Source organism: Leucopleurus acutus (assembly GCF_964270905.1).
Source record: "Leucopleurus acutus genome assembly, chromosome: 15".
NCBI classification, from domain to species: Eukaryota; Metazoa; Chordata; class Mammalia; order Artiodactyla; family Delphinidae; genus Leucopleurus; species Leucopleurus acutus.
The window spans coordinates 38,699,288-38,843,466 of record NC_139157.1 but is presented as its reverse complement, the minus strand read 5'-3'; the positions used below and the strand labels follow the sequence as shown (position 1 = coordinate 38,843,466).

Sequence of the window (144,179 nt, the reverse complement as noted above, 5' to 3'; positions counted from 1 at the left end):
CTTCAAAGCACTTGTCTAGGAACTTGCCCTGTCATGCTGAGAATTCCCTTGTTTTTCTTCTAATTTGGGTATCCTGCTTTCTTGATTCCCTCTTTTCGTCTTTCTTGCTTACTCTCTTGTTTTATTGGAGTACATCCTCTAATTATTTCCTGAGAAAAGGTGCATGGGAAATACAATATTTGAGAATTTGTGCGTCTGAAAATATCTTTATTTTACCATAACACCGGTAAGTGGTCATTGATTCCTACATTGAAAGATTCTTTTCTTTATATAATAATATTGAAAATGCTGTTCCACTCTCCTCTAGAGAAAAGTGTTGCTGTTGAGATATCTCATTTGGTTCCTTATTTTTGCATGGCATACTTATTGTCTTTTTTTTTTTTTCTAACTTGAAGCTTATCTCTATTTACCTGAAATTTCACTTAGTTGGGCCTATTTTTCATCTTTTTTTTTGCTGTCACTTAGTGAGTCCTTTTAATCTGGAAACTCATGTCTGTGAAATTTTCTTAAATTATTTTAATGATGGTTCCCTGGCTTTTATGATGATTGCCTGTTTCATCTGATTTCTCTTTTGGAAACTTCTGTGATTCAAATATTGTACCTCCTGAGCCATCTTCTTCTTTTTTTTTTTCCTACACATATTCTTTTTTTTAACATCTTTATTGGAGTATAATTGCTTTACAATAGTGTGTTAGTTTCTGCTGTATAACAAAGTGAATCAGTTATACATATACATATGTCCCCATATCTCTTCCCTCTTGCATCTCCCTCCCTCCCACCCTGCCTATCCCACCCCTCTAGGTGGTCACAAACCACCGAGCTGATCTCCCTGTGCTATGCGGCTGCTTCCCACTAGCTATCTATTTTACGTTTGGTAGTGTGTATATGTCCATGCCACTCTCTCACTTTGTCCCAGCTTACCCTTTTCTTATCTTTTCTCTTATTTGCCATCTCTTTGTCTTTGTACTCTAGTATCTGGATGGTTTCCTTGACATTATCTTTCATCACTACTATTGAATTTTTCATCTCTGCCATCATGTTTTTTATCATGTTCTTTTTTTTCCACCAAATGTTCCTTTATACTGCAAGAAAGTCTTGCAATTTTTTTTCCTGTTTCTTTGAGAATAATTGAACTTTCTTCTCCTTTCTAAGGTCTTTATTTCAATTATTAGTTTGGTCTCTATCTTTCATGTTAGAGGCTTCTTCAGACATCTCATTAACCTTGCCTTCTCATTTTAAGGGTGGGAACTAAAAGGTTGTCAACATTGAGCCAGGAAACGAGGAAGGAAGAGCACAGGGGGCTCAACATTCAGTAGGTCTGTATTCACCACATTCGCCTGATTTTCACACTGTTCCTGGCACATCCCAGTCCAAAGACCTTCTATTTTGTCTTCAAAGAATAAAACTCCAGTCTTTCTGCTGGGTCGAAGGAGGGCGGTCACCCCACCGCAGAGTGTGATGGAAGGAATCTATGGATCAAAGTACTTAAACAACATTCCACCATTTGTTTATTTTCGGCATCTGCTTTCTCTGCCAGTTCTAAGCCTTTTGTGAATTCTTGATGTAAATCATGTTGGCTCTATGCTGTCTCTCTACTGCTGCCTCTCAGCTCGGAATTCACCCTTTTTACCTGCTCTGTGAACACGGAGCAGGCTGATGGAATATTGTGATTAGCAGGTAACAGAATAAGCTTTGTCACTAGAGGTTGCTGGAGAGACACTGCAGGAGGACAGGCTTTTCTTCCCGGTTCCAGCGTGTTCCTCTTGTCTGGCGCCTGCAGCCTGGAAATGCATCGCTCTGGAGCATTAGGCTCCTCCAGTACAGGCAGCTTCCCCAGTGCCCCGCTAGGCAGTTCACGCTGGGCAGCAGAATGCAGCAGCCAGCAGATTCCTCAGTACCTCTACCCTTAGGCAGTTTTATAAGGAGTGCCTCCAGCTGAGTCATCTGCCCTTGAATAGTTTTTGCGGGCACCCTGGAGGGTGAATTTCCGGTAAGTTCCACCAGGGCAGCATCACAGCATCCTCTGTATCCAGTGAGCCACTTCTGCGCCCTCTCCAACAAGGTCGGGATCTCAGCCTTGGGCGTGGAAGCAGGTTGGTCTTCAGGCTCTATCTACCCGAGAGGGAGTGGCTGCTCCTCATATCTGGGATTCCTAGATTCTTTAGGGTTGTTTTTACTTCTTACTAGCTAATGCCTGGGCACTCCAATCCCATGTTATAGTTAGTGATTCTTGATGTTAAACCATCCCTGTTCAAATTACTGTGATTCGGGGCTGACTGCTATAGTCACTTTGAGCCTGTCCTTCAAGCCCATGAGAGGTTGAGTGTCCCCAACAGGATTAATAGGATGTCATAGGATGGTGTGCAGTGTTCGTTGCCATCAGCCCCTGATCACCTAATCATTTATCCCCTGGCTATCCTGACTGCCCTGTGCTCTGCTCCACATCTCTAAACACTTTTATAAAAAGTGCTGAGTTATTTTTATTTTTCAGGATTCACAAGGAAAATTGATACTCCTGGGCAATAAATGGGTACAGTTCCCTCACTCTAGAAATACCTTAATTCAGAGTGTCATCGTCTCTCAAAATTGTTCAATGCAACTCTTTCTTTCTTTCTTTCCTTCTTTCTTTCTTTCTTTCTTTCTTTCTCTTTCTTTCTTTCTTTCTTTCTTTCTTCCTTCCTTCCTTCCTTCCTTCCTTCCTTCCTTCCTTCCTCCTTTCTTTCTTTCCTTCTTTATTTCTTTTATTGGGGTATAGTTGTTTTACAACGTTGTGTTAGTTTCTACCGTACAGTGAAGTGGAGTTCCCCGTGCTATACAGCAGGTTCTCATTAGTTATTTATTTTATACATATTAGTGTATGTATGTCAATCCCAATCTCCCAATTCATCCCACCCCTCTTCCCCCCTTGGTGTCCATATGTTTGTTCTCTACGTCTGTGTCTCTATTTCTGCCTCAATGCAACTATTTCTAAAAAGGCTTCCTTGACTCTTTCTCTCTCTTGAAATCAGTTGCTTTTTTACCTCTTGCTCCCTTAGGGCACAAGCTGTTCACAAGTCTCTCTCCCTGAGTTTACAGTGAAAGCTTTCTCTTTCTTTCTGTCACCAGCGTAGCATGTTGCCCTTTTTCACATATTAAGAACTCAATAACCTTTGTGAAATAAATGAATGTGTTTAATTTTTAAGGAATCTAATTTACAGTTTCTTCCATAGAGAACTGAACTATGAATATAAAGCAAAATTAAGGTGAGATTTCAGGAGGGGGAAAAATATTAAATGGTAGGATGATTCTCCCTTGACGTGTAGCCCTAGTTCCTCTGCTGTCTCCACAATTACAGCTGCACCACCCTGCCATTTCGAAGCAGCTGTCAGACCAGCTTGAACTTGGAGCTCTTCACAACTCATAAGTTTGGATCAAAGTGACACAGGTGCTTCTAATTTAGTTGGAGCAAAGTGACACTTCTAATTTAGGTGAAACAAATTGTCAGTGTATTCTCATATTCTGGTCGACATTTGCATTTATAGGACAACAGGTATAACTGAGAATCTGTAGTTCTCAAAAAAAATTTAGAAATTAGCTTTTCATAGCTCCCTTAAATTTACCAATTTAAAATTATGTACTACTGAATTGGGATTTACTTGGGCTGGAATTTGACCTAGACATGAGGACTCCTAAACTAGATGACTATGACTGTAAACTACTGGTGTTTTTTTTTGTTTTGATGAAATAAGACATTAGCCTACAATAATGACAGAAAAAGTTAACTCCAACTACGAAGCAAAAATTCCTGAATTTTCCAGGTACTATCTCAATGATCTTCTTTGAATTAAGGTATTTAAATATATGTTAATTAGGTTTCTAGTTTGTCAGACACTGTGCAGGTTGGTAAAGGTATAATGTTAAATAAATCTTAAGAGTACACAGGCTGTCCCTAGAATGCCTCACTAAATGTACTGACATATTTATTAGGCACAAAATGTCTGCATAACGTTTGTATTTGACTAGTGTTTGTACTCACTTCAAAAACTGACATTTTCAAGAAATCTGTAACATGGGCAAGAATTATTAACTTCATTTTACAGTGGAAAGATAACTGAGCAGTGGAGGGCTTATCTATCAAAGGTCACACAGTCAGGATGTTGGAAAACAAGGACTTTAATCATGGGCTCTGTCCACTATTCTGGCGGGGATAACTGCATAACTTTGACAGAGTAAACTGTAAAAAGAACAGCATTTTAATTAACTGCTCAGTTCTTTCTCTTTCTTATACAGAGATTCATGCACAAATGTGCCACCAAAAAAGAAAAAAATCAGCTAATTAAACACCATATATCATAAACCACCAAATACCGTACTTTTCTAAGTGACCTCTAAACAAACCACTTCCAAGGGAATATTCTGTTAGTGACTTTAGGTAATTGCTTACACAGCTGTTTTGGAAAACTGTTTTGGAAAAATTCCTCCTTAAAGATTTTAAATAGCATCATCAGCAAACTGCAGGTGAATAGATGGGGCGGTACCGTGGAAGGTCCAGGCAAATCAAAAGGTAATAAATTCATCCATTCATCTACTGAACATATGTTTATTATGCTTCTCTTTGTTCTCTTCACCAAGATAGGCATACATAGATAGAAAAACAACAATCTCTTGTGGTCAGCACTCTAACAATTATAACACAAATGCTGTGGGGAACCCAGAGGTGAGACTGATCAACTTGTTTGGGTAAATCAGGGAAATCGGAGAAGAAATGATATTTGAGTTGAGTCTTGAGGATGAACTGAGCAATCCAGGAGATGAAGAGGAGGGAGGTCTTTCCCAGGAGAGGGATCATTTATGCAAAGACTGGAAGCTGTAAAAACATACAATGTATTCTAGGAAAGGTGAGGAATCCAGTATAGCTTGAGAATAGGTTGCATGGGTGGCTGGAAGGATAGTTGAGGGTTGTATCTGAAGCAGCCTTTAGGCTATGAATTGTTTGCTTTTTATCTTGTAGGCAGGAGGGAGGCATTGAAAACGGATAGATTTTGGCAGGCATGATTGATAAAACCCAGTATTTAGGTTGAAAGTATCAATAGAAGAGATACCAAGTGCTAAAAGCAAGGAAGAAATATAAAGAAGAAAAAGGACCTGCAGAACTAGTTCTGAATGTGGTATTCTCTCTTTGATGAGAGAGGAGGTGTAATTTCATTTCCTAATTTTGTGCTTTTCTATCCTGAAGGCCCTCTTTTCCTTTCAAATTGCCATTAGGACTTTAGCCTCTGATTCCATTTCTTATCTTAGTGTTCTGCTTTCTTTCAGAACATTACTTATGGCTGGCTTGAAGATTTTGTTCACTATCATTTAACTCTTCCTTATTAGTGATGATATTAGGAGGATAGTCTCACCATAACATGCATGAAAAAAATCACCACCTCAGAAATATACAGACGTGCATAATACAGAAATAGCACACAAAGCTTCAGAGGCTTGCCCCCTTGGTGCAACTTCTAGATGTCTTGTAGTCTGCAGCATGTTGACACATCCCTGTGAAGATGAAGGACAAGTTGCTGCAACTGCCTCATCTAACACTAAGAAAGAGTCAAACACCTTGTGGGCCTCTTTGGATTTGGGGAGACAATATCTATCCATGTGAACTACTTATTCCAACCTATTTACCAAAGGCTGCCTTGAGTAGGACCAGAGGAAGAGAAGGCTCTTTATCAGGTCCAGGCTGCCATACAAGCTGCTCCACAACTTGGGCCGTATGAATGAGCAGATCTGATGGTTCTTGAAGTGTCAGAGGTAGATAGGGATGCTGTATGAAAGCTTCGGTGGGTCCCTACAAGTGAGTCATAGCACAGAGCTTTAACAATTTTGGGATAAAGCTTTGCCTTCTCTGTAGAAAACTCTCCTCCTTTTGAAAAGCAGCTTCTTACTTGTTACTGGCAAGCCAAAGAAAGCGTGATCATGGACCAGTAAGTTACTAAATCACTTGAGCTACCTATCATGAACCAAGTGTTGACAAGAAGCCAAGACATTGGGCCAGTACAGCAGTGCTTCATTATCACATGAATGGAGTCATATAAGATCAGGATCAAGCAGGTCTTGAAGGCACAAGTTAGCACAGAGCCAGGGTCGCAGATGCTCATGGCCCATATTTCTTCCTAAGTTCCTTCCTCCACCTTAGTTTGTACCTATGGTCTCATGGGGAGCTTCCCATGACCAACTGACTACAGAAGAACAAAATTTGTGGTCTGGTTTACATGTGATTTTGCATAGTATGCTGGCATCACTCTAAAGTGGAAAACTGCAGGACTACAGCTTCACTCAGGGGTAGCCTTAAAGGACAGTGGTGGTGAAGGAAATCCTTCCAATGGGTGGAAGTCGGAGCAGTACACATGGTTGTTCATTTCTGCCTGAAAGAAGAGATGGTCAGAGGCATGGGTCTACCCTGATCCATATGCAATGCTTAGTGTTTGGATGAATAGTCAGAAACTTGGAAGGAACACAATCAGAAAATTGGTCACAAGACAGAATAGGGAAGAGATATGTGGATAGACCTCTCTGATGGTATAGAGTATGAAGATATTTGTGACTTATATTAATGCTCACCAAAAAGTGACATCAGCAAAGGAGGATTGTAATAATCATGTGAAAAGTTGCTATTTCTATGTATCCCTAGCTACTGCCGTCCTTGCCAAATGAACACAGAAAGTGGCCATGGAAGAAAGGATGGAGGCTTTGCATTGGCTCAGTAACTCAGGCTGATCTAGCCATAGCCACTGCTGAATGTCCAACCTGCCAACAGACAAAATCGGAGACACCCTTATGTCCCCATTCCCCTGGTAATTTTCCCAGGGGAAAATTCCCCAGCCACCTGCTGGCAGGATGATTACATCAAACCACTTCCATCATGGTGCTTTATTTTCACTGGAATAGATACTTCTCTGGATATGGATTTGCTGTCCCTATCTGCAATGCTTCTGCCAAAACCACCATCCACGGACATACAGAATGCCTTAGTCAACATCATGGAATTCCACACAGCATTACCTCCGACCAATGAACTTATTTTTGCAACAAATGAAATGTGGCAATGGGCTTAGAATTCACTGATCTTAGCATGCTACCTTATCACCTGAAGCAGCTGGCCTGATAGAACGGTGGAATGATCATGTGAAAACTCAGTTGTGGTGCCAGCTGGATAGGAACACCTTTGAGGGCCGAAGTGTGTTCTCCAGGATTACGTATACTATCTGAATCTGAGACCAAAATAGGGTACTGTTTCTCCCACAGCCAGGATTCAAAGGGTAGAAATAGAGGTATCTATCTATCAGCATTTTTGCTTCTTATTCTCTATGAACCTACTGAAGCAGAAAAGGCAATTTAATGCCTTCAAATAACTGAGAAGCACATGTTGTATACATAGGCTGTGGGCATGGCTGATTTAGATGCTAACATGTTATCAAGTCTCTCTCTCTCCGCACCTCTCAGCTCTGCCTTCTTGGTTGGTTGTGTTCTCAGAAGCTTTCTAAGTGGTAGCAAAGATGAGCATTGGCAGTTCCAGGCTTATAGTCTTCCAACAACAATGCCAATGGAATAAGAATGCTCTTTTCCCAATGCTTTTTAGCAAAAATCTTCAGGCTAATTTGGTTGACCTACTTTGGGTCACGTGCCCATTTCTTAAACAGTAATTGCGGATTCTGATTTTGAATTATCAAGTCAGAGCATACTCCTAGACCTGGAGCAGCCCATCTAAACCTTGTGCATTGAAAATGGAGGGGTCCATAAGAAAAAGGGGGGGTCTGCTGCCAGGGATGCTTGATAGCTAAGACCAATACATCTCTATTTTATCACACTTGGTTGCCCAGTAAACACATACATTTTCTTTTAATTCATACATTCAACGTTTCTTTTTATATACACATTGTTCCTATGTAACACATAAGGCAACTATTCAATATTTTATTTGCAACAAATACCACATTCAACTTCTGTCTAAAAACTACAAATGTTTGTTGTACAGTTACCATATTACCTCTGGATCTGGATCTTTGCTTTGTGCCTATCTTTCTGTCAGGCTCAGATGTAGCTTCTCATGATTCAACAGTCTATGACTAATGGTATATTTGTTTAACCATCTACAGCAAACATAATAGACAATGGTGGAGTAAATAAAGGATAAACTCAATAAAATTCTCATTTGGGAAAGAAAAGAGGGGAAAAATAAATAAGCAATGGTTCTACTCATCAGGGACTGCTAGTACTTACTGCCCTGGAAGGTCAGTGAGTCCCTAGGTCAGGAATCTGCAGAGAATTTCACTTGACAATTATTTTCTTGTGACTACATTTGATCTCTTTTTTTGTTGCTGCCACATGTTAGCAATGCACTCCCTATTGGTAAAGTTTTAGTGGGGGAGGGAATGTTTAGGGATTAAGTACTACCATGCATATGCTTGCCAGGTTTGAGATTTCTCTGGAAGGAAAACTTCCTTAACACCTTGGTAGGCATCCAGTTAATTTGCATTTGGTCAATGCTCTAGACTAATAACTAGAACCCAAGATCATGTTGAGTCAAAGTCTCAAGAGAAATCTGAGTCTGTAGTTTCTGCTTCTTACCATTAGGCCTCAATGCTCTATTCATTTTCTAAATCTCAGCTTAAAGGTTTAGCATGGTGTAGAACAATTGGTTAGGATTGGAAGTCACATCTAATCTTTCCTGTATCTCTAGGTGGCATGACAGGAAGAGTGCTTTCCACTGTCTTTTTTTTTTTTTTTTGTGGTACGTGGGCCTCTCACTGCTGTGGCCTCTCCCGTTGCGGAGCACAGGCTCCGGACACGCAGGCCCAGTGGCCATGGCTCATAGGCCCAGCCACTCCGCGGCATGTGGGATCCTCCCGGACCGGGGCACGAACCCGTGTCCCCTGCATCGGCAGGCAGACCCTCAACCACTGCGCCACCAGGGAAGCCCTCCACTGTCTTTTAATTAAGATAATTAGATTGGAGTTTCTGTTACTTTCCTCTAAAAATATCCTACCTAACACCTTTTGTAGACAGGGAGTAGCTATTGAGGTTCTTAGGAAGGACCTGGAGAATCCTATTGCAGCTTCTTCTAGATCCTACTATGATTTGCAACATTGTTGTCAGCCTCCCTGGATTTCCTTGCACTAACTTTTTGTTGGGGTGGAGAATTCGCCTTTTATAATTTTCAAAGCACATGGCTATTGAATATCAGCTGTCTTGGATTGTCGGATGCAGTCATAAAGCAAAGTGTTGTTTTCTTCTTTTTTTTTTGCTTTTAAACAGTCAAGCTTGACATATTGAGAACTTGTTACTATAGTTCAGCATCCTGACATTTTTCTACCAAGTTCCCTGAGGTTCTAGCCTCAGTAGACACATAACCTGAGTCCAAAGATATGACAGGTAACAGTTTAACCATCTGCTTTGCTACTGCATAGCACAGATGGACCACATTGTAGCTAATACTAGGGGAATATTTGCCACCCTGCAGCCCACCTTGACTTGGCCAACCAAAAAATTTAAAAATTTGTTATTAACAACAACTGACTTCCATATTAACCAGGATATTTTTAGGTGAAATGACAGCAACTCCTTCTAGTTATCTTAATTAAGAGAAAAAGGTATTAATTGGTTTACAAACATAAAAAGGCCAAGGACAGACCTTGGCTTGAAGCACCCAGATCTGAATATCCAAGTGCATTAACAATGTCATGAGAAATTTGTCTCTCTCCATTTCTAGCTCTGTTTTTTTCTGTCTTCCCTTCACTCTCAAATATGGCCATAGGCAACTAATCTTCTAGCAGTTGAGTACCCTCCAATGGAAGAAGCCATCTATTTTTCAAAATTTCCAGCAAAAGTCCTGTACTAACTTTGATAGGCCTAACTTTGGTCACATGCCCAGCCCTGTACCAGTCATTGTAAACTCTGACTAGTCAGGCTGGGATCTACCACCCACCCTTGAAGATGAGGAGATGAAGAGGGTCTTGAAAACAAAAGAAGGTATTTAGTTATTATAAAAGGGGTGCTGGGCAAGCAAGCACAGCAGACATGCACTACTGTCATGAAGAGCACTGTGCCAGGAGTCAGCATAAACACAGTCTAATCACAAGCTCCGTCGCTTTCTAACCATTTGACTCTTTCTGAGACTTAGTTTCCTCATCTGCAAAATAAGGACATTAATATTAATCTCAATTACTTCATAAGATTTTTGTGATGACAAGGTGAGATTTTATATAGAACCTCAGAAGTTATACATAGAAAGCAGATATAAATATTAAAATATTTTAGAAGATCTTTAGAGTAAGGCTTATGTTGCTTTAAAAACATGTTATTTTCAATATAAAACCAATATAACTGCATAAGCCCACTCCCCCAGCACAATCAAATATTATCATTTTGAAATATGTCATCTCACCATCCTTTTTTTTCTAGTTTGCTTCTTCCCTCAAAAACATTTTCTCATACAGCTATGTAATCTTTGTAATTCTCAGCTGTCATGGCAAAATTTCATTCATCAGACATACAGAATTTTCCTAACCATTTTTATATCATTGAATGTTAAGATTATTTCTTATTTTTTACATTATAAATGACACTATGATGAATATACATATAATTATTTTTATGGAGTTGCCCTTAGTACCAACATTTCTAAGGCTCTTGGCATATAGATAGTCAAATACCTTTCTAAAATAATTGTGGCAAATTACATTATTCCTGGAAATGTGTAGAAGTACAGATTTCACTATGCCCTCACTGGCTGTAGTAAAATTGTCTTCCCCAACTTCCTTGAAGAGGATCATTTTGGTGTACTCCATGACACCAGTTGCTGGCATCTGTATCTATGTGCTTACACTCTTTCTGGGATACGAAAAACCTTTCTGTCCAATTGTGTGTTGCATGTCTGAAATGCTGGGGAATTAACATACCTCAGGAGCATCCATCAAATAATGACTGATGGGAGCTGATGAATAAATACCTTTGAAGCTGTGTTTTACATCATTATCTGCAAGATTAAGCTTCAGTCACATACCCACCAATAGTAGCTGACTTCATAACACAGTCCTTTTCTCCCCCCATTTAAATTGAGATATAACTGACATATTATGTAAGTTTAAGGTGTACAACATGATGATTTGATATATGTATATATTGCAAAATGATTACCACAATTAGATTGGTTAACACATCCATCACCTCATATAGTTACCATTTGTGTGTGTGTGTGTGTGTGTGTGTGTGTGTGTGTGTGTGTGTGTGTGTGTGGTGAGAATGTTTAAATCGACTCTCTTAGGAACTTTCAAGTATACAGTACGGTATTGTTAACTATTGTCACCATGCTGCACATTAGATTCCCAGAATATATGCATCTTATAACTGGAAGTTTGTGCCCTTTAACCATCTTCACCCATTTCTCTCACCCTCCTGCTCCTGGCAACCACCAATCTACTCTGTTTCTATGAGTTCAGTTTTTTTAGATTCCACATATAAGTGAGATCATACAGTATTTGTCTGTCTCTGTCTGACTTAATTCATTTAGCATAATGCCCTCAAGCTTCATCCATATTGTTGCAAATGGCAGGGTTTTCTTCTTTTTCATGACTGAATAATATTCCATTGTGTGTGTATGTATGCATTTATCATCTATATCTAAAATCATATATTCTTTATCCATTCGTCCATTAGTGGCCACTAAGATTGTTTCCATGTTACAGCTACTATAAATAATGCAGCAATGAACATGGAAGTGCAGATATCTCTTTGAGATAGTGATTTCATTTCCTTTGGACATATATCCAGAAGTGGGATTGCTGGATCATATGGTAGTTATAGTTTTAATTTACTGAGGATTCTTCATACTGTCTTCCATAGTGGCTATGGAATAACACACACTTGATCTGCTATCTTCCCTTCCCTGTCTTGTTTCACTAATCCTCTGCTAAGGTTCCTTGTACTACACAGATACTTATACTTGAAGCCTCATCTCAGAGTTTGCTTTTGGGGGAACCCAAAATAAAACACCAAGATTAGTTGTCATCACTTCATATTTAAGTTGGCTAACTTAAAAGGAAATGAGTTAGCAATTATTTGTACCAACATAGATAAATCTTAAAACCTATTTTTAAATGAAAGGAGCAAACTTCAGAGAATTCATAAATCGAGTAGTATTTGTGAAGCAATAATATACACACAACAATTTTATGCATGCAAAGCAATGCCATACAGGCAAGAATTGCACACATGCAAAGTGATATAAAATATGTCATAAAATATATGATAAAACCTGTTGAGAGTGATAAAGCCAAAGTCAGAACTGCACTAACCTCTAGAGAGAAGGAAGGGCAATTCTACTGAGAAGATAACATAGGAGGTTTCCGTTATATCAGTAACGTTTTATTTTTTTCTCTTTATTTATTTTTGCGGTACGCGGGCCTCTCACTGTTGTGGCCTCTCCCTTTGCGGAGCACAGGCTCCGCACGCGCAGGCTCAGTGGCCATGGCTCACGGGCCTCGCCGCTCTGTGGCATGTGGGATCTTCCCGGACCGGGGCACGAATCCGTGTCCCCTACATCGGCAGGCAGACTCTCAACCACTGTGCCACCAGGGAAGCCCACGTTTTATTTTTTAAGCCGCATTGTAGCTCCGTGTAGTTACATCATTCCATATGGTTTTTGTTCGTCTGAAATATGTTATTATAAAAATCATTGTCTAAACTATATAAAGTAAACCAAAATATCTGTAAAGAAAATTCACCTAATATTTGTAAAGAAATATTCATCTAATATTTTAATTAAAAAACCTTTATAAGTACAAAAGACAAATTTAAACGTCTGATAGAATTGACTCTTAAAATGTAAATTTTTGAGATACTGTAATGGTGGATACATATCATTATACATTTGTCCAAATGCTTAGAATGTACAACACCTAGGGTGAACCCTAATATAAACTATGATCTTAGGATGATAATGCCATGTCACTGTAGGCTCATCAGTTGTAACAAATGTACCACTATGGTGGGGGACGCTGATAATGCAAGAGACTATTCATTTGTGGGGACAGAGGTAAATCAGAATCTGTACCTTCTTCTCAATTTTGCCGTGAACCTAAAACTGCCCTGAAAATAAAGCCTATTAAATTGTACAACATAAAAAGCAAACTTTTGTATGTCAAAACATTGAAACAAAATTGTCCAAACTAGGAAACTACCACAAATATGGAAAAGATGATAATATGATATTCTTAGTATGTAAAGGTCGCACAAATCAATAAGAAAAACACAAAGACCCTGACTGAAAAATGGCAAAAGATTATGAACTCACAATTCTCTAACAGGAGGTAAAAATGGCTACAAGACATAAAAAAACTAGTTAACCAGTTTTTACTTCATTAGTATTCAAATAAAAGCATAATAAATAAGAGTTAAAATTTTCATCTGTAAAAATAGCAAAGATTGAAATGTTCACAGAATTTTAAAAAGTTGGTTCTTTGCCTCAATAATTTGCCTTCTTGAACTTAATTTTGTAAACCAATCAGAGCTGTGGTTTTCCTGGTCAGAGAAAAGCTAGGGCATCAGACAAATTTTGGTTCAAATACCTTCTCTACTTTTTACTGGTTATGTGACTTAGGGTAAGTTACTTTTTTCTTCTCACTGAATCTATTTCCTTGACTGTAAAATGTGGATAATTGGGCTTCCCTGGTGGCGCAGTGGTTGAGAGTCCGCCTGCCGATGCAGGGGACACGGGTTGGTGCCCCGGTCCGGGAAGATCCCACATGCAGCGGAGCGGCTGGGCCCGTGAGCCATGGCCGCTGAGCCTGCGCGTCCGGAGCCTGTGCTCCGCAATGGGAGAGGCCACAACAGTGAGAGGCCTGCGTACCGCAAAAAAATAAAATAAAATGTGGATAATTATATATATCTTATAGAAAATGATGAAGATTAAATTAAATAATGTAATTAACAAGTTGGTATAGGGTTGAATATTCACAGTTTTTTACCTGCTGGCCATTTTATTACAGCAATGTTCTTGTAGCAGTACATATAATCTTAAAAATTTAGACATTATCCAAATGGCTAATACATAGAGGGATAGGCAAAAATATTATGGTATTGTTTTCAAAGGGAAGAGTACACGGCCATTAAAGATAATTTTCAAAAATGTTTACTCACAAAGAATATACTAAAAATACAATGCTAACTGAAAAAATAGGCCAGGATACAAAGCTGTAACAAATTATGATTCCATGTATTAAAACTTATGCAGAAAATGCATCCCAAATTAATATTGGTATTTCTAAGCTGTAGAATTATGATGGACTTTTTTCCTTCTTTATGTTTTTTGGTATTTTCCAAATATTCTTCTACCACAACAGCACTTCCCGGTCCGGGAAGATCCCACATGCCACAGAGCGGCTGGGCCCGTGAGCCATGGCTGCTGAGCCTGCGCGTCCAGAGCCTGCGCTCTGCAATGGGAGAGGCCACAACAGTGAGAGGCCCATGTAACTGCGAAAAAAGAATTAAGATGAGGTGGTGCCTCTTCAGAGATCTCACAATTTGATGGGAAGACGATGACTACACTATTACATCATCTATGGGGTTATGTAATACGTGTTGTGAGTGCACAGAGGCAGGAGCCACTACTGCCTTGATTAAGGCATTCAGCCAAACAGTATCATGAGTATATTGCACATTAGGACGCCTAGAAAAATGGATTAAAACCTGACTTATGTTATTTTTAGTATAGAAGTATATGGTGGAATAACTTTTTCCTGGAGCGAGGGAAGCAGGGTTGGAGAAAGGTCAAAGAAAAAGCAGTAAGTTGACAGATCCTAGCTATGAACCTCGAATTTGGACTTATTTTGTGTACATTTTGTTCTAGGAGTTTATAGTTCTATTGTTTTTCAAATAGATTTGCAGAATAAAGGTGATCAAGAGTTTCAGTTTGTGAGTTTGAAGGATAAGTTGGAAGATTGGGATTGACATATACACACTGCTATATATAAAATAGATAACTAATAAGGACCTACTGTACAGCACAGGGAACTCTACTCAATACTCTGTAATGGCCTCTATGGGAAAAGAATCTAAAAAAGAGTGGATGTATGTATATGTATAAATGATTCACTTTACTGTACACCTGAAACTAACACAACATTGTGAATCAACTATACTCCAATAAAAATTTTAAAAAAATCTTCCCAGAAAAATAGCTTCCATTTGCTGTCAGATATAAGTGAAAAAAAAAAAAACAGAAACCAGTACTGAGGAAAAATGGAATGGTTTCTTCTCATTTTAATGGGTAAGACAAACATTTATTCAAAATGCATTAACTGGAAAGAAACAGAAAAGAGCGTAGTTAGGGGAAAAATAATTTCTCTGTAAAATTTAGGATAAAGGGGTAAAACTTAGTGGGCAGGTGCACCATTTTAGGATGATGCTAAAAGAGAGGAGAAATGTGATTGATGACAAACTGAGTTAGAAGGAAACATGGAGAGAAACAGTAAGAGCCAGGAAGGTTGATTTCTACTTCAAATGTGAGTGAAATGAGAGACTGGGGAGCTATGGAAAAAAAATAAAATCAAGGTTTAACCAAGACATTTTCAAAGGGTTTGGCAAATGAGTTAGCATCATGTACGATGCTTCAAGCTGTTAGGTTGCTACTTACACCAAAGGGAGGAAAGAAAAGTGAGACAGTTTTTGACTTCACCCCCTTGATATCTTTCTAGAATCTTGAATTCTACTTGTTCAAAACGGAACTCATCAATTTCCCACCAATAAAACCCATTTTCCTCTGGACTTAACTATTACTATTAATTATAACACTATTTTTCTAGTTACCTAGGTGCCAAACTGTTACTTTGTCTTTTCCATTTCCTACATTCAATTATTTGCCTAGTTTCCCAGCTTCCCTTTGTCTGATCTATTTTTACTTCTTTCCCATTTCCAAGGTCACTACCCTAATCTTGCTCTCTGTTACTTCTTGTCTGGGCTCTCAGAGCCTGCCAGCTTTCCCCACAATGTACATGGCTGATGATGTAATCTTCTGACTGCCAGATCTGATCACATCACTCTACCTGCTCAAATGCTTTCCGTGTCTCCTCATTACTTCAGAATAAAGTCAGGAGTTCAAGGCTGCCATAACTTACCTACAGCTTACTTTCTCAGGTTTATTTCCAATTCCTTCCTTACAGTCTTCTTATATTCTAATCAAATAGGGTATTTCACTGATGTACTGATACAACCCATGTTTTTCCATTCCCACATCTTTGCATTTGTGCTCTCTCTGCATAGAATATCCTTTCTTTCCTTCTCTAGGCTACATGCCCTAACCTATTCTTCAAGACCCATCTTCAAATCCCTCTCTGAAGATCTTCCTGGCACATCAAATTCCTTGCAGTTGTTTTCTTATTGGAATTCTTTTTATTATTTTTATGCCACTTTCTTTACTATCTTTTCTTAGAATAATATATGAATTATTTTTATTTCCCATACTGGATTATAGCCTCTTCCAGAGTAGGGATTTGTGTTAACTCATCTTTTTGACTCTTCACATCAGATTAGGCACTCAATAAATATTTATTCAATTGAATGAACATTAATCAATAATTAGTAACAAAGCAAAGTACTATTTACAAAAATAAATGCATTTGATCATTCATTCATTCAAATTTTAAAATTGAAGATGTTCTATTTCCTAATGAAAAGTACTACACAACAAAATAAAGGTAATCTTCTGATATTTTCTCTGGGCCCCATGTATCAAGATCAGATTGGAAATGATAAATATTATTCCTGAAAATAAAGTGGCAGTCTCTGCATAGTTCAGCTTGAGGAAATATGAATTGTTCTCACAGAAGTAGCCACATCCAATAACTGATATGAATTAAACACTACTAGATGTTTCTTATTTAGAGTTCAGGTGCAAAGAAAAGACATTGTATGAAGACAGATGATGCGGTTAGCCTTGTTCTGAAATTATTAAAAATTGGTGTTAAAGTGTTTCTATTCAGTGAAATCTACATATTTCTTAAATATTTCCAGTGAATTTATACTGCAGTTATTTAACAACTATTTTATATTTGACCAGTTTTACTAGTCCAATATATTACAGGTTTTAAATTTGTTCTTCCCTCTTTGAAAGTAGAGGGTTCTATGTGAATGCAGTTAAATTCAACCACTAAAATAATTTGCTTGAAGATTCTTCTATAGGTGCTGAAATGGTTCAAGTGGAGTCTAAACATGGAAATGCATGCTCCTTCTATATTAAACTGTGAATTACAGAAAACAAATCTTTAGAAGCTGGACCTTGGTTGATTTTGATGGGAAACTGAGAGTTCTGGAAAATGATTTTGGCATGAAATTATGTTATTTGTTTTCATCTCTTCTATTAAATGGAGGTAATTAGTATGTTATTCAGTAAGTGAATTAGAAATATATTTCTCCCACACAACACTTTTCCTCATTCTCTTCTTCTTGAAAAATTAATTATCTTATTATTAATTAGCCTGTTAATGAAGTGAATTGTTTGCCTGTGCAGGGTTTGCCCAGCTTCACACTGTTAGTTAAGCATCCCTGAGCACTTGGCTTTTCCTGTATCATGTCTGCATGCATCATACACTGTAAGCAGCAGAGACTACTATTTGGTCTGGTATCTTCTCGGTTCTTGGCACACCAACATTTTCTCTCTTTTTTTAGATTGAATCTGTTTTAGTGAGCCCCCAGAATGAAAAATTAATGGATAAGTAGAATAGTAAGGTTTATTTATTTTTACTGAATTGTGCTCAATATCTTGTCTGACACCACCTGTGGTAAGTCTGCTTTTTTACTCCCTCTAGAAAACATGTGAATAAAAGCTGATGAAGAAATAAACATTACCATAAATTCTTGTTGTCTCAGCTACCATAGGTGGATGGCACTGATTCTATATTACAGCCTGCCATATGCCCAGGATCCTCCATCAATCAGAGGCTTAAGGTGTACCTTGGGTCACATTAATGCCCAAGACATTTGGAGATCACCAGGATATCAAGTCAATCCTCAAATAGTCTTAGCAATTCTGTGGAAATAAAAATTTAACTTCTATATCACCCTGTGATTTGGAAGAATTGAACCATTATAATCTTATCACAATTTTTCTATATAAAGAATAGAATAGAGTTTTCAGGACTGAAGCAGTTTCTTGGTATTGAAATTTAATATCTCCCGGGAAATGCAGATCTCTGTTTAGAGAATTTCCTCCCCCTTTGTCATCTCAGAGTTGTTTTTATAATAGCATTTCTTTTACAGTGTAAGATTTTCCTTTCGTCTTATGATTGCTAGTTATTATCAAAACTAGGCAATGTTGGATGGATCTAGAGACTGTCATACAGAGTGAAGTAAGTCAGAAAGAGAAAAACAAATACCGTTTATTAACACATATATGTGGAACCTAGAAAAATGGTACAGATGAACCGGTTTGCAGGGCAGAAATAGAGACACAGATGTAGAGAACAAACGTATGGACACCAAGGGGGGAAAGTGGTGGGGGATGTGGGATGAATTGGGAGATTGGGATTGACATGTATACACTAATATGCATAAAATAGATAACTAATAAGAAACTGCTGTATAAAAAAATAAAATAAAATTCAAAACAAAACAAAAAAACTAGGCAATGTTGAGCATGAAAAACTGAACAGAAACGAAGTAATGCAAATTATTTGGTCAGAGAGCCTCTCAAAGGACTTAAATAGATTTGGAATGGAAGATGCAACACTAGGTTAAATTTCAATAACCTGCCATATAAATGTTGAAAAACAATGACCAAATCTTTAAAATTTCAAGAACCAAGATTAAAGATTTAAAAGAAATTCATTTTCTCTCTTACACAAACTTAATCCTCCTTTTAATATGTTTGTTCTTATAATTCTGTGATTTTATCATTTGCATTTGCATTTATGGTATTTTTTTCTGTTTTTCTTCCTTATTATATCTTAATCTCTTTTGTGGGCAGGGACCATTGCAAATCTTTCATTGTGCCAGATGTCTCTGACTACTGAGTAAATATTAGTTGATTGATCCATGAGGCTATGCTTTAATGATTGCCATCTTTCTATACATAGCAATTATTAAGTTTTTATTCTAGATTTCTATCTCGATAGATAAGAGTGGTCTGAATGTGGAGTGGGGAGTGGGTGTAGGTGTGGAATATGACATCATTCTATATTTTTAAAATGTTAATGCCCTTCTTTTACATCTATATGAACCATACATATACATAAACACATATGTGTATATATATATATACATGCGTACATATATGTCTGAATATATATGTATTGAACCATGAACCATACATTGTTCATAGTTTATATATATATATATATATATATATATATATATATATATGTATGTATGTATATATATCTCCTGCCCCCTTGAGTGGAGAGACTGTCTTTTACCACTATGAATCATACAATGTATGGTTCACAGTATACAGTAGCTGCTCAAAAACTGTTTGTGCCTCTTGATGACAGATGAGAGGACTCTGTGGTTGTTTATTTTTGTTATCTCCATGGAACTGATACAATGACAGTTAACATCCTAATAAAAATGTTGAAGTCCTAGATTCATCCAGGGCATGCTTGAGCCTTAACGTGTCTCCCCAGAATCCAGTAAGTGTTCTTCACCAGGCAGGACTTATCAGTCACACCGCTGGGCTTCTCTTTACTTTCTCCTATTTGCCATGAAAAAATAGAGGAATGTGAAAAGTGAGAATGTAAGAGAGAAATAAGGAGATGTGGTTACTGTTTAACAACCCACACAGTTGTTGGCTTGTGGCTTTCATCCAGATGAGAATGACTGGGAATGATTTCAAAGACCAAAAGACAGTTTTACATGATAATATGTTATTTCAAGCAAATTATGAATAAAAACTTTGGTTCTTTTTCTCAAAAGCTCATAAATATGTCTTTCAAAGAGGTTGAAGTTAGGAATGATGTTACCTGCTGGAGAAGCGACACAGATAGATACAGACCAGCTGGCTTTTCTAACCTATGTTCCTTGGATGATAGCTGCTTTCTTTGTGGCAATGGATGGTGTTTGCAGAAGGCACAATTCTTTTGTACTGCCTGTGATAAAGGACCTGATGACCATATTAATATATTATTATATACAAACATTTTTAAGTAGAGACTGGCATATAGGCTCCACAAGATCAATGATTGTTTGGTCTGTTTTGTTCTCTTACGTGTCCTAAGACTCAAAACAGTAATTAACACACAGTCGTAATGAAGGAAATTGTTATTAAATGAAAGATTAGAAATTATTGCATTTTCTGTCTTTGGCTATGCAAGTTGTGTTTTGTTTCCCTGATCTCATAATTATCTCCTGAGTATTGATTAATACTATGTAATATGAAGCGATATAAGATATGGAATAGTCTTAGCAATCAAAATAGAAAAGCACTTCCATCATGACTGTTTTATTTCTTTTCTTTTTTGCTATTTCTCTCAAATAAGTTGGTTACGTGGGTTGCTGTTTGATTTCATTGCAAAATACACTGTAGTAATCAAACAAACTAAGCTTTGGTGAAGATTACTTTGAACAAATTAGTATAGTAATAATTTTATTTAAAAATATATTTCAGAAATGTATTTATTAGTGGCCTTAAAACAGAAATATTAATCATATCTTCTACATTATTCAGACAGCAAATGGTGAAACAGGCATGCCAAAGCACTTCTGTGGAAAGACTTACTCTCAATAGAAATATTCAATTATTCCTAGAATTGAGAATTTTTATTCTAATAATGACATGGGTAATAAGCCAATATGACACATATTAAAGATGAGACTCATAATTCATCTTGCAGAATACAATTTTTCTCAAGTGATTCTCTGAAATGCTTTTTCAACATTTTTCTTTGCTTACCAGGTTATTCCATTTAATTTTTGCTGCTTTTCCTTTGGGTGCTACCTTAGCACCACTCCCTTTCCTGCCATTTACTTAAAGAAAATATACACACACTCACACACGTACATGTATTATGCAGTTATAATCCTAGAGTGTTTTTTCAGTTTTCTTCTAGGAACAAATACCAACTCTAATGGGCACCATTAATCATAATGATGATAATATTAAATAACAATTATAATAATCTGTCTGAATTAGTTTATTTTCATAGACTTAAATTTATTTTTTATTATTTTGGGGGGAGGGATGAGAGAAATATGTGAGGGAGATTAAGAGGTAAAGACTTCCAGTTATAAAAGAAATAAGTCATAGGTATGAGGTATACAGTGTGGGGAATACAGTCAATAATAATGCACTATCTTTGTATGGTGACAGATGGTAACTAGACTTACCGTGATGATCACTTTGAAATGTATAGCAATATCGAATCACTATGTTGTACACCAGGAACTAACACAGTGTTGTAGGTCATTTATCCTTCAAAAACAAGCAAACCAGCCAACAAACAAACTCATAGAAAAGGAGATCAGATTTGTGGTTACCAGAGGAGGTGGGTGGGGAGAGGGGGAAATGAATGAAGCTAACCAAAAGATACAAACATCCAGTTATAAGATAAATAAGCACTAGGGATGTAAAGTACAACATGATAAATATAATTAACGCTGCTGTATGTTACACATGAAAGTTGTTCAGAGGACTTCCCGGGTGACACAGTGGTTAAGAATCTGCCTGTCAATGCAGGGGAAATGGGTTTGAGCCCTGGTCCGGGAAGATCCCACATGCCGCGGAGCAACTAAGCCCGTGCACCACAACTACTGAAGCTTGCATGCCACAACTACAGAAGCCCACGTGCCTAGAGCCGGTGCTCCACAAGAGAAGCCACAGCAATGAGAAGCGGGCGCACCGCAATGAAGAGTAACCCCCGCTCGCTGCAACTAGAGAAAGCCCCCGTGCAGCAACAAAGACCCAATGCAGCCAAAAATAAATAAATTATTTTTAAAAAGAAAAATTAAAAAAAAAAGAAAGAAAGTTGGTAAGAGAGTAGTTCCTGAGAGTTCTCATCAAAAGAGAAAATACTTTTTTCTTTTTCTTTTATTTGTATCTGCATGAGATGATGGCGCTTCACTAAACTTATTGTGGTCATCATTTCATGATATATTTAAGTCAAATCATCATGCTGTACATCTTAAAATTACAGTGCTGTATGTCAATATATCATGATAAAACTGGAAGGAAAATATCATAACTTTAAATTTAAATTATTTTTCTCGACTTCAGAGGTAAACAGTTCCTTATGCTCCTCTGAGACCAAAGAGAACAGAGCAGAAAGACCAACGGAAGGCTTATCAGACTTTCACTTGGACAAGAGACTTTAATGTTTCACTTGGATGAAGAGCTGGAGGGTTAGTATTTAGTATCTTTATAGTATGGGAGAGTCTAACTTGGGAAGTCATAAAGGAATGAGGGAAGCTCTTATCTATTATTTTTCTGGTGGTTTATTACCCTGCCTGCCTCTTTTGAAATGTATGAGTGTATTGGGTCTGACACTAGGGGGATTGCCGGATAAGTTAAAACCTTTCTTAGCTTTTCCATATCCAATGAAATGTCTTTTGTTAGAAGATCCTTCCAAAGATTGAGAAATGATAGACCAGATGGCAGTCCTGCTGGAAGCGATCTAGGAAGCTCTGCTATCACTACTTCTGCCCCTGTGAGACGTTAGATTAAATTTATGCTTTGAACTATCTGTGCTACTTGTACATGTCTACCAGAGATGAGCTTTTAGATGATGAGTGTACAAGGCCAGGCCCAGCATTAGACTTGGAAGAGATGGAGATAAATGATGTGAGTGAAATCCTCTGTAAGTCTGGTGTATGAGGAACCACTTAACATACAAAGTGTGTACAGAACTAAGGCTGAATGGACCTAATCTTACCTCTAAGAGATTATACATCATTAACGATTGTGAGTGAGGCAAATGGCTATTTAAAGTATAGGTTGACAATAAATATAAAAGAAGTTCTAATTAAAATGTTTAGAAGCCAATCAGAAAGAAAATATATTAAGAATGGAAAGAATGGAAGAATGGTTACACGTACAAGATTTTAAGGTAGTATCTCCACCTTATTGCTACATATTTCTTTAAATAAGTATCATTTTTTCTCATCTCATGGGAGATCAAATGCATAAGTTAAATTAAAATTTACATCTACAATCCAGAGGTTTAATATGTCAGTACAAAATTTATATCATTTGGAAATTATAACTAATCTTAGATTAACTGAACCATGAATAGAATTCTAACCAGGTGTTTTATTTTTGCATAAATGAATTCAATAAATAAATTGCCCAGTAGCAAGCTATAGGTCTGTGATACACTGATTAAAGATCTAGTGGATTTTTTTTTGCTACATTCCACATTTAGAAGAAAGATGCAAAAATACTAAGTAAAATTATCTCCTGTCTTAGATATTATTAACTTTCACACCACTGAGATTTATGTAAAATTTTAAAAATAAACAGAACCAAAAAAATATTAAATTACATTTACCATATTATTTATTCATGGTCAGAAAAGTGGCCTCAGTTTATTAAGGATTTAAAAATGGAAGGTTGAGATTAAGTATGAGTTATCTGATGAATTTACCACTGTTCTAAAATATTAAATCCATTAAATACCTTACTTGAAAAGTATTATGATCAGTGGGAGAGTATTTATCCAACACAGTGAGGTAAGATATACAAAGAGCAGCATATGATCTACTGAATAATTGAACACCTTTTAACTTGACATGGTTTTCACTGAACTGACCTATCTGGGCTGCCTTTATCTGCTACTTTTCTACACAAACAACTGGAAGCCTAATAGCTGACTCAGTTGTTGGGTTAAAGCTGAAAGGGGCCATAGATTATTTAATTCTCTTCCTCTCTCACAGCTAAAGAATCTTAAGTCTATAGAAGTAAAATTAAATTATGGAAGTACAGTTGCCTTCCTTATCCGCAGGTTCCGCATCTGCAGATTAACTCAACGTGGTTGGTTGGAACTGTGGAAGCCGAAACTTGGGTACAGCAGGAATGCTGTTTTATAAAAGGGACTAGAGCACCCCCCGATTTTGGTATCTGCTCAGGTTGTTGTTGGTGGTGTGTTCTGTAACCAATCATGCTAAGTCCTTGCAAAATATATATATGTAAACGGTTTCTCTCTCCCTCTTTGTTTTTCTTTTCTTTGATTAAAGATGACACACTCAAATTAATTTGGTTTTGAGATTTGAGAACTCTGAAATATTTCCAATGGAAGGTAAACTCTTTTTGGTAGGGGTCATGTTTTGTCATGTTTATGTCCCTAGCAATTACTAGAATGCTTAGGGCATGATAAATGTCCTCTGAAATGAATTAAACTTAACCAAATCGATGTAATTGACAAAGGCTTAGTGAAATCATGCTTTGAAATCGCCTATTCAGAGAGGGTTTCAATTTTCCACTTTTTGGGTGGGTAAGTTTCAGCTGTCTAAATTGAAAGTAAATTGATCTACTGAGCTAAGGATGGCATTGACAGACAGGAACTTATTTATGATTCTGTCTTGGTTAGGTTTCTCATTTGTTTGGTAATTATTAAATGCTGTCTTGACACCATCATATGTTTTCCTCATTTTAATATAACTATATTTTATACAATTTATTTCTGGCTGTCCTCTCAGTGGACTGATAATTCAATGTCATAAATTATGTTGTCTGTGTTTTGATTCATCTCTTTTGTGTCCTCACATAGTCCTTTTGCCTTTGAAGCTACTACAACTTCAAAGAAAGCTTAAATAAAGAGATGTACAGGTTCAGTGCTAAATGAAAGGAATCTTTAAGAACTGGATAAAAATGGTTAGAGTTTTTTTTTTTTGTCTTTAACAAGTATCAAATTCATAAGTCTCTTCTTCAGGAAGGCCTTCCCCCATACTTTCTCCTTCTTGACCCCTTCTTTATTCAGTGTGTGTACGGACTACATACAGTTGAAGTTGTAGCAGATAAGAGGACTTGTATTTAGGGGAACATCTGGATAAATAAAGCAAACTAAATAAATGATAAGTGTTCATCTTTTGTACCCCTTCTCTCTCTTTTTTTTTTTTGAAAGCACACATTTTGTGGCCTAGATACATTTATTTAAATGATACCTATCTGTTTATACATTGCTTTGTTTCCTGGTATTATTTCTTGTTAAGTCCTTATGGAAACATTGTGGATTCTTATATATGCCTTGTTTATGTTTATTGAATGAACGAATAAATGAAGAACAGAAATATGCCATGTAGATCTGAACATTTCTGAGAAATAAGTCCTCTAGTCCTATCCCATCCTAATACTATAGTTGAGGAAATGCAAGTCTGGAGAGGTTGCATAACTTCTAATTAGCCGCAGAGGGGAGTTAGTATCCATTTCCTTTGATTTTCATACAATATGTTTTCCATTGTAAAAATATTCAATACAACTGCTGCTAAATTGATAGACTTTTTACGACTCTTGACTCCAGGACTGAGGAAGTTCTTACTTTTGTGCCTGAACCTATTGACCCCAATATAACTTCCTACTATGGAAATATCTCTTAGAGTAAGACATATACCATAACCCAGAAATTCTACTTCTCAGTATCTACCCTAAAATAACACATGTATATAAGATACATAAAAATAAATGTTTATTTCAGCTACCTTTATAATAATAAAATCCTGGAAAGAACTCAAATGTTTTTCTGTATGGTGAGTGGTTAAATGAGTCTTGATATTTTTATTTTATGAAATACTATGCAACAATTAAAAAGAATGAGCCATACCTATGTTTGGTAACAGCAACAGAATTCTAAGACATTGTGCAACAAAAAATGAAAGTTGCAGACTATCTACGGTATGTAAAACACAGAGACGTGAAAAACAATATATATAGTAATTCTGGATCCACTTGACATCTCTGTAAAAGCATTAACAAAGGGTGGGGGACTTCCCTGGTGGTCCAGTGGGTAAGACTCCACGCTCCCAATGCAGGGGGCCTGGGTTCGACCCCTGGTGGGGGAACTAGATCCCACATGCATGCCGCAACTAAGAGTTTGCATGCCGCAACCAAAAAGATCCTGTGTGCCACAACTAAGACCCGGTGCAGACTAAATAAATATTAAAAACTATCCACAAAGGGTGGGAAATAAATATGCTAAATTTTTGATAGACACAGTTATCTATGGAGAAGGTGGGACTAAAAGTTGAAGGTGGCTTTCATAGGTGGCTTGATTTCATCTCCATGTTTAAAATTTGTAAAAAATAGGATATATTCATGAGTTATTTCTGTAATGTAAAGAAAAGTTTTTAAAAAGTATGTGATCCAATAAAAACTTAATATGTCTCTATCCTGACATTCTTTTACACTAGGGGCTAGGAAAGAATATGCAGATATGCAAGAGGTGGTTGTCATTCCAAGCTGGCTCAAGTTCTACAAAAGAGATAACACAAATAAGACACTGATATTTAATTATTATAGGAAACAAAATTATAAAGAGTAAGGGGCAGTAATGAAAGAAGACGGCTAAATTGAGTATGCCTTTGTCAACAAAGAATTATTTATTAATAATAAGAAACCAATTTTTTTCAACTCTGGATAAGTAATCCTCAAATATTCACTATATCACATTCTCCAAAAAAGATCAGAATTTTCAAGCTTTGGCTATTCTGAAATATTTTATCATTTGTTGTTTCTGCCCTTAATCATTACGTATGTTTTGACATCAATGAAAATCAGAAGAAATGAGTAAAAATCAGGACCAGGAAAAAAGGGGGGATATTTAGACATATAGTTAGGAAGAAACAGTGAAGTATACAAAAATCCTAAATTATTGGTAAAGATGAGTGGTGTCCAATTAAAATATTTATCTTTCTGAGCTCTGAGCCTACTGCTAGCAAATATGATGTCTTCAAATGAAGTCTTATTTAGGAAGAGCTTCATGAATAGCTATTTTACACCAGATACAATTCACAGCGATACTTCGTGAGTTTCATTTGTGGGAAGTTACGTAGCGTGGAGGTTAAGATCACAGGCTTAGCGCTTAGTCATACCTAAGGTTTGAAACGTGATTCCACTGCTTAAAGGTTGTAAGATCTTGGGTAAATTTTATTTAACTTATCTGTGCCTCAGTTTACTCTTTTGTTAAAGGCAATAACACCGTATAACTCACAGATTGTTTTGGCGGGGTGGCGGAAGGTAATGAAAGAAAAGCACTTCGCTTAGCAGGGTTCAGTAAGCAAGGGAAGAGTTACTTTTTCCCCTCCAGTGGAAGTACATAAACGTAGACAGATAGTAAAATGATAGCCTTCTAACAGTGTTCTACAAAACAAAGTGTAGATCATTTTGCTCTTTAGTTAATTTGATTAATACAGACACAAAAGATACAATGGTTTAATCCCCAAGGTGAGTTTTTCAGGTTTTAGGTAAGAGCAGAACAATCAGACATTTTTCTTAGTTTAGCTGGGCCAAGGAGAAAGGAAGAGTCAGAACGTGGCCAGAGAGAGACTGGAGATAATGGTGATAGTGGGAAGATGATGAATGCTCACTGTTCTGTCATCAGGGCTGTCCTCTGCTCACAGATGATAACTGACGTCTATGGACAAGTATTGGGGGAGAAAATAGATTGAAGTAGGTAAAATCGTGAAGAGGATCTGCCAGTGGTAAACTATTTCACAGCTGTGTGATTCCTTTAGAACTGCCCCTTCCCCTCATAGGTGTATCTATCATGAGCTTTACTTAAAAAAAACATGGATCTCATCCATATGGGCAGGTTACAGTTTATCCACCTCTTAAAGTTATCTTCAAGTGGGAAATATCACACACTGCAGTTTCTCCTTGTTAAATAATTCTACAGTTAGGAAGTCCTTTCATCTAATTCCTATTTCTCAACACACACACATATCCTCTCCCCCCACCTCCAATGCATATACACAGTTGTTGCCTAATTAGGAAAACTTTCTATGACTATATGCTTTTCCTCTGAATAACTAAAGGGCTACTGGAAATTATTGCTTTTTTGCATTAATAGACTTATTTCTACTGCTTCCTTTACTAGAAACAAAAAATGTCTATTCACCCTTCTTTGTAAAATAACTGTCTGTAGATTAGAATGCATTCAAAATGAATTGTCAAGATAGTAGTTGGAATCCAAGTCAGGAACTCAGTATTCTGTTTCTGGTCTTAATACCAACATTGACATAAGATAAGCCAATACAAGTAAGTGTACATGAAAACTATTGGTTCTCAAAGTGTCTTCATCTGGGGAAGGACAGAATACTTGTACTGAGCAAAAAGCACTGTATTTTCATAATACCAGTTGTTTCATGGATACCTAACCAGAAGGTTTTGGCCAGGTAGATATAACTTTATCAAACATTAGGAAGTCAAAGTTTAAAATTTTTATTTTGTAAAAAATTAAACCTTTGTTCCTACCAGTTTCATTTATTTAGGATTTAGCCAATGAGATTTGGATTCTTCCTGTATATTAGACTTTACCCAACAGTTAGAATGACACTGAACTAAATTTAAGCATCTTCCATTTAACTGCAGAAATATAACCCTTCAGATAAAAGTTTGGTTCAAAAGAGTGATTATCTATATAGAAGGTTTTAAAAAGTGAAATGAACTATGTTGTTATTAATATCCCCAACTGGGATTCTATACATGGGGTTGCAAAAGCTAACTTGCTTTACACTCTGTTCTGTGTACATTTTTTGCTTTAATTTCCAAGAGATGAAGAACCAAATTTAATGTTTAATCTCAGTAAACATAGGCAAAGTGGTTGATATATTTATTTCATTGCCTTTATACATTGTTATACAAATCTAGCTTAATTTTATTTTATAGAGGGTCTTCTATAATAATAAATTCTTTTTGGAAGCTGATAGGATATCAGTTAAATAGAGGATAAATAACACATTTTTTATTGCAAATTATCAATACTACCCTTTAAATGCAAGAGGCTGTGGTCTAAAACAGGAGAACTAACCAACCTCTAGCATCCTTTCCTGATCTAAATTTCTAGTATTAAGAAAGGTTTTGAGGTTTTGAACAACTATATACAACCTTTCCATCAGAACAATTAAAATTGGTTTTATTTTAAGTTAGAGGCTTGAGTAAATTCTGGAAAATTCTAATCATTGAAAGAATCATGAAGGAGTTGCAATTTTAATATTGTGTAGTCATATACAGTGTCTGATATTTCAGAATCAAGAGATCTGGGACACATTCTCAGGAAAGAAAGAACCTCGCTTTCTTGAATGGTTTTCCACAGCACCTCATCCACCCACCGGCAACTTTGCCTGTAAGTTGTATTTGTCATCACAAAAATCAGATTCAATTCATTCAGCACTAGGATTGTTGTACAATGACAAGAGGTACAACGTCTCTTAGAGTAAGAGAAGTACAGTTTATCTAGAATAAAACCTCAAGTTTAATGACTGAGTTTAAAGATGCAAGGTGATGTATAGCAGTGCTTCTTAAACTTTAACATGTATAGGAATCACTTGAGGCTCTTGTTAGATGCACATTGTGACTTAGTAAGTCAGGGTGGGGTCTGAGATCTTACCTTTCTAACAAGTTCCCTGTTGGTACAAATTCTACCGGTCGGGACTCTAGCGTAACAATGATGAACATAACTCTGCTATTTAGAATCAGGTAAAGTTAATACTTTTTATCTGAAACCTAAGAATGTTTGGATTTGAAATCTAAGAATGTTTGGAGGCCACTTTCTCTCATGGACTTTCACAGACTAAAAGTATTGATGGCAAAGGTGTGCAGTGCCAGGCTAATGTTTTCAGCCATAAATCATCCCTTTACTGAGAGGATTTGTTTACCGGAATGAAACTAAATCTTCTAACAACTCAAGCCAACTGTGCTTACAGATCTGTGCACATGGATTTGGGGATATATACAGAATTCTTTCATGTATCTGTGTTATTTCATTTTCCTTATTTTGGATGCCCCAGATGGCATGATATGAACCAGGGGAAGGGTGGGAAAACAGTTGGATGCAGCAAGTTTATATGCTTTTAATTTTCTTTTGAAGTACAGCAGAGATCTGTATAAGCCGTTTATAAATATCATAGAAATGTTTGTTGGAAAATGGGAACATTTATTAATAAGGACCCATTCAGTCATTAAGTTAACATAAAAGCTGAGAATAATATCACTGTTGAACTGAGAAATAATTTTTATTGGTTTCCCTCCTTGAGATGTAGCCTCATGTTGCTATTAACAGTGATTTTATCAGGTGATTCCTGGAGCATGACTTGGAATCAGCTCCTTTTCTGGTAATGAATAATTTATAAACACATAACATTCACAATTGTAAAAGTACTTCAAAAGCAATATAGATAGAATTTCAGTATAATCCTAGTTAAGACTATCCTTGTTTGACCTAACATAAAAAACCTTTCTTAATTTTAGAGAGGAGGGCCAACACCCATTACCATTTTATATGAAAATTTAGGCATAAAACTCTGTTCCTAACAACTTCTGTTCCACAGAAGTTGTTAGGAACAGAGTTGAGAATAGAACTGGTTATCTCAGAATTGTGTCCTCCACTAAATTCTCCAGATAAGTTTTCCTCTGAGCAAAATGTTGGTGAATAGAATTTGCCCTTTTTCTTGAAGATTCATTTCATTCAATCCAAAACATTTATAAAAGTGCATTGTGTGCAGTGAATTATTACTAAGTGTTTAGGGGAAAAGGATTTATAGTGAAGAGAAAACGCAATCAATAGAAACAATCCAAAATTAACACAGGCAATGGAATTAGTATGTGATGACATTATAAAACTCATTGTAGTTATATCCCATATGCTTATGAAAGTAGAGGAAGGATTGAGCATATTAATGTGGAAGACATGAAAAAGACTGAGATCATACTTATTGAGATGAAAAATCTAATGTCTTGAGATGAAACAAACACTGTATAGAATTAACAAATTAAACACTACAGAGCAAAACAAATCAGTGAGCTTGAAGGCATAGCAACAGAACTATTAAAACAAACAAACAGAGACATAAAGACCAAAAACAAATGAACATCAATGATATGTGGGACAACTTCAAGCAGCTTAAGCATATGAGTTAATTGGAATCCTCAAGAAGGGGTGAGCAGAAAAATTATTTGAAGTAATAAATGAAATGTTTCTAACCCAAGAAGTGCAAGGACCTGAAGTGCACAAAACATGAGAGAAACTATACCAAAAACATCATAATAAAATTACTTAAAATCACTGGTAAAGGGCTTCCCTGGTGGTGCAGTGGTTAAGAATTCGCCTGCCAATGCAGGGCACACGGGTTCAAGCCCTGGTCCGAGAAGATCCCACATGCTGCGGAGCAACTAGGCCCGTGCGCCACAACTACTGAAGCCCACACGCCTAGAGCCCGTGCTCCGCAACAAGAGAAGCCACCGCAATTAGAAGCGGGCGCACCGCAAGGAAGAGTAGCCCACATTCGCCGCAACTAGAGAAAGCCTGCACGCAGCTATGAAGACCCAATGCATCCAATAATAAAATAAATTTTTAAAAATCACTGGTAAAGAGAAACTCTTAAAAACAGAATAAAAGACATATTTTATACATAGGATGAAACACAGCAACTCCTTTAAACTATGGGGAAAAAAATTTCTGTCAACCCAGAATTCTATATCAAAATCTTCCTTTTTACTTAAGGAAAGGAATCTTCATTAAATAGATTGAAATCAGGAAAGCATGGGTCTTGTCTGGTAAATCTTTAACATGACTGACTGCAGTCACTCCTTCTTTCCAGAAGTTAAGGAGAGGGTCAGTGTGTTTAGAAAATCTACTCACTCCCCACAGGAGAACCTCAAATGGTTGGAAAAGAAGAAAAAGATGCAGAAAGGGGATAGGCTTTATTTATTTTAAAATTTTATCTGGCACTGCATCTAATAAGGAGAATCATGGCTAAGATGCATCTAATCCAAGATACCCAGTGAAATGTTAATGATAAAGATTATATTTCAACTCTTAAAATACTTTAAATTAAGGAATACATTTTTTTATTGTGATCTGCCTTAGATTTATGGGCTAATGTTAATTTTTATAGCTTTTCTAACTCCTGTACAGTGTAAGGAAAATTACCAAAAAAAGTGTCCCAATTGGGTTAAGTTTAAGTTCTCAGTTCTCAAGGAAATTTTTAAGAGGCTAGCCTTCAAATCCAAATACCCCAGGAACATCTCAGAAGCTTCCTTTTTTAGAAGATTCCACCCACCCTAAATTCTTTCAGTGATGTTAAATTAGAGTTTTCCCCAAATCAAAAAAGACCCAACGTATAAGACAGCTTAGCATTCATTATATTTATCCATAGTTATTGAATAATTCAGGACCATAATAAATATCTACTATGAATAATATAACAGATATTATGAAAATTTTACTGGAGTTCTGATAAAATGTATATTTTCTAATATACTAAGAGACAATTTTAGAGACACCAAGATCCCCTATGTTAGAAGTTATGAGTTAATTTTTTAATTTTTATGATCACCTAATCTTAAATCATGCATCTCTGATTTTATGAATCTGTGCATGGAAGCAATTCATATAAAATATATTAAAATGTTTTCAACTATTTCTTATATATGTTGTTAAAAATAAAGCTTATTTGGGCAAATAAATTACCACATACTGGTGAATCACAAAGGTATCTTTGTTAACTTTTAGACTTCTGTAACATTTTATTCACTTGCCAAGTGTTAAATTCATTATATTGAACAAAGGAGGGAGAATGGTTGATGTTTTTGTGTGTAATTATATAACTATGAGCAGAAAGGTGAGAATTTACTTATATATTCATGCAAAAATAGTTACTGAATGCTTACCCTGGACCAACCACCTGTCGATGCTGTACCATTGCTCAATAGCTAGCAATTTTTAAAAATAATCATACATCATTCTGAATTGTCTCATTTATTGGAAGAAATCAGAAAGTACTATTATGGAATATAAGAGCTTCATGCTAAGAAACATACAGTATAATTAGGAGGAATTAATACACATGAAAAGGCTTTAAGGATGTGGCAAAAACTAAAGAGAATAATATTTTAATTTAAAATTGCTGTACTCCTCAAACACATGGAAGAAAGGCTATAAAATTTAGATAGTAACTTGGCACATGTCTGAATGAATTGATCAGGGGTGGAAAAAAATTCATCAGTAGATCTCCATCAGTAGATTATTTGTGAACAGGAGTTTGAAGAAATTAAGTGACACTGCTTAAGAGTGGAAGATAGTAAAAAACACATCCTCCTGCACCAGTTATGAATGTTGGAATGAGAAAGTCACAAGGAGTGGCAAGTGGATTAGCTTATCTGGAAAACAGGATTTGTACTGGAAAATGATAAGAACAGAAATGAGATAGAGATGGGTGGGTAAAGTGTTCTAAACGTTGGGCTGAGGAGTTTGAATTTCATAAGGAAGCAAATTCAGAAACTTAAGAGAATTTTAGAGCAGGGCAATCCTTAATCCTAACCTTCCCTTCAGAGAAAACTGCCTTTACCGAAATTTTACACCATCAGTGGCATTGCCACTTGGGATTAGAACCCAAGATTCTCAGTGTTCTTTTCATATACCCTGATACTCTGCAAAGGGATGCCCCATTGACCAGGAACAGGAGCGATGTGTGAGTACAATGATAATTTGGAATACTTTCTTAGGAAATTTCTACTTTAAATACTAAAAGGAAAGCAGTCTCTTCCTCTTCCTCTGCCTCTCACGCTACAGCCTCTGATCTCCTGAAAGCCAATTGTGCCCCATTCTTTTCAATGCCAACCTTTCCCTTGGTGGATGTGGGTCTGTGGCATCATTTCTGTCACACGACAGGAGCAGGGTCAGCAGCGGGCAGCTCAGGCTCCACTCCCTTCTGTCATCTGCCAGTATATTACCCAAGCTGGATCTCAGGGCAACTTCCTTAAAGGCCACCCAAAGAGGGATGTTGCTCTTATGGGCTCCAAACGTCAGTGTAGCTGTGCTGCTGCCCCACTGCCACAATCTAGGATCTTCTCACTGGCAACACTTAGAAAATAATGGATGGAATTTATGGTTCCTGTTCTGTCATGAGCAGAAGGGAGCAAGGCCCAATGAGTGTGATGCCTTTTAAGGAGAGCTCCATTTGGCTCCTGCTACTCAGCTAACTCTCAGAGCGCCTGCCAGCTGGAGGAGGAGAATAAAGTTAACAGCACAGTTAGCACAGTAACACAGTTTCAACATTTCTTCCTCTCCCCACCCCCACCCCGAGGGTTAAGATTGTCCTCTACAAGGCATGGCTTGGGAAGCTAGCTGGGTCTCTGCCACAGAGGCACAAGGTCACTCCTCCCGTCCTTCTAACGCTCATATTTATGAAGAGGGATGAAATGCGGTCATCCCATAAGCTATCCTTTCGTATCAAGGAAGCACATGTGTCCTCTGGAATGGAGAGTGGCTGAAAAGAAGGAGTGGAGAATCTCATTTCCTCAATTCCCTATAACCAGACTTGGAACGATCCAAGGTACACGACTTCTCTCCCCAGTCTCATTTTGTCCCCAAGGACAGATAGCTACCTCTAGGGATATAAAGTCTCTCTGGGCAGTGTTAATCTTCTAGATTTTGTATGTATTAAATTTCACAGCTGGAAAGCTTTAGAAACACTGGTACACTTCATATTATTATAACTACCTTGGTTTGCCAAACAGACCTGAAAAGTTATCAGATGCCAGTGTCATCCAGCCTGGCTCTTCCTGTGGCCTCAGCCAACCTCGCTCTAGAGGACTGAATGCTGGTCTCGGACCAGCATTCAAAAGGTATGTCCAAGTCCTAACCCCAGTACCTGTGAATGTAACCTTACTTGGAAAAGGGTCTCTGAAGATGTTATTAAGGTAAGGAGCTCCCGATGAGATCATCCTGGATTAACCTGGGTGGACCCTGATCCAAAAAGTGTCCTTGTTAGGAGAGGAGAATACAGACAGTAGGGAAGAAACACAGAGGATCTGTGAAGATGAAGGCAAAGATTGGAGTTATGTAGTCACAAACCAAGGAATACCAAAGATTACCTATAGCCACCAAAAGCTAAAGAGGCAAAATAGGATCCTGCCCTAAGGCCTTCAGAGGGGGCACTGCTCTGCCAACACCTTGATTCCGAACTTCTGGTTTCCAGAACGGTGAGAGAATAAAATTATGCTGGCTCAAATCACAAAATCTGTGGTAATTTGTTACAGCAAACCGTAGCAAACTAATACACTACACAGACCTGGAAGAGGCTGATGCGGACTGCTGACTGCCTCTCCCACCCAGGTCTCAGCTAGCCTGCCCTAAAGAGAGGGAACCTAGATGTTATTGGAAACTTGCAGCCACACCCCTTCTCCCACCATTCTTGGTCTTTCCTCAAAACACAACTTCCTGCATTTAATCTCTCCCATAATTTATTCCTCAGAAGGTTGGTGCTACTTCTTGCTTCACGTACACTCCCATTTCTCCACTTCTTCTAAACAGGACTGGCTACATAGTTTGTGGGGACCAATGCAAAATGCACATGTGTGGTCACTTGTTAAAAAATTATTAAGAATTTCAAGGCAGGGACAGCAGAACATTAAGACAAGCACAGGGCTTTCTTAGAAGTAGAGCCCTGTCCTACTGCACAGATTGTAGTGCCATGAAGCTGGCCCTACCTCCTAAAATCCATCCTTTCTGACCTTGTGGAATCCTTGTTCAATATTGAAAAAATCCCTCCACCTTCACAACCTATTCACACAATGCTTCCTCCATTGTCTTGCTTTAAGTAAAAATCAGCTTTCTTCTGAGAATAGTTTCCTCTGGATCTCCCTCTAATGTAGACTGCTCATTATCTCACACCCCAGGACCATGAGAGCCAGCGCTGGCATCCTTGTAGCTCCCCAGTATTGCTTTTGAACCGTGCACCCCCTCTTACACCAACCCTTGATCCATTTAGGCTCTTGTTCCCTGGATATGTACCTTCTGTCCCAATTCTGTACAGTCATCCACTCAGTTCCTGATTATTCCACCACAGTCATGAAAGCCTTTGGTGTCTGACTCATTCCTTCTCCACCCCATGGCATCACCATTGGTGGCTTCAATGTCCATGTGGATAGCTTCTCCAATACCTTAGTCTCCAACTGCTTGATCTTCATTCTAAGAACAGCTAACCCCAGCCACAGCTCTTCCATAACCCTGCCATTATTCTGCTACTAAATCCTTCAAGAAAACTATCCCCCTCCTGACTACAACTTATTTTTTCATCTCTCTTATTTGACTGAGATTTGTACTTCTTTGCCTTTTTCTCTCCCCTTTTATGTCTTCACTTATTTTCCCATGTAATATTAAGTGAACCTCACAGCTCTGTCCTTCAACCATTCTCTTAAAAATAGCATCCAAGCTTTCTCCTTGCCTTTCCATCAAATCACTTGGCAAAATCCCCAAGTGGGATTAGTGAAACTTTCTGCATTTACAGTCATATATTTTACACAAATTCACAGCTGTGTGGAACTACTGCTATCACCAATTCCTGACTCAAAAGATTTTTTTTTTGTACTTATAGTCAGGTTTTTGCTACCATTCCCAACAGCAGCTACTACAAACCTTCAGGCTCTACCTGATTCCTTCATCTTCCTTACTTTCATAGTAGAAATGAGAAGCTATCAAAAATCTTCAATCTACTATAAATAGACAAAAGCAAACTAAAAGTAGTGTTTTATTAAGTCATTATTTTGTCTTAACTGAAGAAAGTGAGGTTCTATTTATTCATTTAAAAACTGCTTACTAAGCAGCTATTTTGTATAGGTACTATTCTAGCTACCGAAGATACAGCTTTCATGGAGCGAAGATACAGCTTTCATGGGGCGAACATTCAAGTGGTTCAGATGATTTCAAATACGTTAACTTTAAAGTGCATCAGCGAGGGCTAACAGTTTTATCAAACCTGTCCCAAAATACAGGTTTTACAAGACAAATTTTGTGAGTATAAGGAGTACAGTTTCAGAATTATAAAAATCCAATCATTGCACTGTAACTCATAAATCCAAACATTTTAGCATCTCTAACACAGGCTCTCTAAAATAAATAGGCTTTAGAATAATTTGCCTTAAATAATAATAATATATTTTATTATACACTTGAAATTACACTCAAGATATAAATAACTCTCAATCTCTTTAATTACTATTTGTATGACCATACAAATAACCATGTTTTTATAAAACAAAGTGTACCAGTGTCGGCATTTAGAAAAATCATAACTTTTACTAACAAGGTATAATTTAAAGAACGTCAACCTTAAAGGCAGGAAGACTTGAACTCAGAAACTGACTTGAAGTCTTCCTAGCAATTTCACTTTATTCAAATTATTTAACCTTGCTGAGCCTCACTTTATTTATCTGGAAACAGAGGTGGTATTACCACATTGTGGGGGTAGGAATATTAAATAATTTAAAGAGCCTAAGGGTAGGACCACTGGCAGATACATTAAAATAAAACATTTTTCTATATCACATAGCCTATGAAAACATTGGAAGTAGTCAGTAGGGAAATGACAGGTGTTATAGACTTGGGTAGGAAGCCAGAGCACAGTATCTGTGAACATATTGGTGTTAAGCAGATTTTGGACACTAATAATGTCTTTCAGGAAACCAGAGGGGATCTCAGGACTTCAGTGAGGAGAAACCACCTTCTCAGGAAGCAGAGAAGAGCACCTTAATTTTAAGAACAGTATCATCATCTCTCTATTATGCTTTCTAAAAGACACAATGAGACCTTAATAGTAAGGACTTCATTTTTCTTAGTGAGAACCTTGAAGTGAAACTCGGTAGACGTTCATTTCTGCTTTTCTTTGTCCAAAAGTTGTCTACATTGCACATGGCTTCTCAATCTGTTAAAATGATGCGTTAAAAAACCCACGAATACCCACAATCCGGGTGCAGATAGGAAAACCATGCACATTCTTACCTTCTCCAAGGAGCCACGAGTAAAGTGCAACCTTAAGACACCTGGAGCACAAACGCTCGGGGGCGCGCACAAATGGGTCAGAGGGTCTGCAGATGAAGCCTCCGGGAGCAGGGAGGGACGCGAAATTCCCTCAGTCACATCAGGTAAATTCTTAGTAGAACCTTAATCCTCCCCGAGGGGAACTGAGAGTGGTAGGCGAGGAGGGCATGGGTTCTGTGATGATCTCTGATGATTGTTAACGCGCACGCAGGAAAAAGAACGCTGCCCAGGGAGCCAAAAGACAAGAACCACCGTCGCGCCGGCCCCGAGAGCCCCTTGGCGGGAGTGGCTGCACAGAGAGCAAGACCCGGGTGGGGGGAGGGGGAGGGGCCCCGCACACTCGGGGGCGGGTCCCGGCAGCCGCTCTCTCCGCCCCCGGAGTAGCTGCCACTTCCTGGCTGCGCCCCAGCCCAACAGCTCAGACGCGGTCGCACCCTCGTGGACGGTAGAGGCGGCAGCGAACTAGAGCCCGCGTCGCAGTTCGCGGCCACGTAGAGGCCGGGCGAGCCCGGGCACCGGAACCCAGCCCAGGCTCGGCGAGCAGCTCTGCGCGCGGCTGGTACGTACGTGGTGAAGGGGAGTCGGGAGTGGTGGGGGTCTCTGGAGCGAAGATGGAGGGAAAGGACTTGGGCAGTCAGGGGAGACTGAGAGAGCGAAGATGTGGTTATAGCAACTTTCCTATTTTCCGGCCAGTCCGCACGAGCATGGGGGGAATTCAAAGTGGACGCCTCTTTGGCCAGAGCGACCACATCATTTAACATGCAGAGGTACTTGCGGAGTGGAAGGGGACTCTCAGGCCAACAGGCATAACCAGGGAGGTCTGGTCACCTCTTTGCCCACTCTGCCCTGAAGCTGGACATTGGTGATATCCTCTCATAAGTTGCTGAGCCTTCGCCTCTCGCACGGGCAATGCCACGTCGTTCCCATGGGCTGCGCGTTCCCAGCCCCAGGCAGCCGCTCGCGGCCGCCGGGTCGGCAGAGACCAGTGTTCTCGCCGGCTCTGCCCGCGTCGAGCTGTGTGGCTTTAGCCCAGTCACCTCATCTCACCAGTCTCCATCCATTATTTGATAAAACATGGGAATGATTAGATCGGGTCAAATCAAGAGTTCTCTGCAACTACTGGGTTTTCACCGAGCCTAGGACACCGGCCGGCAGCCAGGGAGGGACGGGAGTGCAGTGTGGTCGCAGGGGCTCAGGAGATGGAGGGCGTGGGTCCTGACTGCTGATGCCATAGCAACTCATTGCCTTCAGGGGCAGATGACCCCAATTTACCAGCTGTCCTGACTGGCAGCCCCTGACGAGTGAGGCTGAGATGAACGGGCCAGTTTCATCTTCGTAGAGCTCATCCCAGGGAACACATCCGAACACGGTTTCTTTGGAAGAGCGCTTGGTACAAGTGGGGCACACAGGAAACACTAAGAAAACAGAAGCCAAAAAAAAACGGCAGGTGAAATTATTAGAGTCTGTGCAGGACTGTAAAATGGAGATTCGATGCCGATGACCACTTAAACATTCAACTAGAAAAACTAAATACTAAAACACTCATATTAATGGTTTGGATACTGAAAAAGTATGGATTAGAACTACTGTTGAGTATTGCATTTCTCTTGGTGTACATGTAGATTCAAAATCCATCTGTCCACTTTATCTCTTCACAAGATGCCTTTCTTCTTATTGACATTGCTACACATAAAAAAATTCCTTCTGGGATTTAATATTCAGAAAGCTCAGAATCTGGATTGTTAAAATGAGATCTGATGGCCATAAATCTCACAGGAAGTGCTGTAATGGCGTAGGTTCTGGATCAAGGTTAGTTAGACCAGCAATTTGAAAACCTTGTTTTCCTGTTAGTATGTCAGGTGCTGGTCAATAACCCTCTGCTGACACTATGTTAAGGGAGTTCATTTTCTAAAACAGTGTTTTGGAAGATCAAATGATTTAATTTTGAAGCAAAGTATATATTGGAAAAAAGTTTGCAAAAAGTTTTTAGTAATTAATTTTTTAGTTTTATCTTTACCACAACTTTCTTCAACAAAATATCAAAGACTAATGGAATACCTTATGCAGGATATTTAAAATTGTGTCAAATTTCATTCTTTGTTAAAGAATTTTCTCTCCTCTTTAGTCAATTTTAAACTAGAAGTTTAAATTTTTAGAAATTTACCCCTTTCAATGATTTTTCAAGAAATTTTGCCAAGTTGTAAAACTATCACCATAATTCAGTTTTAGAACATTTTCATCACCCCAATAAGATCCCTCATGCCCATTTATAATTACTCTCTGCTCAGCTTCAGGCAACCACTAATCTTTCAGTATCTATAGATTTGCCTTCTCTGGACATTTTATATAAATGAAATCATAAAATGTGGGATCTTTTGTTTATAGCTTTTTTCACTTAACATACTGTTTTTGAGATTCATCTATATTGTAGCGTGTATCAGTATTTCATTCCTCTTTATTGTTGAAGTTTTCCATTGTATGGATATACCACATTTTGTCTATCCATTCACCAGTGGATGGACATTTGGGTTGTTTTCAGCTTGAGGCTATTGTGAATCGTGATGCTAAGAACATTCACATGCAAGTCTTTGTGAGTACATGTTTTCATTTCTCTTGGATAGATATTTAGCAGTGCAATTGCTGGGTTGTATGATAAACGTATGTCTAACTTTTTAAGAGCAGTACAGAGTGAATTTTATGTAGAAGTTACGTATTTACAAAATGTAGAAAATTCTGGAGAAATAAATGTTTCTTACTAGATCATATATGATTTGATATATACATAGAGAGATGGTTGGCCAGGAAACACTTTGCTTCCTTTCAAATTTAGAGCTCAGATATAGCAAACAAATTTGCAAAAAAATGTAACATTTCTCGGAAATAAAATATTTCTAAAGACAGGTTTTTTTGGAGCAGTTTTAGATTCACAGCAAAATTGAAAGGAAGGTACAGATTTCTCAAATACCCCCTACCCCTACACACGCATAGCCTCCTTCACTCACCAGACTGGTATATTTGCTACAATAGATGAGCCTACATTGACAAATCATAATCACCCAAAGTCCGTAGTTTATCTTAGGGTTCACTCTTGTTGTTGTACATTATATGGCTTTGGACAAACACATACTGACATGTATTCATCTATCATAGGGAGTATTTTCACTGCCCTAAAAATCCTCTGTTCTCTGCCTATTCATCCCTTCCCCCAGTATCTTTTTTTTTAATGCTAAATGAGAGTAAATCAGGCTTAATTAAGACTAAATTTCCTGCAGTCTCCATTGAGAATGGGAAATAAAGCAATTTGAAAATCGTATTTTTGGGATGTTGATGAGACTCAGACCTGAATGGCTTGATAGTAGATTCAGTGGTTTTCCATTCCTTCAACACAAGATTTTAATTGAGTTAGAAAAAAAAATCCTTTCTGAATATCAGAAAAACCCTGTAAATCCTATGATAAAATAAGCATCCGTAATTATGATGCCACATAATTCTTCTAAGTACTAATTAAACATATTTTATTAGATATAGAGCTCTAAGGCCCAAGTTTAAGTGATTGACATGTGCAAAAATCATGTATTAGGGATAAATCCAGGGCTCCTATCTTACTGTTTTAAAACTTCTGTGGTTAGTACATGCTCTCTGAATCCTGTTGGTCTTAGTAATTTTTATATTAATAGGATCAATGTACTTTTTATAAGTCATTATCGGTTAGTGACATTACATAAAGAGAATACTTGAACCTACCCAGAAAACCAAAGTGGTTATTATTATTTTTCTTTTTATTGGAAGTACAATTGACTTTGAGAAATCAAATAGGTAGTCTACTTTATACTCAAGTGGGATATATTTTTCATTCATGCTCTCAAAGGCAAATAGCAGTTTTATGCATCTGTCCAGGTATAAAGCATGCTACGGACTTTATAAATCAGAGTAGATATGTGTTCTCCAATAACGCCTATTCTTAAAATGTGATGGTGTCCAAGAGTTGGGTGCTTGGTTGGAAAAGAAGTTCAGAGCTGTCTATATAAGAATAAAGCAATTCACATTTGTACATGTTCCTGAATAGGAGGAAGGAATCTCACCTAGGATCCTGGATCAGTTAAAATAGGATTTCTCAGACTGGAAAATGGGCCAAGGGAATAGAAATACTTTAAGACTGTGTAGTCTGGAGCCAACACAGCCTGAACACTTGTTTGGGGGAGCAACAGCAGAAGCGTTTATAGACAATATAAATGGAGCTAAATGCCTTCCTCTATCTCCTGGATTCCGCCTCCTCATAGCCCCTATTTCCTGCTAAGCCCTAAAATCTACTGTGCTGATGAAAAAGAATCCCCTTTGGGAGTGTGGAAATAAGCATGGTTAACTGTAAGTTTTCGCTTTTTGGGTGAAGGAAAGGAAGAAACTGAGGTTCAGTGTGATAGTTTCAGGAATAAATTCGTGGAAGACAGGAAGGAGTTAAGCTGTCTTCCCAAACATGCTTATATCAAATGACTATGAAGTGATTTATTTCTACACTAATCTTTATGGGCTGGGTTAATACGTCTCAGAAGAAAACACTGTTCTTAAAATCAGTGTGTATGTGTGTGTGTGTGTGTGTGTGTAAACAAGGATGGCTTATAACTCATGCAATTACATTCGTTTATTATTTTTGTTTATTTAAAAAATGAGAATAAGTACTTCTATCATGGGGCTTCTGGAGCCAGGTATAATATTAAATCTCAAAACACTGAAATAAGCCCCTCTTGTCTGTCTTTCCCAAATCTAATAAAATCTATAAAAAGCTAGATTATAGATATAATGGATTTTGTTGCATTCTGAAGGTTTGTAAAGAATCTATCAAGTCAGGAGAAGATGTTACAAAGGACAGGGCTTGCACACAAACCACTCTGCCTCTCAGTTTCTGTATCCCTGAAGAAGGATGTCTATCATAATTATGCTCATTGCAGTAAAGCAGCAGAACTTTTCACGGTAGTGAAAAATTAGAAAAACAAACCAAAAAAAGCAACTGTACATCTTTCTAACATGCCACGAAGCTGTATGTATATATCTATATATACTCTTGTAGCTTGGAGAAGATTGGATTTGAGGAGTACTGGACAGACTGTTGTAGCCCAAGCAAGACGTGCTAGAGAGTGATTCAGGGATTAGGGATAAACAGGAGTAGCAGAGTCTAGAAATATTAGGAGTGGAAAATGATCAGGCTTGATGATAACTGGGATATGAATTTAAAGGGAGGTGGGAATGAAGGGTGGTTCTCAGCTTCTTGGCTTGAGGTTGAGGACCAGCACTATATACAAAGGTGGCAATAGAAGAATGAAGGCAGATTTGGTGGGTTTACTGGGTCGGATAATGTCTCCCTAAAATTCATGTACTTCCTGGAACCTCAGAATGAGACCTTATTTAGAAATAGGGTCATTGCAGTTGTAGTTGGTTAATATGAGGTCATACTGGAGTTAACCCAGTATGACTGGTGTCCTTATAAGAAGAAGAGAAGAGACACAGAGACGGAGACTCATAGAGGGAAGGCAAGCCTGTGACAGTGGAAGTAGAGATTGGAGTTATGCAGATGTAAGGGATTCCAAGACTTGCCAGCCGCCACCAGAAGCTAGGAGAGAGGCATGGAACAGATTCTCCTGAGTTCCCAAGAAGAAACCTGATACCTGGATTTTGGATTGCTAGCCACTTGAAATGTGCCCATCTTCAGTATCAGTTGTAAAGATGGTTACAAAATAAGCAGTGTGATAACTTGGGCAGTGCATCCACGGTCCCTCTGCCGCCAACCCAGCCATAGATATAAATGAGGTCATTTCAGGTTTTCCATTCATTTTGCACCATATGGGTTTGACAGTATGGGTATGGGACCAGTCTGCAACATGGGGGGCATAGTTTGTATTTGTTTGCCTCAGGGAGGAGTGGGAGAACGTTTTCGGGGGAAGTGGGGAATACTTTCTTCACAGGGTAGATCTGGGTCAGCTCCCTGAGATGTTTGTGGATTTTTGCCAAAGGATATTAAGCTTCAAGTAAAACCTGGCATAGGTTGTTCCAACTCTGAGAAGTCCACGTTTGGGTTCTAGGTTTGAATGCTTTGAAAGGAAATATAAACTTTTCAGGTGTAACTGCAAAATGGGAGGAAACAAAGCATTTTTTTTTACTCATAGATGCTTATTTTTACCAACTCTTTCAAAAAGTATCTTAATTTACCTAATTTGTTGAAAAATTTCATATTACCTGTCAATAATTATTATTGGTCCTAATAGCAAATTGGTTCAGTTCCTCACTTTGTGGGTTTTGTCTTAATGTAATCCACTTAAAATATGGATTAATGAAATATGATTTTGACTAATGACAGCAGTTTCAGTTATACCTAAGGACATCTCAAATTATCTTATAAAAGGATTGTTAAAAGTTTACTTTATTAGTTAGCTTCTTTCCTGCAGATATTTTTTATCATAAAACCATCACACTATTAAGAACACTGAAAGATTTTAAAATTCCAATTCTAATATTCAAACATAATTGCTTCAGTATTGAGTATCTTCCAGTCTTTGTCCATTTGTAAGAATGTTTTTATATTAATGTAATAATGGTATACAGTTTGTAAATTATTTTTTTCTTCTTAAAATTATTATTACCAGAATACAAGTGAATAGGAAGAGCAAATTTTAAAAAATAACGTTTTTCTTATTATTCAAAGTGACCCATGAAATAGTTTTTGGCTAGATAAAATTTCAGCTCTTAAGGGTATGAAACAGAATTTTCCAGTTAGTCCACATTTTAATTTTGCTGCACCCTGTGGCAATCATCAGTTTAACACAGAAATAAGAAAAGGAAAACAAATCATTAAAATGCATTGCTTTAAATATTGGCAATGTTCAAATGCAGAATTCAGTTTTTCCAAGGACAATATATGCTTGCTATTATAAATTATTCACTAAGAATCACAGATGTGAAAATATAATCAGGTGATTTTTTTCTTTCAGTCTCATCCTTTTGTCAGCTCCCTATTATTACATTATAATGGGTTATTCCACATGTAATTTTTCTGAGCAGGTAATGTTTGCCACTTAAAATACCACTAAGTTTTAAACTTTAAAGTTTTGAAATAGTGTTTCTGAGACCATACACATTGCAGTGAAAATCAGAAATATTCAGAATTGTATTAAGAGGAAAATAATGTCCACCTAAATTCCACCATTAGTTATAAAATTCTTTGCATATATGTAGATTTTAAAAAGAAAAGTGGTATATCATATTCCCTTAATATTTCATCTTACTATATCTTGTCAAGGTGCTAAATCATATTTTTAATGGCTACATAGTGTTCTATTAAAATTTTAACTAACCCCTATTGGCAAATATGCAGAATGTTCCCAAATTTGGTTGTATAAACAGTACCATAGTAGACAACTCTGTTTGTGATTTTTATACACTGTACATGGCTGTTTTATTAATCTCTTTGAATAGACTTCTAGACATGGACTTGCTAGGTCAGTGGATATTCACTTGTTAACCATTTTTGACACATTTTGCAAAATTTCTTTCCAGGAAGCCTGCAGCAATTTATACTCAAAATTTTTACCAACATACTAATACTGTTTAAAAATTTTAAATTTAGAAATCAGTAGGAAAAGATACCTCATATTTGTATTTCTTTGATTGCTAATGAGGCCGAATATTTTTAGTTAGTCAGTATGTTTATTGGATATTTTGGATTTAGTTTTACGAATTGCTTTTTAGTATTCTTTGCCTGTTTTTAATCCTTTTTTGTTTGTTTCAAGAGCTTTTTATTCATTAGGATGTTAACTCTTTGTATGTTATGTTGCAATGTTTTAATCAGTTTCGTTTGTTTGCCATTAACTATTTTAGGGAGCATTGCTTTGTAAAATCCTTAAATTTTGTGGATGTGAAAGCTGTCAATTTCTTCTCACATAGTTTCTGAGAAGGACTTTCCCCTTTAAACATATTCATCTATGTTTTTAATAGTACTGTTGATGTCTTTTTTAATTTAAAGTTTTAATCCTTTAGAAGTTATTTTAGTAGGGGATGAAGTAGGTAATCTAATTTTATTATTAACATTTTTTAATCACTAGTCTTGTCTCAAATTCGTTTGTTCTGTCATTGATTCCTTCCCCACTGATTTGAAATAGCATCCCATGCCCCTGCACCTCCTTGGAGCCCACCTCGTTATAACTGGCCCTATCATCCTGAAGTCCCACAGAACTCCCTCTCACATGCCTTCCTGGCCACCATTCCTACACATGACTGCAGGCTCTTCAATTGCCTCCCTAAACTTCCTTGACCCACGTTTGTCACTCACCACCTCATCCCAGGAGGAAAAGGAATTCCACATCCCACATCATAGCTGCTAGCTCTTTCTAAATTCCCATGTTACCAGTTTTGGAACATGTAATTGTATTAACCTTGAAAAACAGTTAATTTTCTAATGCTTCAAATCTCTGTTTTTATCGTTTGTCTGCTCATTTCTCCTCTCTGCCTTGAAACTTCGTTATGCTTTGTGCTGCCTCTCCCTGACCTAATCTCTGCTTTTTATTCTTCCTTCAAAACCATTCTGTCATGCCCTCTGGAACACCTGCTCAGTCCCAGTAAACTCCTCTTAACCTCCACTTTTTTCTCTAGCCCTGAATCTTGACTCTCCCAGGGGTATCCCACTTCCCCGTGAGTCCTTCCTGTTGGAGACTGCTGATTACTCCATAGGTCATGAATCTCAGGGTAGGGAGGTGGGACACATGCCCTCCATACACCCTCCCACCTGTAGACCATTGCTCATTCCTGTTCCTTGGAGCCATCTGACTATGCCATCAACTACCATTGCTCATTCCTGTGATCTACTCACCACCTGAACAAACCCCTCCTTCAATGAACACTCCAGCAACAGGTGTACGGTCATCTTCTCCCACCTGTCTCCTGTCCTCAATCTGGGTGACTTCATGTCTACACCCAACACCACAGCCTCTCAGTTTGTGACCTCCACAGTTTCAAGCGGTAGTCTTCTCTTTTACTTCCTTTCACCCAGCCCCTTCTGTAGTCACAACCTGGATTTATCATATGAAATTGTTCCTTCCTAAAATCTCAAATTCTGAAACTCTCTGGGCATAGCCTCCTATATTTGTTTTTTGTTTTTTACACCAATCCAAAGATTCACACCTACACTTGTCCTTTGGCTTCATTGGGATGGCCAATTCTTTGATCCATCTATTTTTTAGTCTCCATGCTCTGATTGCTTGGAGTAAGATGTTTCTCAGTGGATTGCACATTTCCAATTAGTACAAGTCAGTGGAGAACCTAAGAATTCTGTGTGCTTACCACACTCTCCCCTACAAGTACAGCAACCTCAGAGCCTCACCACCACCTACCTTGAGTCCTCTGTGACCTAATGACCCCTTATCTTCTTGTTTATGCAAATCACTGCAAGAATCTCTGTGCTCCCAAATAGCATGGCAACTATCCTGGTTTTTCTGGGACTGAGAGGTTTCCCAGGATGACATGTGGAGTAAGTCCTTGACTAAAATTTAGACTCCACATTTTTGAAATTCCTTATTTTCTTTTTTTACATATTACCTGTCTTCATCATCGCTTTCAAACCGCAAGCTGCTACTTCATCTGATGTATGTAATAGCTCTTACTGTTCACTCTCTTTATGACCTTTTGAATCTGTTGTGGGTTGAGAAAGTCAGATACCTGAGTGCATTAGTTAGGAATGTTACAGTTGCTCATGACAGCAAATCCACTTCAAATTGGCTTAAGGAGAATGGGAGAATTTATCAGATTTATGTAACCCAGCTTTCAGTCACAGCTTGATCTAGAGCTCACATTATTTTGTAAGGACCCTATTCCCTTCTACTTCTTGGCTCTACTCTCTTTCAACTTGGCTTCATTCTCAAGCTCTGCTTGGTGACAAAATTCCTATCAACAGCTCCAGGCCTAACTCCTCAAGTTTAAATTCAAAGAGAAAAAAGTGTCTTCACTTAGTAGCTTTGGCACCAGCCCTAAGGTGGACTAACTTGCACCACAAACCCAGTCTTTAAGCATTTGCTGGGTTGGAAAAACGTAATAATAAGCCTGTTGAGGCAGGTTTGTGTCACGTATCACTTCTGAGCCACTGTGGCTCAGGGCACTTAGAGCTTGGATATGTCAGGTCTGAATCTCAACTTCATTCTCGGAAACAACGAATCACATGCAGTGACTATAGGAGGAAAGGCTTCTCAAGGGGAAATGGATGTTGGGCAGGCAAAATTTTTACTATCCTCTAAATTGGTGACAAGAGGTTAAAAACAAACCAGAGGCATAAACAGGCTCTGATTAAATCTGTAGGACTGGCTTATAAGTAAAGACCGTGACTATTATTAGTGTATAGGTTTTATGACATAGGTTTTATGACATTTATTTTGACTGAACAACATTTGTTAATATCCTGACTCTTGACTGTTGTCTTTGTAGTTAAGTTGCAAAATAAGTAAGATTTGTATAAATAAATTTTGTGTATTATAATCCTCTTTAATCATCATTAATGAATTTTATTTTAAATTCTACCTGTACAAATAATAATTTGAAAATTATTAATATATAAGAAAGAAGAGAATATTTCTCTCTTACATAACTATTTTTGCAGCTAATATTTATGAAAACATATCGACACATGATTTGGATGATAATAGTAGAGAAAAATAACTAAGCTAGAAATTAGAAAGCTTTGTTGTAAGGCCAACGCAGCTTTTAATTAGTCATGTGACCCTAAAAAAGTCTCTTAATCTCTTGAGATTTCAGTTTTTGTCAACATGATTACACCAATATGAATGGTGCGATTTCAGTTCATCATGAGATCAATACAGTGAAAAAAATACCTGTATTATTCTAAACAGAGCCTATAATTCCATATTTTAGTACTATATGTACCCATTGATATTCAGGTTCTTTTCTGTGGTTGGTTATAGATATTCCTTACTTAAGTTTTTAATGAATTTTGGAACTCAGTACATGCATCTCTGAGATGAATAGTTAACTAAATTCAAATAAACATCTATTAAAAAGCACCCTCCTGGATTCAGCTACTGTGTTTAGTGATATATTGCAAAGTGGAATGAGACTCCATCTTTTTTTAAGAAGTTTAGGATTCTATCTGTTTGGGGGAGGTAAGAGAAAATAATATACATACCTTTCCTGCTAGGCAGACTGTAATAGGTACTAGGACAGAACTAAAAAAAAGCTGTGGGGTTTCAAAGAAGAAGATAAACTTTGAAATTAATCAGAAAGACTTTAAAGGCAATGTAGTAATTGGGATGGTCCTTGAAGGACTGATAAAATTTCAATGAATCGACGAAGCATTCCTGATTGAGAGGACAGCATGAATAAAGGTACAAATACAGAAAAGAGTGAGACAGAGCTGTGTAGAATTTTAGGGGCTGGGTGGAAATTTTAGGGGCTGGGTGGAAAGATACATTGAGGCTGTAGTGAAGAATCTTAAGTGCTGGGATGAAAACTTTGGACTTAAATTTGTAGCTAATTTTTTTTTTTTTTTTTTTTGCGGTACTCGGGCCTCTCACTGCTGTGGCCTCTCCCGTTGCAGAGCACAGGCTCCGGACGCGCAGGCTCAGTGGCCTTGCCTCACGGGCCTAGCCGCTCCGCGGCATGTGGGATCTTCCTGGACCAGGGCACGAACCCGTGTCCCCTGCATTGGCAGGTGGACTCTCAACCACTGCGCCACCAGGGAAGCCCCGGTAGCTAATTTTTATCCTTGAAAGTAGTAGAGAGTCATATAATCTATGACTCTATGAATAAAAATTTATTTTGACAGGTTGTTTATATGTAGGTAAATACAAGCGTTGTATACATTTTAAAAAAGAAACCAGTTAGAGAAGAAATGGTTATTAGCAGAATCTGTTAAAACAATACTAAAGAATTTTGGTTTATGGCCAATTCAATATAATGGCAAGTGGTTGTCCAACATAGGTAGCATATTTTTAAGTTGTATCAATAGCAGTATCTTATCCAGAGCAAAGGAAGTGACGGCCCAACTCTGTTCTTCCATGGCCAAATTGTTCGGGATATTTTACTCCTACAAATAAATACACACACACGAACACTGATCAGGATGGTCTGTTATTGCAGAAGTGATGGAAGGAATAGTTGTAAAATGGAGATATTTCTCTAGGAGAAATGAACACCTGGGAAAGTGGGCATGGAAATGTAGTATAACATGATGTATAAAGAAAGAGAAAAACAAGCACAAGCTTTGGAGTTAGAGCTCAGCTCTGCTCCTAATGAGCAGTGCTATTTTGGGAAAGTCACTTATCCTTTTGTAAACTGTTTCCTTTCCCACTCTCCTTCCCCTTAACCCCTCCCCCTTTCTCCTCCTCTTCATCTACTTCTTCTTTTTTGTAAAATAAAGATGATACTATTTACCTACAGTTTTATTTTTTGATTAATGATTGTCAAGTACCCAGCACGTTTCCTGGCATCCAGTACGCCTCCATTACTTGTGACTATTATGTTTATTTGAAGGACGGTCTTACATATATAGGAGTTTAGACTGGTCCTGTGGGGTACCTGCAGAAAGATTTAGGACTGTTTTTGCTTCAAAATAAAAAAGATGTTATAAAGGTTAAGTTCCAATAAAAAAAGTAATGGTATGTCTAAGTATGGTAGCACTTTTTGAGTTCAGTGGTCGTGGTATGCTAGAGCCAAGGTGATGTATATTTTTTACATGAAAGTAATCTTTTCCTCAACATCTAGGAGGGAATCGCCTAGAGTAGGGCTTCTCACGCTTTTCCACCAAAGAACTCCCAGAAATCTAGAGGCATAACTCACAGTGCTCCATAGAAAAGTACAAAGTTTCTTTGACATTTCATATTCATCTTACATATTTGTATACATTATGCACTCTATAATGTGTTCATTTTGTTTTAGTATAAAAACATGCTTTAAATATATACTGTCAATAAGACTCCTTTGATAAACAAAATTTATCATGTGGTTGTGAGTACATTCTGGTATTTCCAAGGGTGCAGGTTTCCTAGTTTTGGTGAAGCACAGACTTAGGGGTATTTAGAACCACAAGCTTGTAATAGACTAAGAATTCCCTCTCAGCTTAACACAGATAAGCTAAAAATTTAGATGTCCGTTGATTAGAGTTTGGATTGCATGGATTATTTTAGACAATCACATTACTGCTAATATCAAAAATTTGGCAGTATCTTAGATAAACACATATGTGAACCTAAGAAGTTGTAGAAAAAGCATAAGAGCATTGTTATATTTGAAAATGGAGGCCCTATATCTTTAGCTACTGAAGTGGTGAAGTAAGAGGTTGAGTGGCTTCATGCTGTTACTCTGGGCTGCTGCATTTGTGGGCTTTTGTGTGTTGTTTGCTCATGTTCCTTTTTTTTTTTTTTTTTAAATTAGTGCTTTGCAGGAGACAGATGTTGAGTAAGTGCTGTTTTGTGAAGTATTTCTTAGGAGGTTTTTAAAATTAGAATAGCTTTTTCTTGCTTTCTATTTAGCTCTAAAATTTTTGGTTTCTTTTCTACTCTCTTCCCTACTTTACTTGCACCAAGATTCCTGCAAAAACTGCTTTAAGAGTTGCTAATCTGAATGGGAAATTATCTTCCCTGAGACCAGCTCCAGACCACCTTTTAGTGATTTGGTTACCTGACCATGTAGCTCCCTTGAATTTCATGTTATTATGATTATAATAAAGGGGACACAGGGGCTTCCCTGGTGGCGCAGTGGTTGAGGGTCCGCCTGCCGATGCAGGGGACACGGGTTCGTGCCGCAGTCCGGGAAGATCCCATATGCCGCGGAGCGGCTGGGCCCGTGAGCCATGCCCGCTCAGCCTGCGCGTCTGGAGCCTGTGCTCCGCAACGGGAGGGGCCACAAAAGTGAGAGGCCCGCGTACCGCAAAAAAAAAAGGGACACAGGAAATCTGATTATTTTAGCCATATTACTGGATGGATTGGATCACTGCAGAGGTATCTACTTATTTGCTCTCAATGATTCATCATAATTTAGGCAGAGGACCAGCCCAGAAGTCAGGAGATTAAGTTTTTGTTTTGATTTGAATTGCTTTATTACCCATCCCTGGTTAATTAAGAGGTTAATAATGCCCACTCCTCATCTATTTTACAATTTTGCCTAGGAGTTTTGTTCTCTAATCATTAATAAAGCCATAGTGTAAACAGCTTCTTAATGCAAAGGAATATGCCAGGCACCAAGGAGACCAAGTTGAACAGAGCAAGGTCCTAGCCCTTGAAGGACATGGGATTAATGTTGAGTAAGTAAATTACTGTGAAACAGTGTGACTAATGCTGCTATAGCAGTGTGAATCAGGTAGAAGATGCTCAGAGATGGTTATAAGAAATTCTAAAACCAGGGACAGTGTCTCAGAGGAGGTGATGTTATTGCTAGATCTTGAAAGATAACCACTAGTTTGCCAGGCAAAGAGGAATATGTCCTAGGAAGAGGAAAGAGGCTTAAAATGTGTGATGTATTTAGGGAACTATAATTAGATCAGTATATTGGACAGCTGCGGATATGGGTGGAAATTCAAAGGGAAGTAGATTCAGAAGTGCCTTGCATTTCACGGTAAATTGCTTGGACTTGACTGAAGGTTTTGAATAAGTGGAGCAGTAGAATCGTATTTGTACCGTGGTAGACTGGCTGTGAGTCCACGTCTCTTGGAGCACACATCTCTTTTTCCACAACAAAGAGGAAAGTGACAGTAGAGGAGACGGGAGCAAGGCTGGACTCATGTTTCCATGTGTGGGTAAGTTTTTAGGTTGGTTGACTGGGTTGTTGCCCTTGTCCTAAAAGGTAGGTCAGCTAACGGATGGAAAAATATGCCTAATTTCTATTTGTTAAAAGTCTAGAACTAAGAAGACATAAATGTGGGTTAAACTATAGATAAGAATTGAAGATCTTTCCTAGAAATTGCTATACCTAGAGTTATGTGTTAAGCTATTTAAGGAACAGTCTTACCATAAAAGTAAGTGGTTTAATATGTTTTCCCCATTTTGGGGGGTCTGTTAACAGAAAGTATGTAAATAGTAAAATTCTTTGAAATTAAGAAAGGTTTGAAAGTCATATTTTAAATGTGATTAAAAAAAGAATGGCCTCCTTTATGTATGTGTATGGGATTTTTTTAATAGACTTTTTTTGGCCACAGATTTTGACTCTGATGCATTAGTTTTCTGTCAGCTTCTCTAAAGATTCAAGGGTAGAGTTTAAATTAAGGATACGGTCAAGGGTACCCTTCAGGGTAGGAACTAACTCTGCTCTGATTTTTTAGTTGGAGAGCATCCCGAGAAATGTGTTAGATTATGTAACTAGTCACTTAGGGCCCTTGGCCTCCTGTTAACCTGGCCCTCTTGAGAGGCAGTGCCTGGGAGCAGCTGGGTCAGGCTCAGTGCTGTTGCCTAGTAGTCCAAGAGGAGCAGTCATAATGGGTTGTTGCTGAGCAACCAGGGGGCTGGTGGTGTCCCATTGTCCCCCATGGAGTTGTATAGTCGTGGTGGGCCCATCACCATGGGAGAAGCAGTACAGCCTGGCAGAGGGCCAAGCCTCCCCCAGAGGCACAAGCATTGTTAGCAGTAAGTGTCTGACCTTAGAATCAAAGATGATAACTTAAGTTCTATGAACATGAAAGCAATTTATGGAATTACTGATGTAAATTTAATTAAACATGAACTTAGAGCAAGGTAGGTAGCTGTGGCAGCCAGAGTTCTTTTTTCAAATACTCTCATTCCAGTTCCTTTCTCCTTCAGGCATAGTTGCAAGGTAAGTTTTCTGGGTCAATGGAAAGTAATTTTTCTTTATGCCTCATGGAATATGTAACTTTCCCTATTAACAAGGAAATATTTATATTTGAGAAAAACCAACAAGCTAAACTCCGATCTGGTCAAGTGGGCCTGCATGGCAGAGTATTTGACTCAATATCAATGCAAGAACTTGCGACTAATATTTGAGATACTGCTTTGAGTTTTCTCTCTGTTGTAGAAGATTCACCAGGACCACATCTTACTTTATTTTTTAGTATTTAACATAGCCCATAAATGACTCTTCAGGAGAGTGGATAAAATGTCAAAACTAATCAGCTCTTGTAAGAAGGGTAAGTTCTTCTTTTAGGATTTAAAGTTGCCCATATTAAGTAAACCTTCTCCTGGAGATCCAGAAACATATTTTAATGGCCAAAATTGAGCTCTTTCAATATTTTGGAGTAACACACAGCTGCATGAAAGGCTAAAGCGTGAAGCAGAGGAATGAACATCCATCACAGAGAAATAACACTGGCCAGCTAGATAGAAGTGCTGTAATCTTTTCTTATCTCCCTCTCTCCCTATTTTTTCATTCAGTATTTCTGGCCTTGTGCTGTAACTGTTTGCCTGTAAAGGTTTCAGGAAGCAGGGCTTTGGGTACAAAGTGGGAGGTTTCTTTGTTGGCATTGGGGTCTGCGCTCTTTGAGGGACCTATATTCTTTTTGAAAAAAATACTTGAAAACTTAAAAATTCCTCATAAGAATTGCACACAGATTTTTGTTTTACACATGTACATGCACACACACTAATGTGTCTAAGCCATTCAATTAGAGTACAACTGAGATAGTATATCAACAGTAAGAAAATTTAAATGTTTTTTAAGATGCCTTATTTTTAAAGCTACTTAATATTTAAATGTGAACTTTTTATTGTTTTTATCATATATATCATTCATATCATTCATATCATAAGCGTTCTATTTATCTTTGTTATATAAGAGTATTAATAAATCGAAAGCATATTAAGCACAGTATGTGCCAGGTACTGTTCTATACAAATTAAATTTAGTATGTCATTTAACTCCTCAACAACTGTATACGAGAGGTACTATTATTATGGATATTTTACATGTGGAGAAGTCTAGACCTGCCCAGAAAGGTCAAGTAACCAGGCCAGATGTATACACTAAATATTTATAATCAGAAAGTCTGTCTTCAGAAACTCTGCTTCTCAATCATTATGCTATACTTTGAGCACCATATTATTTCATGAGGGCAACATGAAACGGTATTCACAACAAACTTGTTTTTAGGTTATAATGATATAATGAGAGAATGAAAAAGAGAGTGAAAACTATGAAATCTTTTACTAAACAAAGTCTGTTTAATTTATTCTTTGGGTCTATAGTCCACAGCCAGAAACCTTTTAAATCAAAGTTTTTTATATCCATCCAAATTCTATGAATTTGCAAAATAAATTCAGTAGGCATTTAGCACTGAAGTTGTTTCTCTTCAGGATGAGATATTAGGTATATTTTCTTTGGTATATGAGATGTGAAGGAAGAGGAAATGGTTAAAAGAAAAAATAGAGGAAATGAATAAATGAATTGTTTTTGATCAGTTCTCCAAAAAAGTCATGTTTCTTAGAGCTCTGAGATACAAGGCATCAAGGAATTGCCATTTAGTCATGAGAAAAAGAATACAGGTGAAAAGTTGTATGTAAAACTAGGTCAAGAGTCCAGGAATATTGTGAAGCAATGATGCATAGTGGATCACGCAGGCTTTCCAGTCAGACAGAGCTGAACTTGAACCCTGCCTCTGTGACTTATTAGCTGTGTGACCTTAGGGAGGTATCTCACCATCTTTAAGCTTTGAAAAAAGTCCATTTTTCTTTTTTTTAAAAAAAAACAAAGATTAACTGTGATTAAGTGGAATAAAATGCAAAGTGTCTAGCAAGGCTCATGACACAGAACAGGTGTTTATTGAATGCTAAAATCCTTTTTTCTCCTCTCCCAGCAGCAGCAAAAAGTAAAAAGAGGGCTATCCTAGGAACCTAAAGGGTCAAGGGAGTTTCATAGTGGGATTGTGGGGTCAAGGCTGGTCAACATTTTAAAGACTCTTGGTCAACTTTGCCAAGTTGTTATGTAAAAGCAATATTACAATTCAAGCATTACATTTTTAATTATTAGAAAACCTAATTTTTTTAACATCTTTATTAGAGTGTAATTGCTTTACAATGGTGTACTGTATAACAAAGTGTATCAGCTGTACATAAACATATATTCCCCATATCTCCTCCCTCTTGCATCTCCCTCTCTCCCACCCTCCCTATCCCACGACTCTAGGTGGTCACAAAGCAGGGAGCTGATCTCCCTGTGCTATGCTGCTGCTTCCCACTAGCTATCTATTTTACGTTTGGTAGTGTATATATGTCCATGCAACTCTCTCTCTTTGCCCCAGCTTACCCTTTCACCTCGCTGTATCCTCAAGTCCATTCTCTAGTAGGTCTGTGTCTTTATTCCTGTCTTGCCCCTAGGTTCTTCATGACCATTTTCTTTCTTTTTTATTTTTTTAGAGTCCATATACATGTGTTAGCATACGGTATTTGTTTTTCTCTTTTTGACTTACTTCACTCTGTATGACAGACTCTAGGTCCATCCACCTCACTACAAATAACTCAATTTCGTTTCTTTTTATGGCTGAGTAATATTCCATTGCATATATGTGCCACATCTTCTTTATCCATTCATCTGTTGATGGACACTTAGGTTGCTTCCATGTCCTGGCTATTGTAAATAGAGCTGCAATGAACATTTTGGTACATGACTCTTTTTGAATTATGGTTTTCTCAGTGTATATGCCCAATAGTGGGATTGCTGGGTCGTATGGTAGTTCTATTTTTTAGTTTTTTAAGGAACCTCCATACTATTCTCCATAGTGGTTGTATCAATTTACATTCCCACCAACAGTGCAAGAGGGTTCCCTTTTCTCCACACCCTCTCTAGCATTTATTGTTTGTAGATTTTTTGATGATGGCCATTCTGACTGGTGAGATGATATCTCATTGTAGTTTTGATTTACATTTCTCTAATGATTAATGATGAGCATTCTTCCATGTGTTTGTTGGCAATCTGTATATCTTCTTTGGAGGAATGTCTATTTAGGTCTTCTGCCCATTTTTGGAAGAGGGTACTTTCCTCAACATAATAAAGGCCATATATGACAAACCCACAGCCAACATTATCCTCAATGGTGAAAAACTGAAACCATTTTCACTAAGATCAGGAACAAGACAAGGTTGCCCACTCTTGCCACTATTATTCAACATAGTTTTGGAAATTTTAACCAGAGCAATCAGAGAAGAAAAAGAAATAAAAGGAATCCAAATTGGAAAAGAAGAAGTAAAGCCGTCACTGTTTGCAGATGACATGATACTATACATAAAGAATCCTAAAGATGCTACCAGAAAACGACTAGAGCTAATCAGTGAAGTAGCAGGATACAAGATTAATGCACAGAAATCTCTTGCATTCCTGTACACTACTGATGAAAAATCTGAAAGTGAAATTAAGAAAACACTCCCATTTACCACTGCAACAAAAAGAATAAAATATCTAGGAATAAACCTACCTAAGGAGACAAAAGACCTTTATGCAGAAAATTATAAGACACTTATGAAAGAAATTAAAGATGAAACAAATAGATGGAGAGATATACCATGTTCTTGGATTGGAAGAATCACCATTGTGAAAATGACTCTACTACCCAAAGCAATCTACAGATTCAATGCAATCCCTATCAAACTACACTGGCATTTTTCACAGAACTAGAACAAAAAATTTCACAATTTGTATGAAAACACAAAAGACCCCGAATAGCCAAAGCAATCTTGAGAAAGAAAAACGGAGCTGGAGGAATCAGGCTCCCAGACTTCAGACTATACTACAAAGCTACAGTAATCAAGACAGTATGGTACTGGCACAAAAACAGAAATATATATCAGTGGAGCAGGATAGAAAGCCCAGAGATAAACCCACGCACATATGGTCACCTTATCTTTGATAAAGGAGGCAAGAATATACAGTGGGGAAAAGACAGACTCTTCAATAAGTGGTGCTGGGAAAACTGGACAGCTACATGTAAAAGAATGAAATTAGAACACTCCGTAACACCATACACAAAAATAAACTCAAAATGGATTAAAGACCTAAATGTAAGGCCAGACACTATAAAACTGTTAGAGGAAAACATAGGCAGAACACTCTTTGACAGCAAGATCCTTTTTGACCCACCTCCTAGAGAAATGGAAATAAAAACAAAAATAAACAAATGGGACCTAATGAAACTTAAAAGCTTTTGCACAGCAAAGGAAACCATAAACAAGATGAAAAGACAACCATCAGAATGGGAGAAAATATTTGCCAATGAAGCAACTGACAAAGGATTAATCTCCAAAATTTGCAAGCAGCTCATGCAGCTCAATATGAGAAAACAAGAAAACCTGATTTTACTTTGCCTATGGTTATGGTATTGACTTGAATCTTAGGAGACAGACAGGATGTTTAACTATTAGTATTAAATGCATCTGAAACATGATTGTATTTCTGATTCTTAGTCATCTTCATCAGTTCCTCTTAATTCATTCTTCAGCTACTGAGGCTTCATTCAAAAAAATTTTTTAATTAATAATTTTAGATAAATTAGAGATATGGTGCTTAGATTTCTGATTTTGGTCATTTTTGTATATTTCTTATCACCTGCTCTAGCTGTAACCCTCTGTCCCCTGAAACAGGGTCTTTGTTTTCTCTGTGGCATCTACCACATGGTAGGTAATAATATTTGCTGAATGATGGAAGGGATAAAACAGGTTATTTGCAATTTTATGTATATACAATAGCTATTAAAGCTTTTGAAAATGTAGCAGTTGCCAAGGATCTGGTTAGTCGGTTAGTTTAAAAGCTATCACAATTATAGAAATCAAGCATATACAAATCAATCAAGTAGGAAGAAATAGAGGATACTAATCTAAGGGTCAGAAGAGGGAAACTTAAGAATAAGTAAATAAAGGAATTTGAAGAGAATAATGCTAATTTGGTTGTGACCACTTTTATAAATACATGAATTTTCCATATTTTCACAAAGGTATAAGTTCATGGTATAAATTCATCTTTTTAGAACTACATGTAGCAAGAATAAGTGTAAAATATTTGCAACTCTTCCTTTTAAAGTTATTCTATACCTTTTGCTCATGCAAGTAAAGATGTATGAATTTTCCATTCAATAATCACTAATTGAGTACCTACAATATATTGTGCCAAGTGCTGTAGATGGATGAATAAAAAATTGCCATTCAAGATGTTCACTGCCTGCTAGGGGAGACTGACACACACAGAGCTGTCATGTGAAGTCAACCGTGATAAGTGCATCAGAGAGTTATGAACAAAGTGATTTAGGGGCAGGGGTTACGACTCACACCAAACTTGTGCAGTTCCAAATAGCTTTACAAAAGCAGCATCCTTTGAGTTGGGCTTTTAAGGATGGCCCAGAGCCTACTAGTGAGAGCACAGGGGGCTGATACGCATTCTGGTTGGAAGAAACAGGAAGTTTTTAATATGACCTATTTGTGCAATTCTTTTGATATTTGTTGCTAGCCCCATGTGGCCAAGGGGTTCAAACCAGCACATTTTATCACATCTTGTACAAAGTCTAATCAGTAAGTATTGGTTTTTGAGTATCTGGATGAATGAATGAACAAACTTACCTTCTTAATATGGGACAATAATTTCAAATAAAAAAATTATACTTCAGTGAGGGTTGTGTTTCTTTACTTGATTATACCTATGCAGTTCAAAGGAGAATTTAAACTTTGTGAACTTTGATTAACATTCCTCTCACCAGATTTTAAGAAAACACAGCTGTGGACTTTATTCCTACCATTCTCTGCTTCCCCTTCTGCACTTAATTTCTACACTTTCATTGGTCTGTTTAGATGCATGAGTTCAAATATATGCCTTTGGTGGGTTTTTTTTAGTCTAAAATAAAACCTACTTAAACGGAGGCTACAGTCCTGCTTATATGTGGAGTGATATTCAGGTTGATATTTTTTATTTCCTCTTTAGAAGCAAAATGAACTCATCCTGTTGTACACATTATACATTCCCCAATTAAAAACCTACAATACAGTGATAGGGAATGGGCTTGTATTTCCTATTGCAAAGTGTCCAGTGATGTCTGGAGGATTCAGCTGGTTTTAAGGAGATTGTATTAACATTTGTGCCATAAGTGACAGTTGAGTTATTTTAATTAAATGGCAGTTTCAGCCAATTAAGATTTCTCATTGTTTTGAGTCCCTTTTCCTTTTCTTCCTCTTTTCGATTTCAGTATGTCTTGGGAATCCAAATATGCTAGAGTATGATTCCTTTGGTATTTTATTATTCCTTTGCAAGCCAAAACAAAACTCTTTAGACCATCACAATCCCAAAAGGAAGCTGTAAGTCTTGGGAGTGTGATCACAGCTACCTTTCTAGGACCCCCAAACTGAATCTAGTGTTAAACACAAGAAACACATTTTTTGCTTTTGTAGTACTTCAGGAAGAGTAATAAAATAACATTGCATATGTGGTTTTTATTGTATGTGATCTTTCTTGATTCCCAAAACAACGTGGAGAGATAAGCAGGGTAAATATTTCCATCCCATTTGATAAGCAAGGCTCTGTCATTTACCTACAAAAAAGATGATTCCTCAAAGTCAACAGCTGATACAGGGATGAGCTGGAACTAGAACTGAGTTCAGTGCTTCTCCCTCTGTGTTACAAGTCCTGAGGACTTTCTTTTACTGGCTTACTTGTAAGCTATAAGGAAATGTGGGAAGCAGAGGAAAGAACAGTAATGAAATTATTTACAGATGAACTTGAAAGATGGCTAACATGCTATTGGCATTTGGAGAAAAAGACTTTTTTTGAGAATCATGGTGAAATACTTCTACCACGTATAATTCCTGGGTTTTATACCAATCACAAGTTCAGTTATTATCCCAAAGTGAGTGGTGGGCTGTAGAATATGGACTGGAAGGGGTGTTTCTCAAACCAGGGAGACTAGTGAGAGATAGCATAATCTCTGTAAGAATTGATGGGATGGAGGCAGGTGTGGGTGAGGAGGGTGGAATTTGATGGTGCCTGTGGGAATGGAATTGGAAGGAAGAGTGAGTTCAAGGACAATTTTGAGCCTGGAATAGACAGAATTTGGTGGTTTATTAGATAGAAAGGAGAGAAGAAAACAGCAAACAGCACTAGACTCTCTCCTGCTCTGAATAACCCTAGTAAAGTTAGCCCATACAAGCATAGGAATATTGACATTCCTGGCTTCACGCTTTATAGAAAAAGGAACAGATGATTTCCATAACAGGAAAGAAACATGGCTCTCTCATCTAGGACAACTAAGCATTTGTTATGTGTCTGCTCAAATATATAGACTGCCTGAGTTAAAGGGAGCCTGGTTTACCCAGCGATCGGTTGTAGCCACCTCTTCAGGAGTATATATGGAAATGAAAATAACTCAGTTGGTTTCTGTATTATTAGTTTTAAAGTGGGGGCTTTTGATATAGAAATATCTAAAAGGATAGGAACAGGAAAACCATGCAAGTGCATCAGATGCCTATTCATAGCAAAATTTCAAGTTACCTTTTGATGCTGAGGCATTATGTGTGGGCCAGGTTTTACTGGGTGATTTTCTCTTCCAGAGTTCCAATCTCCATATTATATAATTGAGGAAAACAATGTCCTTGCTCCTTGGCATTGAAATTCAAAAGCAGGGATTTATGGCTTTTCAAGTCACACATCTGAGAAAGGCTGTCACTCAGCTAGTGAAACTATTTTCAATGGAAAGTTGAAAAGCTGAAGAAAAAAATATATTTTGCTATACTGTTGATTTTACTATTTAGTAGGTACGTCTTTGACCGCCTGTGTTACACGGTCTTGGGGCAAAACACAAGAAAGATTGATCAGAATACAATTGGTGTGTTTGAAAAGGGAACAAAATAATAACAGGAAACACACTCCTCATTTATGAGACTGCTGAGCTGCTTACTCAAGGAAATTTATCCTGCTCCTGTTATAAATCTGAAACATATGAAAGAAATCAGGATGAGGAATGAAAAAATAACAATGAACAGTTGTTTTAAAATTGTGTCTCATTTTGTCATTAAATTGGATGTTGTTGCTCAAGGAACCATTTGTTCTTTCCTGAAAGAGACAAGGAAGGAGGATGTTTATCTTAATACATCTTTTTTTCCCTTTGTTTCCTTCAGGGGTCATGGTATACTGAAAAAGCACTCAAGAAATCTGGGGGGAGCTGGAAACTATCAAGTTATTGAGGCCACACAGGGGGCAGAAAAGACAGAGGTGGGTATGCTTTTGATCCATCAATCCTGCTATTGAGGGTGTCCCTGAAAATATCTTTGTTGTTATAAAGCCAGAGGACAGCAAGGAAAAGGTATAAAGTGGGAGGTTTTTATTTTAGAAAACAGATCAATATGGTTAAATGGAAGCTTGATAGGGTCTATTGTTAATGTCAAATTAATAGCATGCATGCCAAGAACTTGAGCTAGGCATTTCCATCCTGTGTCTGCCAGGGGCCAGTGATTAGTACAGAGACTGAGCTTGGTTTAATATTTACATTCTTAGCTGAGCTTATTTAAATTGTTCTCCACGGAGACAGCTAGCCCACCAAAATAATGTTTTAAATTTATATCCTTTAAAACAGAAGAAAAGCTTATAGTATTACCGATCAGATCCTATAAACTTACTACTCACCTAATACGGATCTCCTTAGAGACCATAGTGACAGCTTTGTTATCAATACATACAAGTAAATAGTCTTGATGACACTGACTGGTGGACATAAATCTCTAATGCTTTTTTGAGAAACAGTTTTCTGTGTGCTGCTGTTGTATTTGAGGCCCCCTCCAGCCCCTCAGGACTGTGTTTTCCCACTCAGTGAGAGATTTGCTCCCCTGTTGCAGTGAAGATGGCAGATCAGAGACCATGGAGTAAACCTCAGCCTGTGGGAAGCCTCCTCCCACTCTTGGATTCCCATGAGAACAAAGCTCCAAGGGAACAGGAAAGAGTGGAAGACGTTACATTTGGTTTAGGCTCATTGCCTGGTTTTCTGAAAACCAGTACAGTTTTCCTATTAACCCATTGCGATTTCATTTAGACAGTGGCAGTGGGTTCATTTTCTTGTTATCTGAGCATTTTACTACTTTCTTGTCAACTTTTTAAGTTTGTGTCAGTGGAGAATAACATGTTTTAATTGAAATCTACCTTTTATTATGAACTAATGTCATGAAAAAATTGTATCAAAAAGCATTTATATTTCTATATAAACAATTGAAATCTCCATACTAAGAAAAACCAGCACGTACATTTGTAAACATTAATTTTGTATTTAAAGAAAATTAAGACTAACATAAAATAATTGAGTCTTTATTGTGAGTGGAGTGGATAGTGCTTTATAAACATAATCTCATGTAATCCTCACGATAACTGTGTGGGAAAAGTAAAGAAGGCATAGTTATTCCCTGTGACAAAAGTGTACCTTGCCAAGTGCACACATTTAGCTAGTGGGTGGTGAAATTAGGATTTGAGCCAGATTTTGTCTGATGCTTAAGCCTATGTCCTTGACCAGCTTGGATAGGGAGATTCGGCAGGAGCTAAAATACTCTGTTTAGATGAGCAAAGTATCTTGTTTGCATCAGGTATTTATAATCGATGGTTGAAAATACACATTTTTAAGGAACATATTATCCCATACTGTATGAACTTTACAAAAGAGATGAAACATTTTTCTGATTCATTTAATGAAAAGCACTTAACTAAAAAAAACAGTTAACTAAAAAACAAAAAAATTAAAAACACTAAAAAAAGTAGCACAAAAAAGAAAATCACAAAAATTCACTGAAATACTAAATACAGGAATGTAGAAATCAACAAAATAGAATAATACAAGAAAATCATGTTTATTCTAGAAATGTACATGTACTTCAATATTGAGAAATTTATTATAATTTCACAGTCATAGACTAAAGGATAAAACTGCTATTTTTACCTCCTAATAGATTTCAAATGACATTTGATAAAATGTAACTATATTTCTTTTAAGAACATGCATATATACAACATAGTAATTTAGGTATAGAGAGGTATTTTTAAATTGTGAAAAAGCAGAAAAAACAGAAAAACCGTAGACACTTACTACATGCCCTATTTCATCACTTATAGTTAACATCATTCTATAAATTCTAGCCAATGCAATAAAATTTTTTAAATGACTAATGTTTTAAAATTTCTTAATATATATACTAGAAACTGTTCTAAATACTTTACAAATATTAATTCATTTAATCTTCATAACAATCCTAGGGAATATTGACTACTATAATTCTCATTTTACAAATGAGGAAGTTGAGGCCCAGAGAAGCTAAGTAACTTGGCCAAGGTCACATAGCTAATAAGTGGTAGAGATGAATAAGCACTCAAGTGGCTTAACTCATGAATCTTTAATTTTAAATCCTATCATATGCTGTCTCTCAAAGTTCACAATTATTAGAAAAGAGATGACATCTTTTTTCCTTAAAACAGTGTGTGTGTATATATATATATATATATATATATACACACACACACACACACACACATGTGTGTGTGTGTGTGTGTGTGTGTGTGTGTGTGTTTATATGAATTTGAATTTACTACAAATCCCAAGAAAATCAACTGGAGAACTATTAGAATAAGAGACTTCAGTTAAGTGGTCATACAAAAGATAAATGTGTATAAATCAATCGACTTTTCTATGAGAGCTACAAATAGAAAACATGATGAAAAAAAATCCCATATCTATGAGTAAGCTATAATAGAAATGTACAAGACTTAAATGAAGAAAATAACATTTTGTTGAGAAACACAAAATAAGATTAGCAGTAATGGAGATTGGTATTGTATTCCTGGATGAGAATAATAAATAATGTAATGATGTTAGCTTCCCCAAATTAATTTATAAAGTTAATGCAATTCCATATAGAACCACAAAGAGATTTTTAGGGAGAGATTGGCAAAATGATTATTAAAATTCATCTGGAGGAATGAACAGACTGGGACAAGCAAATTTTTGAAAAAGAATAATAATGAAAAAAGAACTTATAATTCCAAGTATTAAAACATATTATAAAATTACTATTACTAAGGCAGTATGTTACTTTTTACTAAAATAGAGACTTAGGAGAGGCTAAATCATCTTGAAAATTCCCCAAATAGACTTAAGCATATAAGGGTAACATATAATAAACACAGAATTTCATGTTGGTGGAGAAGGTATTATTACAAGAATACAATTCAAATAATTAGTTATTGTTAGGAAAAATTGTAAAGTTGAATCTTTTATTTATACAAAATACAGATAAATATCAGATTAATTGAAGAAGAAGAATGAGATATAACTGAAAAATAGGTGAATAATTTATAATCTTGTCTAATATGACATCAAAGGCAAAAACCATAATTAAAGATTGATAGACTTGACTATGAGACATATTAAAACTTTTTTACATACAAATAGAAAGGAGACTCAAGCAGCATGCCTAGCACTGTGTTTGAAAATTCTTTTCTTGATTTTTTTGGGGTTAGAATTAATAAATCAGCAAGTTCTGACTAATATTCTAAATACACTACTGTTTGAAGGCTTAAAAAAGGGAAGCCCATTCTGGGATACTGTGCTATAGACACAGAGAAAATTTCAAAGATGGAATTCTAGAGAAGACTAAATAATGACATGGAAGTCAGGATTGTTCCATCTAAAAAGGTCAGCTGAATTTGAATTATAGCATCCAAGAGATAAAGGATTTCAACTAGATAGTTTTATAATTCTTACAAGTATATATAAAGAAATATAAACATATATATAAAGAAAGGAGGTGGTCATTGACAGTTTAGCACTAATTGTTAGTGATCAAAATAGCTGCCATTTAATGTTCATAGTGTTTGCAAAATGCATTTTCTCATTCCTTCATTCAGTATTTATTGAGCACTTGCCCCATTTACTCTGTGCCAGTTGTGAGCACTGAGGGTGCAGAACTGAGGATACTTTGTGATTCCCCGGGGTTTGTAAACTGCAGAATCTAGAGATACAGAGAAAAATTGACTACAGGACCATGAGGAGACCCAAGGAGGGTCACATCAAGAGTGGCTGACGTTTAATGCTTTGGGAAGGTCCTCAGGGATGACATGCTAACTTTCTTCAATTATATGAGGAATATCATCTGTATGATTGAAAAGGCAAAACTACGTTGAGTGGATGGGAATCAGAGAAAGACATATTTTTATTTAATTAAAGGAATGGCTGTCTGAAATTATAACAGGCTACCTCTGGTACCTGAGATAGTTCCAGAAGCTTGGTACCACTAGGAAGGAAAGTAGCACAAGGAATTCATACATGAAATGGTGAGGGGCTGCGGATGGAGAGTTGGTGATTAACTCGTCTCTGAAGATAAAATGTTCTTGGATCTGTTATTGAGATCGTTGATGTGGGAAGGGCTCACTTGAAGACAACACAATGAGGGGCTCTAGGGAGTCAGGCCCACCAGCTTTACACTTAACTCTTAGACTCAAAGTTTTAGTAATCCATGTTCTGTGTTTTATTAGTATAATTTATATATTGAGACATTTAAACAATGCTAAGAACAAAGAATAGAATCAACTCCCACCTCTCAGAATTAACACATTTCATTTTATAATATTTGCTTAGTCTTCCATTTTAAAGAAATAAAATGGCACAATTCGTTAAGTCTCCTTTCAGAAGCATCTATAAATTAGTGTGTATTGTTCCCGTCCATTTTATACTTTTACCCACGTATTTATGCAACCATTCCAATATTTAGTCTTGGTTTGTGTTTTTAAAATTTACAAAAATAATATCACTGCTTTTCACGACACCGTGTTTTTGAGATCTATATAGTTTTATATATATATATATATATATATATATATATATATATATATATATATATATATATATATATATATATATATATAGTTCTAGCTCTGTTCTCCTAGGTGAAATTTGTGTTTTTTTTTTGTTTTTTTTTGTGGTACACGGACCTCTCACTGTTGTGGCCTCTCCCATTGTGGAGCACAGGCTCCGGACGCGCAGGCTCAGCGGCCATGGCTTATGGGCCCAGCCGCTCCGCGGCATGTGGGATCTTCCCGGACGGGGGCACGAGCCCGTGTCCCCTGCATCGGCAGGCGGACTCTCAACCACTGTGCCACTAGGGAAGCCCTGTGTGGGTTTTTTGATAAGACGTTTACTATTCACGTTTAGTGGCCTTCCTTACTCCGAAATTGGGCCTGTGGATGACAGGATGTTATTGCTGGAAGATTTAGGAGAAAACGTTCTCATTTATGTCTTTATGTATTGTCAACACCGGGACTTTTTGAAAATGACGAAAGCTAAGCCAGAGGGGAAGTCAGGACAATGTAAATAAACTAGGCAAACCAGAATAGAGGATTAGCCTGCATATGAAGAAAACAAGGCTGCAGGAGGAGAAATGACTTTCTGGGCTACACAGCTTGTTAGTGACAGTGCTCGAAATACCAGCCCAAATCTTAGAATCAAACAATTGCATGGGATAAGATATATGTAGAGTGCTTTGCAGTTCATTGTTCTTTTCATCATGGTGTTTCTTATGTTTAATAAAGATGTAGAGAAGTAAGATGATGGATTCCTAGGGCCAAATTGCCTGATAACCTGCCTTCAGAATGGCTGAAGCTTTAATGCATCAATTTTTTTTTTTTTATGATTGCTTTCTCTTTGCCCAGGTAAATATAATTATCACCTCTTTCCACTGGATAAAGCATCCTGTCCCATTTGTCCCACTAGGTAGCAGAATGTGGCCAGGTAAATCAGGTTTCACTGGTGATTAGAAGTCATCCCTTCCATTTGCTTGTCAGCTAACCTTTGCCCTATACTTGTCCTGTTAACAGCTGGCTAGTTAATGAATGTGACATGGCTGTTTCTGCAAGGTTTGGGCATGCTAAGATTGTACAGAAGACAGAGAACTGACTCACTAATTAAGCAGGGGTTTTTAGTGGCAGCTTAGGTCTGCAATTTCTTTAACCAGACCCAGTCTCAGGTGTTCTTCATAGTGAGGTGGTCTTGCAATTATATCATTTATCCTACATGGAGTTAGGACAAATAATTCATCATTTCATTACTTACTTTAAACTTTTAAACTAATATAACTCCTAGGATTGAAAGGCTTGCAAATATTTTTAAAGTTTTACTCGTATCAAATTTGTTTTAGTTTTTCCAATATATTTTATACATTTATAAGGTACATAAAACCAGTCTTCTTGACTATCTGCTGGTAATAATATTTGATTGCTAAAGTAGTCTATAGAAGTTAAGTGATATAGGGTTGGCCAAAAAGTTCATTCGTGTTTTTTCCATAAGATCTTACAGAAAAACCCAAACAAACTTTTTGGCCAACCCAATACACTGAAAGTAAAGATTTATCATGTGAAAAGTATCAAGTTTCATCTGATTATGTTCTTAAAAAATTATGGTAATTTGATTATCTTACAAATGAGTTCAGTCTGTAAAATCTTAATTTACAAATGCTTGAAAAAACAAAATACTCTTGATTAATTTAATGTCAGCCTATTATCCTACCAGGTAAATATCATAGACGTTGTAACTGTAGTCACAAAAAGTAAGAATCCATTGGAAAGGAAGTGTAGTGCTTTTGGCTGTTTCTAAACACAACCGTAAAAGGTCAAGGATATCATTACTGAGAAAATGAAGTCATTGTCCAAAAGTTGCACATGAGCTGATTTTTGTTATTTGTCTCAAGTGGTGTATCTTCACATTGCTGGAAGACATCATGAATATTTTAGCTGCAATTATTATTAAAGTGTTCAGTGTGTAACCATTCCATGTGTGGGCATGGTTGCAGCAAGGTGGCTAAAAGGACAATGTCCCTCAAGGTCATATCCACATCGCCTATCTGTGGTGGCTCCTCTTTGGTTTAGTTTGGTTGGTGGTTATATGCTATTTGTATGTCATGTGGAACATGGCTCAACTTTGTGAGCTGACTGCTAGGGGGCCACTTAATCCACTTTTCTTAAAATTATGCCATATGTTAGTCTCTGAAGTTTGCTTTTGGTATTTAAATGCATATCATAGCTTAATCACATCACACCAAGTTGTAATTTCAACAGTACTTTATCATTTTTCTTTGGCTGTTTTGCTTGTGGCTATTTATTAGTCCATCACATGACGTTTCGTAGTTTTTCTGACACTCGCTGAATATTTAAATGACATGGAAGAATTGGTGGAAAGAGCACTGAATGTTGGAAGTCAGATCTCTATTCTGGACCTTATTTTGCCCCCATCCAGCTGCATGAGTCTTAGCAAGTCATTCTGAGATGTGGCGCAGTGCAGTGGATCAAATCATTGACTACCAAATTTGAGTCCAACTTGGGCCATTTATTAGTTGGTAAATTTCTTAACCTCTCTGTGTCAAGGTTAGGTTCTCATCTGTAAAATGGAACTGACAATAATTCCTCTCATAAAATTATTAAGGAGATTAAATCAATGGATATTTATAAAGCACTTAGAATAGTGCCTTTATGACTGATTGTTTAATAAAACTTTACTGTGATTGGACTTCATTGGGTTTGATTTCTATATGAGTATTTCCAGTTTGACGATTACATTAAGTTTCTGTTTCTTGCCTTTGTTTTCAGTGTACCTTTAACTTTACTAAGCTGATGCTGGTGAAAATATTGTTTCTATGCAAAGTATTAGTGGCTATATGGTCTAACAGCAATGATTTTTTTTTTGTTGTTTGTTTTAAATTAAGGCACATGTGCAAAACTAAAGAATTTTTAAAAATATAGCCAAAATAGCTATATATCTCATAGTTGTATTGACTGAGACAATCTCTATAACTGGGCTTGGAACTTGTGTTTGTATTGTGTAGACATTTTGTTTACCTTCTGAAGGGTTAATTTATTTCATTTTTCAATTTCTGTTTTTATAAAGGCACTATTGGATGAAAGGCTATTTGGAAAACTGAATTTGATTATTACTTTTCACCTCTGTAGTGTCACTGAAAAAATTCCACTGTTTATCAGGTTTCCTTTGTACAGGCTGGTACATGACTTCTATCTTTTTAAGCTTATCACACACCCATAACTCTGTTAAACGGTTCTCAGTTTCTTTTAATTAAGCTTGAAACTTGTTAAAGTTGAAATATTTTGTAGTGCATAGAGCAGTCTAATGTCAGAATAAGAGCTTGGTGGTAGAAAGACAGATTAGTTTGTTTCTTAAAAACAGGATATACCCACCGGGGTGAAAGAGGCCACTGAAATTGGAACTCGTTTTAGCCCATGGGAGAACGTCCAGCTAAGCTAGTGGCCTTATCATCTAGAGAGAATGATGACAGCAAAAGGAAGCTGTCCTGATAGGCAGGGGGTCGGAGTCCGAGTTGACCAGCAAGGTGCAGCAGATGGTATCCCAGCAGGTGGGTGGGCGATGGTGACGCAGAGTCTGGGAACGGGTGCTATCCAGGCAGATAAACAGAGAGGTCTGTTCACAGATAGTACGGCCCCAGGGTTGGGGCTGGGGTTTCGGAATGAAATTCAGGCCCTGGTAAAACTGGATAGACTAGTGCAGAGGCCTGTTTTGGAGGGACTAGGGTACTATCCAGGGCATTGGAGCACAGAGTTTGTTACGTGGGACCACAGGTTAAAGGGGACTTGTGGCACCCTCATTTTTGTGGGTTGTGTGGCCTGGAAGGATGCTGGAGTAGGGAACCAGGCCAGTCTTTATAGATGCTGACTTTGATAGTGCTTGGTATAGATTCATGTGTCTGTCTTTTGAAAATTGAAACACTCAAATGTGTTGATTACTAAACTGTGCTTTACTTTATTGCTAACAAATTAGATTAGAAGGCAACTCTTGAGGAAATCAGCCTTGCCTCTTTTTTTTCTTCCTTTCCTTTATAAAGCTTGTAGAACCTTTCAGATCAGAATGAATTCCATGCAGTTGAAACTGCGCACATGGGGCTTAGGTTAAGTGAAACATACAATATAGAGGTGGTGTTATTTCCTACTCTTCTTGGATTTATCCTGAGGAAGAAGTCATGTATCAGAGATGAGAGTATAAAATGAGAGGATTAGCAAGTAAGTGGTTGTTTCTGGCTGAGCTTTGCTTGAAATGGAGGAGAAAATGGCATGGAAGTTGCTGAAATTCATTTCCTTATAATGACATGGAGCGTTAAATGGCCCTTTCCCTAGAAGTCGTTTCAGGCCTAGTTATGTTACTTGGGAGTGCTGTTTCTCAAATCAGGACCTCCACCTCCAAGGAATAAGAGAGAAAATGGGATTTTGACTCTTTTGCCCGTGTCTTAGCTTTTAACAGCTTTCTGCTTTGGATCTAGATTTTATGCTTACTGACATCTTTGTGATTGAAGGAAAAAACCCTCAAATAAAATAAAATCGAAGCATTCCTGTTCCTTATATCTTGAAATAAATCTTAGGCTGATGTCCCCTGTAAAAAAATTTTTACTTGGTTATTATGAAATTCCAAAGCTTCATCCTTGTTTCTCCAAATACTGTTTTCAACAGAAGAAAATCCATGGCTCTTTCTAATAGACTTTCTTTATAATGGTGAATATTGTGTAGAGAAACTAAGCATTCATTTATCAAATGAAAGTTAATTTATGTAATTAAGGTCAAGATAAACTCGGCTGTCATGAAATCTAGCCTAAAATTCTGACTTTCTGTGTGACTTTGGGGCAAATTATTTACTATACTGGATTTTAGTTTCATATCTCAGTTTCTACCGTGTTCATAGAAACACTGTATTTCTGGTACACCCTTTGGCATCACAATGGTTAACCAAGTTTTCCTTTTTTTAATGGAATTTTTTTTAGTGAAAATGACTTTAATATGTCCCACTCCTATATGCCCTCATAATTTGAACATAATTGTATTAGAGTTCCACCAGATAAACGGAACCAGCAGGAAAAATATATCAAAAGGCTTATTGAAAGGGATTGGCTTAAGTATTTGTGGAGGCTGCCTAGCAGAGTCTGAAATCTTAAGGCAGGAAGGGCAGACTGGAAACTCTGGGGCAGGAGCTGATGCCACAGGTGGTATTTCTTCTTCCTCAAGGAAACCAGTTCTGCTCTTAAGACCTTTCAGATGATTGGACCAGGCCCACCCAGATTATTGAGAATAATCTCCTTTACTTAAATTAGTTTATTGTAGATGCTAACCACATCTACAAAATTCCTTCACAGCAATACCTAATTCACTGTTTGATTGAATAACTGGGGATCACAGCTTAAACTGACCCTCACAGGCCACTCCTTGTCAACTTGGCATCTGTACACATTTCCTTAAATCATACCTAATCTCAAAATAATGACAACAACAAAATCATACTTCCACCTGACATGATTAAAGCTATCCTGTGTGTAACTGAAATCATGCTAACCCTTTCCCCAGAAGAGGTACAGGGTCTTTGGGGGTTTACTCTTCTGATATCCCGTAACTTAAAATACTGTGATATAAAGTTCACTATTATTAATATATCTTATGTTAGAAGACAAGCACTTGAGAGGGAAGAAAGAGACACATATTTGAGACACACACACAAACATTTACCACAGAAAAGGGAAGGGTACAAATAACTTAATAGTCCTCATTTCTGGAACTGGTGACATGGTCATAGCTAGTATTTATAACTTCTTTCTTCTACTACCCAAGCCATACATCCCATATTCCCTTTGCTCTCAAGCAGGTACCTCAGCTTATTATGGTTCTTTGCCTGGCAGGGTGACCCAAACCTTCCTTCCTAAAGGGTCTGGGCCATTAGCTGTTGTTTTATGGTTTTCACTGACTTGTGAATTGAATTGTGGTTTTCATTGACCTTAGTCACAGAACCTGGTAGTAACAAGAGATGCCCTAGGGATCTCCTGTATTACAGACATACTCTTCCTTACTCCATCGTGTAGTACAGCCCAGTTGTCCCTTGATATTCTGGATCAATCACCCCAGTCAATATAAAACCTCCATTTTTGCCTATTTATTCAGAGGCCTGAGAAGCCCACAGTGACTGGTGGCAGTCTTTACTCTCAGTTCGATGGAATTGTTGTTGTGTCTCCTGGTAGAAGCATTCTTCTCTTTGAAACTAAGACCTCTCGACCAGCAAAACAAAAGATCACAGGAACGGGAAGCAAAATTTTGCTAGCGGATTGCTAGGGATAATACTGAGGGGTGTCACTCCCATTTCCACCCCTTGATTCCTGGACCCATGAATCCTGGCTATGGGAGACAGAGTATCACATATTGGATGCTGATATATAGTATTTATAAGCTCTTTTCAGAGCCTGGGCACATACTGCCACCTCGCTAGCACTGTAACTGAGTCTTCAAAGGAGGCTGTCCTGATAGGCAGGGGGTCGGAGTCCGAGTTCAACAGCAAAGGTCACTGTTCTTTCATGCTTTCTGCTTCAGGATGATGGAGAAAATTGTAATACCAATGAATGAGCATTGTCGGACTTCATTTGCTGTGAAGTGAACTCCTTGATCAGAAACAATGTTGTGTGGAATACCATGACGGTGGATGAGACATTCTGTAAATCCACAGATGGTAGTTTTGGCAGAAATACTGCTTGCAGGGAAAGCAGCTCTATGTCCAGGGTGTCTATTGTAGTAGGAACAAAGCACCACCCTATCCATGATGGAAGCAGTCCAGTAAAATAAACCTGCCACCAGATAGCTGGCTGATCATCCCATGGAATGATGCCATATGAGGAACTCAGTGTTGTATTTGCCACTGAAAGGTTGGGCACTTAGCAGTGGCTGTAGCCAGGCTAGCCTTGGTGGGTGCAATTCCATGTTGCTGAGCCCGTGTATAATTTTTACCTCTGCCATAATGGTCACTGTTCATGAACCCATTGGGCAATGACAGTAGTGGCTGGGAAAAGAGGCACAGATCCACAAAACAGGTCATCCTGTCCATTTGATTATTAAAATCCTCATCTGCTGAGGTCACCCTTTGGTGGGCATTCATATGGGACATAAATATCTTCAGATTCTTTGCCCATTCATAGGGCATATACTTCTTCCCCAAATTTCTTTGTATCAATTTTCTGATCATTTTCTTTCCAAATTGCTGACCATCCAGTCAAACCATTGGCCACAGCCTATGAGTTAGTACAGTTTTATACCTCTGGCCATTTCTCCTTACAAGCAATAGGAACATCTAGCAGTTCTGTTCCCTGGGAGGATTTCCCTTCACCATCGTCCTTCAGAGATGTATTAGAAAGGGGCTGTCGTGTAATAGCTGTTCACTTTCAGTTGGTGCCCGCATATCATACACACCATTTGTAAACCAGGCCCACATTTTCTATTCCTCAGTCAACAGGTTTTAGGGAACTCCCCATGAGGCAAAAGTATGGACTGGTAGAGGATAGGTAGTGTAGCAGGAGTAGGGCCCATGGGCATTTGGACAACTTCCTCATGTGATTTACTTATGCCTTCAGGGCCTGCTTGAGCTCAGTCTCATATGTACCTCTTCCAGTTGATATTGGCATGCTGCTGTGCACTCCCAGCTTTAGAGCTTGGTGGATCAGACAGCAGCCAGTTCGTGATGGGCAGCTCAGGTGTCATGTAATTTGGTGGCCCATGATTAGACATTCATTTTCTACTCAGGCCCAGGAGCAAGCCAAAATCTCAGAAAGAGAGTAGATACCTGCAGAGGAAGATAGGGCTTTGTTACAAAAGCCTCGGAGTTTGCATTATGATTCACCAATAGGGGCCTGCCAGATCTCCAAACAGCATCTCCGTCTGCCACTGGCACTCATAGGGAAAAGGCTAGGAGGAAGATCAACAATATGATTGTTTGGCAGTACAGCAGATTCTCAAGGGGAGTTAGCCTCCCCTTCATTCAAGGGGTTCTTGGTCTGTAAACCAGGTCAAGACTAGGAATTGATGGAGACGTTTCCACTGTTCTGATGATTCAAGATAGACCTCTGTTCGGTAGTCCTAGAAATCTTACGCTTATACAGATCAAGTAGCATTGATGAGCTTGCCCATCTATTTATTTTGTAGGGACACCGTGATCAAACCATAGGTCTCTCTCTGCAAGACAGACTATTCTAGTTACTGCTTTGGCTCTGCTGTCCATTGTAGTAACCACATCTGTCTTTGGTGATTAAGTGCTGCCACTTGACCCTGCCACCCTGGCACCCAACTTTCCCCACTGTATTTAGGGATCCCAGCTCAGTGGCAGCGATTCCCACTGTAATTTCTGACCTGTAGAAAAGAGTGACCCCAGAGTTTTTCAGGGATGCTGGGGCTCTTCTCACAAATGTATTTCTTACAGTCATAGTTAAAAGTGTGTCCTTTGGACGCTCCTGCGGTAGGTCAGCAGGTTTTACATGATAAAGCTATTTTAACATTTATTCTACAGTACACCAAGGCAGTCAGTTCTGGCATTTTGATTTCATTTAATGTTGGCCCATGTCTCAACCAACCAAACAAAATGCTAGACCCCTTTCTAGCCCCTGGAGCTAAAACATTGAATCCGGAATCTGTTTAGTGAGCCCATATCAATAAATTCATTCTGATTTAACTTTATGTTCTTCCACTATTATCCAACACACTTCATATCCATTCATTCATGCACATATTCCCCAGATTTCTGTCTGGGGAGTAAATTGGAAAAATCATGCATTTCTTTTGGTGCGTAGCACACTTCCACATGGGTCACACTGTGTAACTCACCCTTTGAAGCCTGCTGGAACATGAGTCTACTTATAAATCTAGAAGCAAAGAGGGGTGGCAAGGATAAATCCTGAGGAGAATCAGCAGTGTCTTGCAAGGCAGATAACCTCAGGAGAGACTATTACAGGTTCATCAAGACAAAGCAGGGGTTAACTGCTTCAGGCAGAGGTGGAGGGTGGCTTTTGTTGGCAAATGACTCAGCAGAATTTAGGGTTTTGAAATCCTCAGTTTCCCTGGGATTTCCCAGATGTATCTATTTCAATTTTCAGGATTCTATTCCTTCTCAATCAGTGCCCTCACTTTAATAATGATGTTCTGCAAGGTTGGGAATTCAATTTGTATTGTCATTCAGCAATTTACACCTTGAAATTCTGGGTTTGAAATCTCAACCCTACAGCTACAGGAGATAAGGGTTTTTCCTTCTGGGCAGACATAGATACTTTCGGGTCATTTATACAGAGCTTGAACTAGGAATTTCAAGCCTTGAGTGTGTCCTTTTCTTTCCCTTTTCTACAGCATGGTTTGGAGCAACCAACCAAGAAAGAGATGATATGCTTATGGTTTATGTGATTATGGAGGCTGGTTAGGCAAGTCCAAAAGTCAGGTTGGCAGGCTGGGAACTCTCTGGCGGGAACTGAAGCCATGGCCTACAGGTATAGAATTTCTTCTTCCCCTATTTTGGCCTTTCCATTGATTGGATCAGGCCCAACCAGATTAATTGAGGATAATCTCCTTAATTTAAATCAGCTGATTATAGATGGCCCTCCTAGATTAGTGTTTGCTTGAATAACTGGGGACTATAGCCAAGTTGGCCCATAAAACTGACCGTTCCAGTAGTCCAATTTTATTCTTGATTACTCATAGTCATCCCACGTATAGGCAGATGTAAAGGATGTATACGCAAAGATTATGGCTAATTACCCAAGCACAGGCTCTAAAACTTGGTGTCTTGAAAAACCTCTAGATGATAGTTTGTTCTTTAGTCATTTATTTCTCCTTAAAAATAGAATGAAGTGTTGCAGCTACAATATGCTCTTTGGTGGCACGATGTGATTCATTTATTTTGCAAAAAGAGCTATAGTGGCTTTTTCTCAACAGATTTTCTCGCCCTCCCAAAAATCATCTTATTTGTGGTCTGTGGCTGTTATTATCTTTGAATTAACACACTGTTAAAACATCCATAATAGAGAGGGTCAGCCTTGATCTTTGGGACTGGACCAGTAAGTTTTTCTATTGTATTCATTCATTGTTGCCTACTGAGGGACTGATTCTGCTAACAGGTTCAGAATTTAGTTTTGTTCAACTAAGAATTCTAGAATTTGAAAATTCAGAAAGCTGTTCCCTGGATAGCTGAGCATTCTCAGTATGTTGTTTTAAAATGTACTTTTAGAAAAAAGTTAAGTCGGCATGTAACTAAAATATCTCTGCTGAGGGAAAGGGGCACATTCCTGAGTGAATATTTGGTTGCTAATCACATAACAAGGTGACAGGGCTTCCTGGATTGATTGTTCCAGGTGGCTACAACCTTCAGCCAAGCTCATGTGACTTGTTTATTTGGAATAATGGTGTGTATTGGGCCATCTTCTTATGTATGCTCTAGTGGCCAAGAGGCAAGATATGAATTGCTTTGACAAGATTTCAGGTGCAATCTATGGCTGTGACAGAGATTTTTGGGAGAAACCTCTGGGGCAGTTTACCTGGTGCTTTATAATTCAGACCAGTGGTGGTGGGGAGAGTGGAGGAGGAGGAATCTGATTCCAGAACATGTACTTCTCTCCTCTATATTAACGCCCCACATTCTATTTAGTACAATTAAATGAAACTCAATGAAAGGATTGTTTGAAGAAAAAAAAAGAATTGGGGGGGTGTCTTCCTGGAAGTGATCAGCCACCCCCTCCCTCTTCCCTGTCTCCATCGGTCATAAGCAGAACATCACCTCTGATTTGATTTGATTTATTTTATTTTATTTAACATCTTTATTGGAGTATAATTGCTCTACAATGTTGTGTTAGTTTCTGCTGTATAACAAAGTGAATCAGCTGTACGTATACATATATCCCCATATCCCCTCCCTCTTGTGTCTCCTTCCCACCCTCTCTATCCCACCCCTCTACGTGGTCACAGAGCACCAAGCTGATCTCCCTGTGCTATGCTGCTGCTTCCCACTAGCTATCTATTTTACGTTTGATAGTGTATATATGTCCATGCCACTGTCTCACTTCGTCCCAGCTTACCCTTCCCGTGTCCTCAAGTCCATTCTCTACGTCTGCGTCTCTATTCCTGTCCTGCCCCTAGGTTTGTCAGAACCTTTTTTTTTTTTTAGATTCCATTTTTATGTGTTAGCATACGTTATTTGTTTTTCTTTTTCTGACTTACTTCACTCTGTATGACAGACTCTAGGTCCATCCACCTCATTACAGATAACTCAATTTCGTTTCTTTTTATGGCTGAGTTATATTCCATTGTATATATGTACCACATCTTCTTTATCCATTCATCTGTCGATGGACACTTAGGTTGCTTCCATGTCCTGGTTATTGTAAATAGAGATGCAGTGAACATTGTGGTACATGACTCTTTTTTAATTATGGTTTTCTCATCACCTCTGATTTTAGACCAGATAATCTTAGGGCTTGAGGCCAAGTTAATTCCATCTGTCTCCTCTCCAGTCTTTCTCAAGCTCTCGTCAGATATTCTGCTCCAGCAGTGTGATGTAGTATAAAGAAGTTGAGCTTTGGAGTCAGTTAGACCAGGGTTTGGGTTCTTACTACCTTAAGAGGTTAGTAGCATTTTCTAAACCTTGGTTTCCTCATAAAGAAAGTGCAGATAATTCAGAGCATTATGTTGGAATAAGATCATGTGTAGGAAAACTGCGTAGTACAGGGTAGGCACTTAAAATGTATTTTCCTTGCTTTTCCCCACCCCTGACTTCCTGAACATAGAATTATGTACAAAAATAGCACTTAGGGTGGAGATGAAAGTTCTCATTCCTGCCATTTCCTCCAGTACTTCATCTGTGGCTCCATAATTTACATTCTAAGGGCAAACCCATGCTAGTTACCATTTACCTCTAGTATACTGTTTGTATTAATAGGCTTTTCTTGAAAGTCTGCTATGTTCAGGGTTTTGAACCAAGGCTAAGGAGAAGCATAAATACCAATTGGCATTACTGTGTGATTGTAGATTTCAAGAATGTAACCGACATTTTGGTAGTCTAGCCTCAAACTCTAAAGTCAGATGTAAGCCTTGTTCCCAGTCCTTGTTACATTTTTCTGTATTGATTTACTTATAACCTGTTGGAATATATTATACTATCTTTTTATTTCTTTTTAATTCCATACCCTCTCACAATGCTAGTTTTGGGAAGGGAAATTTTGATATCTTCTAAACACTTTGGATTTATTGGTATCATGTACAAGAAAACCATGGCTTGGCTCAGTTCACCTTTTTGATTATACTGCTAATATAGTTAAAAATTTAAATTATTTTTGGCCTTCATGTTTTCCTTCCTACATTTCAGCTTCTATCCAGGGATTTTTAATTCTTATACTTAAGTACCATATATATAGTCTGTTTATCATCATGAGTATTCATTCATTCAGTAAAAATATATTGAGGGCCTAGTAGGGCCTGAGGATATGAAACAAAAATAGAAATGGTATCTGCCTTCATGGAGGTAACAGTCTAGTAGAGAAGACGGACATAAATAAACATACAAATATATAGCTACTAATTGTGATGAATATTATGGAAAGAAATGTAGATGGCTAGAGAGAATACACTTAATAGTACTAACAAAAGTAACTTAATTTAAAAAAAGCAACTTAGATAGCCTATATAAAGAAGTTCAGGGCTTCCCTGGTGGCGCAGTGGTTGAGAGTCTGCCTGCCAATGCAGGGGACACGGGTTCGTGCCCCGGTCCGAGAAGATCCCACATGCCGCGGAGCGGCTGGGCCCGTGGGCCCTGGCCGCTGGGCCTGCGCGTCCGGAGCCTGTGCTCCGCAACAGGAGAGGCCACAACTGTGAGAGGCCCACGTACCGCAAAAAAAAAAGAAATTCATAGGAAAACAGTCATTTTACATTTTATTCTTCTATCTTTAAAACACTGAAAAAGAAAGAATTATTTATGTTCTGTCCAGCTGTAGGGCTTTGAAATTTACTTAAGAAGGTGCTTGAAATTGCAAAATTTGAGCCCAATGACAATAGTATTATTATAATATAGCATTTTTTCTACCGTGTTAGTAATTCATTTTCATGTTATTATGAGTTTTGTTTGCCTGGATGTACAATATTCTTAGGAGAGATTTTTTTTTTTTCTTTCTAACTAGGAATATTCTGGTTTAGCCTATGCAAATGCTTGTAACGAAAAACAGTTGGTCATTGAGCTATTACGTATGCCAGCAGAGTCTGACTAGGGTAATGTTTATCTCCATTAAATAACAGATCTGGTAAATTTTTTACATAAAAGAATATTGTGTTGTAGACATGTTGTAGACAACTTCAAATACTCTTTTAAAGAATAGTAACAATAGCATAAATCTCATTTTTGTTTTAGGTAAGCTGAACACTAAGACTTTAAGCATAAATAATCGGAAAGAATCAGTTCATAGGGAATTAAATAAAAATTTTGTTTACTTAAATAGATTTTAAATATAGTACTTGAATTTGAGAAAAATAGATTTTGCCTAACAGTTGTGGTAAGGACTAGCTCCTATAACATCAGGAAAAGCTTTTTAGTCAAACTGATTTATCTGTGCTGAGATTTGTCTCTGTGTGTGTCACCTGGCTGGTTCTCACGTCTCTGACTCTGACATCATAGTGCAGCAGCAGGACCACGGAGTTACAGCTTTACACATGCAGTCAGCCAGCGTGAAGCCCAGCTTGGGGAGCTGAAGGGGCAAAGAGGTTGAAGGAGGAGTTGGGACTCCTGGGAGTAGAAGAGATGGGAGACAAGGCCATTCCTGAATTGTAGGTGTGGTACTGAGGGTGTAGAGGCAGAACTGGCAGGTAGGTGAAAGTAAATCACTGTATCCATGAAGACAAGGTCACCAGTAATCCTTATATTTGCTCCACGGCTCGCTTGGTATATTTGCCACGTACAGCTCCATCTGGTTCATCTCCTCAGAGAGGCTATCTCTCCGTCTAATTAAGATTGTCCTGAATTCTAATTATTCTCTAACAACCTATTTTCCCCCTTCATAACCCTCATCAAAACTGTAAATTATGGGTTTGATTATTTACATGTTCTGTAATCTTTGCTTTTAGCATCTTGTCTTTCTTGTGTAGGTTACCCTCTACTAGCTTCTAGTTGCTCAATACATAACTGTTAAATGAATTACGATCAAAACTTTCAATTGCTTGCTTTTGGCTTTAACCTTTATTCAGTAGAACTTGAGTCAGAAAGAGAAAGACAAATACCATATGATATCACTTATATGGGGAATCTAAACTATGACACAAATGAACTTATCTACAAAACAGAAACAGACTCACAGATGTAGAGAACAGACTGTGGTTGCCAAGGGGGAGGGTGGAGGGAGGGATCGGGAGTTTGAGTTTAGCAGATGCAAACTATTAAAAATAAAATAAAATAAATTGCTGCTCTTGGCTATTTATTTGGATCTCTCATGAACATAACCAAAATGCTCAGAAATGTCCATGTTTTTTTCAGAGTGGTTATTCAGGCGGCTTGCAATAGATGTTGGTGATGGCTTACACCAAAAATGCAGCTATTCATCCTAATTTAGTATCATGATTTATGTTAGTTTTATTAATTGCTTTTTATTGATACCTACTACTGATTTAAAATGATATTTGGGGGTTAATTTAGCTTTAGTCTTGAGAGTAATATGTAGACTTGGTAATGAGGAGAATTTATGAGTGAATGATTATAGAGCAGTTTGGCTTGTCTCTGGTTTTGGAGACATCTGCATGCTGCTTCCTTTTTCATCGTTGTTAATGAAGAGCTGCTTGGGATCTTCCTTACATTGATGTTTCCAGTGAACTCTATTGATATTTACTGAGCTCTTTTTCAGCTGTGTGTTTCTTAGCTTTGAAAGATTAGGGAGTAATTCAACTTAAACTCGGGCTTTCAGCCACATCTCAATGTACTCATACAGTCAGTAAAAGTTCTCTCAGCCCTGCTTCACTATGAACAATGCAGCTCTTGCTAGAGCAATTAAGGAACATAACTAAAGATAAGGGCTTTGTCAAATATCGAATATGTGGTGGTGTGTATGCTAACCTTAAAGAAATACTCGCGAATTCTAAATGTCTGCTATTGTCCTGAATCTCTGAATTAAGTTCTTTACATCATGTTGACTAAGATATACATTAGAATTATATTTACTAATCTTCCATGCAAATTTCAAAGAAAAATCTGCCTGGAACCTTGGTTTGTTAATTAGGAATAATTAGGAATATTATGTACTTTTAATCTTTTGCAGGTCTAAATGTTTTTGGAATAGGTTGGTTTTGTCCTAGTTCTGGAATAATTAGTAGGAAATACTAAATATAGCTTATATTTGCAGAAGTGGTTTGGGTGAAGTCATTTATATTATGCCTTGACAACATCTGCACATGTGGGCACTGGATTAGTTACTATATAATTATGATAATTGAATGGTCCTTATTAAATTATGTCAGATTCGAATTAACATTCAGAAAAGTAATGATATATAGAAGTGTTAGTTACATATTACTCTGAAATAGAGTAGGAAATGTATTGGCTTAGGTTGCCTAGTGATTTAAGATTATGACTTAAATCCCTTCAAGTGCAATAAAACCGGTTGTCTGACTTTGAACTTCTCACTAATTGCCTTCATTCATTTATACACTCATTTTTCCTTTTTTTCAAGCTAGCAATTATTGCTCTCATTATGATGTAATTTGCACATCACTGTAGACGTTTAACAAGGTTGGAATTCAAGCTTGACTTTTCCTTAGTTCTACTAAGGACCTTTTCTGTGCAGAACTCTTCCTAAATTAAGGCCAGGGGAGTGCTTCGTGTTCTTGTCAGGAGCATATCTGACTCTGGACCAGCACTGGCTGCTACATCTTCTTACCTTAAATCTGAACCAGGGTTCGCTGAAGGCAAAACGTGGAGGAAATAGGATCTTTTCAATAGGGAAGTTCTCAGCATTTGTTTTAATTGTGCCTTTGCCTCTGTACTGCATCACAAAGCAGACAAAGATGTATTGTGATCTCAGAGAAGGTGTGAGAAATAGTGAGATATTCCTAGGAATGGATTTGGTCGACTTTGGATGTGATAAAACATGAAAAATGCAAAACTATAAGGTATTAACATTACTAAAGGCAAATGGAAGAGTTTATATTCCATGAGAAGGAGTGAAAACAACGTAGGTAACCATTAATGGTTTTGTTATCCAGGAAGTATTCTGGGTTCTCTATTGAAAAGAATCCCAGTGATATGTGCCCCTTCTGTCTTTATCGCTTTGATGTGTCATTGAAGTCACAGTGGTAAGGCTTGTAGAGAAGAGGCTGCTTTTTGGGAGAGTTCAAGAATGGGTTAGTTCTCGTTGTCAAGGCTCTGGGAAAATCTTTATCCCCAGAAAATGAGAAGTACCAGTAATAATTGGATAGTGTGTTTGGATTGGACTCAAACCTGAGTCTGAATCTTGACCCTGGCACTAACCAAGCCCGTGGCTTGGGTAGTCTCTCCCAGCCTGTTTTCTCAATGAGGATAATCATACCTATCTTGAGAATCTCAGGAGGACTCTGATAATAATACATGTTATTTGCCTAGAGTATTTCAGTTTCTCAGTAGAAGAGATCTTTATTATATGCTTATGCCTTGTCCAGGGTCCCACCAAAAGCAGGACTTAAGACAAAGTTTTTGGGGAAGACCATAACTATCTTTCTTCTTTGGCTTATTACTCAAAAAGGGCCATAATAAAAACAAGCCTAATAATTGGAAATAATTGAGGGGAAACCAGAAAAACATATTCTATGTGCTCATCTGTAAATTAGGGATAGTTGTATCTGATTTATAAGATTGTTGTGAGGATTAGATGAGTTAACATATGTGAAGGCTTAGAATCATGGTACACAGGAGTGGCTCAACAGTATTATTATTATTATTATCTCATTGCTAGAATTGTTGTTGTTACTATAGAATAGAAATTAAGCTCAGGCTCTATAGTTAGGGAGAACTGTGTTTAAATCCCTAAACTTTCTAAATGGGCAATCTTAACCTTGGGTATTAACTTAGCATCTCTGAACTTAGTCTCATCTATAAAATGGAGATGATAGTGGTTCTTCTCTGGTAGGGCTGTTTGAGAATGAAAAGCAAGAAAATAGAGAGTTTAGCATAGTTCCTGGCACATTTGAAGCACTTGGTAATGTTAGATTTTATATTAACAGTGACAGCTATTCATTTATTTAGCATTCATTTGACAAATCCTTATTAAGCACCTACTTACTATTTGCCAGGCATTCTTCTAGACACTGGGGATATAGTGTTATATACAACAGAATCATAGCCTAATAGAACTAACATTTTATAATATTAAACAGTAGCCTTGAATTATTTAATATTTTTAATCAAAGCAATTTTTTTCATAAGGAACAAAAACTAGACTTTACCAAATAGAAATCATATGGACTTTTTAAGTGAATAAAGATGTTTTTATTTTCATATCATTTACACGAAAATGGATGCTTCTAAATACTTTAAAATAATTTGTTTTCTTGAAAAGTTTGAAGATCTCTACTTCTCATTAGAATTTTATTTACTCTATTAATTTACATAATAAAATTAATAAGTATTTATATACATACATAAAATATACTTGAATGTATTTAAAATTTTCTAGATATAGAGTTAGTACATAGTTTCAGAATTGTTGGCCTCAGGGATATTCAGCCCTTACCATGCTTTTTCCCTCAGAGATGATGCAAAATTTAATTATGCTTTTAAAAAACATTGTGAATGATGAATCTATTGATAAGTCAAACTAAGTGTGAAATCATTATGCAAGACCATTTTGCTGTTATGTGATTTATTTATAGATACTTGATTTATTTTTTCTACACAATCACTGAGTAAGTTTTAACTTAGTAAAGGAGAATACTATTCTGTCACCCTTAAGGCTCATGGCAAGAATTTCACTGTTTGAAAGGAGATATATTCTTAACTAGCATTTAAAATTGTAATTTGGTAAACTTTCAGTCTCAAACTTTTTTGGGGTTATGTTGTCTCTGTGAATAACATTGACTTAATGAAGTAGCAAGAGGGGAATTTGTAAATGCAGAAATGAAGTAATTTGAAAATCTATTAGCTGAGAGAATTGTGCTCATGCTATCTTTAGAGGACACAAAGGAAAACAGTAAAAAAACAAGAACCAAGAACCTTGTATAAAAAGAGACATAGAGAATGACAGTCAACAATAGAAAGACCTGCACAAAAGAAAATAAAAAGTGAAAACATTTATCCTGAGCTGCATGATATTAAAATGTCCTGAAAGAGCATGAAAATTAATTATCTACTTTAGTTTGCCTTTACAAATGTCAAACACGTTTCTGGGTGAATGAGAAGGCTAAGCACTGAATCATTAGCGGTGGTTTTCTGAACACAGCAGAACTATAGGATTCTGGCATGCATAAGAAAGCCCCTTAAAACACGGTGGGTTTATCATACTTGTGTGCATTTTTCATTGTTGTTGACAACATAGTCAAGAGCAAAGAAACCCATGTTGTGTTAGGCATTGAAAGACAAGATGATGTAAAAATAAAACACTGGGGAGGATTCAGAAGACCTGGGTTCTAGTTCTTTCTCTATTCTTCATCTTGGCAACTTATTCAGGACCTCAGTATATAGGGCCTCAGTTCTGAAATTAGAGGACTGAGATTAAAGAGTTAAATATATTCTTCTCTAAGGCTCCTGCCAACTCTAGCATTCTGTAGCTCTGTATTCTGCTGTTCTCTTACAAACTGAACTGTAGACACAGTAGCATCCTCCTTGCTTAGACTTCATGGCCAAAAGAGCTTACTCTATGTTTAGAATGCTAATCACTGGAAAGCATAAAAGACATGAATATCTTGGAATTAAATAAGTACATGGTTACTTATACTAGAAAGTTCCTGTTCCACTAAGCAGATATTCTTGATCAGAATAAGACGAGGCAACACCCTCCCCATGCCGTTTTATAGTCTAAAGGATGATTGTGTATGTTAGTTATTAAGTGACCAAAGAGAACATGCTTTCATATGGAAACTTGTGACTTCTTCAGGAAAGCAGATTTGGAACTGAACTATAAATAAAAGAGAAAATCTCAGTGATTGACATATTCCCGCATTGAATATTATTACCATTCATCTAAAAAAACCATTTACTAAACCTTTCTATATACAAAACATTTATATTTGCAGATTGACTATTCATACTTAGACATTTCTCACTATTTTAGAAGAATAACCAAAGATAGAACATATACAAGATAAGTAAAATGTAACAAACTGGCATCCTAATCCTACATTCTGTGTTTAGAAAAAAGAAAACAAGCTTAAGTTGGGATCTATAATCAATGTGTTTTTCAAAATGCTTTTAGGAATAAATGGCTCTATGGATAAACATGATTGGCATACTGTACATTAATCCCCTTTCAGATATTGACACTGAACATTAACATCCTCTGAGAATGTTTTGCGGTAAATTTACTTTAAATAAATCTTTATTGACGTATAATTCACATACCATAAAAGTCTTCCATTTAAAGTATACAATTCAATGATTTCTAGTATGTTCATTCACAGTCACCACAGTCACCTTTAGATCGTTTTCATAACTACAAGAGAAACCTGAAAACCTTTAGCTGTGACTCCTCAATTCACTGAAAACCACTCCCCCTCCAGCTCTAGGAAACCACAAATCTACTTAGTCTCTATAAATTTGTATGTATTGGACATTCTATGTAAATAGAACCATACATGTGTTTTCTTTTATACAGTGTAATGTTACCAAGCATCATCAGTGATTTAGTACTTCATTCCTTTATTGCCAAATAATACGATGTTGTAAGGATAAACTACACTTTGTTTATACACTCATCAATTGATGATCATTTGGGTTGTTCCCTCTTTTTGGCTATTATGAAGGACATTGCTATGAAGCAATATTAAATGTTATTCCCATGAAAGTTTTTATGTGGATATATGCTTTCATTAGTCATTGGTATAAACCTAGGAGTAAAATAGCTGGGTCATATAGTAACTCTGTTTAACAATTTGAAAAATTGGAAAGCTATTTTCCAATGAAGCTGCACCATTTTGTATTCTAACCAGCATTGAAGGCGGCTTTCAGTTTCTCCACATCCTTGTCAACACTTGTCATTGACCATCTTTTTTATTATAGCCATCCTGGTGGGTGTGAAGTCGTATTTCATTGTGGTTTTAATTTGCATCTTTTAATGGCTAATGATGTTGCACATCTTTTCATGTCCTTATTGGCCATTTGAATAGCTTCTTTGGAGAAATGTCTCCTAATATCCGTTGCCCATTTTCTAAATTGGGTTATTTTTTATTAATTTAGTTGTAATAATTCTTATTTATATACTCTAGATACAAGTCACTTATCAGATAAGTGATTGGCAAATAGTTTCTCCACTTCTGTGGGTAACTTTTCACTTTTTGATGGTGTCTTTTAATGCACAAAAGTTTTTAATTTTGGTGAAGTTTAATTTATATTTTTTGTCATTTGTGCATTTGGTGTCATATCTAAGAAACTGTTGCCTAAACCAAGGTTACGAAGCTTTACTCTTATTTTTCTTTTAAAAGTTTTATAGTTTTAGCTCTTACATTTAGATTTGTGGTCCGTTTTCAGTTAATTCTTGTGTGTGGTATGAGGTATGGGTCCAACTTCATTCTTTTGCATCTGATATCCAGTTGTCCCGACACCATTTGTTGAAAAGACTATTCTTTCCCCCATTGAATTATCTTGGCACTTTTGCTGAAAATCAGTTGACCGTAATCTATGCTCTTTTCCCTAGAGTCTCAATTCTATTGCCTTAATCTACTTGTCTATCTTTATGTCAGTATCATATTATCTTGATTACAGTAGCTTTGTAGTAAGTTTTAAAACAAGATGTGTGACTCCTCCAACTTTGTTCTTTTTCAAGGTTGTTTGGCCATTTTATGTTTTTTACATTCCAGTTGGATTTTAGAATCAATTTTCAAATTCTGAAAAAAAGCAAGCTGGGATTTTGATGGGGCTTGTGCTTGAATCTGTAGATCCATTTGGGGAGTATTGCCATCTTAACCATATTAGATCCAAACTCTATCTATAAACTCTATCTTCCTTTCTTGAATGGACCCATTTCAAGGTGAAGGAACATCTCTAGTGACATTCTCCATAGCTCTGTTCTTGGCAGAACTCTGCTTAATATTAGAAGGCATTTTTTTCACCTTTGTTGATTACACAAGACTGGGGAGGGCAGCATTTAGTAGAATTGATATTTATCTCAGACCAGATTGATGAACTATAATCAACAATGTGAAATTTGTAAGCCTTAGAAGTAAATATATTTAGGTTAAAAAATTTAACTTCTCAACAACAGTTTGGAAGAGGTTTTGTGTGTGTGTGTGTGTGTTACGCGGGCCTCTCACTGTTGTGGCCTCTCCCGTTGCAGAGCACAGGCTCCAGATGCACAGGCTCAGCGGCCATGGCTCACGGGCCCAGCCGCTCCGCGGCATGTGGAATCTTCCCGGACTGGGGCACGAACCTGTGTCCCCTGCATTGGCAGGCGGACTCTCAACCACTGCGCCACCAGGGAAGCCCTGGAAGAGGTTCTGAAAATAGCAAATTATGTATTGCATATATTTATTTTAGTTTGAGAAGAAAAGACTTAGGGCATGATGGCTGGCCTTTTAGGTATCTGAAATTCCACATATGGAAGGTGAAACAAAATGAAGCAAAAGAATAAGATGTCATAAGGGGATTGATTCAGTACTATGAGCATGCTCTGTACATTGTAAGAGGCTATTTTGATACACTTATTAAAGGATTATTTTTAAAATATCCTAATAATATTTGCTACTCTGAATAATGACCATCAAAAACTGCAGGAGGCTGAAAGATTAAAAAATATACTGTCATGTCCAGTATCTTCTATTTACCAAACAGGAGAAATGGATTAGAACATTTTAGAACAATTCTTATCAACAAAATTTGTAAAGGATTTAATCTTTCTGTCCAGTTGCATATAGTCCAAGAGAGACTATGACACTATGGGTACTTTTTGGAGTCGACCCATTTGGTAGCTGGCTTTATTTCTTTCTGGTTTAGAAACAGAAAGCAGAGGCCTGGAGGAATATCTCTTCCATAAGTAAAGTAACAATTTTAGCTAACATTGAGATTACTAATAAGAAGAGTTGCTGATAATTACCAAATGATTTCTTTATAAAGTTGGTAGCATTATTAGTCTCATTTGTTAATGATTGAATTGAAGTTTAGAGATGGTATATAACTTGCTTACAGATATAAAGCTAGTTAATAGTGGAGCTAGCACGACTCAAGGGTGTCTGAGTCTAGCTGCTGTGTTTTACCACCTTCCAAGATAAAAGCTTAAGCAAGATTATGAAGGTTTAGTTTAATGGCTTAATCTCTTAAGCATATTTCTTATTTCCCTTATTCTGATTGTACCATTTCTGTTGCACTTCCTTGGCTTTGAAAAACTTTATGGGAATAGGTAATGTAGTGATTCTGATACACCTGTTTGTTCTTTTGAGTGTGTTGGAACTTCTAGGCATGAGTAAATATGGTGACAGCTTGATATCTGTTAATACCGGCAGGTCATGAGATATCAGGAAGCACTAGACATGCAAGTTGTTAAGGGATATTTGGTTCATCTCAAGCCAATTTTACGTATTTGTTAATCTAAGACCTGTTAGTCTGATCCTGATTTTGTTTATCCTCAGTTATCTACGCCCTTAGGGGTGCTTTGATTTGAGTAAAGTCTGAGTAAATGTGGCTTGAAAGGAGAGTTTATTAAGTCACTATGGTTCCCTAAGTCAACACACTTTATACCCGTGCCCTCTAGGAGCTGCTGATATTCTTTCACCATCCCCAGATGGATGCCCCAAAAGGGATGCTGTAACAGGGTACCACAAACTGGTACTTAAAACAACAGAAATGTATTATTTCACAGTGTTGACAGGACTACGCACTCTCCAAAGCCTCTAGGGGAGGATCCTTCATGGTCCCTTCTGGCAGCCACAGGTATTCCTTGGCTTGTAGATATATCACTCCAGTCTCTGCCTCCATCTTCACATGATGTTCTTCTTGTGTCTCTGTGTCTTCACATTTTCCACCCCTCTTTTAAAAAAAATTTTATTGAAGTATCATTGATTTATTTACAATATTGCATAAGTTTCAGGTGTATAGTACAGTGATTCAGATATATATATATTCTTTTTCAGATTCTTTTCCAATATAGATTATTACAGAGTAATGAGTAGAGTTCTCTGCACTATACAGTAGGTCCTTGTTGGTTATCTATTTTATATGTAGTAGTGGGTACATGTTAATCCCAGCCTCCCAATTTATCCCTCCGCCCACCTCCCTTTCCCTTTTCCCCCTCTTTTTAATAAGGACACCAGTTATATTGGATTAAAGGCCTACCCTGCAATAGTATGACCTCATTTTAACTTGGTTACATCTACAAGTAAGATCACAGTCATAGGTACTGGGGTTTGGACTTCAACGTTTCTTTTTGAGGGTCAAAATTCAACCCATAACACCAAATCTGGTACTTATAGTACTGCTGGAGTGTGACTGACTGAGGTCAGTCCCTCAGAGCAATGAGAGGTGGATAGAATCACACTACTGAAAATAAGCTAGTCTCTTAGCATTTAGAATGATTGCTCTTTTCATCAGCTCCTTCACAAAATGGTTGTATTTTCATGATTATGTGGATTTTCTAATTTTTGAAGGTCCACAAGATGATGTTATTTCAACTAGTGCAGCATGATATGACAACAGTAACACTGCAATGTGATGCAAATATCAACAACCACACAATCAGTAGACTAAGCAGATGATGTGCCTGAACTAGCTGTGACAATCAGCGAATGATTGATGTGTGAAGCACAGCTTTTAGCAGCAGCTGCTTCACTAAGAATTAGTTTTAGTGAATCACCACTGCAGCTGCCATTTTTCTCTGAGCCAGATAAATCCTGACATGAACGAGGTGCTGGTATAGGAGGTGTAAATTCAGCTAGTAATAAATGTCACTGACCTCAGTATGAGACATGTAGTCATTCTCAAATTCAAGGAACGGAAGGAAGGAGGTAATTTTGACATTAAATATATCTTTGTTGAGTTTTGTCTCTTTTTTTTGTCCTGTCCATAATCTTCTTGCCTTGAATTTAATGTCTTAAAGTGAAGCATATTTAAATAAGTTAATTCATCTTCTAAAAAACAAATTTAATGTAAAGAATTTAGTGTGTCAGCAACACTCTAGGGAAAAATACATCTTTGTAGAAAAGCATATTCAGACTTTCCTTTATTCTAATTTTGTACTTTAATGATGTCAGCAGTTTTTAAATTCAGCTGAGTGTTTGGGCTCCAGTCATGAAGTGCATTCTATACAGCCTATCGTATTAGTCTGCTATAAATGTATCTCCAGTTCTAGACAGATCATGAATTAAGAAAGTGAAGGTTTTTTTTAGTTGACCCATATACCTGGATTTTAAAAAAAATCCTCAAATTGGTGACGTCGACAACAATGACAAAGAGAAACAAGGCTGGGCTGCATGCCTTAGTAAAGGTAAATAGGAAAACCAGAAATGAGCATTTCAGTCTAAGCCTACTTATTGATGAGCTAAGTTTGAAATCTTGGTCGGTTTGCTCTTCAGAGATAGTTCTTATAGATAGTGCCCAAGAGTCACCCTTCAAAAGACCCTTTAAGAATGAATTTATCTCAAAATGCTATTTCAGATTTTTTTAATGCTATTCTAAAATATGGAACTAACAATCTATTTTTTAGTTAGGTAGAAGCATCTAAATCTGCAGGATGTTAAATAGTTAGCAAAGATATATGCCTCAGAATAAGCCTTCTCTAATACATTTTTTCTACATGTGTTTTTCCTAGACTGTAGGAGAAAGAAATAGCCATGACTGAGAATATTAGGACAAAGTAGATTAAAAAGGGAGCCCTTCGGCCCAGGAAATAACAGGGTCAAGACCACATAGGAATTCATACAGAGTTAGTTTTGAAAGGAAATGGAGGTCAGGAAGAGGAAAAAAAGTTGACTATAAACCAATTTTATTAATGAAAAAAATATCTAAATTTGAAATCTTCACAGACCTTTTCTGGTCCTTTGTTGGTCATTGGTTATTTAGAGGCAATTTGGTTTTAGATGAAGCTGAGTTTATACTCCTTTGCCCCCAGTAAAGTAATGGCCTGTGATCTTGTGCTACTCATTAACCTTCTACAGTGCAGTTTCTCCTTTGGTGCAAAGAACATCCTAATAATAATGACTATCGTTTATTAGGGCATTTATTCTAAGTACTTTTCAGACATTGTCTCATTGTCTCATTTAATCTTTGTAACACTCTGTGAGGCAGAAGTTTTATTTTCACATTATAAATAAGAAAAGTTGTCCTGAAGTAGCCCAAGATATAGCTGTTATGTTCTAGAGCCAATCTGGCTCCAGAGTACATGTGCTTAGCATTATACTGTTTTTAGTGTTAGAATCTCTCCCAGCTTTAGCCTTCTCTGACCAAACTTTTATGATCGTCTGAATTTCTTTGTCTAGTGTTCTCAGCACTGACACTGCCTCTCAACCGGACTCGAAGGGTAACATTGCAGAAGCCCATAAAGCTCCCACGGGTTATCTGTGCAGATATGGAAACGGAAGTCCAAAGGGTTTACTATTAAGAGATCATTATGTCCATTTCCTAAGAGCATCTTGCCTTACCCCAGAGGGCACCAAATCTATTTCAAAAACAATTTTTTAAAATTGGGGATCTATTATGGTTTTTTTTGTACTCCGCCCCCATCTCCCACCTGTGTTACTCTAGGAGTCTGTCAAATCACTTTCCGGTAGTTTTGCCAGGTGACAGCACATTTAATGCTAGTCCTGAACTGCCTTCAAGGACATTGCTGTGCTTTTTAAAAAAACAGATTGGGTTCCTTTGAACAGGTTACTGATCTTATCAAGGTGAGGATGGAGCATCTGGTGTTAAAATATAATGCTAATAGGATGACTCATCAAAACCACTTTGAAAAAAAATAGGTGGCATATCCAAAGTGACCTCTAAAGTAGAGTTCATCAGCTCTGCTCTCCCATGTGTTTACTCTGTGCTGCTCCTGTGGGTTGACTTAGTCAAGCACCACTATCATTACTGAGTTCGTCTGACTTTGTGGATTCAAATCCTGACACTGCTTGGCACTGGCTTTGTTATAATCTTGGAATTCCTCAGGTATCCAATGGTATTAATGTTTACCTCTGAGGGCTTTTTTAAGGATTCAGTGAGAGAATGTTTAAGATGTAATTGGAAAATCACGGGCACTCAGCAGTTGTGTGCTCCCTTCCCTCCCAATGAGTTGGTATATCACTTTCATATATGAGTTTTCATCGGCTTTCTTTTGTGAGCATAAATATTTGAATACCAGATCTAAATCTGCTGGTGTGAATATCACAACATTGGATGTAGTACTTAAAATTTTAACTTTTATTATTAACATAAAAATTACATATTAACTGTGATGCTTAACAGTTTTCTCTTTAGACCCAGGCATACCTATTAAAATACCGTAAGTCATATGGAACACATGTAAGGCTTATGAGTTGATTTTCTGCTGTTTAAAGATTATAATACAGGCAAGAAAGTAATATAGGCTAAGAAGTTTAATGTTGTTGGAGAAATTTAAAAGGTACTTCCTTTTTTTTTTTTTAAAAGGTACTTCCTTTATTAAAGCTTTATAAAGAAACATTATGAAACAGTGGGTAGTTTAGAATAAATATGTGTCTGGTACTTTTATGGTGTGGTTTTTATATGACACGTGGTAAGACGGTGGAGAAAGGGGCTTTACTGAATGCTCAGAGTGGCTTTCAGATTTTGTGTTAAATGCCAGGAATTTTAGAACCACATAAGCCACGCCTGAGGGGTTGGGCAGAACCGATGGGAGTGAGGCTAGGCAGTTGTCCACATTGAATTCTAAGCCCTATGAAGGGCAATCCTCCCTCCTGCCCCACCCGTGGAACACACACATACACTCTTCCCTGATACCATCTTCAAGGTAAGAAAAAGACTATTTTTTCCGCAAGCTAATTTGGTGATGTACAGCAACCTTTGTTTAGGTATTTTGCAACCATTTATAAGGGAGAGGTCATTTGGGGGCAGGCCCTCCCACTCTGATTTACTTGGAGAAATGAACTGTAATGTCTGGTCATTATGTAAAAAAAAAAAGAAACAAAAAGAGGGGCTGTGGAATCCCAAAATTCAAGCCAGTATTAAGAACTTGAGAAGACTGGTTATGAAACTCAAGTATAATGCTAGAAACAACAAGGACAAAACTATCCCCAAAACATTTTAAAGACCATGGATAATACAATCACTATGAGCAGAGGAAAAGATTACTAACAGACATCTCATCAAAGGAGAGGAGGGGAATATCAGTTTCTCATACAAAGTGAATTAGTATGATTGGTTGCAATGAAAATGTAGTGGTAAAGAATCCTGGAGTTTTCCCGGTTGTCTTTTGGGTGGCTGAAATGTACATTTTTCAGGCTAAAGTAGAGAGAAAATAATCTTAAGAAAAAGCTACGATGGTGAGCTTCATCATTGTGAAATGGACAGTGGAATGAAAAAAAACAGAAATCTTTGATTTGACTCCTTTCTAAAAAATACCCTCTGGTTGGATGGCCGAGGCCAAGTGGGGAAGAAGGACTGTTAGAGGGCATGGTACCACAACAGTGCCTGAATATTTTGGAATACTGGTGACCTTTCAGTAATTGGAATGCATCTGGTAAGTGATACAGATTGCATTCCCAAGCTCTTGCTTCATATAAGTAGCAGTTGACTTTCATGTTGCCAAACTTAGATGAACTTTAAGGTTTAAATGTGCAATTTAGATCCACTACATCTTTGAAGGTAAATTAATAAAAGTTGGGCAGGAGGCTTCTGTTTCGTTTTGTCATTTCTACACTTGTAAACATCAGCCTCCTAGAAAGGAAAAGGGCAGTCGCAAAACACTTCTGCTTCCATTTTCCTTTCTTCCTTTCTCCTCATTGCTTCCTCTCTTATGAGAATGATAAAAGGAGAGAATAAGTATCTGTCGTTTGTTCTTTGCACTCTTGAAACTCTGGAGGTTTAAGTTGAAACTAAAGCATGATTGAGACCTGACCTGTTCAGAACTCTGATTAATGCTTTTCTATTTCAAGAAATGATTAATTTTTCATGATACCTTTAAACAGATTTAAGAAGTTTTGACCACATCAGATTCCTTTTAAATTTGCTTGCCATCTAGGATCAAGGTTAATTCTATTATTCCATGTTTTCAATCATTACCCTTCTCTTTATTAAGATAATAATGTTATTTTTTTTCCTTTTCTGATTACTGCTTCTTCTGTTGTCTCCTGTGAGAACACGCTATTATTCATCGACACACTCTGATCTCTTTTAGTCTGAGATTCTATCAATTCTCATCTTCTCAACTCTATATACTATACAAAATTGCTGAAATTTCCATTTTTAATTTTCTCCTCTTGTCTGAGTTCCAGGCCCATAGTTCCAGTTACTTACTCTGCTGTCCCCTTGGCAAGATTGCCAGCATCTAAACTTACTAGCTCTTCTTCTCATCTGTTATTTTGTTAGTGATTCTGTGATCCAGTTCCCTAAACGTAAAACCTTGCAGTTGTTTCAGCTCATTGCCCTCCTTCGTTCACCTTAGCCTATTACCACATTCCATGGATTTTTTCATTTTGAAATGTTTTTTTTATTCATCTGAATTAGTTAAGATATCGGTTTGGCAGTTATAATAAAGTCCCCCAATAATAGTGGATTAAACACAATGGAGGTTTAGTTCTGTCTTATTACAGCCCAGGTAGATGGTACAGAGGTGGTATAATGGCTTAACCGTGTTAGGGATACAGGCTCCTTCCATCTTGTTGCTTCGTCATCCCCAAAGTGGTTTCCTTGTTCACGTGGTGAATATCACCACACAGATACAGTCCAGTTTTCAGAAAGGGGAAGAGAAGAGGGAGGGGCCACACTCCCCTCTATTTTAGAGTATAACCTAGAACTGCATACATCACTTCTGCTCATAGCTCATGTTTAAATGAGAAAATCCATTTGCATGGCCATATCTAGCAGCATGAGAGGCTTGGCAATGTGGTCCTTAGCTATGTACCCATCTAAACTTCCTATTTCTTAGAGAGGAAGGAGAGAAGAGCTATTGGGAGCCCAGCTAGCAGTCTCTGCCACACCTTCCTTAATTCAATTTTACTGTCTTCCCCTTTGGTGGGCCTTTATTGCCAATGCCAAGATTACTTCTAGAGACTTGCAGCTGGATTTACTGTTTGCTTATTATCAACTCACCCATTCTTTATTTTATTTTATTTATTTTTTTAATTTATTTTATTTTTTTTGTAGTACGCGGGCCTCTCACTGTTGTGGCCTCTCCCGTTGCCGAACACAGGCTCCGGATGCGCAGGCTCAGCGGCCATGGCTCACGGGCCTAGTCGCTTCATGGCATGTGGGATCTTCCCGGACTGGGGCACGAACCCGTGTCCTCTGCATCGGCAGGCAGACTCTCAACCACTGCGCCACCAGGGAAGCCCCCATTCTTTATTTTAAAGAGCCACTTTTTTTTTTTTTTGTCTTGTTAAACCTCAGCTTAGAAGCCTACAGCATAAAGTCTCTGTTTCAAAGTTCTTTATAATCTGGTCCTATTTTACTTGCTTCTAATCTTTTTTCAACTTTCATTCATTCTTCGTTTATCCAGTAAATATGTGTTGAGTGCCTACTCTGTGTCAGGCATAGAGTCATTTGTTTTCCTAAGCTAGTTCATTTGAGTTCTATGGATAGAAAACATCCTCACGAATGTCTGTGCTCTCTCATGTCACAGTGATTCATCTTTTGATGGTTGTTTTCATCTTTATAATGCTTGAGAGATTAAATGTGTCTTAAGGAGACAGCCTTTTAAAACTGGGTCTTGCAGTTGAAGTGGTCGATTTGCTTTTAGGAATCAGATGAAGTTCAACTGACATTTTGAATGTTCAGGTCTTTACACATTTTAGAACTATGATTTGCCTTTAAAAACAAAAGTGGAAAATGATGCCCCTTGAAGCAGCTATAACTATATTTAGTAACTCATTGAAATTGTAAACTAGCTCAGTGCAACCATGGACTGAGTATTACCTCATGTAGTTCTCTAGATGCTCATTTGTTCTCAAACAACTTAACTTTATCTTGAGTCCTGCAGACTGAGGTGTAAGGTCTATATTGCAGAGCACACCTTGACTGGGCTTTTCCTCCCTCCAAACAACATTTCCTTCTTCTACAATCCTAGGTATTATAGAGGCAGACATTTACTTAATACAACTAACCAGACATCATTTTTATGTTTGTAGTTCATTTTTTCAAAGAAGTTCCCAGACCAGGTCCAGGGCTAGGGTGAGGTACGTGAGGCCAAGTTGTATAAGTGCAGAATAAGATCTTTATTTTAAAATTTGATGTTTTTCATCATAGATCTTTTGCACTAATTTTGATTTTTAAAAAACTATTGCTTTAACTATTATTTATCTTGATTTTTGAGGTTGCAGGACCCCCTGAAATCTTGTGTATGAAAGTGCACTGGATCCTTCTTCTTTATGCAGATTTTTGCATATTGACATGGCTGACTGCTTGAGTCATGAAAACTTTCAAGTTAGAAAATATATATTTCAAAGAAAAAAATAAGTATTCATCATTTTACCAAACTCTAGAAGCAAAAATACCTTAAATCTTACCAGATCATACTTTAAAAATTTATATTTGCAAATGAGATCAGATAGGGAATGTGCAGGGAAGCCAGTTCATGAAGACAGGGCAGGGGCATCTAAAGGGAGTATAGCCAAGTGTCCAGGATTAATAATTTCAGCTACTTTATCTATTACATTGTCTTAAAATGGCCTCTCTTGTTCCATCTTCAGCTTGGTAGCCTTATCTCTAAAATGACAGTGTTGTCAAGTAATTTTCAAACTGCACTCCTGGAGGGAGAGGAGAGGAGGAAGGAGAGAGAGTGGGTAGAGACTGAAGCTGCATTAGCCAGAGCCCTTCAGCTTATATCTGTCTTATATATTGGCCACCTGCTAAAGAGTTCATTTGGGAAAAAAAAAATTTTTTTTAATAGTTTGAAAATCACTGAACTAGCCGATTTTCAAAATCTCTGCTAATTCACAACCCTGTGTGTGCATGTGTTTCTAATACGATGAATTTCTGCTGAACCACTCATATCTAGATCTGCTCCCCTTGCAAAGCCTATAATAACCTTTGCTGAGACCATTGGCCTTCTCCCCTTGGGAATCTCTTAGCCAGTATATGTTATATGTATATTGCTATTTAACTGTAGTTCCAAGAGATAATGGAGAGAGAATTAAATCTTGTGTAGTAGCAATGTCTTATAAATTCTGCATCCAATCTGGAAGTTCAGGAAGAACATAGTAGAACACCTAGTTATATTTACAGTATTCTTATCTTATTTTACATTTCTGTTAATGTATTTAACATACATGATAATGATAATATAACATATAAATTATACTAGTCATTAGAAGAGTGATACTTATAAATTTATAAAAATAAATATTCATAAATAAGAGATGTGTGCTCAAAACAACTTGTTGTTCTTGTTGTTAAGGGCATGCCACTGTTCTTAAAACCTTTTCAGGAATTACTTCTCTTTTGTTAGTAAAGTTTTTGATAATTGATAATTTAAAGGATAAGTAGAGACTCAGTCTCTTAATATTTAGCGTATTTGTGTTTAGCATATCCTCCATAAATCTGAATTTTGATGTATATGAGGAATCAAAAATTCAAGTGGATATTATTTTTAAAGTCCATTGCATGAGTATATTTGAATGTAACATAAGCTGCAGCTGCAAAGAAGTGGAGAGGAAAAAATAACTATGTCACTCTTCTATTTCTTTCTTTCTTTGGTTCTAGTACAATGGGCAGAGATAGGTGGAAATTTGTAAAATAAAACCAAATTTAATCCTGGAAAAAGTATAAAATTATAGAGATTTTTAAAAATATGCATTTTAAAGACAAATAACAGTGTTTAGTTTTATCTAACTGACTTTAAACTGGATTCCTGTTTACAGTTTCTACTAGATCATTGCCAAGAGCCATATGCAAATGTTTGAAAAATTAGGACTACAGAAGTATTTTTCTTAATCTTGCTCTTTTAGGGATGCATATTTGCATTATGTTACGTAAATTTTGAAGCTTATAAATTTTAACTTTGTTACTACTTCCCATAAGATCATTTGTTCATTTATTTTTCAATTCCTCTTCTCAGTTCCTTTATTCAGTCTAAACAAATAGGACTCATGTGAAGGGAAATGGTCTCAGATACACAGTGAGAGGAACAGTGAAAACCATATAGGAAGCTGGGTAGAGGAACGCGGTTAAAAGATGTCTGCTTTGGTTTTAAAATTCTTCCACAGTGACAAGTATGCATTCAAGCAACTCTGAGTCTGAAAAGCACCTCACAAACCTTGACATTCAACAGATATTTATTGCATCCCTCCTACCATGCGCAAGATGAATGAGTCACAGTCTATACCCTCAAAAGGCTTTAAAAAACTTGTGTGAGGTGGGAGGTGAGAGGCAGGCACTAATCAGAAATTAATAATATAGGTGATAAGTTCAACAATAGAGATAGGCCAGAGTGTTTTCGAGCACAGAGGAGGGAACCTGCCTCGTCCGAGGGGGCATAGAAGCCTTCTGAGAAAGGGGTGTACAAATGAACCCTGAGTGGATGAATATGTGTTAACCAGAGGATGGGGAGGGGATTGAGGGCAAAGAACCTCAGCCAGCAGGGCACTATAAACAAGGCACAGGGGGCTTAGGCAAGGTGTGACTGCAGAGCTTTAGGACTAGCCCAGATCTGGCATGGGTGAAAATGAAGGAGAGGTAGATTGGGGTCAACTTCTGGAGGGCATCATGTGCACTGTGAAGGGGCTTGGACTTGATCCTGTAGGTGATGGGAAGCCTGTGAAGGATTAGTTAATCACAGAATGCTCATGGGCAGAGTTACTTTGAAATAATTCCACCTGACATCTTTGTAAAGAATGGATTTGCAGGAAGCAAGAATGCATAGAAGAAAGTCATTTGGGATGTTGTTGCAAAGCTCCAGTAAGAGTGAATGGCAGGCCGAGCTAGGGCAGTGAGAGTGTGGTGGAGGGTATTTGCAAAGTGCCCTGTTGCTATCAGTGGCTGATGTTAATACCTGTGGTGTATACTCCTGTTATTTTTCACCTTTCTTGGGTCAGATGCTCAGCCCTGAGATACAGGGCCCAATCTGTAAAGAAGAATTATATGTACATAGTTTATCTTCATTTCTGGGAGCAAGATGCTTGGATTTCTTCCACGTGGTCTCCACGTGGGTATTAGGAATACTGGTACAGCGCTTCAAGGCACCTGGGAAAGATGTAAAAGATTCTCTACAGTCATATCCCCAAAGTGCAGTATATTTTGCCGAATAAAGGTGTAGTTATGCCAAATATTTTTTACAGTCATTTTCTGTGACTACAAATGTTTGCTGTAATGGACGGTTATTTTTATGTGATGACTTTCTTAACTTGACATTAATCCCTAATAGCACTGATGCAGTAATTATTCATTGCATTTTGTAGCTGGCAGTCCTAGGTACTAACACTTGTTATTTGAAATGAAGCCGCTTAACTTTTAATAGAAAATTTTATTGTAGAATTGGAGGCTCTGCTTTTCTGAAGGAAGTCAAGCAAGTCATGGTGTTTACCAGTTTTAAGTTTAAAAAAGACAAAATGGGGCTTCCCTGGTGGCGCAGTGGTTGAGAGTCCGCCTGCCGATGCAGGGGACGCGGGTTCGTGCCCTGGTCCGGGAGGATCCCACGTGCCGCGGAGCGGCTGGGCCCGTGAGCCATGGCCGCTGAGCCTGCGCGTCCGGAGCCTGTGCTCCGCAACGGGAGAGGCCACAGCGGTGAGATGCCCGCATACCGCAAAAAAAAAAAAAAAAAAAAAAGACAAAATGATTAAAATTTGATAATCTAAATTAATTTTCACCTTTTCTGGTTCTTCATAGTTTTTTTTTTTAATTTACAGAAAAAAAGATTTATCAAAATTTCTTGCTAAACCTGACTTAGAAATAGCAGCATATTTTAATCAGAGATTTATAAGTATTTTTTTCTTTATTTAGGAAATTAGATATTGATTTTGTGGAAGAAATGACTTCCACAATAAAACACTTGACAGGATATAGCAACACAATCTGAGTTGGCATGCAAAATTTGAATGAGAGCAAAACAGACACAAAACTCACCCTTCAAAAAACAAAACCAACCAAATCCTCAGTCAGAAAGCCTTCACCAAATCTGTCTACAGCTAGTGAATGTTTAAGTTATTTTCTTGCAATTTCTCTTTCTTGATGTCATTTTCCTTACTTTTTTCCCTTTGTGAAAATATCTGTGTGTTCACATATTTTAGAGAGTCTATAACATCAATGGGAAGGAAGAGAAAAAGAGTAGGGTATGAAAACAGGAAAAGGGAAGAATTTGAATTCTGTTAAAAGTTATATGGCTTTGGATAACTTGGTCTTTTCCATTAATGCTTTCAGTGAATTTTTTTTAAAAAATCAAAGCTAGATCTCATAATAGCTATGGTCCATTTGGTTTCATCATATTTATGAAATGCCTATTATTGTGCTATACCCAAAACTGGTCAACTCAAGAATGGGGACTGTAGGAGACATTTCCTATTTCAGTTTAGCAAGAGATCAAGACAAGCACATCTTTTCACAAACATATTTTATTAGACGAATTGAGAAGAACTAATGAGGGTGAAAAAAAGCTTTGTCCTAAAAAATCTATCTGTAGTAATAGCATTTTATATTGTATTCTCTGAAAGATATTTCAGGTCTAATGTAGTCCTGTTCTAGCACTGAAGCAAACAGTCGACATACTGAGTTGAAGGGCACACAGTCTAGGGCCCGTGGTATAAAGACAGATTAATGAAGCAGAGTCAGGTAACTAAGGTCTGGAGCTGGGTGGGCTCCTCGCCAGCTGGGTGAGACCTTGGACAGCATACTTCCGGGCTTCTCAACAGTAAATATTTGTTTTGAAGGTTGTTGACTAGAAATGATGACTACCTTGGATCATTTTATGATTCTAGGATGTCCCTTAAATATTGTTGCTTAGTAGGTACTAGTCATTATATCTTGCCTAATCTATGATTATTATAATGACATTAACATTTGTGATTTAGCTAAAAAACCAACAACAGGAACTGAGACATATTTCTAACTTGCTTCCTCAGATAAGATCTCAGCAAATTGTTTAATTAAAAGGTTGTACTGCACTCTTTTTTTTTTTTTTTTTTGCGGTACGCGGGCGTCTCACTGCTGTGGCCTCTCCCGTTGCAGAGCACAGGCTCCGGACGCGCAGGCTCAGTGGCCATGGCTCACGAGCCCAGCCGCTCCGCGGCAGGTGGGATCTTCCTGGACCGGGGCACGAACCTGTGTCCCCTGCATCGGCAGGCGGACTCTCAACCACTGCGCCACCAGGGAAGCCCCCCAGATATTTTAAATAAGCATCTTAGATACCCTTTGAGAAACACTAATTTTCCTTTATAAATGAGCCCCAAACTAGTTGATCATCAAAATCACATGAGAGCTTTGTAAAAAACATTCCTAGGGTTCCATCTTGAAGGTTCTGATTTGGCATATCTGGTGCAAGGCGTTGGAACTTGTTTTCCAAATGTTACCCCACTGATTTTGATATTTGCAAACCACTGCTTTACAGCCTTACCGTATCTCTAATTTTTTATTCATAAAGCTTTTGGCTGTGCTTACTGTGTATGAACGAGGAAATACCGTTGTGGATACGTGCTTCAGCTAGTCCACATCAAGTTACAGGAGTGAAAAGGATGAGGTTGCATGCCTGCATTTGCATGCATTACCCAGATCAACAGTCTTCTTACCCTTGGTTGTATAGCTGCATTAAGTAAATCCAAGTGCTGAGCCCATACATCAAAGAATCCCTGCATGAGAAAGCACTATAGGAGACCATCTAGTTCAAACCTCATATTTCACAGAGGAGGAAAATGACGCTCAGAGCTTTGCCCAAGGCTATGGGCAAGACTAGGACCAACACTTGGATTTCTGCCCCCAGCTCAGTTCTATTTCCATCACAATCGGCTGACTATGATTCTGCCATTTCAGGAACCTGCAACACCTATGAAACCAGTTTCTCTAGTGTTGGCTGTAGGCTTCCCAGCAGGCATAGAAAGTGCTCTGTGACTCAGCTTTCTTACCTTTCCAGCTGTCTGAAAGTGAGAGCTTCTTCTTTTCTGACTCCAGTTCTCTGTCCTGAATAAAAAGAAGCAGTAAGGTCTCTGAGGGACTGAAGGTTCTCACTAGGAGAGGAAGCCTGTTCCAGCAGTGGCGTCATCTTCTCAATCACCTTCTCGATTCTTCCTCTTAGCCAGAGCCATCTGTGCCTTTTCTCAAACTCCCTATCTCTATATAGCAGAGCCATCATCATCTTAGTCTGTCTTCTTATTCTTGCATCATTTTTTCCCCCGGCATTCCTTACATCACTTTAGTTGCCCTTATTTGGATACTGTTCAGCTCTGAAGAGCCATTACAATCAACAAACATCAAGTACCACTACTCAGTCCCAAGAACAGTCTTGGGTATCAGAGATGTAAAATGAAGCCATCATGGTCCTAGTTTTGGAAGAATTCACAGTATCACAGGGAGGGAGAGCAGTATAAAAATGCTACAGGAGTGCTTGAGAGTGTCACACGAGCCACGGCTACCACTTCTTAGGGGAGTCCAGGAAGGCTTTTGGAAGGAGGGGACATTGGTCTGTTTTGAGTGCAAAAACTATAAGCCTCAGTATAAACGAGCAATATTTCGCAACCACATGAAGAGAATGTTTCAAAGGCTTAATGAGGAGAGCCAGTGCAATTGAGATTAATAAGGCAAAATGTCAACATGATGGAGAGAAGGGGACACTGCAACATGTGGCCGAAGACCTGGATCTTCTCCTCACAGTAACCCCTAACCTATGTAACCTTGGCCAATCCAATCAGACTCCTTAGACCTCATTTGACTCCTTGTTCAATTCATTCAAATAATGAAATTCATGTTATAGGCTGTCCAACATACTTGGGTTACAGTCAAGTGGAGCAAAAGTGCCTCCCAGACACTTTTTTTTTTCTGAGCTGAGGCTCAGTGTTGAGAAGTTGTTGACCTAATCAAGAGAAGCTTTGGAGGGAGAGTGCTCCAGCCGGTGGCCTGAATGTGGAGGTGAAGGGAGTACGTCTGGGAGCTACACGTCCTAAATGGGGAGCAGTTTCTTTCACCTGCCAGACCCAAGGTGGGGGGAGGAGTGGCAAGAGGTGAGGATGGGAAGTAGGTGGAGTGTAGATCAGGGAGGGTGTTGTTAGCCATGCTAAGGAACTGGATGACGTTTTCTTGGCATAAGGGGAGTAGTCAGAGAACTGAGATAGTGATATTTGCTTGGCTAGTGTAAAGAATGGACTAGGGGACAACAAAATGGAGGCAGGGTAATGAGTGAAGAGGATCATCTAATCTAGAGAGGCTGGTGCCCTTAACTAGGGTAGTGAAAGAGCAGAGCAGTCAGTCCATTGGTTCAAGAGCTGTTTAGAGAATAGACTTTGTATGACTTCATTATCATGGAAGGTGAGGGGAAAGGATGCCTGCTGGGTTTCTGACTTGTGCAACTGGATGGATTATAGTGCTATTCACTGAGAAAGAAAACACAGGAGGAGGAACAAGTTTCAAAAGGAAGATGAAGATCTGTAATAGGAGGGGATGAGACCCGCTGATGTGTCCTGGGCTCTTCAGTGTTAACTGGCCTTCCATGCTGAGAACATCACACACATTCTCCCACTTAATCTTCTCAACTGTGGGAGGTATTATTATGTGCACTCAGAAGATGTGGGAGCTGAGGCTCAGAGAGCTTAATGCCTCACATAACATCCCTCAGCTAACAAGGAGTGGAGCGAAAAGTTCAGACCAGAATGCTAAGCCAGCTGTAGTTCCTTCTAAAGCACACATACCTTCTATTCTATCACTCTGCTTTCCTTTTAGCTCTGACACATTTAATTCTTTGAAAATAGGTCACTTGTAGAACACAAATAACTGTAGACTTTATGGATTGTTAAATCGAAGGCGTAAACTCTACCTTCTAATTTATTATGTCTCACTTGGAATACTGCAGCTGCCTCCAGACTCATCTCTTGAATCCACTCTTCTTTCTCAGTCTATTCTATTTGCTGTAGCCAAAGTGATCTAAGAATTCAATTTTGATTGTCACACTATTGCTTAAAAGACTTCAGTGGCTTCCCAGTACTTGTAGAATAGTAGACGCAATCTTTAACACGCCTCAATGATGTAGCCCCTGTTAAGTGAGCTACTCCATCTTGTGCCATTTCTTACCTTCTTCTCTGCGTTTGGGCCACACTGGCCTTCCTTCAGTTCCTGAAATGTGCTGTGCTCTTCTCTTCTGCTTGAAATACTCTCTTTCTACCTCTATACCAGATGTTCCTTTTGTCCATATCTCAGCTCGTATTATCAATGCGTCAGGTTCTGATACACTCACATAAGTCCACATAATTTTTCATCTACGACTTACCACAGTTTGTATTCATACACGGATTTGTGTTGATTATTTTTTTCTCACCCATTAGATTCCATGAAAGTAGTTATATAATTCTTGCCAGGCATATCATTGGCACTCAGTAGATATTTTCTAAGTGAATTAATAAATTTATAAATGAATGAACATGATTCTGTATTAACTAATTTATGTTTGATTATGTATTTGGTATATTACTGTTTCGAATTTAAAAAGAACATTTTTTTGATTCCTATGAAATAAACTGAGTTTCAGTTATATACAATATTATTTTTTAATACCTCAATGATACAGTATTTCCCCGGTATTATATTTTAATTGTTTTTCCCTTTCAGAAGTCAGTTTTCCTTTGCTCGTTAAATGAAGGTGATTCCAATAGCATAGGGGTAATTACCGAATTGACATTTCTTCGGATACAACCAATTAAACCAAGGCAATTAAAACTTGGAAATGGCAACTATAAAAGAACAATATGTCATCATTCAGTATTCCAATGAAGGACGGAAATGTGTTATAATTTGTTTTTAAATGTCACATCTTTATTGCACTTGCTGATTGAGACTTTCCATCCCAGCCTTGCTGAAAATAATTTAGAGTTTTCAGGAGTGATATCTTATTTTTTTCCCCTCAAGAATGATTCTCTGTCATGTGACTATCATACTCTAACACATGACGCTTGGATAAGGCAAGGATGCCATTAATGTGTAAGCCCACAGCCCGAAACTGGAGGTGGGCTGTCAGTACTCAAAATAGGCTCCCAGGACTCTGGGCTGAACAAATGATGGGACTGTGGGATGGACTCTAGCACGAGAGATTTTTGCATTCTGTTCTACCCATATATTGCTGAGACCCTCTGGAATTGTCTACTGAACATTGACAATCATGGTTATCTAGCCTTTCGATCTCTAAGAGCTATCTGAGGGACTTAGATTACCCAAGTGTTAAACATTTTTTTTAAACTTTTAAATAGCCTATAATTCCACATGGAAGAAGGGCGGAATTAAAGGTAGGTAGAAGAAGGCTGACAAGTTAGTGATTAAAATTATGGTTGTTACAGGAGACGGCTGCTGGCCATTAGGGCCATGATTTATGATACAGTCCAGTGTTTGCCAACAATGAATATCCTGATCCCCTAGAATTCTATAGAATTAGTCGAGGGGGTCCACAAAGCCATGCATCTGTGTCTGAATAAATACTGTCACATATCATATATACTAACATTTTTCAAATGTATATAGATTATTGTTATAAAAATAAGGGTTAATTTCTTTAAAATGTTTATTTTATAGTACCTTTTCAACTGTTAAATGTTTTCTCAATCAACAGATATCTAAAAAGTGTAGGTTCTTCAACTTTGAGGAGTCATCTTGCTATTAAACCTCAATAAACATAGTCGTAGCTTCCACACTCCAGGAGGTACAATCTGTTCTGTTTGTTTGTTTTCCCCACACCTACTATTTCTTAGAATCCTCAGAGTCTATGAATCTACCCTGGGTGCTAGCTGTCACTTTTTCTGGTCTGGTGCTCTGGTCTCCCTGCTCACCATTCCCTGCTGTCTCCTAAAGCTTTTTGATGCTGTTGCAACTCTCTCTAGTCTATGTCATCTTAGACTGTCCCCAGGGTACTCCCTTTGTTGCCCAAAGCAGAGATATCACTAAGATGGTTGTAGTGCATAGTAAACTTTACCAAAGACTTGAGGATAATATGAGAGAATTATAGTGCAGAAAAAAGAAACCTAGAATTAGATATTCAACATCATTACTACACAAGTCCATTCATTGTGCCCATTCTCCGGGGCCCACTACTGGTTGGCTCTCTCCTTAGTATCCAGCCGACCACCTTGTTTCAGGTTTCTGCCCACCTTCCACAGGCAAGGTTCTTCAGTCTTGTTCTGCCTCCCTGGAATCTAGGCTAGAATCCCTCTCCCTACACATAGAGAAATCAGTATATGTTATGATCGTTATATTTTTGGCATTTATGCAATTCATACCCCAATGAATACAACTTTTAAATTACAACAGTAAGTAACTGTTAGGACCTGAATCTCATCATTCCAAACTGGAATTCTCATTTAACTAAGCCTCCTTCCACCCCAACAGTCTACTCTCAAGCAAGAGGGCTTTCCAGTCAAGGAGGTGAATGCTTTTATTGTTTTCATAAAGCCTTAGAAGAACGCAGAAATCACTTCTAAGCAAGGCTCAAGGTCACGATATGGACATGTGCTTCCCTAATAGACTTTACAAGCAGAAACCTTCCCCTAACCACAGGAAGGCCTGACCTTCATCGAGTGCGGTAGCAGAAGGGCTGCCTTGCTCTCCTGCACACACCCCAGAGGCTGGGCCTTTTCCCCTTACAGATTACACCCACCATATCCACTAGTGATATGATGTTAAAAAGTCGTTTTTATCCTTGAAAAAAATTAGAAACCGTCATTATTGTGGGATAAGTACTGGCCCAGATGTCCAGTGACATGATGTCTAGGCTTGATTCTGAAATTAACCAGATCTCCGTCATATCTGTAATCTGGTCTCTTCCTCATCTTTGAATCCAGGGTTGCTTTTTGTTTGTTTGTTTGTCTGTTTGCTTAATTTTTGTTTATTAATTTGCTGATGACCGGAGTTCCTTCTAGCCCCCAAATTCTCAGATATTTCCAAGTTACTTATACATTGTCATTTTTTGGTTTCTCTTGACAGTCTTTAATGGCATTGATTTGTTTGACTTTGCATCAATTCCATTAATTTGTAAAATAGGAAAAAGAAACTAGATTAGGTATGCTGTGGTTAAGGTCACATTGGGACTCATGAGTCTCGTGTAAAATGCTACATTTCAAGCTTTTAAATTAGCCTATTGAAATATTTCTATATATTTTTAAATTTGGAAAACATACTTATTAATCTTCACCCAGCTACTGAACTTCACAGGTCATTAAAAATGTGTTATGAGAAGTTAGTCACTTGCCCCCAGTTATAGATGGTGATAGAATTAGAAAATGAATCACATGTTTACATATTACCCTTAATTTTAAAAATGGAAGTTACCACTGGAATAAATTAAAGGGAGAGACAGCCAGATTGCAGCTAATATTTTAAAAATGCAGTTTTAAGAATACTAAAAATTCTATTTACAGTTATAATTACTACTATGGGTATGAAAAATAGAGATGAGAATGACTCAACATATGTTTCTCAGATAAATCTGGAGGCAGGTTATAGAAAGGATTAAAAGAAAGAGAACACTCTTAAGCTCAAAAGAGTTTACCTCATGCATAGAATGCAGCAGCAAAATGGCCATTCTGCTTGGCCTCAGTTGAACAAATGCCTGTGGGGAAAAAATAGCGAAAATATTCTGCTTTGACAGGGCTAGCTTATCTTAAATTAAAAGTACATCAAAGAAACATAGTGTTTCAGACTACAGAAAGCCTCCTGATTTAGAAGTTACTGGGGAACAGGTTTCAAATTTTAATCTTGGCAATTAAAATACTTTAAAATATGAAGACTAGTCAAGTTAACAGATGATAGGTACTTCTGCTTTCTATCCATGCTTCAGAGAGGTTTTGCTACGGAAAGTGACATAACACAAGTAGGTAAAGAACAAACAAGGAAACAAAAAAACCCCAAACCTATGAACACTTGTATTGTTTTCATTGTTTCCACACCTGTGATAGGGGCTTCTGAAAATGCCAGAACACTTCACTCTCCGTACCCTATGAAGTATGATTATATATTGTCACTGTCCTGCAGACCCCAGCGTGCAAAGTTTTGAGATTTTCAGAAACCTCAGTACTCGGGTGGAGTATGTAGCTTGGAATTTAAGAGTCAACACCCCTGAGACTGAAAGACTCAGGGACGGTTGCCTGGTGACACATGAGTAACGTGAACCAGAGTACTCGTAGTTCAAATGAAACTAGAGCTGTCATATACATTCTGGATGGATTTTTCTTTAAGCTCACACTTTTCAGTAGAAGTAAAATTTTTTTAGTAAAATTTATCCATCTAGCTCAGAAAATTCCAAGTTTTGGGGGTTATTGCAACAAATACACCTAGTCCAGAGGTCTTAAAAGTGAAACAAATTGGCCTTTAAAATTTTATAAATGAATTAGAATAGCTTTAATCACTGCTTTCCCCTTTCTTTCCTGCCTATTTTTGTTAAATGATTGGGACGTTTATGTGGGTTTAAGTGTGTAAGGTAAGAGGAGTGAAAGAGGTAACAACTGAAAGCTACTTAATTACTAGAAATAAAACTGTAAGAATCTAAGTTCTCCTGCCTACACTGCAAATGAAAAATAAGGGCATACTTTAGTCGTTGAAGAAACATTGCATGACAGGGACTAGGGAAACTAAGCCTCAAAGAGGTTAAAGAATCTGTCCAATGTCATGCAATTTGTGGTACCAAGAGCACAGATTAGACTCCAACACCCCCACCAACCTTACAAACAGGCGGAAGATAAAATGCTGAGAATTCAGGAAAGTCTTTGCCCTGTCTTTCCCAAATACCACTCCTCTTCCATTAGCTAATTTCTGGAAGTGCCACAATTGACAGTTTGCTTCTTTGGTCAGAGACTTTGGAGTTTTCCTTGTAGGGAGCCACACATAGATCATGTTCCTGTGAACAAATTAAGTAAATATTTTCCAAAAGCTGGTTTGGGTAGGATGAAGGGGAAGAGGACATTGGAAGGTCTATGGCAGGAGCAGGGCCTGGGGAGGAGAACAAGAGGAAATGGATGAAGGAAGACAGTGAAGGGTGCAAAGCATTTGGTCTGGAAGAGTCTGCAGTTGACCAGAGGTTAGACATATTGTTGTAATAAAATTGTGCTCCAGGATGTGTTCATGCTGTGTCTCCCTTACTCTCTGCCTTTTATGTACTCATTTTCAGTATTTGTCCTATTATAAACAGCTGTTTTACATTGACCACATTTCAAAATATTACTTACGATCTTTTTTATTCAGAAGGTGCACATCTATAAATGATGCTCCTCCCAAATATAGTTGAATTAAATGAGATCTTCAATCTTGACTTTTTCTTAGTCCATTTCTTTTGCAATCTCTTTGAGAGACTGAGAGAGATATTTTAGTCAATATCATCCAGGATGTTCTGACCTCTCAAAATGACTCTCCAGGGTCAACAAGCTTTAGTGAGTAGTTCCTTCTGCTATTTTTAATGTATCCATGTATTTATCCATGCTTCCTTTTCGCTTCACTTTACCCCTGCTAGTGAGGATCTTTGAGAATTTTCTGTAATTATTCTACTCTTCAGATTATTACAAACAGAGTCAGCTTTGTAGTGTTTTCTTCAGTTATTTTAATTATGATGAATTTGGGGGAATTTTTCTTTACTAAAAGTCACCATTATCCTTAATCAAATGTCAAAGGGTAACAATAAAAATCTGATGTGAAATGGATCAAAGTGGCAGGATGACTCAATAGGTCTTTCTTGGTTCAGGAACACTGCCAGCCTAGGGTTTAAAGCAGCAATGCTTAAAATGCCAACACAGAGCACTTTTATCAAATTCAGTAACATAAGCTTCCTATCTACACAGACAGGATCTGCAGATGAGGTGGACTGCACAGTTAGATCGATGTTAAGTTAACCCAAAAAGCACTCATTGAACGCCTACTAGCCACTGTCCACACTTAGACCCCATTTGTTCTGCCACCCTAGAGGTGTGATCTTCTGCGAGTAAAACAAGTCACCAACATAGAACATTTAGCGAAAACCATATTAAACTAATTTAGTGGTGAACTTCAGGGTAGGTTATCGGAGTAAAAGATGAAAGAGCCTGCCCAGGGGATGATTGATGTAACCAAGGCCATCAGTATGTGTCCTGATAGAGCAAGTCGGGACAAAGTTAGTTTTATAATTTAATTTTTAATTTACTACAAGGTAATTTTGATAAGGTCGAAGATTGGATGTGTAGATCTCCAAAGCTGTGTGCATGTGTTGGTATACTTTGCTAAAACCACCAGTAAACAGTCCATTCTTTTGGGTGATACATACTCTTAGACCCTGAAGCAACATCATTTATAGATTTTTTTCAGTGTATTATTAGAGAAAGATGGAGAAGAATCTGACCTAACCTTTACTCCAGTTCAGTTATTCTCAGACTTGTGTGGGAGTAAGAATCTTCCAGAGTGTTTGCAATACATATGGTGTCAAACACACAGGATTCCAGGTTCTAGGGAAGGCACTGGGAACCTGTATAGTTAACAAACTTCCCATGTGAGTCTTCTGAGCAGGCAGGTTTGGGAAACACTGCTCTAGTTCATCTGGCATAAGATTAATTTTAGGTAAATAGGCTTTTTACCCACCCTCTCTTCCTCTATTTCTCCCGCTCTCCCCCATTCGAATTTTTTTTTTAATCTCAAGCGCTAATTTGCTTTAAATTCACTGTGTCAGTCTCCAGGCATAGGCAAGCTAACAGTTTTCCCAGAGACCTCATGTTTTTTGCCTGCTTTTTCCCACAAGTTAATCAAGCGTTAAGGTGAAAACTCTAGTTCTTCTCTGTGGAGTGGCTCATAACAAAGAATTAAGTTGCGCTGCCTGGTGTCAGGATGTAATATGATTGCGTTGGCAAAGCTATAAAAAGAAGTATCCAAACCTCATAAGAAAAATTCAAAAGAGGCCACTGTTAGAGCAGATGGATGAAGCAGAGTGCTTGATCATTTAGTAGTTACTGAGCTAAAAGTATATTCAGGCCAAGGTGTATACAGCTAGGGCGGCTGGGAGAAGGTCACCAAATCATAATTACAGCTTTCAAGGGTAGAGTTCAGAATTTTACAGTAAAATGCATGTTTATTTGTATAAAATGAAAAATTAAAAATGTATAAAGATGACTAAAAGATCTGGTAAATACAGTGCAGTCAACTGTCAGTTACCCCTATGGAATGTAATAGTGGGTTTCCTTTGCTACATTCTTTGGGGTCTTCTCTACTTAGTAATCAGAAAATGTCTTTGCATAAAGTGCAAACTTCTTTGCAGTTTTTGGTTAAAATATGAAAAGAAAAAGTACAGCAAAAATTTAAGTCTAAAATTAAACCAAAAAAAAATCTTAGAATCGTTTTTTTTTAATTTTTTTTTAACATCTTTATTGGAGTATAATTGCTTTACAGTGCTGTGTTAGTTTCTGCTTTGTAACAAAGTGAATCGGCTATACATATACAAATACATATATCCCCATATCTCCTCCCTTTTGCGTCTCCCTCCCACCCATCATAAATGGGTGTTGAATTCTGTCAAAAGCTTTTTCTGCATCTATTGAGATGATCATGTGGTTTTTATCCTTCAGTTTGTTAATATGTTGTATCACATTGATTGATTTGTGTATATTGAAGAACCCTTGCATTCCTGGGATAAACCCCACTTGATCATGGTGTATGATCCTTTTAATGTGCTGTTGGATTCTGTTTGCTAGTATTTTGTTGAGGATTTTTGCATCTATGTTCATCAGTGATATTGGACTCAGTTTTCTTTCTTTGTGACATCTTTGTCTGGTTTTGGTATCAGGGTGATGGTGGTCCCATAGAATGATTTGGGAGTGTTCCTCCCTCTGCTGTGTTTTGGAAGAGGTTGAGAAGGATAGGTGTTAGCTCTTCCCTAAATGTTTGATAGAATTCGCCTGTGAAGCCATCTGGGCCCGGGTTTTGTTTGTTGGAAGATCTTTAATCACAGTCTCAATTTCAGTGCTTGTGATTGGTCTGTTTGTATTTTCTATTTCTTCCTGGTTCAGTCTCGGAGGGTTGTGCCTTTCTAAGAATTTATCCATTTCTTCCAGGTTGTCCATTTTATTGGCATAGAGTTGCTTGTAGTAATCTCTCATGATCCTTTGTATTTCTGCAGGGTCAGTTGTTACTTCTCCTTTTTCATTTCTAATTCTATTGATTTGAGTCTTCTCCCTTTTTTTCTTGATGAGTCTGGCTAATGGTTTATCCATTTTGTTTATCTTCTCAAAGAACCAGCCTTTAGTTTTATTGATCTTTGCTATTGTTTCCTTCATTTCTTTTTCATTTATTTCTGTTCTGATCTTTATGAATTCTTTCCTTCTGCTAACTTTGGGTTTTTTTGTTCTTCTTTCTCTAATTGCTTTAGGTGTAAGGTTAGATTGTTTATTTTAGATATTTCTTATTTCTTGAGGTAGGATTGTATTGCTATTAAGTTCCCTCTTAGAACTGCTTTTGCTGCATCCCATAGATTTTGGGTTGTCGTGTTTTAATTGTCATTTGTTTCTAGGTATTTTTTTATTTCCTCTTTGATTTCTTCAATGATCTCTTGGTTATTAAGTACTGTATTGATTAGCCTCCATGTGTTTATATTTTTTATAGATTTTTTCCCTGTAATTGATATCTAGTCTCATAGCCTTGTGGTTGGAAAAGATACTTGATGCAATTTCAATTTTCTTAACTTTACCAAGGCTTGATTTGTGCCCCAAGATATGATCTATCCTGGAGAATGTTCCATGAGCACTTGAGAAAAATGTGTATTCTGTTGTTTTTGGATGGAATGTCCTATAAATATCAATTAAGTCCATGTTGTTTAATGTATCGTTTAAAGCATATGTTTCCATATTTATTTTCATTTTGGATTATCTGTCCATTGGTGAAAGTAGGGTGTTAAAGTCCCCTACTAGTATTGTGTTACTGTCGATTTCCCCTTTTATGGCTGTTAGTATTTGCCTTATGTACTGAGGTGCTCCTATGTTGGGTGCATAAATATTTACAATTGTTACATCTTCTTCTTGAATTGATCCCTTGATCGTTATGTAGTGTCCTTCTTTGTCTCTTGTAATAGTCTTTATTTTAAAGTCTATTTTGTCTGATATGTGAATTGCTACTCCCGGCTTTCTTTTGATTTCCATTTGCATGGAATATCTTTTTCCATCCCCTTACTTTCAGTCTGTATGTGTCCCTAGGCCTGAATTGGGTCTCTTGTATACAGCATATGTATGGGTCTTGTTTTTGTATCCATTCAGCTAGTCTATGTCTTTTGTTTGTAGCATTTAATCCATTTAGAGGACTTGTGCCTGTGTTCTGGTGGATGAGCCTGGATCTTGTCTTTCTGGTGGGCAGGACCACATCTTACTCTTCTGCCATCTTGAAGGTCTCCCCAAAATCTTAGAATCTTTAAACAAACATTTATATTGACCTTTTACTATTTTCAGTGAATTCTGCTGATTGTTGTGACATGGAAGAAAAGCTGCGAGGTAAAACTAACACAACTAAGCATAACAATAATTTAGTTATAGATGAAATTATACCATAAGCAATAGGAATTTGCTTCCATGTTATTCTGTAAAAGGATTTTAAGGCATCTGAATGTGTGTGTTCACAGGTTATATAATTATACTATGTAGGTATATTATGTAATAGTTAATAAGAAGTATAAAGAAAACAAGAAGTAATTTTTACTCAAACTTGTGTATGTTATTTCAATCACATGATCTTCATTTTTATGATTCAAAATTGAGTTAAAGTTTCATAACACATGAATTGAACAATGTCTTGAGTTTGGTTTAATGTTATGGAGAATATGTTGATCAAGGAGAGAAAATATGCATATGGTAGTAGCATAGTAGGTGAGCTCTTAAGTGGGTCCTGGATCCCTAACTTCATTACTCTAGTTATTTTTATTCTATTCTAATCTCTTCCAAATTTATAAGGCCTATGATTCTATTGGGGTGGCCCAAAAGTTCATTTGGGTTTTTCCATAAGATATTACAGGAAAACATGAATGAACTTTTTGGCCAACCCAATAGAGGGGCAGCAATATAATGAAATAATTAAAAGACAATGTTTTGGAATCACACATAACAGGGCTTTAGATCGTAATTTAGAGACAGTTCCTAATATTTGGAAGACAAAATTTCAGTTGTCTCATTTGAATTATGGAGATAATCCTCCCCCCCTTCTGTATCTCTGACGTTTGTTATAAGGATTAAATAAAATAATGTATATGAAGCAATTCACTACCTTGCTAAGTAAGGACTCTACTAAGAGTAGCTGTTTTAAATGCATATAGATGATAATTATTTTAATTATCAACTAAGGTTTCTTTACTTCTTTATACTTCCTTTAATGCTTTCTCTAGACACTATTCACTGAGGAGTCATATACATTATCTAGGTTAAAAGTTCGCTTAACTTTTTGATTAGCTTTTTAAAATGAAAACAAAGAGCAAAGTTTTGCAAGTCAAAGTTATCTCTAGAAAATAACTTAACTTTTTGAGAGCAAAAGCTTTTTTTGAGCCATCTGAGACTAGAGAACTGAGAACAGACCTTAGAGTGAGAGAGAGTATATGATGACATAAGAGTTCCTTTTGGTATTTCTGGGAGGGAAGGGAATCACTAACTAGCTGGTAGGAGAAGAATTCAAGACGTGAGGAGACCCTAGGCAATGTCTGAGTCTTTGGGATGGTGCCCAGGACTCACTGAGTTGAGCCAGAGGAGGCTTAAACAGTAGAAATTTGAATGGGGTTAGGAAATCCAAGTGTAGAAAGGACTAGGTCATAATTCCCAGGGAAACTGAGCATTTTAAAGAAGTTCCATATCCTGTATAACCTTAGAAAGAGAAGCAATGGTGAGCTTCAGCAGATGGGCCTGAGTGCTGCTTCATGGAGCTCCCACGCCCTCAGAGGGGTGCAGGAGAGACTGAAATGACCTCAAGAAGAACACAGTGCTTTAAATAGGCCATGGACCCTAAATATCCTGAGGCTGGAACAAAGAGCATACAGCTGCACTTACCTCTAGTTGAGGTTATAGTTGTACCTGAGATAGCAGCAGTAGGACAAGCTGCAACTCAGTGAGGGTCAGCATGGGCACAAAATATACGTGAACCTGATGCCTTGTCCTCCTTATACTTACCGTTCCCTTTCAAGAGGGAAAGGAAAGTGGTATTGGTGGTAGGGTATTTAAATTGACTCCTGTTTAAGTGAAAGAGGGATTGTTGGTGAAAGAGGGATTCCCACCCTAGGGTTATGGGGATGGCTAAATACATGACACCTGGCACTGGACAGGCGAGATCAGATGAAATGGACAGCAGTTTATTCATCATATATACTCACAGCCTGGGGAAGAGGACACCATGCAGGGCCACACAGGGGATACACTTGGGAACAAAGTGAACAACCAGGGCTGTGAGAGGCAGGCTTTGCAGTAGTAAGGGTGGGGTGCTTCTTGGTTCCTGTGGGAGGATATGATTGGCTTGTTTGAATAATTCTGCTACTCGGAGATGAGCAGGAATTGTGCCTGATGCCTTTGATAAGGAGGATGTTTGGCTAGGGGACGTTACCCATGGGAACTGAGTGGGAAAGGGAACTTGGGTTAGGCCATTCGAGACCTATTTTATCAAATGTCAAGGCACCACATTATACTAATCCTTAATTTTTGGTTTTGTGCCACAAGTGACCCCTTGATCCCTTGACATGAGTTTAAACCTTGGTGATGACTGAGACTTTTAGGGAACAAAGTAGGCACCTGACCAGGAACTTTAGAGGTGCCCCCATTTGCAATCAATAAAGGCAATTGAGAGGTCCACGTGGCATTGGTGTAAGGAGTAGGTATCTCCAGGAGGTGAGCAAGAATTTTCCACTTTGTGACGAACAGGAATTCTTTAAGAAACCCATGAAGCCTCTCAGTTTCACCAGCTGCCTGGAGCTGACTGCCTGGGGCCCCAGGGGAGGTGGAAGTTTGACTGAATGTCTTCTTCAAGAGCCCAGCACTGTGTATTCTGGAAGTGAAATGAGTGTCTTGGTCACTCTTGGTAGTATCTAGAACTCCAAAGAGGATACAGAGCATCCTGCAGAGGACTTGTATCCTGGCCTTAGTATATGTAGAGTAATCTGTTACCTTGATTTATTCTGAGTAACTGTGGAGCAAGAGATTCCTGGAGTTCTTTACCCCAAAGGGGGCAACCCTTAGGTCATGGCCTAAGAACTTGTAAAAATGTATAGATGGCATCAGATGTCGATTGCCTGAAGTGTGCCAGTTGTACTGACTCTTGGGTCCTATCTTTTATCAGGGACATTTTGGTTAAATGATAAGAAGGAGTAGCTCTTCTCCGAGCTCCATCATTTATCATGGTGGCACCAGCATTAGTAAAGTGTACAGACTTCCATTTCTGTCCATTCAGTTGATCCCAAAAAGGCTCCCCAGGTATCAGAGGACTCTGGGATAGGGGTGACCTCTTCTAGCATAGGGGTATTAGTGAAGGGACTGAGAACAGGGGAGGCCACCCCCTCCAACAGAGGAAATGTGCCAGAAGGCCCAGGTGTGACTCCATCTTGTAGCAAGGAAGGCTCAGGAGCCATGCCTCAAGCTGTTGAAGTGCTGCTTGGATAACTCAAGGCATAGTGGGTAGCTGGGCACAGAGGGTTGCAGGCTCAAGGTTTGTGATAGCCTCTATTTCCAGAAGAGGCCAGTATGTGGCTATCCTGATGGTGTATAGTGCCAGGCTGAGAAAGGCAGTTTCTTGCGTCAGAAGTCCATGAGCAACTTACAACCTTCATAGGTGGTCCAGAGACTCCAGGAGGCAAGAGAGGAGGTTGCTAAAGCTACAGTAAAGAGGGCTCTGAGGGCACAAACTAGAGTGCTTGTTGATTTCAATTTGGACAGATTTCTAGAGCCTTTTTTGGAAGGAGTCCCCTTTGAGGTAGGCTAATTTAGAAGAAACAGCATCAAAGACATTAAGTAAAATTTGTAAATGAGGAATATGTTGCCTCCAGAACCTAAAAGGGGCTAAAAGTTGTTGAATCTGTACTGACCTTGTGGTTGCTGAGAGGGTCAATACCTGTTTCGTGACAATGTCAGAGAGCCTTCAATTTACCAAGTAACTTTCAGAAATTTAATGGAAGTGGCAGGGCCTTGCACTATGTGTGGGACAATGGTTCATCCCCCTTTTGGGAGCTCCTTTGTGAGTATTTGTATGTCTTTAATTAGTATGTCAAACAAATCTCCTTGGAGGAGGATGTCATTGATGTAATGTCATATCTGGAGAAAGGTGGATACAGTTAAGATCTTGCCTGTGGAGATTGTGTGCAATGGCAAGGATGCTGAGGTATCCCATGGGTATCCTTGTAAAGGTGGATTGTGTCCCTTCAGTGGTAAAGGCAAACTGTGGCTGAGAGGCTGTTGAACTAGGCATTGTACAGAACATATTAGCCTAATTTATAGCAGCAAAATATAGACCGGTTGCTGATTGGATGGAGTCAGCAACTTTAATAATTAAGTTGTTGGGTACAGAGGCCTTAATGGGATGGGACCATGGCTTTACAGTTGCAGCAATCCACTATGGGGCACCATTCTTTTGTTTCAGGTTTAACAGGCCACATAGGGCTGTTAAATGCAGAAACAGTGGGAATAACAACCCTTCACTCAGTTCCTCTTATAAAACAAGTTTTAATACTGGAAGACCCTGTTTTAAATTACCTTGAGTCATGTTAACTATTTTAACTGGGGGAAGGGGTGGGGAAGGTCATGGGTTCTCATTTTGTCAAACCAATTTGTAAGTGTCAAAGACTTAATTTAATTTTCATTTATTTTTCATTGGGTCAGAGTATCCATGCTCATGCCCAAGGGATATTTTAGAGCGATGAGTGCTCTAACCATGGGGAATTTAAGCAAGACAGAGTTCTGATGGTTAAGGTGAAGCATACCTATTTGTCCTCTTTTATATTCAGTAACTCCCATAGGTAAATACTCCATTATGGGGGATACGATGTTTAAATTAATGGAATTCCCAGGTATAATTGTAATTTTAGCCCTAGTATTGGTTAAAGCCATAAATGTTTGCCACTTGGTGAATTTCAGCAGCTATTAGAGTTAATTCAAAGCCTATATGGAGAGGCACAGAAGGCAATCAGTGAACCTTCATCATTTGCTATATAAATTCGTTCAGTAAATTTTGTATTTTTAATTGGGTCAAATTGTGGGCCTTTGTTTTAGGTTGTTGTTTTCTTAGTGTCCTCCTCCCTGTATCCAGGTTTCTTCCTTTCCGTATTTTGTTTATCTTATTGTTTTTGGTCACTGGATATACTTGTGGGGGGGGGGGATCCTCTCTACCCTGATTATATTTATAAGTTGCTTCCTCCAGAGACCCTCAAATTAGTATTGACAGAGTTAGCGATGGTTGATTTATATGATCTAAAGACCCTGGGCCTAGATTGGGTTTGAATCTGGCACCACAAGGGCACCATGAGTATTTCCCTATAATCCCGAGAATTAGAATCTTTGTTGCAACAGACATAAGCAGCAGAGTGTTGCAGGAAGAAGTGCTGGGCCTACAGCCCAGACTTGATGGATCAAAACCATCCTCTGCTCCAGTCCCTTTCCTATCATGTGAGCTTCCTGTCTTGTTTTTCTTTTTTTTCCTCTGTACAAATTTCCTGGGAATATTTTGGGTTTCTAGCCATGCAAAGTTGAAGTTTTCAGCTGTGTGTGCACTATCACCTGTGGTGCAGACCTTCTGGATGGTTATGGGGAAGGTTCAGGAGCTTAATGGCCTCCCTCATCAGTGAGCATCTCTTCCTCCAGGGAATGACAGTATCCCTGGGATAAGAGTCCACATCTAGTAGAGTCATTTTGCCTATGACTTGGATGGAGACCATAAGGCCCATGATTGCAAGCTTAGCCCTTTGGTATTCTGGAAAGCAGGAGTGCTAGGCAAAGCCTAGGTGCATTGGCAATGGGATTTACATTCGGAGAGCAGTCGAGTACCAAATGCTCCTTCCTCCTGTTCCCTTTTTTTTTTCATCAGCCCCTGGGCCACAGACCACCATGGATGTGCACCTCGATAACCCTGGGGGTCAGGAGAGCACAAGCAACAGCGGCAAGGAAAGCAGCAGCACAGGAAACCAGCAAGGTCACTACCCCTTCATGAACAAAAACACCAACCAGGATGCCATGCTTAATTTTGTGCGGGGTGGCAGGCTCCCTCTTGTTACAGACCTCACAAAAGTTTGTCTCTGGGCCTGTTCCAGAGGTGCACAGTTACAAACGATGTCTGTGTAGCTTCTCCAAGCAGCCAGGGACAGTCACCAGGCTAGACTCAGTGACCTAGCTTGACCTTGGTAAACAAGACTGAAGCACTGACTAGTTATCGTGCTGCGTTTTCACTGCCTTTACAGGTGGGAGCCTCAGAGACCAACTGCCAAACACAGGCTAAACCTGACAGCACCATTGTGCTGGGTATAGTCAATTAACAATTCTATTATACTAGTACACAGCACCCTAAAAGGTAGGATAAAATATTTTCAAAACTCTTTTTAAATGAACGTTTGTATTGGCAAATAAGAAAATACTTCATAAACCCAGAACAATGAGAAACCACGTATCTAGAGGCAGGTGAGTACTGTACTCAGAGGCTTCCCTGGGTTCCCTAGTGACTCACAACTTTTGTTTTAAAGAGCTGTTATCTGCGGACAAGGAAAGAAACCCACTCAAGTTGGGAAATCAGCATAAGTTTTAGTCTGTTCAATGGGTAATATGGCAACCCCTAACCTTCAAAGGAAGACAGTAAGAATACTTACCAGTCTTGGCCTTGCCTTGGGTGGTAAAGAGGAAAGGGCTGTCCTGATCATTTATTACCAAAAGTGGAACCTCACACAGGTCTGCAGCTCTGTAGTCTGTCTAGTCTGAAAAATTCCATGCTGAGAATTTAAAGCTAACGAATTTGGTAGTTCCCGAGACACCCAGTGGAGGCAAATTCAGAGCCTGTGTAGAGGAAAATACTTTAAGTCAGGTCTCACATAATTTCAAGGAAAAAGTTTTAAAAAAACATGAGCTTACAACCCAAAATCATAAAACATGCAGGGAAATAAGCCACCGTGAGAGAGATTCTACATAAACAATAAATAAGAGGATCAGACTAGTATAAAGAATTCAGGTATTGGAATTACTTATATAGCATTTAGAAACATAGGTTTAGTATATTTGAAAAGAATAAATGAGTATATTTAAATTATGTGTAACTAAGGAATAAGATACTATAATACAATGAAGCAGACTTGAAAAAGAGCCAGATTGTCTAAAACTGAAAAATGTAATAATTAGAAATTACAATTTGGTGTATAGCTTATACAGCAGATTAGATGCAGATGAAGACAATATATATGTCTAGATGTATGTTTATTTATTATAAGAAGTTGGCTCATGCTTTTATGGAGACTGAGAAATTCCAAGCCCTGTAGTCAGCAAGCTGGAGACCCAGGAACTGATGGTATAGTTCTGGTCCAAGTCTGAAGGCCTGAGAAGCAGGAGAGCTGATAATGTAAGTTCCAGTCAAGTCTGAGTCTGAAGATAGGGAAACATGTATGGATGTCTTAGCAAACAGTCAGGTAGAAAGCGTATTCTCTCTGACTCAGCCTTTTGTCCCATTAAGGCCTTCAGTGGATTAGATTATATTGGAGCAGGCAATCTGCTTTACTCGGTCTATTGATTCAAATCTTATCCAGAAACACCCCTCATAGACACACCCGGAATAATGTTTAAGCAAATATCTCTCAGTACCCTGTTGCCTAGTCAAGTTGACACGTAAAATTAACCATCACAATCAGCAAACGTCCTGACAACAAAAAAGGGATAAAGGAGGATAGTATCATGAAGTGCTTGTAGAATGTAACTTCAACCTAGAGTGGTATACCTTGCAAGAATGAAGATAAAATAGTTTTTTTCAGACATGCAAAAACCAATGATCACCCCCTGCAAAAATTCCTAAAGGCTGGATTATATCCAGGAAAAAGGGGGAATTATGTCACAATTGCAGCGTGCAAAAAAGAACATTGTGGAAGTATGTTATTATAGATATATAGAAGAATGTAATTCTTAAGATGTGCTAAAATATTAGACGTGAAAGTGTCGTGTTAGCAGCTTGCTTTCAATTGGTTGAACGAGAATTGTGTGTGTGTGTGTGTGTGTGTGTATGTTTAGAGAGAGAGATTAAATATAGCAAGCTGTTAACAATTGTTGAAATCAAGTGGAGGTTATACCTTGTTCTTTCAACTTGTATGAAAATATTTAAATACAAGATTCACAGGAATACACTATAACTTGAAGCCATTTATTTACTAATCCTAGAATTTTATTGTATTCATATGTAGTCATATATTAAGCACCATTTTTTCCATGATTGACAACCTTCCCATCAATATCTAGTTTCCTGTCTGTGAATCTTCGAAGTCCACCAGCAATAGTTAAACCCTTAATTGCCATAGTTACAAGAGACCACATTAGTAGTTACTCCCTTTGTCACATATCAAGGAACCGTATGTATATGTGTCTATTTCTGGAATGTCTATTTTATTCTATTTTTCTATTTGTCTATCCTTGAAGAATACCACACTATCTTAGTAACTCATATACTGTAATGAATTTTCATGTCTGAAAGTATAAATTCTGAAACTTTGTAATGAATCTTCAGAACTGATGGTGCCCTATGTTTTCTCTTCTTTTTTAAAAAAGAAGCTATTCTTGGTCTGTGCATTTACAGATACTTTTTGTAAAGCGCTTATCCCTCCTATTATGGTGGGTTTGCTTACAAATGTCCCTTTTTAATAGCCTTCTAATCTCCTTCACTTCAGTTTTCAAACAATGCATCTAGTACACATCCTTATTATGTGACTTAGAAAGTTTCATGGTTCCCCAGGGCTCACAGGAATAAATACAGTATCCTTTATAATAAAATTCATTTCATTGCAACTTGGGTTCTAGTTATGACCATGGTCCAACTTATTTTTCCAGCTCTATATGGCATAATACTCTATTATAGCCCCATGTTTCCTTTTCCTTTATTTGTAATTTGCCTTCTACACTCCCATCTTCATGATTTAGCTAAAGATTTCTTTGGCTTGGTAAAGCCTTTTTATTTTCTTTCTACCCTCTCAAATATTAAGGCCCAATATGTGTTCCACAGCTTCTGTGAAGTCTCTCTTAATAGCCCCCCAATTCAATAACATTTCTACATTTTATAGTATTTTCATTTATACCACTTATTTAAATATATCATATATTGACTTCTATTTTTACATTTCTTTTAATGGTGTGTATTTTATTTGTATATTAGGTCACAGACTTTTCCAGAGTGAGGACCTTGTATTACGCTTCTTTTGTGTATCCCCACTGTGTCTATCACGGTCTTTAGTCTTATTTGGCACTACTTACCCAGAATTCTGCACCGAGTTAAGGATATATTAGATGCTTAGTAACAATTGGTTGAATGAAGACTGAGTCTTTCTTCAACAAATATTTGGTGAGGTGTAATAGAAGGAGCAAGGAATGAAGTGTCAGATATTGGATTGACCGTAAGTTCTGTTACGGAAAAAACCCAAATGAACTTTTTGGCTAACCCAATAAAATGGGTTCTGGTTGTACTCTGTCACTTGCTAGCTGGATTGCTTGCAGCCAAATCATTTTACTTCTATGATCCTCAATTTCCTCACCTTTAAGATAAAGACAATAATGACTTCCCTACAGCACAGACTCTCATAAGCTTATTCTCATTAAAAGGCTTTAAAACAGTACTCAACACATGTTTGTGCCATTTTTAATATTATAAAAATCTTCATTATAGAAAATTTAGAAAACACAATCAAGTTCAAAGAAAAAGATAGAAAACATTTATAGTAATACTACCAAGAAAGGACTACTGCTAAAATTTTGGTGTATTTCCCTTGCCATGTTTTTCTGTGCATATATTTTTAAATTAATATTATGTGTATATATATACATTTATGTATAGGTTTTTTAACTTTTTTATTTGTTATGTCAGTTGAATATATTTTAGACACAATTTTTCATGAGGACTTTTTTCTTTTGAGCTTATATAATAAATAAATATAATAACAGAATCTTTTTATTTTTAAAAAGTTTTCTGTAAAAGTTAAATGCATCCATATAAATAATTTTACTTCTATTAACTTAATTGTAGGTTAATACCAATATACATAATTTTGATGAACAAAAATATTTCAGTGGTATGATTCTTCTTTCTGAAGTATTTGCTATTTGGGAATTTGTTTTGCCCATATGACCCAGAAAATCCTCAAAACAACTTTAAAATTTTTGCCACTGTGATTTTGATTGAATATTGGGCTTAATAAAACTCTACAGTGATTTCTTCTCCTGCGAAGAAAAATAAAATACTGAAGAGAACTTAGAGAACAAATCAGAACTTGAAAAGGCTCAATTATTTTCCCCCTTTTCTCAGTTGGAAGAAAAAAAAATGAAAATTAAATTCGTTCAAAAAGACGCTAAGAGACATCCCAAAGAATTTTTCTTTAAATTGAGGAAATAGAAGAAAAAGACACTACTGGAACTTTTAAAGTTATGTACACTTACAAAAGCCTCTTACCTATATATTAACTTTATTCAGTTTAATTAAGGAAAGGTTTGTGAATGATTTCAGTCCTTAGCCATGTCCCTTACTTTTGCTATTGCATTTGGCTTTTGGCTATGCATATTTTATAGGCGGTATATATCCTGAAATTTTAGCTTTCTAGAAATTTTTCCTTTTTCAAAACTTTTACTAAAAATTTAGAATTATCTTGGCCTGGAAAAGATTGTAGTTTTAAGATATAATAGCAACATGATATAAAATAAATATAATCTAACTTCAAAATACATACTTATAAGATATGTATGTGATATGCTTGTGTATGTGAACACTGAAAACCTTCTGGAAGGATATGCACCAAAATTATAACAGTGCTGTCACTGGATAATGGGACATAAGGCAATTTGTTTTCTCTCTTTTATGCTTTTCAGAATCGTCATTTTACCCCAATAATGAACATGTATTATTTTCTTATGTAAAAAGAAAAGAATTCATTTTGAAAAAGAAAAATGAAAAGATAATTGTTCCATTCAATAAACAAACTTTATAGAGTACCTACTAAGTGCCAGGCATAGCTTTAGTGCATAGATCAGTGAAAAATCCACAGAAAGCCTTTGTAGAGCTTACATCCCAGTAGAGGGAGACAGTAAACAGCAAGTGCAATCCTAGTAAGTTATAATTATAATATGTGTTGGAAGCTACTAGAGCTCAGGGAAAGGAGAGAGAGGCAAGGACTCTCAGGAGCTATGGGTAGGAACACCATTTAATGGGGTGGTCAGGACAAGCCTCACTGAGAAAGCAGAGCTCTCTCACATGATCTTTTGCGACCCTTCTTTCCTCACCATGTTATGTCATTATGTTGTTACTCAGATGAAGAATTCTTTTTCAGGCATCACGAAGAAATTGAGAATTTCAATCCCATATTACCTATTAAGGAAACACTTAAACAGGGTTTGTGCTGAAAGTATATGGGGAGTTCACCTTCTGGGAGAAACTCTAATGAACAGTGTAAGGGAGATGTGGCTTTCCGTGACAGGTGGCTTATCTGGTACAGCTGTTGCAGAAAAGTAGCCAACTCTGAGGGGTGTGTGTGTGTCTGTGGGGCTGGGTTGGTCAATGGGGAGGTGGAAGGGAGATTGTAAATAATTTTTTTTTTAATGTTCTTTCTGTTTTTAAACACCAAGTTTCTGGCAAGGTCTCAGTGTTAATCTTTTTTTGTCTTTGTAACTCACATCATCAGAGGCTGTCTCCAGAGCCACATCAACACCATAGTTTAACAGGGTAATTGATGTTCATAATGATAATCTATTATAGTGCCTATAAATTAATATGACTGATTTCTAAACAAATTTCATTTGTGTAGTTGTTAACCAAGCACATTTATATTCATTAGTTCGGTTCTAAGGTAGTAGAATAGGTAATATTAATCCTACTTCTGATAAATGTGGAAACAATTAACTGAGAAGCCTTTCTGGAAGTCGAAAGTCTATTAGAAGGCAATGCAGGATTCAACATCAGGGATGGACACTTTTAGGTGGACAAACTTTTCATTGCTCCATATGGACTGCTTAACAAACATAAGGACTAATTTAAAGACACTCATCCCAAGGGTGTACTAATGTAGTTCAGTAATGCTGTCACTGCTCAAAACTGCTTTGAAATCTTCAGAAAACTGAAAATTCAGTTTTCTTCTGAATATATGCAAATCTAAATTACTTAAGGAGGCTTTGAAAAGAAACTGAAGTGCAATGAAAGAGATGGGCGAACAAATGGGACACACAGTTGGTAATTAAGAACTATAGTTAAAAACTGTAGAATATAATGCTGCCTTTTAAAAATAATATTTTATCATTATATTATATATGAATATAAAATGAGCTGCACTTACGAAGTCACAAAAATATTTTGAGAGGTGGAATAAATATGTAGCTTCCTAAAGTTCCTTTGAAGGATGTGGTACACATTTACATGTATAAATTTTTGTATGTTAATAAAAAGAGTTCTATTGTTTTGTATCACACTGCATTTTTCCTTTTGAAGACAGATAAGCATATATGCTATGAAGTTTTCTGAAATAAAAGCATGTAATTGAAAGTGTCCATGCTTAAGATATTGCTTTAAATTACCTTTAAATTGGAAGAGTAATTATGGGACTATTTTTTGTCATCAGTGGGTCACTCTCGACAGTAATCGTAGGCAAAGAAAATAAGCCCAGAGGATAAAAGGGCTTTATTTTTCCGCTTGTTGAGCATGAAAATGGTAAAGGAGCATTAAGACGATAGGATCTGGTCTTTTAAAGTATTAGAGGATTGCATATTTGTACAAGGGAAGCCTGATGAATTATATGTAACTGACTTCAGGTTGGCAAGTCTATTCACAGCAGACATTTGGTCCTTTCCAAAGCTCCACGAGACATTTGGTCCATGTCTAAATATCCTTGAAATTTAGTCCTATACAAATCATCTATGAGCATGTTTGGTCCATGCCAAATGGTTTTGGACATGACCAAATATCAAGACCAAATAAATGTCTCCATGGATGTTTTGGAAAGGACAATATGAACAAATATCAAGGACCTTTTGGTGTAGAACAAATGTCTTGTGGATGTTTCAGACAGGATTGAGTGGTCCTGCATGCAAGGCTGTTGACAGTTTAACGTATATGGATCTTTTCCAGAGAGGACTGGTGTCTGGAGAGTATAACTATCCAGATGCTCTGGATGAGGGTGGTTCTATAAGAGTTTGTGCTTTAACTACTGTTCTGCGTATGACTGTCAGTGTCACTTACACCTGCAAGGCATTGTATTTGCCAAAGTCCACAGCCTGCCTCCAAAGCTATTTTAATGTTAATGTAACCAATTTCATTTTAATATTTAATAATTGAACGTTCAGCTTTTATTAAGAATATTAATAATTAAAAGCACCTTCATAGGCTATGTTTGCCTGCTCATAATTTATAGGTATCAGATATTAATTAAACTTTAATTGAATTTATTAGCCAACTATGTCCCAGTCCATGTACCAGGCAGAGGGATACAAAGCCATCTCTACTGTGACCACATCGGTCAGAGTTAACTTCCCCTTCTCCCCTTCCTACTGATGTCATCAACAGTCACTTGACATTTAAAAACCACTATCTCATTAAAAGGGGAACCAACTTCTCAGGGTCCTGTGTTCATGGTGAGACAGGAAGGGTGCAAACAGATCACATGAACTTCAAAATTGTATGATTTTCTCAGCAGTGCAAAACTTGGGCTTCTGTGAGCTTGGAGAGTCTTTGTGCCCCTTTCGAAATATAGGAACACTTTGTGTCCCAAGAGTGGCTGGAAAGGGCCAAGATAAGAAGTGGATGGCCCGAGAGCAGCCTCTCACTGGCACTTGCTTGCTCATTCTCTGGGACCCTACTCAGAGGCTGTTTTCCCATGAAGTCTGGCCCCCTTCTCTCTTGTGGAGTGAACCACTCCTCCTCTGTGCCTGTGCAGGAGCTGCCTGCCATGCCACCATCCCAAGGTCTTCAGGTGGGGCAGGGGAGTCCTTACTGATTGTGGCAAATCTCATAGTGACAGTGACTCCCACGCTCAAGGGGGTTGCATGGTTTGCTGCAGTTAATCTTTTTCATCTGTAGCCACATCAGCGTATATTATTATTCTAAGTGGCCCTGTCTTAGTGTAGCAAGTGTCACTGTGCGGGAAAGGTACTCAGATTTGTTTACAGCTTTACTTGGAAGATTATGGGAAAACGAGTTTGACTTTGCATTTTGAATTTTATAGGTTTAAGCTGTCAAAAATTCTCTGTGATAAAAATAGCTTCCATGTACATATCAATATGTGTTGGAAGAATCTGTAATATTAGCAAGCAAGAACCTAAGCACGGAAAAGAAAACGTGTGTCAACAGGCAAAAGTTAGGATTCCCTTTGGCTTGTACTTGAGGCACAGAAACTTGGAGGAATTTTTAAAAAGAGAAAGGTCTCTAAGTTAAAAAAACAATTTTTATACATGTATACATTCCATGTAAGCTCTGTTTAGCTTAAAATTGTCTTGATACTGAGTTGAATAGGAGCTACATTAAAGGATTCACATTTTAGAGGTGGATACTTTTTTTTTTTTTTTGCAGCACGCGGGCCTCTCACCGTTGTGGCCTCTCCCGTTGCGGAGCACAGGCTCCGGACGCGCAGGCTCAGCGGCCATGGCTCACGAGCCTAGCCGCTCTGCGGCATGTGGGATCTTCCCGGACCGGGGCGCGAACCCGTGTCCCCTGCATCGGCAGGCAGACTCTCAACCACTGCGCCACCAGGGAAGCCTGTAGAGGTGGATACTTTTACTTTATTTCCAAAGAATAAGATTTAAGATCAAGAAAGGTAACTGAAAAGACCAGAATGTGTTTGATTTCACCAGACTATGGGTTCCTTTCTGTAGCTTGTGAGCCTAGCACAGGGCCTGGCACGTAATAATTTAGTAGGAGCTTGATAAATGTTGACTGGATGAATAAATAATTATCTGTGTTCATTGGTCCACATTAAAAAGCAACTGTTATAGTTCTTTTGCCTTGTTTGGAAGAGGTTTGCATATTCCGAAACAGAAAATCAAACCAGAGAAATCTAGCATAAGGTATTAAGATTTTGAAAGCTGGGGAGAGACAGATGATATATTTGGTTATCAGCTGAGACCGGTGTGTGTCTCCCTCCCTCTCTTTCTGTCTTTGGGCCAGAAAAGCACTGACTTTCCAAAATACATGTTCTTCCTTTGTTTGTTTACTTTAAGTGTTTTCTCAGATAGCCTGACTCATAACTTTAGAGAACTGATTTAGAGGGTAAAGAGTTTATTCCAAGTTCTACATTCAGAATGAGTAGTGGTTTCACTGAGGTGGATGACGTGACTGACGTGGATGCAGAGATTAGAAAAAAAGGTATCCGCCTCTTTGTGGGCTGGGCTTCAGTAATGAACTTGGAGAAAAGAATGAGTATGAGCTAAGAAGATGGACTGTGTCAGTTGAAAGGGAAAGAGGTTGCAAAAATGTCTATTTGTTTATAATTATGCTTATAACATACTAACATACTCCTAGCAGGAAATGTTTAGCCCACTGGAAGCTGACTAGTGCTTTCTTTATATATAAATATATATATTCCTGCAGTGCTCCATTTAGCTTGAATGTCTTTGTCTTCTTCAGCTATGCTGGTGTTGCATTTTCATATTTTGGAGACTGCAAAGATCCTGGCATGTGTGTATATGTGGCTGTGTAATGGTATTTTGTTAAGGCATCCTGAAAATTGTGTATTTTCGGTAGAGAAGAAAGTGTGTCCCAGGCATTTGTAAATCACATTACCTTGCTATGGGCCATGCAAGGACTTCTTTGAAATCTCCCAATGTCCAAATGGTTTCAGCTCCTGTAAGCAGCCACAGTTGACAAAGCAGAACTCATACAAATTCCACTGCTAATTCTGTAGACGAAAAAGAGGAAGAGTTGCTAGTGAGTCAGCTGCCTTGGTTAGCAAACAGACACAATTAACTTTAAGCCCAGAAAATTGAAAGAACATGGAAGTTAATCTCTCTTTTGTTTCTCTTCGTAGTGTTTCCTCATCTTTCTATGGGTTATATATATTTTTAAATGTCACAAAGCATTGAAGAGAGCAATTCTCTCTACTTTATATGTATGTATGTATATGTATATAAAATATGTGTGTATATATATTTACTGCATATGCAATCAGTGTTGCATAGGATAATAACAATAGACAAGTAGGATGGCTAGTTGGGGTAGTGAGAGACTTTCACTTGAAGATATACTAGTTTGGGTAAAATTATCAAAATGTTACTTTAGAGACATTCGGTGTTTTTCATAATTTTGCCAGGTGAATGTGTTTCAAGTCCTTTATATATTATTTTAACACATTATTACAAGTTAAAATATGTAAGAGATACCAACAGTGGTTAGTATTCTCCTTGTTCTCTCTTAAATTCCAAACTAGAATTTTTATTCTTTTTGCAAAGTTGAGATTACATTACATTCATTACTTTTTCTCCTTTCCCCTCATGCTGTAAATATTTCTTTTTAAACTTGCTTTATTTCACAGTGTGTCAAGAACATATCTCAGTAAGTAGATCTGACTGGATCTAACACATTCTTTTTAAGAGCCATATAAAATTCCATAATATAATATATATGGTTTATTCAATCATTCCTTTCCTGATGGACTTCCAGATTATTTCTAGTGCTACAATAAACTTTCTTACCAGGGGATTAAAAGAGCCCAGTTAAGAATCACCCTATGCATTCAGACTCTCTTCCCAGTGTCTCTAAGTCACCGGCACATTCTGTCGGGAAGATCAGAAAGCTCCCTGTCCCAACAGCCCTGTGGGTCTGGGCTGGGCAAACTATCCATCTTGTGGTGGAGCCTGACATCCTGGTCACTCAGCATCAGTGACAGGCTCTGAAAGGAAGATGGTGCCTAATACGAGTTTGGAAAAGGACCAAGGAAAGCTCTGGAGTAAAGTAACCTGTTGCTTGACCTCCCTGCATATCCAGTTTTGATTTTAAAATGGTAATTAATGTGTATAATGTTGACAAACTTTTTGGCTTGTGATGGTCTTGTTTTCTAACACCAATCGACAAAAAAGGACTCATTTAGAAAGCCTATGCCAGAAATAATAGTATAAAGGCAAAAGCAAAAACTTTCAAGATATGAGCCAATAGCAAAGAAAAAAATTGGAGCCCAGAATGTCTTCTTCCATGTTGATGGCCCACTCGACAGGCCACCTTTTGGAAGTTTTCTGTCAATATGCAAATTCTAACTCAGTACTCCTTTGACAAATCCCACTTTGCTAAACATAAAATATATAGCATTCAAGTATTTTAAAGAGTGTATCTTAATATTCTTATATCTATTGTTATCTTCAGTTTTACGATTTTGGACTGTCAGGACAGTAATAATCAGGGTATTCGTGGAGCTTCTCCTCCAAGCTTAGCATAGTTACCTTCTTTGCAATTACACAGGAAGCTCCTTCACAGAAATAAACACTTCATCATGGCCATGGCTTTTGACGTGATGTTAATTGGCTGGGGACAGAATGGGGGCCTGCAAATGGGGTCTGTTTCCAAACTGGTGTCAAGTACTCCTCATGAGCTATAGAGAAGCGATCTCTAATTGAAATTTGTGTGTCATGGGGAGTAGTGCGAGGGGCTCACAGATAACCAAACATTCAAGCCAGAGAGGAATACCTATGAAAAGACAGGGAATCTCTTTCTTTTTCACACACACATATATATACAGTTGACCCTTAGACAACATGGAGGTTGGGACACCAACTTCCATACAGCTAAAAACCTGTGTATAACTTTACAATCCAACCTCTATATCTGCAGTTCCCCATCTCTAGATTTAACCAACTGTGGATTGTGTAGCCCTGTAGTACGTGTTAATTGAAAAAAATCCACATATAAGTGGGCTTGTGCAGTTTAAACTGGTGTCATTCAAGGGTTAACTGTATATATTTTTTTCTATTTAAAAAGTAATGAAGGGAAGAATCTGAAGTAGCTGTTGTTTGGCTGTCTATACGTATCACCAGGATTTAGAAAGATAGTTTTGTGGTAATCCATGTCATCTTGCTTTCAGAGTGAACTGAAACTGGATTTGCATCCTTGTGTACTAGGTTAGCAGTTGTTCAACTTAAAATAAGTCACTTAACCTTTCTGAGCCCCAGTTACCACATCCATATAGTGAGGGTTATTTCTCACTGCCTCACAAGGATTATTGGGAGGTTTATCTGAGATAATAGAAATGAAAGTGTTCATGTAGTATTGAATAAATTCTGGTTTCCCTTTTAAAAAACTCAAGAGGTCTTTTTTCTTGTTAGGACTAAGGGGGATACATAGGAGGTGGTGGCGTAAATAAAAGAGAGAAATGAACAGTGATGCTGGTAATCAAACATATGGTTTTATAGTTACAAAGAGTTTCCATGTTCTTTATCTCATTTGTTCTTCACTAGAGTTCTGTGGATCAGTCAGGCTAATGTTTATATCCATTATATAGGGGAGGAACTGTGACTCGGAGAAATTAACCAATATCACCTTGCAAGCCTGTCATGGAGTGTTCTTTTTGACTCATAGTCCAGTGCTCTTTACTTTATGTTGTCAATACCAGACAATTGGCAAATACTCAACAGCTAGAAGTCCAAAATTATGTCTGAAAACCTAGCATTGTTCTCAAATTGTCCATGATTCCTGGAAAGATGAGACCATCTGGGGAAGTAGCCTAGACTCGACTCCTGGACTCCTGAGGCCCACACTAAGCTTGATGTGCATTTCTTGGTTGCTGTGGCCCAAAGACATTGTGTTTCTCATATCAAATGCACCATACTTTGTGACTGTTTCACTTCATTTTTAGCGTTTCCTGAATTGCAGTTAACTGATTGGAAAGGGCTCCCTTCTAACTGAGGTGAGAAGTTTGGTTTGCTTCGTGTAGGCCAAGGTTCATATACTTCAGCCCTCAAGTATCACAAATGAGTATCTCCATCTCTTGGTTGATACTCAGCACATTCTGTGTTATGATGTTATCTATCCTTGTATGTAAACCTTTTTTCTCCCCTTGGAGAGTACAAGTCCCCTAAAAGAGGAGAATAAATCATTCCTCTGTACTCTCAAGGCCCAGCTGAGAGCCTAGCATTTAATGGGTTCTCAAAAAAAAAAAGAAAGTTTGCTGCTGCTTCTGAGATACTCTTCAGTGTTGACTTCGTAGGAAAGATTCATTAGAAAACATCATATAAAAGAGAGGGCTAGGGCTTCCTTGGTGGCGCAGCGGTTGGGAGTCCGCCTGCCGATGCGGCGGACACGGTTCGTGCCCGGTCCAGGAAGATCCCACATGCCGCGGAGCGGCTGGGCCCGTGAGCCATGGCCGCTGAGCCTGCGTGTCCGGAGCCTGTGCTCCGCGACGGGAGAGGCCACAACAGTGAGAGGCCCGCGTACCGCAAAAAAAATAAATAAATAAAAGAGAGGGCTAGTTTTAGAATAAGCAATGTCTGCTACCTCCCTTGCTGTATAGTGAATGGTCTCTTGAGAATTCTTTCATAGAGAGAGACAATTGCTAGGAACATAAAGGGTGCTTAGAAAAGCACTAGTTATTACCATGTCCACTTGAAGGCAAGAAAAGGTAACACAGGTTCTACTCTCCCAAACACAGACATGAGTCTGTTGAAAATTAGGTCTGAGACTAGAGCAGATAGAAATACACAGCTGCCACTGGGGTAAAAAGCCTTTGAGATAAAGTTGAATTTCTTATTTCTAAAGAGTAAGAAAAAAGTGTGTTTTGTTTGGTCCTTACAAATTATAGTGATTTGGTTTCAGCCTAAGCAAGCACTACAAGCAAATCCTGGCAGGCAGGGTCTCCACAGGAGTGGCCAAGCAAGTCAGTCTGCATTTCCTTCCAAGCCCTCGTTTGGCTGATGCGTCCATAGAAAAGCAGAATCAAAGGCAAGAGATGACTGCACCCGAAAGCATCCAAATGGTTCCTTTGGCTCTGAGGTTATTTATAGCAATCTGGCTCACACTGAGGCCTTCCTGCTTTATTCAGCGAGTGTACAAAAGTGCAAATAGAAGCTCCAGGACCTTAGCATAGACACAGATGCAGGGTACGATCAATGATTAGATATTCAAAGCTTCCATGTTGTTGATGTAGCCATGCCTTTTAACCCCCAGCAGTGTGAACGTGGACCTTGGACTAGGCTCATCCTCTTCTTCATGTGCACATTCTATTTGTAGATGTTGCTATGAGGACAGATTCATCAAAAATGACGGATGTGGAGCCTATGGTCAACAATTTTGCATCATCAGCAAGGGCAGGCCGCCGGAATGCTCTACCAGACATCCAGGGTTCAGCTGCCACGGGTGGAACCTCAGAGTTGCCCCTCAAACCGGAGTTCCTCTCCGTGAAGGAAGGTAACACTCAAAATCCTCTTAAAATCAGCAGCATTTCTCTCTTCTTCATCCTTCCCTCTGGAACAGTCTCCCCTTTAACTAGTTAAGCTTGTTTACTAAAGCTTCTCAGCTTTTGTTTAAAGCTAAGTAAATTTTTTTTCAGCCTTTCTAAAAGTGGACTTTTCCTCTTATTATCTCCTAGATTAAATGTGGAAACTGAACATTTATTTATTTGTTGGATGTGTGTAGTTATGCACAGTCCTAATGATTGGGAATACAAAGGTGAACCAATATAATCCATTCCTTCAAACAGCTTACAAAATTTCTTGAGACGTTCTAAGAACTAAAGTAATTTTTCTTCTGCCATCCATTGGCAAATCATTTTGGAAGCTTCTGCTTCATTGTAGTATTCTACAAGCTCTTCTATTTCTCATAGCTAAGAATAGGTTTATTATCAACTAGAGACGGGAACTTTAAAAGTTGATCATTCTTTAATCAGTAGAAAAAGTTGAATTCAGAAAAAACGAGAGCTGTCAAACCAATGAAGGAAAATCTTGGGTCTTTTACCCTGTTGCTTACATACAGTTCATAAAGCTTCCAGCGTTTAGTCTTGTGAAAATAAATATAATAACACTTACAGTAAAGTGTTAAGAGTCCCTTCACTTAAAAACATTCAAATAGCTTAAAGAGAGTTTTAGTACCAAGTCATTACCAACATACCTGTGCTTTGTACCCCATTTTAGACTTCAGTGTGTGTGTAGAAATTTATTACTGGTGGCAATGAGGCAAGAGAGAGCTGGAAGCTTCATGTGAGCCCTAGAAGAGGGCTCTTAGTTCTTTGCCTCAGGAGGTGACTTTCTACCTGGTAAAATTACAAGTGTTCCTGGTATGATCTTTATGAAATACTTATATCCTTGTTAGGCCAGGGACTGTGGCCAGACCTTGGAGTCCCACGGTTACCTCACCTTTTTCTAAAAATCATTGTACATATCATAAAGGGTACTAAAGTAATAGTAAAAAAGTATACACGGACACGTAAACTATCATAAGATAAAAGAAAAGATGGAGGAAATGAAAGAAGAAGAATAAAAATATGTGTAATGTTTTTGGCCTTTTAAGTTAAAAAATGTAATCTGATTATCAGGGCATGATATTGCTGTTGAAGAGCCTCCTCAGCTAGCGAGGTCGAGAAGATAAGTTACTTGTTCATGTAACAGGCCTCATTAAAGTTGATAGTCCCTACACACACACACACAAAACCTTCATGCTTATTGACATTATTTAGTTAAGCAAAAGAGAACAAATACACTGTAAGAAAGTTAGTAGTGTCTTCATTTTATTTTGTTCACTGAAGAGACCATTATCTGAAAGAATATTGTTTCTATTTTTATATTTTTCTTTAAATCATTTTGAAATAAAGTTGAAGGTATTAACTAAGAAACTCAAAATGTTAAAAAGTGAATCAACATAGTAACACCGGATGTTAAAGAATACACAAAAAGGACACAAAAAGGAAGTAAGTTTATGTAGGTAGATGGCATAGACAATGTGTCACTAACAAAGCTATACATAAATAGCTTTAAGGTCTATCTTCTTTTTTTATTAGCTAAGTACAGACATTAAGGATTTAAAATGAATAGCTTTCAATTGCTAATAGCAAAAATCTAGGGCCTGTCTCAGACATTATGATTTCAGTGTTTTAGTCATTTAAAAATAGAAATTCTGGGACAGATCTGCAAGTTTCCCTCAGATCAATCCTCTTTCGTTTTTGTTTTTTGATATTCTTAAGTGGGAAGAAATCTAGGATCGCAGACATCCTGCATCCTGTGTGAAATTAACCTGCCTGAAATCTTCCTAGTTTATAATCCATCTTAATCTATCCCTTACAAATTGATAACCATGGTAGGGAGGACGATGATGCCCTGTAAACACATCAGCAAGAGGTGACAGAGGGTGGCAGCGTAGGAAACTGTAAATGTCACAAAGGGCCTTTCTTACCTCCCACCATCACTAACTATTCGTTTGATCCACCATTCAACTTAGTGCCAAGTGCTAGGCACCATTCTAAAAACCGGCCATATAGTAGTGAATAAGACAGACATAAACTCTTACTGTTATGCATCTTATATTCCAATGGGAGAGTTAGAGTGTAAACAAATAAATATGTAAGTCAACGGTGATATGTTCTATCAGAATTAAATAGGATGCTGCGTTAGAGAGTTACTGGGTGGCTACTTTAGACTGAGAAATTCCAGATGTCCTAACTGAAATCTGAATGGCAGCAGTAGGTTTTGAATAACAACTGAATGGTCCAGGCACAGGAGAATCAGAGGGAAGAGCATTCTTTGCAGAAGGAGCAGCTTGTAAAAAGCTCTTAGAGTGGAACAAGGTGGACGTGTCAAGAAGCATAAAATCTGGCCACCACGGCTCGGAGACAGCGGGTAAGAGGGAGAGTGGTAGAGGTGACACTGCAGAGGAGGCAAGGACTAGATCTCTTAGGGCTTCAGAAACCTGGATGAATAAAGAGGATATTATTCTAAATATGAGGGTTTTCAGCAGGGGAGTGATGTTCCTGTTTGAATATCCACTTTGTTATGTGGAGAATGGATTGTAGAAGAGAAATAATGGATATAGTTGAGTTAGGAGGTGCAATCCCCATTAGGAAATGTTTTGGGGCCAAATTAAACATTCAGACTCATAAGACCACAGACTCATAAGACCACATCTGGTGCCAGTCTGCTCAGAAGTATACAGGTTTAGAAACACAGCAGGTCAGAAGGGCTGCATTACACCATCTCCTTCTGTGGAAGTCCTTGCAGCGATCCACATAAGTAGTCCTGGGGGCCAGTCTCTATGCACCTTCACCCCACCACTCACTGAGAACTCAGGTGCCAGGGGACAAGATCTGCACCAATGGGGGCAACGGGTTAGAAGCCCCATGTCCCATGGGGGCTAATACTTTGTAACAAGTCCTTGGACACTGCTTCCTAACTTCTCTGCAAGGGACATGCTCAGTTATAAGTGTCATGGCATTTACAGAATCTCAGTGCTATGGTTTCCTACCAGGTATTTACAGTTATCATATAGTTTCTCTCAGGACAGTTGTACTTTACCATTTGGGTAATTTTTACCATACGCTTAGTAACCAGGCTGACATTCCACCTGAATCCGGTTCCCAGGGTAACAGAGCCAGAAAATTAACCCCAAGTCAAATTTGTCCTTAGAGAAGGATAAAGGAGGCAGTGAAGATGGAGGAAGGTGGATGGATTTGGGATATATTTTATAGGCAGAATTCATAGGACTTGCTGATGAATTGGAGGTGGTGAAGGTGACTACAGGTAATAAAGAAGAGAAATGGAGGATAATTCCTGGAGCAGCAGGGTAGATGGTGATGCCATATACTGAGAAGGGCCAGCATGGAAGAAAAGCAATTTTGAGGGTTAGAGGAGTGATATCTGCTTCCTGCATATTCCATCTAAGAGGCCTGTGAGACATCCAAATGCTGTCAGCCCTACTTTCAAAATTGGTTCAGAAATCTGCCATTTTCTCCTTCAAAGATCTAGTCTCTTGGTTCCTCTCCAACCCCATTTTCCATCCTTTTTTTCTCTGCACGGTCCCAGTTGCAGTTCTTCCTGCACGTTGCTGCCTCTGACCTTGACGTTTTCTCCTCTTGGAATGCTCTTCTCCCTGCTACCCAACTAACGAACTCTCTCACCCCCTCAGGGCTTTACTCACATGACCCCCTTCTCAGTGAGGCATTCCCAGCCAACCCTATCTAAAATTGCAACCTCCAGGCCCCAAGACTTCATGACAATTCCTGATCTTTAATGTCCTCTGTAGCACTTCTCACTTCCCACATGCCACTCATTTTACTTATTTTAGTTCTTGTCCATATTCCTCACAAGAAGTTCCTTGAGAGCTGGAATGTATGTTTGTTTGTTTTTCACTGCTTGGTATACATAGTGCTTGAAAGTTGGAGAACTGAATGGTCTATCAGATTTCTTTTCAAAGATGCCATTGATGATTTTGGCAGGACCCATTTTGCGGAAGTAGTAGAAACAATAGTTTTGTTCTAAAATGATGACAGCAAAAGATATAATATATTTTAAAGGATAAAAGAAAAGCCAGTAAGTGGAGGAATTGCAGTGGAAAGAAGGCCTTCGTTAGTTTGAAGATGGTAGTGACTTGAGGAAATGACGGAGCCAGGAGAAAGAGCAAAAGTCAGGTGAAATGCAGGGATTAGAGATGATCTTGAGAGTGCGGTTGAGGCAGAAATGGATAAGATCCTGGCTTGTGAAGAAATTAGACCTGGACAGTAGGAGCAGCACCAAGGCCAGCTACAGGGGTGCGCTGGGTGGGCAGCTGCGCAGGGCCTCGGGCTCATAACAGGCTCGCCCTTGGTTTTGTTCTACTGTTGCTGCCTTGAAATTTTCCATATTTTTTGAATAAGGGATGCTGTGTTTTCACTTTGCACTAGGTTCCAACAACTCATGTAGTCAGTCCTGAGGAGCACATCTTCCATTGTAACATGGGCAGAAGGAAAAAGTCGAGACGGCAGGGGATTTTAGAGGTTTGGTGGCAGAAAGTCGAGCTTGTGTGATCTGATTGTTTGACTTTTTTTTCCTGGAAGTAGAAAGTGCGATTAAGTCCTAAGAGCAAAGGAGATAAAAAGTGTAAGGAAGCTAGAGAGTGTGATCCAACATCGAGAGATGGGGAAGGGCAAGGTCAGTCAGTCTGCATCCAAACTGTGGCTCTGTCACTTACTAGCTTGGTGACTTTGGGCAAGTCACTTAACCTGTTTATGCTTCAGTAAACGAATCTATAAATGGAGATTGTAATAATAATACCTTTGAAGACCGCCTGGCACATAAGTCTGGAGAATAGGAGAGAAAGGTAACTAAGAGACAGACCCATATCTCTTTCCTTTGTGTAGTTTCTACATCTGCACTGACGGCAAGGTATGTCCTAATCAAGTAGAAAATGACTAGGATGCATAAAGGAAAAACCAGCTGTTTTATTCCAATATAATACAAAGTAGATTTCAGTATATTCTCTATATGATGGAAAATTATTTGTTTTTTTAGATGTGAAAAAGAAAGATAAAGAAACAGCACAAGACCAATTGGAAAAGCCCAAAGATGAAGGAAAATGAAGGCTCATTACCTATCAAAAGTGCTGAATTTCTGCACCTTGAAAGACTTAGTGGCTCTGCTTTCCTGAGATGTTTGATCTGGTAGTAACTATGGTAACATTGCTGCCCTAAGCAACGTGTGTGTGCTAGATAATTTTGTTGTGACATTGCACACTTGGATTGCAACCGTGATGTCCAGTGTAGGTTATTAAAAGGCAGATTACTACCGAATTGCACCCAAGAGAGAGGTTAAGAATGCATGGTCACTTAAATACACGTCATTGTCAATAAACCCAACAAACTCCAACGTTCTCTTTTGGATTTCTTTAGCCAGATATATTTTTAATTCCATTTTTATGGTGATGGGTAAACCACTTCTTGGTAAATAGGAGCCAAACACTATTAATTTAAAACTTCATGGGGTTTGTAGGAAATTGTGGTTTTGGTGAGAAAGAATGATAGAATAGTAAAAAATGCATCAGTAAAAGTATGTTTGTTTTTATCCAAAAATGCACCCTTTTTTTCTCAAACCTTACAAAGATTTGGAAAAGTAGTAAAATTTGACAACTCAGACATCTCTAGGAAGTTTTTGTTTGATGTATTTTGCTTCTAGTCTCTGCATACTGATTTTTCATGTGGACTCTTAAAATGGAAAATTTGTGATGAGTAGTTTATATGGAATATGCCTATTAAATGAATCTCGCAATCTTCCTTAACTTCAGTGTGTGTGTGTGTGCGCATATATTTTTCTTTAATGTGAATTACACAAAACACTTTACTAGTTGCTTTATACTGTCCTTTCTTATTGTTAGGGCTTTTGTGTATGTGACTTGTTTCTAAAATAATTTCCTCAGGAATGCAGACATTAATTTTTATATCTTTCCTAAACTAGCTAACATAATAGTAAGCACTTAAGTATTTAGTGAATGGTATAGGTAGAAATAGCAAAATACTTGCTTTTAATATTTATTTAAATATATATTTTAAAAGGAATGAAACCAAAACCAAAGCTTTAGTAAATTTTGATTTATTAGACATTTTAGGAAAATCATAGAATTCTGAATTTTTAAAGAAAATCTGAGTAATGAATTTATTTTTATTTTCAGATATATATGCATGCCATATTTTATTTGATTGTTGATTTAGGCCATGTCTGTATACAGTAATCAAATAAACTCTTTCACTATTAAAGAAACTTCTTACTGACACAAGGCTTCTTCATTTTCTCTCCTATAGTATAACAGGTGAAAAACAGTGACACATTTTAGCAAGGGAAGTTAATAGTCTTTGCGATATAAAATACCTCCTGCTTCTCATTTCATTGACAAACTTTATCTTTAAATCTGAGAATACACCAAAGGGGTAGATTTCAAAAAATCTTGTTATAAGTTCTTAAACATAAATTTTTCTTTAAAAAATAATCAAAAGTAATATTTTGGGTGTAGTACTAATTTAACATTCAATAAAATCTTATAGCCATTAAAATTAGGTTTCTGGAAGTTATTTAATGACATGATATTATATAATCAGTATAAAGAGTTAGGGTAGAGTTTTCGAGTTTGGGGGGAGTAGCAATTTTGCCTTCTGGAGGACATTTGGTAACATCTGGAGACATTTCTGGCTGCCACTAGTAGGAAGGGGGCCAGGGAGAGAAGGTGCTACTGGCATCTAGTTGGCAGAGCCAGGGGTGCTGCTAAGCGTCCTTCGGTCCTGCAGGGCAGACCTTCACAGCGAAGAACTATCTAGCTGTGAGTGTCAGTAGTGCTGAGGCTGAAAAACCCTGGAATAGAGTGAAACTGTCAAGCATGTGGATTTGGGATTCAGATGACCTGGGTTTGAATTCTAGCTCTGCTACTCATTAGCTGTATGATCTTGGGCAATTTACACCATGTCTCTAAGTTTTATCCTCTTGGAATAGTATTAATAATAGTACATACTTTATAGGGTGAGTGGAAGTAGTAAATGCAATAGAATATGTAAGACACTTGGCTAATGTCTGGCAAAGAATAATTATTCAATAAATATTAGCTATCATCATCATTGTTTTTATTCTAGATGTTTTTGCCATTATTTTCTGGTAGTGGAGATGGTGGGCAGCTGTATTTGTTAACTTGGCCATCTTCTGCCTTCCTCTGTGATTTCACAAACATCCCCAATCTCAGGGCTGGGAGAAGACACTCTGATGGAAATTGAGAATTCATGGTAATTACCACATTAGTGCCTATTCAATCATGCTAATGAGCTGTTGACAGGTGATGAGTATTACCTTTTAACAACGAGTCACCTCCCTAGTGTTTTATGACAGTTACTGACACAGAATTTTGATTCAGTATTTAAATGAGTGGTAACGTGTTCCATGAAAATGTAGAAGAGAAAAAGTAACATCCTGAGTCATAGTATTTATGTCTCACTTGGAGGATATTTATCTCTCATTTAGAAGACCAGAAATGAAGCCATGTCCCTCCTCATCGTTGCTAGTAATGATATATATTCTTTTTTGTGTGTGTGTGGTATGCGGGCCTCTCACTGTTGTGGCCTCTCCCGTTGCGGAGCACAGGCTCCGGACGTGCAGGCTCAGCGGCCGTGGCTCACGGGCCCAGCCGCTCCGCGGCATGTGGGATCTTCCCGGACTGGGACACGAACCCGCGTCCCCTGCATCGGCAGGCGGACTCTCAACCATTGCGCCACCAGGGAAGCCCGTATGACATATATTCTTAATCATGTATATCCTGAATCACTTTTTCATCACAACACACATAAATGTCTCATTTTATACATGTAATATTTTGTATTACACAAGGTATCAGGCTTGTTGAATATTTGCCAACAAAAGGATTTTTTGGCTGAGAAAGGAATACAGACAAAGAAGAATGAGAGGTCAGTAGTACTTTAAAGACAAAATTGAATTTGCCAACCAACTTAAAAAAAATCAACCTCTTTTAGAGAACCTGTAGTATTTTGTCGTAGCAAGTAGCCACTTCCAACAAAGCCCCTAGCTGGGGCTCATTAAAGAAAGTCTTCATGCTCATTTTTGCTGTTGTCTTTTTACAAGCCACATGCTTTAGTCAGTAGCTATAAAGTCTTAATACTGTCAGAGAAACTGGGACAAAAGGGGGCAATAGAACTATAAAGGGACTATATGGAAACTTGACTCTATACATAGGAGGAGAAAGAGCAAAAACCATTCTGTGTCATGTGCCCAGAGATTTTGTGTGTGTGTGATCTGGCCTGGAAAGGCTTGAACCTTCTCAGAATGTGAGTGGCTGCAGGGAGAGGCATCCTCTTTGCAAGAGGAAACACTGCATTAGCTTTCAGTTTTGCCAGCTCGGATGGCTTGGGCAGCTTGGGCAGATGATGGTGGGGAGAGAGAGGAGAAAAGAACAGAGAGAGAGAACAAGAGGAAGAATTACTGAAGCGTACTAGCCTGTTGCCTTATCTGTGGAACCTGACACCTCAAGTTCAAATTACAGCTCTGCCATTTGTGCTCATGACTTGGGTTATTTTACTCTCTGTGCTTCAGCTTCTTCACTGTATAAAATGGTGAATTATTATGAGAATTAAATGAGTGAATACTGGTAAATTGCTAAGGAAAGTACCTGATACATAACAAAAGCTTATTATTAGTTATTATCATTATTAATTGCATGAGCATAAAGGGTGGTGGAGACTTCAAGGTGAACGCCCTAGGAGGTCTGTTGAGTCTTTCTATGTTATTTACCAAGGTAGATTTTTCTGCTGTTCCTTCACTCTTTTCTTCCCATGAGCAGTACCTCCTTAGCTAAAACTAGGACTGATTTATCAGAATGCACTCCAGTTTTTTCCAGAGTTACTCTTTTTTTTTTTTTTTTTTGCATACGCGGGTCTCTCACTGTTGTGGCCTCTCCCGTTGCGGAGCACAGGCTCCGGACGCTCAGGCTCAGTGGCCATGGCTCACGGGCCCAGCCGCTCCGCGGCATGTGGGATCCTCCCGGACCGGGGCACGAACCCGGTTCCCCTGCATCGGCAGGCGGACTCTCAACCACTGCGCCACCAGGGAAGCCCCCAGAGTTACTCTTGATGACTCTCAGAACATCGAAAATCTGCAGCTATTTAAAAATGGAAGCATTGGCTCAAACAAAGGGCTAGAGAATGTATTGTTGCTACCTGTTAAAATCCTAGAACAGATTGCTCATTGAGTACACAGTAATAGGAAAAATTATTATTATAGCCGTACTTTGAGTGTCTGGTGATTACTAAGCACCCTAGTAGATCCTTTTGAAGCTTCATAATAATAATCATACAAAATGGTTGTTAATGTTTCTCATTTTACAGATGAAGAAAATGGATTCAGGGAGTGCCTTTGGGAATTCACTCAAGTAAGAAAATGGCAACAGTG

The 144,179-nt window shown here is 37.8% G+C and overlaps 1 protein-coding gene across 1 annotated transcript; it reads left to right on the top strand.

The window, feature by feature from the left end:
- Window positions 1-38,475: 38,475 nt before the first annotated feature.
- PKIB (cAMP-dependent protein kinase inhibitor beta) lies at window positions 38,476-139,825 on the top strand (the record flags this gene model as incomplete). The annotated part of the gene is made up of 4 exons (XM_082855483.1): window positions 38,476-38,535; window positions 62,048-62,141; window positions 134,518-134,694; window positions 139,758-139,825. The coding sequence occupies exons 3-4, from the start codon at window positions 134,526-134,528 to the stop codon at window positions 139,823-139,825; spliced, it is 237 nt and encodes a 78-aa protein (XP_082711609.1). The 5' UTR covers window positions 38,476-38,535; window positions 62,048-62,141; window positions 134,518-134,525.
- Window positions 139,826-144,179: the final 4,354 nt, after the last annotated feature.